This window comes from Polypterus senegalus, chromosome 15 (genome assembly GCF_016835505.1).
Source record: "Polypterus senegalus isolate Bchr_013 chromosome 15, ASM1683550v1, whole genome shotgun sequence".
NCBI lineage: Eukaryota > Metazoa > Chordata > Cladistia > Polypteriformes > Polypteridae > Polypterus > Polypterus senegalus.
In genome coordinates, this window is record NC_053168.1 from 128753525 (window position 1) to 128897703 (window position 144179).

Below are 144179 nucleotides of genomic sequence, written 5' to 3' on the forward strand. Positions count from 1 at the left end.
TTGGGCAGGCAAAATTATCCATTTTAAAAAGCCGTAATAATAAACAGAGTAGTTTGTTACCAGATGATGTACTGTTTATTTTCAAATTTTATGTAATTTCAAGAATTAGGCTGGAATTTACTTATTATAAAACAATGTGTAATATTGAAGAATTTGAAAAAGTGTGGGGAGTGAAGGGGGTGCTGTGCTCTATTGAGGAGGGGCAACGAAAAATTAATTTGGAATAACAAAGAAGAATAGCGGGTGAGCGATTGTTATGTTAAACATTAGAAGGATTAGACAGAGTACTGAATACTAAATACAGACTTGTGTACTTAACTTAATGTGTGGGGACCGGGGAGTAGTGGAGGAGTAAAAAAAAATAACTGGGAATGAAAAGTATTGGTAGGCATCAACAATATGTTTTAATGTGCGGAGTAGGAGGAGTGTAAAGGGGGAGTAGTGGTGGTTGTCTGATATATAACTTTTTGTTTTATCTTGAATATTGGGATTGTTTGTCTTATGACTGTATATATTGTTAATGTTCAAAATAAAGGTCATTTTAAAAAATTAAAAAAAAAAATTATCTATCAATCCTGCCAACTATGCTATCTATCTATCTATCTATTAATCCTGCCAACTACACTATCTATCTATCTATCTATCTATCTATCTATCTATCTATCTATCTATCTATCCTGCCAACTACACTATCTATCTATCTATCTGTGTTACCCCGCGCTCTCTTGAGTGTTAATTCCGTGTTGTGTTCAGACTACATGCTGTATAATCGGTGATTTGACCGAGCTGTGGGTTTCCCAACACCTGATGCAGTTACTTCAAATGCGCGAGGCGTGGTGTGATGGTGACCATCTTACCTCTGAAAGGGTCTGAATGCACTCTGAATCCACCGTAAATATTTTTGCATTTTGCTCTTTGTACAAAGACGACCCGCACACACACCCGAGTGCCTCTGAATTTGCCCAACTTCATTTCTTTCATAACCCATTTCAATGGTACTGGAGACATTTTTGGAATGAAGACTTTTAAGAAGCAGCTGTGTGACAACAATAGGCAGGGAAATGGTTTTTAAAAGTAAAGAAAAAAAAAGTCTGGCTAACTGAATCAATCGGCACATTAAAATTTGATGCGACTATCGATTTTAAGGCACAGCAGTGTTACTTCAGGCTAAGTGAATTCATGAGCACAAAATAAAAATAAAATCCTTAAACCCCCATCAAAGTTTCCTGCCTCAGATAATCCCGATGGATATCACGTAACCAAAAGCACAATCAATTCGGCTATTTATTTATTTTTTTAATTTATTTATGTATTTTTTTTTTTCCCTTACCTGTAGTGACGGAATATTTCCTCCTCCACCTCGGTGACAAAGTCGCACTTGGTACACGGATGCTCCTTGTTCTCCTTGACTGACAATTGTCCTGGATGGTTCCCTGGGAGTTCGTCTTCAGGCTTGACTTCCTTGGCCACCGGGGAGCTGTGCACGTTCTCGAAATGAAGCAGGAGAACGTCGACGTCGTGAGCTGCAAATGAGCACTGATCACACTGGTGCTTAACTTTGGCACTTCCCGTCACGCCAGGGGATAGCTGCAACAACAGGAGGGCACAGTGGGAACAATTACTTTTCCTGCAGGCAAACGGGTAGGCAATCTCCCCCAGGTGCTTCTCCGGGCTGCACAGCCCCCTAGGGCAGAACTGACAGTGCTTAATGGTACATTTATGAATGCTGTGCACCTGCTGGTAGTGACGCAGAAGCGGCCCCACTATAATCACGTCCGGCCCGTGGCTCATGGAGTACCTGAAATCACAAAACTGACAATTGTAGCTCGTCACCATTTTATCCTCGCTAGCAGCCGCCTTGCCCGACGCCTCTTTCTTCTTGCTGATCGTTATTAGCTCTTCCACAGTTTTCTTGTCACTCACCGTTATCAGACTTTCTTTCGAGGTCGGGTTGCTCTCTTCTTTATTATGGTTCACCACCTGACTTCCAGAGTGCTGCCTTTCGTAATGTTCCAAGAGTCGAACCGTGCTGGACGATTCGTAGCTAAAGCTGCAAAACTTGCACCAGTAATAGCTGGTGCCATCGGTACCGTTGTGTTTGGACGAGTCCAAAGGTTTGATAGGAACAAAGTAACCAACGGGGGTCTCGTCGTCGCTCCTAACGGTGCTCCTCTCCTGCCACTTCTCACGGCTGCCCGTTTCCACATTACGACTTTTGTTCTTCTCTGACAATTTGTTATATTCTCTCGGAGAGTCTGAGTTTACCGGCTGGGTTTTGATCTTATTGGGGTGCGTGGAGAGGAAGTGTTGTTCTAACTCCGTGGAAGTGCTGCCCATGTAGGTAAAGTTGCAGAATTTACAGCGGAAGTACTTAGTGTTGCCCTGACAGTCTGGGGTTTTCCTGCCAATGCCGATGAATGTCCCACCCAGGTTGACCTAGAAGAAAACACCAAAACGTCAATGATTTATTTCCATTTTTCTGAAGACTTTGTGCAAAGATATGAAATGAAAGGAAGCAACAAAAAGGATACAATCTGAAGGGTTGTGACGATGCGGGTTCCGCTCCATGCTCCCATCTTGCTTCTGGGAGCTCTTGAACCCGACACCGTCGGTAATGTCACCGATGAGCTGGACAGCGAGGCACAACAATGAAGCAAGGGGAAGGTGCAAAACGGGCAAAAGTGTCAACAAAATCAAAACAGTGTTCAAATTAATAGTGCAGTGCTTCAAAAGTCTTTAAATAAATAATCCAATAGAAACAAGAGAACTCGTGGAGGTTAAAAACACAATAGACAAAAACCCTTTAAAAATCGAGGTTAAAACAATGGCTGGAAGCAGTCTTTTAAAACAAAGCCCGGTGACTCCACTGCTTCTCCCATCCAGGCTATGTGCCAGGGGAGTCATCCTACATGCAGCTGTACTGGTCTGGTGGCCTTTCCAATCCCTGGCTCCGGTTCTCCTCACCCAGACCGAGACTTGCGCTCCCCAGTGACCAGGACGCTCACATTGGGGCTTCGACTTCCCAAGTTCCCCGACTCCCGCGCCCTTCGCTGCAGCGAGCCAACCTTCTCTCGGTCACTCCTGGTCCAAACATGAGACGGCCAAACACCCCACTCGGGCTCGTCTCTCCCAGCTGCCCACAATCAGCGCGAGCCTGCGCTCGCTCGCTTCGCTCGCTCTCCTGCACTGGCTTTCTCCTTCTTGCTTCCTTCTCCATTAACCTCCCTTCATGTTCTTTTTCTTCCTTTCTTCCCCCCATCCGCCTCGCACTTCTATTATATGACGTAGATCAGGTGTGGCAATCAGTAGCTCCCGGCAACAATTACGGATGCAGATGACTCCCCACCTAAGCACTTGTGGCGCTTTTCCACTGCATAGTACGGCACGACACGGTTCAGTTCAGCTCACTTTTGGGGGGTTTTCCACTGGGAACAGTATCTGGTACCTGGTCCTTTTTTTAGTACCACCTCAGCCGAGGTTCCAAGCGCCGAACCGTTACCAAAACGTGACGTGTAAACTCTGCTGGTCACTGATTGGCCGGAGAAAATCTTCATTACTGCGTCACTGAACTTGCGACACGAGACACAACAGACCCGCTAGATTTTTAGCACAGCCAGCGAAGGTTCGGACGCACCTTTAACCAAAAATGGCTGTTTCGTGGTCTATTGAGGAAGTACAGACGTTCCTCTCGTTGGTAGGAGGTCGGCGCAACTATAACGACACGTGAATAATCCCGCCCACTCTAAAGCGGTACTAAACTGCAGTCGAAACGCAAACCGAGCCGAACTGAGCTGAACCAAGGTGAGCTGTACTGAACCGTGCTGTGCCGTACTATGCAGTGGAAAAGCCATTAAGCGAGGACCATCCGCATCATGAATCACCCCGGGAACCGCCCCGGCCACACTACCACGTCTCCCCCTCTAAGCCGCGAGTGCGGCGACTATTTATTTAAAAAGTGGCCTTTTTGACTGGGGCTGTGGACCCGCTGCACCACAAGGGTGCATACGATATTATTTATCTGGACTCTCAGAAAGTATTTGATAAGGTCCCACATGAGTTCTTGGGCATCAAATTACAAGAGTAGATGGGTGTAGGACTGACTAAAACACAAGATGGGTACCCAAACAGCATACCGATCTGATCAGGCCAACATCCCTTCGGTGAATTTCAGGAGGTTCCCCTCCCTCTGTCCCACAAAACCTCACTATGATGCGTGGGCAATCCGGTAGCAGAGCATCCATGTTCATTTGACCGTGGCTTCAATTAGACATACTACCCATAAGCCATTGTGTTGTATTGCATCAGCTCCTTTGGTTACCACGTAACATTTTCAAATTGCCTTTACTTTTTGATTAACAATTATTCAGCACAAGTGTGTCAAGAAACACTACATGCCAACGACAATACGCCTGTATAGTGCCTCGCTGGGACTGTTGTCTTATCTTTAGGGTTTGTAATGAGCATGCGTGTGTGTGTGTGTGTGTGCTTGATGGAAGTTGTTGTTGTCGACTGTTGTAATATTTTCAGAAGATGTAAAAGCTAAACTTCCCCCTTGGGACAAATGAAGTACTATCAACTTATCTACTGTATCAAAGTGAAACATGAAAACATGTATGTCTACAGGAAATCACGTATCCTATATATAAACGTCTACGCGTGGAATTCTGTCTGTTTGTCTGTCCAGCTCAGAAGTTGGGGTTATGGCTCCACCTCTGAGGACACACAAGCGAGGCGAGCATGTCGGCAAAACGAAATCTCTGAAGAAAGAGTCACTTGCTTCATCGGCAAAGCCATTTGTCTTTTTACTATTCCTCCTGCCGCTAATACATAAGCGAGGGAGGCATGTCAGCAAAAAAGACAGTCGCTTAGCCGCTAATGCAGAAACCATGCGAGCACATCGGCAAAACCAAACCTCCTAGGAGAGAGACGGGCCGAATAGTTCCTATCAAATACCTGTCATCTCTACGTTTCAATTTTTTTTCTGACGATTTCAATAGTTTCTAGGACCCCGTGCTGGCTTACACAGCTAATATATATACAGTATATATATATATATATGGGATATTTTTAATAAATTTACAATAACATCTCTGCTTTTTCATTTAGGTTTTATGATTAAGGAAAAATGAATTTATATGATTTTAGTGCAAGGCTACATTATAACAAAGTGTGAAAAATGTGAGGGGGTCTGGATAAGCATGGCACGTAAATAACGAACATCCCATTCACTTCCAGCCTTGTGCCCAGTAAAGTCAGACTAGGAAGCGGCTCAGCAAGACCCTGCAAGAGGAAACTAAAGGGATGATGTTTGTTGATTTGTCCAGTGCATTCTGTACCATCCAAACATCTCTGTTAAGGGGATCAATTCAGAGATACGCAGGTGGATGAGCCTGTGGTGTCCTGGGTGATGGTCTCTCTGTCAGGCAGACCACAGTTTGTGAGACTCGAGGACTGTGTGAGCAACGCTGCAGCACCACAAGGAATTTTCTCTTCTCCCTGTACGCCTTGAACAATAAATATAACGCCAGGACATGTCACTAACAGAAGTTCATGATTCTGCACTAACAAACAGAGGAGCTATAGAAGAAAGGACAGAGCAGACTCTTTTCTTAGGAGACTGCATTCCTTTAATGTGGGCAGTGACATCCTTAATATCTCCTACAAACTCTGTGATGGCCCAGTGTGGTGTGCTGGGCCAGTAACAATACATTACGGTAGGCCCACTGGATCAACAAGCAGATTCAAAAGGGCAGCCTCAGTTATGGGACGCCTTCTGGTCCTGCTGGTGGTGGTAGCGGAGGACAGAATGAAGACAAAACTGATGATGCTGATGAAAGAATGCTGCCCATCTTCAGCATTGAGGACTTTCAGCCAACAAATTATTCAGCAGAGGAGTCTGTCACCTCATCTTCATACCCTGTGCTCCTCGGCTCATTAATATAACACCAGAAATTCAATGCAGAGATGATTTGGGGTGGGTGTACTGACAAAGGAGATGAAAGAATGTCTGTAACTAAAAATAAACAAAACCAAAGAAGCGCCAATTGACTTGTGCCACACCAAAAGCCTCAACGTCTGGCCACCATTCAGGGAGTGGATGTGGAGGTGGTGCACTGCTACATGTACTTGAAGGTCCGCATCAATGACAAGCTACAGTGGTCTTGTAACACAGAGGAACTAAAGACAGACGCTTATTTCATAGCAGACTGCGCTCTTTTCACATGGGTAGTGACATCCGTTACATATTCTATAATTCTAAGATGGCCTGGTGGGTATTCAGGGCTGGTAATATCACTTGAAGAGAGGCCCACCAAATCAAGAAATGGATTGCAACAGCAGGCTCAGTTATGGAATGCCTTATGGTCCTGCTAGTGGTGGTAGTGGAGGAGAAAGCGAAGACAAAACTGATGGTGGTTCAGAAACAATGCTGCCCACCCTCTGTATGACACACCAGCATTGAGGACTTTCAGCCAACGAATTATTCAGCAGAGGAGTCCTGTCACCTCAGCTCATAAATATAACACCAGAAATTCAGTACAGAAATGATTTGTGGTGGGTGGAATGACAAAAGAGATGAAGGGGGAGAACTTTGAGAATTGCCTGCATCTCGAAATAAACAAAACCAAAGAAAAGTTAAATGACTTGTGCCACACCAACAGCCTCAACACCTGGCCACCATTCAGGGAGTAGAAGTGGAGGTGGTGCACTGCTACACGTAAATGGAGGTCCACATCAATGTCAAGCTGGTGTGGTCTTGTAACACGGAGGAACTAGAGAGATGAAAAGGCAGAGCAGGAGATGTTAGGTGATGGCACTCCTTTCACATGAGTAGAGACCTCCATTACATGTTCTTCAACTCTGTGATGGCCAATGTGGAGTGTTGGGTTGGTAACATCACTTCGAGAGAGGCCCACTGAATGAAGAAACTTATTAAAAAGACACACTCTGGACCCCCTGGAGGCAGCAGAGGAGGATAGAAAGAGTGCCATTATGATCAATGCTGCACCCCCGCTCGGTGACACAGCAATACTGAGGACTTTCAGTCAATGAATCGTTCAGCAGACGTGAGTCAAGAAACGTGACTGGGGGTCCTTCATACCAACACCAATTCACCTGTAAAGCGCCCCTCTGGGACTGCCAAGTCAGAAGTTTTCTTTCTTTTTAGTCATTCTGGAGTGAATTCAGACTGTGGCATATGTGTTTATATTTATTTATCTATCTATTAATTTATTTATTTAAAGAGCTTCTGTAAAAATCCTAAATTTCCCCCTGGGGACAAATAACATTTTATCTACAAATCTACAAAACATAAAATAATATTCTCAATTCCACTTAATTGTTTTCAGGGATTCAGGGTATGGAAATATTGAGAATTAAACTGAAAGTCTCTAATGAAACGGGTCAATTGCATTTTCCGTCAAACATGGAAATGGCAGAACTTCTCAGACTCTGGCCTGCTTGTCATCACACCTACAACAGCCTGACACGACGACTTCTTCTTTCGGCTGCTTCCATTCAGGGGTTGCCACAGTGGATCATCCCTCTACATCTATCCCGGTTTTTCACACCACTTTCTCCCACACCGACTGCCTTCATGGCCTCTCTCACCGCATCCTCTTTGGCCTTCGTCTTTTCCACTTCCCTGGTGACTCCATCCTCCGTATTCTTTTCCCTAAGTCCCCCTCATCTCTCCTCTCTTCACGTGCCCAAACCATCTCAATCCCGCCTCTCTCACTTGGTCACCAAACTGTCGTACCCATGTTGTCCCTCTAATGTACTCCTTCTTAATCCTGTCTACCCTCATTACTCCGAGTGAAAATCATAGCATCTTCAACTCGGTCACTTCCACCTCTGCTTCCTGTCTTTTGGTCAGTGCCACTGTCTCCACACCATATGACATAGGTGGCCTCACCACCGTTTTACAGACCTTCCCTTTCACTCTTTTTAGTTACATTTCTATCACAAATCACTCCTGCCACTTTTCTCTTCCCAGTCCACCCTGTCCGCACTCTCTTCTCCACCATTCCTCCACACTCTCCATTGCTTTGGACTGTTGAACCCAAGGATTTCCACTCGTCGACCTTCACCACCTCTGCTCCTTGCAGTCACACCCTTCTACCACCTTCCCTCTGTACCCCATATCTCACTCCTACTGACTCTCTGCATTTCCTACCTCCAGCTCTCCAGGTTTGTGTAAACCTCTTGTCTCCTCTCACTTCATCTCACAATGTCATCCATGACCATCCCAGTCCCTGGAGACTCCTGTCTGACCTCAGCTGTCAACCTGTCCATCACCACTGCCAACAGGAAAGGCCTCAACGCTGATCCTTGACGTAATCCCACTCTCACCGCCATCTCATCCTGGGAAACCTTCTTCTACTCCATACCCAAGGCCTTTCTTTAGTTTTTCCAATCAAAAAGACTCAGCCAGTCCAGCAGCCATTTCCTTCAGTCTTTCCTTAGGGCCCTGAATAGTTCTCACTTCATCTGTTCTGCTTGATTTTATGTTGCAATCTCTTTTCTGTAACTTTACTCGCCATTGCAGTATTCCTTTTTCCTTTTCTCCTATCGTTCCCAGAACCCACCCACCACCCCTTGTGCAATCCACTGCCCTTTTTTTATTCTTCAGAATTAGTTTATACGGTTTGTTCTTTTCCCTTATGGTTTCCTTGATTGATTTGCCGAGTCTTTCAGGATAGCTTTTTTTTTTTTGTAGTTTTTGACTTAATCACGTTCGGGATAAATCTGTTTTTGTGCAGTAGGCAGACAGACTCTGTCCAATTCCCATTCCCTTTCGACGAGCTCATTATCTATTCCGTCCCATTTTCTTTCTCGTGACCTCTGCCTCGGGCCTTCAGAGTCTGCCTTTCTAAGGATTGCGGACCTCTGACTTTGACCTTAAGTGTGTAGTTGTAGCACGTACTTCAAAGCCGACCCGCTCGGGCCACGGCTCCCTACTGGTCGTCCCACTTGTGTTTTCTGTACACTGCTCTGATTTAATCAAAAGACAAGATCAATACTGGCCTCTTTTTTTCTTTATTTTTTCTTGTCGATGCTCCCATCAACTGGGTACTGAGGCAATCATTAGTTACTTCTACCATTGTGGACTCCTGTGCTGTGTTTCTGAAGCTTTTTCTTATCAAATGAACTGAAAGGCCTGTAGAAAACAACCTTTTTGGAGTCCCAAATCTCCAGCTTTCATACAGTACTGGTAAACGGCAATCAGGATCTGTGTCTGGTGGTGTGCAGTGAACTCCTTTACTCTGTAATCTTATGACATAAACTGTGGGTTATTAAAGCACTCTGACCCTTCACTTTCTGCGCACTTTATTGTTTGGTAAATTTAATTTGAAATGGATATATCTGCCATTTTTGCCCATCAATCTACAGCAGTTAGAACATGTGCTTCAGAAGACGTCATGCACCTGAAGGTAAGCATGTTGGAGCCTGGCCAGTACTTGGATGGGAGACCATCTAGGAAAAGCCTGGGTTGCTGCTAGAAGAGGTGTTGGTGAGGCCATCAGGGGTGCTTACCCTGTGGTCTGAATGGGCATCCCAATACCCCAGTGCAGTGACGGGGATCACTGTACTGTAAAAATGGCATTGTTCCTTGGACTTCATGGCTTGGTTTAGTCCCAATCTGCAGCATGAATTGTAGGGAACCTTCTGTCTCCATGAACTCCGCCATTGCCGGCCCCAAGCTCGGATGCAAAAGGAGGAGGGTTGGGTGTCGGGCCAGCACCCCGACCCTGTAAAAATAAAACCTGCTACTGAAATGCCAAGAAAATTCACAACAAATTCAATTTGCTGGCCACGTCCTCCGGCAACCGATACATCGCCTTCCAAAGAACGCTAAGAGCTGGACGCCCGCCTGTGGTACACGAAAGCGTGGCCGCCCAAAACCAACACGATGACGTTCTTTCAACGAAGACCTACGCACTATAGACATATCACGGGATGAAACCGAAGCCGCTGCCGCTAACCGAATTAGTTGGCGATCTCTTGGCGCCCAATGCACCACCTGGCGTGGGAGGAACTAAGTCTAAGTAAAAGTCTGTCTCCAGGTACACGTCTGCCTTTCTAAACAACGTCTAATCAGTTCAGCTTGCCACTCCAATGGACTCCAATCAAGGTCTAAAAACATCAGGGGAATTTTGGACTGTGGGGGGAAACCAGAGCACCCGAAGGAAATCCACGCAGACACGGGGAGAACATGCAAACTCCATGCAGGGAGGACCCGGGAAGCAAACCCAGGTCTCCTTACACCACTGCGCCACCATGCTACCCCAAATTTATCTATTTAGAGTTAAATTAGATGAGGCAGCACTTCATTTGTCCACACGGAAAACCAGGCTTTTTACAGAAGCTCAATAAATAAATAAATAGACTTATTATTACGACAAACAACAAACCCCTCTCAAATACACACCAGAATGACTTAAAGGAAAGAAAACCAAAAAGAAAGAAAACATCTGACTTGGCAGCTAGAGCCTCTTTGGCTGTTTTGGTCATTTTTAATTCTTGTGTTTATATTAATACTGCTGGTGTTTCTTAGTTTAGAATCTTTTCATTGTGTCAGTGTATCAATGCCTTGCTTATGTTTCACGTGTTTTGTGGGTGGTCCCCCAAGAAGTGAGGCCACCTGCCAATCACCACCTGGAATTGCCCTCCAGCCTATAAATCCAGGGGGGTCTCCCGCCGGTTCATTTAGGAGTTTCGCCGAGTTTCTGGATTTTTGACCTCCTGCCCGTGTGTTTTGACCTCGCTTTGGGTTTCTGATTTATTTGAGACTGTGGGTGCTTGGGATTGCCTCCTCGTCTAGAGGAAATCCGGTTGTGCTTTATGGCTTTTCCCCGTTTGTCACAGTATTTTTACTTTGATAAAGTTCTCTGTTTGCCAGGTTTGTCGGTTTTCTCCTCTAGTGGGCATTTTTGGAAGTGCGTTTTGGGACCCCTAACTCACAACACAGTCACAGTGAGGTGATATAATGACGCAATAATGTTGGTACGGGGTGGCACAGTGGGTGGTGCAGCTGCCTCGCAGTTAGGAGACCCAGGTTTGCTTCCTGCATGGAGTTTGCATGTTCTCCCCGTGTCTGCGTGGGTTTCCTCCCACAGTCCAAAGACATGCAGGTTAGGTGCATTGGCAGTCCTAGATTGTCCCTGGTGTGTGCTGTGTGTGTGTGTGTGTGTGCCCTGCGGTGGGCTGGTGCCCTGCCCAGGGTTTGTTTCCTGCCTTGCTCCCTGTGTTGACTGGGATTGACTCCAGCAGACCCCCGTGACCCTGTAGTTAGGATATAGCGGGTTGGATAATGGATGGATGGATGGATGTTGGCACACTGGCAGCTGAGGCCCTCTTCCAGTTTTCAGTGAGTTGTCCGCGGACTGCAGTGTGCTGTTGCTTACCCTGATTAGGCGTTGCTATGAAAAAAAAAAAACGCCATTTATAATGACACCTATTTATGAATTACTGAAGGCATCTGCCAATCACATGGCCAGAGGGCAAACCTACCGTACGAGTCTCTCAGATATATTTAGACCGTAAAAACAGAACAGATTTGTTAAGGAATGTCAGATAAATGTAATCACACAACAGAACTCTAAATTAGAGCCGAGGCGGCAAAAAGGACCACGCCAGGGCGTAATAAGGAGGGAGTGAACTCTAATCAATTATTTGGGATTATCTTCATTCCTTTTATTTTTTTGTTTAAACCAAAAAGCCAGTAATGGGGTGTGTTGATACTGCCAGCTCCTCTGCGCACTCTCTAGACGTCCGAGGACTTTCCCCCGAGGAATCTCATGATTTACAAAACACAGGTTGGTTGCTCTGAGTGACGCATTTGAACAAAATAAGCAAACTCTGGAGAAAGCGTAAAGAGTACTCGACCACTGATGGCGCATGCAAGAGCGAGGCAGGCTGACATAATCGTAGGCAGCTAATGATTGTAGGAGAACGGGTCACAGGATGATGGCTTTCTGACTGCCGTGAGAAGAGCAAATCAACCTGAGCCATGGAACAGGGGAGAGTCCAGAGGCTTTGGAAGACATCTTGTATTACCCCAGTCCTAAAGGTATCACGTCCTGGTGAGCTGAACGACTTCCGGCCTGTCACTCTGACGTCACATGTGATGAAGACCATGGAGCGGCTGCTGCTTCACCACCTGAGGCCACCTGTCCACCACGCCCTCGACCCTCTGCAGTTCGCATACCAGGAGAAGGTGGGAGCGGAGGATACCATCATCTACATGCTACACTGATCCCTCTCCCACTTCGAAAGAGGCGGTGGTGCTGTAAGAATTATGTTTCTGGACTTCTCGAGCGCCTTCAACACCATCCAACCTCTGCTACTTAGGGACAAGCTGACAGTGATGGGAGTAGATTCACACCTGGTGTCATGGATCATGAACTATCTTACAGACAGACCTCAGTATGTGCGTCTCGGGAACTGCAAGTCTGACATTGTGGTCAGCAGCATAGGAGCACCGCAGGGGACTGGACTTTCTCCGGTTCTGTTCAGCCAACATACATCGGACTTCCAATACAACTCGGAGTCCTGCCACGTGCAAAAGTTCACTGATGACACTGCTATGGTGGGCTGCATCAGGAGTGGGCAGGAGCAGGAGTATAGGAACCTAATCAAGGACTTTGTTAAATGGTGCAACTCAAACCACCTACAACTGAACACCAGCAAAACCAAGGAGCTGGTGGTGGATTTTAGGAGGCCCAGGCCCCTCATGGACCCTGTGATCATCAGAGGTGACTGTGCAGAGGGTACAGACCTATAAATACCTGGGAGTGCAGCTGGATGATAAACTGGACTGAACTGCCAATACTGATGTTCTGTGTAAGAGAGGACAGAGCCGACTATACTTCATTAGAAGGTTGGTGTCCTTCAACATCTGCAATAAGATGCTGCAGATGTTCTACCAGATGGTTTTGGTGAGCGTCCTCTTCTACGCAGTGGTGTGCTGGGGAGGCATCATAAAGAAGAGAGATGCCTCACGCCTGGACAAACTGGTGAGGAAGGCAGGCTCTATTGTAGGCACGGAGCTGGACAGTTTGACATCCGTGGCAGAGTGACGGGCGCTGAGCAGGCAACTGTCAATCATGGAGAATCCACTGAACAGGATCATCTCCAGACAGAGGAGCAGCTTCAGAGACAGACTGAGGAGACCCCACACTATCCGACTCTTCAATTCCACCTGGGGTAAACGTTAACATTATACAAAGTTATTGTCTGTTATATCTGCATTGTTATCACTCTTTAATATTGTTCTTTATCAGTATGATGCTGCTGGAGTGTGTGAATTTCCCCTTGGGATTGATAAAGTATCTATCTATCTATCTATCTATCTATCTATCTATCTATCTATCTATCTATCTATCTATCTATCTATCTATCAAGGAGGAAGACTTTATCACGTCCATTTTCTAGACCCCTCTCTTTGAGAATAAAAGCCAATGCCGTTCACTGGCAATTCCTACTGCATAACTGAGAACTCAGACTGACAAAAAACGCAGAGGGTGATGTAAAAGCCAGTGCCCTGAGAATATGGTGCTGCAGAACTGAAGACGAGAAGGTGCTCTGGGTGAATTTCACTTGTGGGTACAGGATAGTGGGGTCTCGCTCACTTGTTCACATAGGGAGCTCTCCCACCACAGGTAGATTTTGGAAACTCGGTGACTTTTATAGCATTTCAAACTCAAGCCATTAGTAGTTCCTGGTTGGTACTTCCTGTTACTTGGTTCACTTCCTAACTCCAGGGTACGCACTCTTCATTCCACTAGGAGCTATCGTGGGAAGGACATGGGCTGATTGGTTGACCACAAGCACTGGTGTCATCTTACAAATCTGTTAGTAGTCTGGACTTTGGAAAGTGATCGGTGATGGACCGCCACACTCCAAAGCAGCCTCACTGGTGGGCATTGAAGCAATAATCCCAAACCATGAACTTGTGATGGCTCTGAAGCAATAAAGCGTGGCATGACCTTCTGATCGCACCGCATTCTGCATCACATCGCTCTTCATAGCCACCTTCCCGATGCACCACACCACTCACTAATCTCCCCTGTGAAGTTCAGATCGCATTGAAGCGACGGGACAGGGGAGATCCCCCCCTGTGAATTCCCAAACACAGCTTACTTCGCACCACATTAAGCTTCTTTGCACATCATTTATTTTACATAAAGGTTAACCAGTGGCTGTTTTGTGGTAGGAATGCAACACACAGAAGTGGCTGGGGACCACACGTGGCCAAGGGTCTTCATCATACAGGAGTACATTGGTATCCTAAAAATAAAGTACCTGCGTATGGGAAAGCAGCTTTACAGGACCTCCTTAAGACAAAGAAAGGGCACCCCGCTCATCCCAAGGACTTCATAGATCATGAAGACCATTGAGAGGCTGCTCCTGAAACAGCTCCGACCCCTGCCTTCAGAACATCTGGATCTTCTGCAGTTAGACTATCAGACACACAGAAGTAAGGCGGAGGCTCTCATCTACAGTGCTTACTCCACAGAGTCTACTCCAGCTTGGACAAAGCCGGCACCACGGTCAGGCTCATGTTCTTTGATTTTTCCAGTGCTTTTAACACCATACTGTCTCATCAACTGTCTCATCGAAAATCACACGGCTATCTCGACGTCTCCACGGTCTCCTGGACCATCGGCTACCTGACCAACAGACAGTGGTTTGTGAGGATGAGGGACTGACGGCTTGTCAGAAATGGTGGTGTGTAATACTGGAGCACCTTGGGGAACTGTGACGACTCCCTTCTTGTCCACCCTCTACACAATGGGCTTCCAGTACAATGCCAGAGCTACTGTATATAGTGCCATTCGCTGTCTGTTTCAGTGCCATTTACAAATCTGTCCATTGAATTTAGTGTCTTCTACATATCTGTTTATCTAGATATGATGCATATAGTGCCTTTCGCTGTCTGGAGTGCCTTTAACATGTCAATACAGTATATCTAGATTGCATATAGTGCCTTTCATTGTCAGATTGAGTACCTTTTACATATCCATCGATCTATCTGTATATAGACTATAGTGCCTTTCACTGTCTGTCAAAGTGCATTTTACATATCGATACATCTAGATATAATGTATATGGTGTCTTTCACTCTCTGGAGTGCCTTTTACATATTTCTACATCCATATTGTGTATACTGCCTTTCACAAATCTATCAATCTATCTATATATTGTTTATAGTGCCTTTCACTATTTGTTTGACTGCCTTTTACAAATCTCTCTGTCTAGATACACTATATTTAGTGCCTTTTACTGACTGGTGTGCCTTTTACATATCTATACACTATATTGTTTATAGTGCCTTTCACTGTCTGTTCCATAGAGCTCCTTTTACATATCTGTCTATCTAGATATAGAGTGCCTTTTACATATTTCTACGCCCATATTGCGCGTAGTGCCTTTCACATATCACTTGATCTATCTATATATTGTTTATAGTGCCTTTCACTATTACATATCTGTCTGTCTAAATGTACTGTATATAGTGCGTTTTAGTGTACATATCTATATATCCGTATTGTGTATTGTGCCTTTCACCGTCTGTTAGATTGCCTTTTCTCTACATATTGATTGTATAAAGTGCCTTTAACTATCAGCTAGAGTGCCTTTTACATATCTATTTATCTAGATATATTGAATAGAGTGCCTTTACATATTTCTGTATCTATATTGTTTATAGTGCCTTTCACTATTTGTTTGTGTGCCTTTTACAAATCTCTCTGTCTAGATATACTGTTTATAGTGCCTTTTACTGACTGGCGTTCCTTTTACGTATCTAGATATTGCTTATAGTGCCTTTCACTGTCTGTTTAAGTGTGTTTTATATATCTATATATCTATTTCATATAGCTCCTTTTACATATCTGTCTGTCTAGATATAGAGTGCCTTTTACATATTTCTACATCCATATTGTGTATAGTGCCTTTCACATATCTATCCATCTATCTTTATATTGTTTATAGTGCCTTTCACTATTTGTTTGACTGCCTTTTCATATCTCTCTGTCTAGATATACTGTATATAGTGCCTTTCACTGTCTGTTTGAGTGTGTTTTACATATCTATATAATATCTATTCCATATAGTTCCTTTTACATATTTCTATATCTCCATTGTGTATAGTGCCTTTCACATATCTATCAATGTGTCTGTATATTATTTATAGTGCCTCTCACTATTTGTTTGAGTGCCTTTTACATATGTCTGCCTAAATCACTGCCTTTAATTGTACATACTGTATCTATATATCTATATTGTGTATTGTGCCTTTCGCCGCCTGTTAGAGGGACTTTTCTCTACATATTGATTGAATAAAATGCCTTTAACTATCAGTTAGTGTGCCTTTTACATATCTGTCTCTTGCATATAGTGCCTTACACTGTCGGTTAAAGCGCCCGCTACTGCATCTGTCTATATCCATCCATCCATTATCCAACCCGCTATATCCTAACTACAGGGTCACGGGGGTCTGCTGGAGCCAATCCCTGCCAACACAGGGCACAAGGCAGGAAATAAAGCCCGGGCAGGATGCCAGCCCACCACGGGGCATCTATCTATATCATTTTTTATAAAATCTAAACCACCCAAGTTATATTGGGGGGGCACCCATTGAACTGCGGCCCTGTTTTTTCTTAGGTGTTGCCTGCAGCAGCTCACTACCCACAGGAGGTGAACTCATGGGCCCCTACCAGATGCCCAGCTTCTCTCCGAGTCCATTTTCCATCTCCTTCTTGAATGAACTTGGTGACAAAATGAAAGTGACCGCCACCCCATGGTCTGCTGTTGGGGACAGTCGAGTATGACGTCTGGCAGGCTACACACACCCCTGTTTAACAATAAGTAACGTTGCCAGAGCCGCCGCTACATATGAACAAACTCCACCGTGAAGCAGGATTTAGTGAAACCAAATACATTAACAAGTCCCTCGCATAAACGTCTGAGCCTATTGTTTACACACACAGGGGCTGACATGCAATTACATGATTAAAATGGCTCAGAGAGGGGCTACGCGTGCAAGAGAACACAGAATGCTCAGCAGCTCAATTAAACAGTTCGTTAAACTGAAGTACAAAAGCACTGGCATATGAAATTCACGTTTGATCGGGTTTCGGTGTGCTTTATTTATATGTAGGATTTCCTGTCACGGCAATCTAAAGTCTGTTTGGAGTTCAAAGATCTTCTTTTTAGACTCTCGATTATCCCAATGTAGTTGTGGAAAAAAAGGTTTGGGAATACGGCTGGGAGGTAGTTTGGCTGATGCCTTTATTTAATACGACTTACAACATCCGAGATGCACTTGGTTCCATTTTTTTGGAGTGCAGGACAGGTGAAGTGACTTGCTCAGGGTCACACCGTGGTGTCAGTAGCAGGATTTGAACCCATAGCCTCAGGGTTTGGGGTCTGAAGCCTTAACTGCTACGCCCCACTGCCAGCTAACTCACCACCATCCCAACAGTAATTGTCACCCGCTTCTCGACCAAAGCCATCCATCCATTCAATCCCAGTCACCCAGAGCAGGATAAGCCAATCCCAGCAGACAACAAGCGCAAGGCAGGAACAACACCTGAACAGAGTGCCAGTCCATCATAGGGTGAATAGACACCCACACAGTTGGGCGAGTGTCACATATAATCGATAAATGGTGTCAAGCAGGAACGTCAGTGGGTTGTAGTCAGGCTCAGCTGAGGTACGCAGTACCATCCCAATGTGGCAGGGGGCGCAGTCACCAACCTTATCCCCTGTTTCTGCCTCCACAGCTCCGACAAGATGCCCAATGAGGACAACTGACTCCTCCCCTTTCCAGGTTGAGTCCTATTAAGCCAGACATTTCCAGAAGGAGGCGGCTCCCTTGGAGTCGAGGCCACGCCTGCTCCACACGAAGCCAAGACCCACTCAGCGGGGCAACACCTCTAATAGAGAGAAGCCTACTGCCTGTATATTAAGTTCTGTGGAGCCATCTTATACTTGTTTTGCTAAAAGAATTAAAACAGGACATCCCAGTTGGTGTCCCAACATTTCATCCTTAGATTTGGGTTTCACTGCCGTTCGACCACAATACCTTCAAGTCCCCAGGAGCACAACATGACACATTTTGTGGTTTATTTCAGCATAACATCATGTTCTTAAACCAGATTAATCGAATTTAGAGTCTTAGGGGTTCTGCGGCACCAAGCAAAAGGCAGGACCCTGCCACGGATGAGACGTCAGTATGTCACAGGACGCACTCGGACACATTCCAAGGATTTATCTCTGCAGCCAGGAGCTCCAAGTAGGTGGAGTTAACGCGAATGGGCACCAATAACAGTCTAGTCGTGGAACCCGAAAAAACTCCGCCCAGCTGTACTATGGTTAAAATTAGACTTGTGAGAGAGGGTTACCTGACCCCAACCATGCCAATGGGGTCTAGCTGCGGACCTCCAGAACTCCATACCCTTGAGCAGGTTGTCGCTCTGCAATGTACATAAGCGACGTTACACAATCACTCCCGGTTATGGTGTGGTTATGATTAGGGTGGTGGGAAGGTTACTGGCCTCCAATATTGATGATGGAGTGAAGCCGCAGACCTTCAGAAAATACACCTGGTTACACTATGGGTAAGATTAAGGCTGCGGGAGAGTTGCCTGACTCCAATAATACCAACGTCGTCAAACTGCAGACCTATAGAGCTCCATATACACCATTGAGGAGACTGCCGGTTTCTATGACATGCCAACGATGTTAAGCAATAAGCCCAGTTACACTGTGGTTACGATTAGGGCTGTGGGAGGGTTACCTGACTCCAATAATGACAATGGGGTCTCTCTGTGGACCTCCAGAATGCCACTCCATTGAGGAGGTCATCGCTTTGCATTATACATCAGTGATGTTACAGGATAAGTCTGGTGTGGTTAAGACTAGGGGTGTAGGACGGTCACACGACTCCAGTGATGGGACACGCTCTGGACCCTCTGGAGGAAGCAGCGAAGGAGAACATTAAAACAAGACTTAGTGCCATTATGAACAAAGCTGCACATCCTCTCGGTGACACACCAACACTTAGGATTTACAGGCCATGAACCATTCAGCAGAAGTTTGTCAGGAAACGCTACGGGGCCTCCTTTATAAAAACGGCAATACGCCTGTATAGCGCCTCACCGGGACTAGGACTGCCAAGTTAGAAATTTCCCTTTCTGTCATTTTAAATTTCTTCCTTTTGAGTCATTCTGATGTGCATGTGTGTGCGTGTGTACTATTTATGGATTCATTTACTTAAAGAGCTTCTGTAAATCTGATCTGACGTGAGTGTACCTGGCCAGTCTAAAGCAGCCTGGTGTAAATGAGTGTGGATCACTTGGACTGGCACCCCACCCCAGGCTGGGCCCTGCCTTGCCTGCTGAGGCTCACCAGTGATCCTGAATTGGATGAAGAAGGTACCGATTATGGATGAGTGGGTGATGTGAGGGCTAAAACACTTTAAATATTTCTTGCTTTATTTCAAACCTATAGGAAAATCTCAACGGTTGGTGGTTTAAGCCCAGATGATTTATTTTATTACACATTTAATGTGTCAGTGCTGCTTAACAATAAAATCAATTATCGTTAAGTTTCTCTCCAACATTTCCCACTCTGACAGAAGAAACCTTACAATTAGTATTTTGTTTTATGAGACTTTGAATAACAACAAACTATGAGCAAAAAGTTTATGTTATCCTTACTACGTGTAACGGGAGACGACTGAAGCGTGCTTTGTGATTTTACACTTCTCACTTCAGAAGCAGATTAGCACGTCTAATGAGGACGCTGTGGTAACTGTACTCTCATCGCTACGCCATATGGTTGGCGTTTGGCACGGGAGATCCCGGCACTTCAAAACCAAACTTTGGAGGATTCTGGAGGAGCACCGCAGTTGATCACAACTCCATGTCGAACTCGTAATTAGAAGGAGATGTCGGCTGACCTCGCATGATCCCGTTTGTGTGCGCACGAAGGATAAGAGATTTTCAGCATTTTCTAACTTCCCTTTCACCCATTAAGGTTCTTCATTTTGTTCTTTACTTCGCCTTATATAATTTCTTGCATTAGGAATTTATTTTTTGCATACCCCTTGGGGTTAGAGCGCAGGGTCAGCCATTGTACAATTGTAGGTTAAGGGCCTTGCCCAAGGGCCCAGCAGAGTAGGATCTCTTTTGGCAGCAACCTTTTGGATACCAGCACAGATCCTTAGCCTCAGAGCCTGGTTTTCATTATCTCATAAGGGGGTTGTCAGGAAACAACCTTGGGTGGGACAGCCGTGCATCAGAGGGTCCACTCATTCACACCTGCTGCTCCCAATTTTAAGTAACTGTTCCATGGCCTGAGCTGTACAGCAACTAACTGCAGACAGAGGAAGGTGGGTGGGGCTTAATACCACACCTCTAGTGAGGAATAGGGACGGCATATAAGATCACACCTCCAATGAGGACCTTGGGCGGAGCTGATGGCCACACCTCCAGCATCTCCAATACCATCCAGTCATCCCTGTTAACTGGTTTGGTATTTTTCAATTCAAAGTTATTTCTTCCCAAACATGGTAGGTACACATTTGTCACTTGTCATGCCAATATTTTTTCTAAAGTTAAAAGCTTTCTATAAACGTATCTTGCCTACTCTGGTGCTTTACAATGGAGGCTAATGGGGCATCTTGATGTCAAATCGCAGGAGTCTACCATTTGAAAGAGGCTCAATATATGAGATCTACATGGAAGGTGTGCCAGGAGGAAATAGGAAGAACATCAGGGCAACACTAAAGTTTTCCCATTAATGTCTATACAAAGACCAGGAGACCCCTCTGGACCAAAGTGTGCTGAACAGTTGAGGCAAAGTTACAGCTATCTGGCCAGAGAAGTAGAAAACATGTTGGTAGAATGGGACATTTAATGATAAGAACCTGATAGCAACTGTGAAGTATGGCGATGGAGATGTTCTGGTTTGGGGCTACTTTCTTGTATCTGGGAACCGACTGTCACAGAATCCACTAGAAATTCTTCATTGTACCAGATGGGCCTTGAGGATCAAAAGTTGGACCATCTGTCAGAAAGCTGAAGCTCAACTGAAAGTGGACCTTGCAACATGACAGTGACCCTAAGCTTACCAGGAAAGAAATGGAGGGTTCTGGAATGGCCATGTCAAAGCCCAATTTTTAATTCGGGATGGTGGGGGGGGGAGGGTTATTTGAAATGGACTCCCCTCTAACATGGCACAGCTGAAAGAATTCTGCAAGGAGGAGTGGGAAAAACCTTCTCCTAGTCATGGTCAGAAACTGCAAGAGAGTTCTAGGGAATAGCGACTTGAGGGAGCAATGTGCGCTTTTAGAGCCATGGGGGGGCTTACTTTTTTCACAGACGGAAATGGTATAGCCGTTCATTTTTTATCAAATTTTTATTTATTTATTTTTACTCAATTGCAGTCAATTCTTGTAATCCACGGGGAACATGTTCCTGAAAAACACCACGGATACTGAAGTGGCGTTAGGTTCTGGTAGATCCTCTTCACTTTTCCTACCCGTTACTATAAATGCATACATTTCTGTACTGAAAATCTACTAAGCTCATCACCAAAATGGTTGCACTTGGGAGGACTTGGCAAAACTCTTTAATTTGCACTACGCTAGCTGTGCAAAACACTGAGGACAGGTGGAGTATGAACAGAACGTGGAGATCTGTTACCACAACAGATGTTGTGGGAATTAAATCGTTAAATCGTACCACCAGGGCAGACATGCAGGTACCAGGACCCCTGTGGCCAAAAATGGAGCGAAGGATGGAGGGAGCCATTCCAGCTCTCATTCTATGAGTGAGCAGGAGGCACGGGGTCAGGCATGGGCAGTAAATTTGAGTGGGATGGGAGGCTTGATAATGATCCTTCAACAGGTTCACCTACAAAAACATTTTCACGACTTCCTCTACAGTCAAGTTCAATCGTTTTCTTGGTGGTCTGGGCAGGGATAAGCTGAGGACCCCACTACACCATCCATTCAGCAGTAGAGATGGGCAGTACAAGCTTATGACCCGCACTTACTGGGAATTCCTCATTCATGGGGAACAAATGCAAGCCCCAGGTCCCCATCAGGAATGAGGTTCGGAGGTTTACCCACACCTCTTGGCACCGGATAGACACGTGCTGGTCGATTAAGAGTAGCACGTGCAGCCCTCGACACCTCAACGTTTTTTTTTTTTCTTGCGACCCTATTTTACCTTTTATGCGTCTTCGCAACCCATAGCTACCCTACAGCATCATCCAGGGCATCTACCTCCCTTGGAGAATCACAGACAATCGTCATCTTTCTGTCCTTCTTGGAGGATCACAGACAATCGTCATCTTTTTGTCCTTCTTGGAGAATCACAGACAATCGTCGCCTCTTTGTCCATCTTGGAGGATTACTGCCAATCGCCTAAATTTCCACCTTGGTTAATCGCCATCATTCGTCATCCCAGTTTAAGGTTGGGTCGGTTTACCCATGGTGAACCATCGCCAGATGATCCACAAAACGTTTGTGACCCTTTCCTGTTCGGTACTGTGACTCAAGACTCGGCATGACCCAAGCGACCGACACTGATTGAAATGCATTATATTATTATTTTTCAATGTCACACGTCGCTGCTACCAAGACAAAGCCCAAATCTTTGAAGGGGGTTTTTAAGCAGGACGTTCACACAAGAAAACCCCTTAAACATGGGACAGCTGGAACAATTCTGTACGGAGGAGCGGGAAAAACCTTCTGCCAATCGATGTCAGAGACTACTAGACAGTTCTGGGAAACACCGCCTTGAGGGAGCAGTGCCAACTAGTAGAGCCAAGGGTGGGACTCACTTTTTCCACAGATGGAAATGGGATATTTGTTCATTTTTTGGTGAATCCTTTTTTTTTTTTCTACTGCACATAACCGTGAATAGGTGCGAGTAGACCACGTGTGTGTCGTGAAATAAGTTACACTTATACAGAAGAGGATAAGTGAATCAATGGGAATGAGTGAGGATCGCATGTACATCGCCTTGATCTGAAGATACTATTTAAATGAAGATCAAATCTCGTCATGGCCAGGACATGTCATGGGGTGCACTTACTTTTTCACACGGCTGTAATACCAGCACATCAACCGAACACAATAAAGCGGAGTTCAGAAAGCCTGATCCGGAGCGGCAGGTTCAAAACCGGGAAGGGCAGATGGGTGCATTTCAGATAAGACGCGAGCAGCGCTCCGCCACAGGAATGCTGCAAATTCAAAGTCTTGCAAGTCGTCCAGTATAAAATCTGAAAAACTCATTACGGACGAAAATGGAAGAGAAACCTCTTAATATGCGGACTTTTTTTTTTTTAATGGCCGGAAGTCCAAAATAAGCTTTCCTTTTTTAATGGTGTATGATTGCACTGATTCACTTTTATGTTTGTCAGTGTTTTTACGAGGACAAACCCGACGTAATTTGAAGCAGATGTTGAAAAAGGAGAAGAAAGAGTTTCACATATCAAAATGATTCTTTGAGGCAGCTTTATAGTTTGAACAAAAAAACAAATCTCGTCAACTAATTGCTTAAAAGACAGTTCTAATCTCGCTAATGCCGTCTGTCAGGTTCCCTCCGTGATTTATGGGTCTCCTCTCATTTAGGGCTCTGGGGCGTGCTTTACATTTCGGAACCTTCTGGGTCTGGGACTGACTGCTGTGACGGTGACCAAGAGAACGTCAGAGCGACTTGATGCCTGACACGGTCCAGCTGGCCAGGACGATGAAACCAGCAGTTGGCTTTTTGAAAAACCGCTTCATTGCTCACCTAATCCTTTGGCTCTGCATTTTGCAATGACTTGCATTTTTCACTGTGTTTAAAAAAAACGGGTGGCACAGCGGTTAGTGCAGTTGGCTCCCTGCTGCAGAGCACGGGCTTATCTGTGGAATCTGCATGTTCTCCCTGGGCCTGCTGGACTCTCTTCACAACTCTGAGTCGGCACCGAGTGTGAGTGAAGGAGCAGCACCTCTGAGGGTCTAGCGATACCCCATAAGGAACAGCGCTGGAGAAGTGGGGGCAGCAAACAAGTAGACGGATACATGACTTCCAGAAATGAATCAGGGAAGGATGAATGGGCAGATGGCTTCAGGAAATGGATAGATGGGCCGATAAATGGATGGAAAAATGGCACTGGGATGAACACGGGTTGACACGGAGGATGAATGGGCATGTACATTCAGTTAAAGGATGTGCCTGGTAAATGAATGGAATGATAAATGGGTCCAGAAAATGGACAGTTGATGGACGGGTCCAGTAAATGGGTTGATGGACCCAGTAAATGGATGGAAGAATGGCTTTGGCAAGAAGATGGGTAGATACATGTTGGTGGGTGGGTGAATAGGCATGTAGATTCAGTTAAAGGATTGGTGGATGATGTGCCTGGTAAATGAATGGAATGACAAATGGGTCCAGAAAATGGACAGTTGATGGACAGGTTCAGTAAATGGGTTGATTGGCCTGGTAAATGGATGAAAGGATGATTTGGGCATTAAAATGGGTAGACACATATTGATGGATGGTTAAATGGGCAGGCAGATTCAGTAAAAGGCTAGGATGAGGGATGTGCCTGGTATATGGATGGAAGGATAAAAGGGTCCAGAAAATGGACCATGGATGGATGGATTCAGTAAATGGGTTGATGGACCTGGTAAATGGACGGAACAATGGCTTTGGCAAGAAGATGGGTAGATATACGTTGGTGGATGGGTGAATGGGCATGTAGATTCAGTTAAATGATGGGTAGATGGATGTGCCTGGTAAATGAATGGAATGATAAATGAGTCCAAAAAAAGGACCATAGATGGATGTGTTCAGTGAATGGATTGACGGGCCTGGTAAATGGATGAAAGGATGATTTTGGCATTAAAATGGGTAGACACATCTTGATGGATGGTTAAATGGGCAGGCAGATCCAGTAAAAGGAATGGATGATGGACGTGCCTGGTAAATGTATGGAAGGATAAATGGGTCCAGAAAATGGACAACTGATGGATGGATTCAGTAAATGGCACTGATACATGGATGGAAGAATAGCTTTGGCAAAGAGGATGGGTAGATAAATGTTGATGGATGGATGATTGGCTGTGTACTTTCAGTTAAAGGATGGGTAGATGGATGTGCCTGGTAACTGGATGGAAACTGGTTAACTGAGTTCAGAAAATGGATGACAGATGAATGGGTTCAGTAAATGGGTTGATGGGCATCATAAATGAACGGAAGGATGCCCTTGGCATTAAAATGGGTAGATATGTGTTGATGGATGGGAGGGTTCAGACAATGGGTTGATGTGCCTGAGAAATGGATGGAAGGATAAATGGGTTCAGAAAATAGACCATAATTGGATGGGTTCAGTAAATGGCCAGATGACACTCATAAATGGATGGAAGAAAAGCTTTGGCAAGAGGATGGGTAGACCCATGTTGATGGATGGTTAAACGGGCATGCAGGATCAGTAAAATGAGGGTAGGTGGACATTCCTGGTAAATGGAAGGATTCAGACAATGGGTTAATGGGCCTGTTAATTGGCTGGAAGGATGGCTTTGGCAAGGGAAATGGGTAGGTACATGTTGATGGATGGATGAGTGGCCATGTAGATTCAGTTAAAGAGTGGGTGAGAAGGATGAAGGAGTTAAAAAATGGAATGAAGGACAAATTGGTCAAGAATGAGAGACAGATGGTGGGTTCAGTATATGGATAGATTTACCTAACAAATGAGTGGAAAGATGGATCTCGCAAGCAGATGAATGAAAAAAAGGTTCCATCTTGTGTGTGTGATGGTTGGATGACTGAATGGGAGGACAGAAACAGCTGACTGGCAACCCCATCTCTCCATCCTTATACCAGCAAAGGGATAGAATGAAAAATGGAAAAATGGGTTGAGAAAAAAAGAAAATGATGGAAGGGAGGAAGACTTCAGTCAATCTTCAGAAAAATCATCAGAACTTGTAAATGGATGGAAGAATAAATGGGTCCAGAAAATGGATGATAGATGAATAAGTGCTTGAAGGGGGTCAGTAAATGGATGGGGGGATGATTTTTACAAATGGATGGATGGATAAGCGTGTTTGGCTAATGAATGATGGCTAGACATATGAATGGATGGATGGATTCAGTAAGTGGATGGATAGACAGGCTCTTAAAAAATGAGATTGATGGTGAGACTGAAAAATTGCTTGAAAGGACTGATGGACACTAAATTGAAGATGGATGTCAAAAGTGTTAAATAATTGATAAAAAGGCACTGCATGATAGATAGATAGATAGATAGATAGATAGATAGATAGATAGATAGATAGATAGATAGATAGATAGATAGAAATGAAAGGCACTGAAATAGATAGATAGATAGATAGATAGATAGATAGATAGATAGATAGATAGATAGATAGATAGATAGATAGATAGATAGATAGATAGATAGATGAAAGGCAATATATAATATATAGATAGATAGTGTAGTTGGCAGGATTGGATAGATAGATAGATAGATAGATAGATAGATAGATAGATAGATAGATAGATAGATAGATGAAAGGCACTATATAGATATATAGATAGATAGATAGTTGGCATAGATAGATAGATAGAAGATAGATAGATAGATAGATAGATAGATAGATAGATAGATAGATAGATAGATAGATAGATAGATAGATAGATATGAAAGGCACAATATAATGGACAGACAGTCCCTGCCTTCAGGGTGTTGGGGACGAGGCCTTGCTGGCTCCTTTCAGAGTGGTGACCTGGGGACAAGTGCTTTAAGCAGTTAAGTCACAGTCCAAGTCCCAGTTGCCTCATTTGAAGCCCTCTCTAGCGGTATGGTGACAGTAACAGAATGTCCTTATACCCCAGCTAGTATAATTTCAAGTCATTTCAGCTTTAATATAATTTCAATAGCATATACAGTGTGGTGTCATATTTTTCCCACAATGCAGGTGACTAACCCAAGATTTATTCCTATTAATTTCCAGGAGAAGGGAAAAAGAAAACCCTTCCAATTTGGTTAGCTGTGCCTCCTTTGTGTTCTCGAGCGCCAGGATGATTTATGCCAGCTCACTTTTTCCTTTTCAGGGATGTTTCAACTTTTTTTCCCAGCCTCATAAAGCTGCCCAGCAGATAGGCCTCCAGAATATTCTGTTCTCGTTTAAATGGCCGGATTTACTGCAAGTTCCGGCTGTTTTGACTGCAGTGCTTTGTGTTTTTATGGACGATCTGAAATATCAGCTTTTTTTGGGGGCACATTTCAACTTTTTTGTGTATTAACAAGAGGAGAGGATGGTTATCTCTCCATTCTGTTTTCCATTAGTACAGGGCCATGGCGACATTCACATATAATAATATATGTATAACCCTGGATGGGGTGCTCAGCCACACTCATTCATACCCAGTCAATGTCAGCTATCAACTGAAGCCACTCAAGGCCACGTCACATTACACGACTTTTCCAGTGGTTTTCAGGTTTAGTTTTCATCTACATGATCTTAGACCAGGGGTGTCCAACTCTGGTCCTGGAGGGTCGCAGTGGCTGCAGGTTTTCATTCTAACCATCTTCTTAATTAGTGAGCCATTTTTGCTGCTGATTCACTTGTTTTGCCTTTGTTTTAATTGACGTGACTCAGCCCCCCATTCATTAATGAGCAGCCAAACAATAATGAGACACAAAACAGGCCACCACATGACCAGCTCCCCTGAAAATAAAGAAAGGTGAAGGTCTCGGCCATGTTGGTCTGCTCAGGTCACCAAAACATCTTGACGGTGGTCTTAGAAAAAGCAGAAAATCAACCGTCCGCTGTGGCAGAATGAGAGCAGCCACAAGTCCTAATATTCAATAACGGCTTTAATTAACAACAAGAATCGGCTTCTCGTTAAGAAATCTGTTGGAGTGAAATTGTCTGGAGTTTGACGTTTCAGTTTAGCCGGTCATCTGTTGGTTCGTTTCACGTCTCATTTCTGTTTAATAAAGAAACGAATCAATTCAGAGGACTGAATCCTTAGAAACAGGGCCATGAAAATGAAGGGAAACGGAGTTAATTAGCAGTGAAAACTGATTAGGAAAAGGGTGAGAATGAAAATCTGCAGACACCAGGACTGGAGTCTTAGAGAGTCGGAGGCCATCGGCAAAATGCTCCAATGCTATATCCAGTCGTGTAATCTGACAAACCGAGGAACTCACCCCAACGAGTCTGCGTCTCGACTTTTCTGTAAGGGCAACCTCAGCGTGCACGAGAGCCAACAACCAATGAACGCTCATCCACAAGTACACATAGTGCCTGTAATGCAGCAATGAGGAATGAAGAATGCAGGTGTCTTGTATGTCACAACCAGAAGAGGAGCTCGTCTGTCTGACGTCTCACGTTTTACATACCGACAAAAAAAAAGCAAAGGACCGAGACTGTGGCTGAACTCGCCATACCAGTAAACCCTTCGCAGAGTGCCAGCACACTATTGGTGGTCAGGAAAAGGGGAGAACACATCTGTGCTGGAAAGTCATCACGCAGTCACATCATTTGACATGACCAGTGATAATCAGCCTAACAACATCAGCAGTTTCAAGTCTATAAGTCGTGCAATGTGATGTCTAGTGATGAGCGAGTACCAGGGTGTTCGGCTGTTCGGTCCGAACACATCACGATGTTCGTGTGCACTACCGAGCACCCGAGTATAATGTAAGTCAATGGGAGACAACCAGGCACTGCCTGCTCTGAAGAAAGGTCAGAAAGTGACAGAAACACCACCCATGTTAATCGGAGTCGTGCAGGTCTGTCAGGTGGAAGACAACATTTAACAAGCGGAGAGGTATGTACTTGCGACAAGAACAAGTTGAGTAACTTGAGAAAAAGAGAGGACTGGGCAGTCCTAGGGGTGCCAGTCGCTGAAGAGCATCATAGACATGTTCAGTGTGTTCTCCGAAAGCCCATTTTTAATGTTTTAGCGCTGCTCCTGGTCATTCGCATTCCGTGATTGTCCTCCGGATCAGTGACGTGCAGTGAGGTTCATGGCTGGTGAGGCACTGACTCCTTTAGAGCCGTCAGATTTGCAAATATATGAACCCAAAAGAGCAGCTTATTCACTATTTGATTGGCAACCAGCGTGCACATTGACTACTGGTTACGTTTCATATCTCATCAGCATTTACATTTAGAGCGACAGGAGACAGCGCATTTGATCCTCACCCTTCCGTGTGCCCTAAATTTGCCATTGCAATTCCACAATTCATACTCATTCAATACAAATGAATGAGTCACACGGCTACTGACATTACAGTGAGGGCAGTACTTACCTGCCCCTTGATTGGCTGTCTCCAACCCGCGAAACGTGTGGGGCGGAGACTCGAGCATGGCGCACGAGCACATGTGGTGCTTGTTCAAGTAGCGCCGTACTCCGAGCATAGCGATGCTCGAGCCGAACACATGTTCAGCCGAGCATGCTCGCTCATCACTAGTGATGTCAACTTTGGTTACATATTTGAGATCCTATTTGAGCAGCAGAGGTGTGGTGGATACTCACAGAATGCCCACCATCACTGATGGCTGATTAGCATATTGTGTGTGTGCCCTGTGATGGGCTGGTGGCCTGCCCAGGGTTTGTTTCCTGCCTTGTGCCCTGTTTTGGCTGGAATTGGCACCAGCAGACCCTCCGAGAACCTGTAGTTAGAATATAGTGGGTTGGATAATGGATGGATGGCTGATTACGTCTCCCAAATTGTACTGAGATTACTTTACTTTTTATCAAGTGGTAACTTTCCTTCTACGTTCCTCTCTAAATTCATGCACAGGTACGAGGATGACAACCACACGTCCTGGCAGTAGAGCCGGTCGGACCCTGTGTGTGCGTGCCAGTGGGAATGGGGGTTATCCGTTATTTGCTACTGTAACATTCTGATACCAGTACTGAGGGACGAAAGCTGGTATCGGTACCGAAGTCAAAATTCCACACTCCAGTATACAGACTTCCACTTCATTTTTGCGGGACGCGATTTACGACATACTTGACGCTCGCAGTGTTTTCATTTGCTTGGATATCGAAGACTTCTTTTGCCTCTGTAAATCGAAATCCCTGTGAGCTCAATGATCAAGAGGCTGTACGTCACAATTAACAAAAATACGAGTCAAGCTAACATAGGACGTTGTGTACTTAAGTGATGCGACCGGCCCCAGTTGCTTGCTTGATTCTCGACATTCTCCTTTGAACTCTCTGATCCATAAGCTGTTTGTTACGCTGGCAAGGTCTGGCAAAAAATGTTTTTGAGTTGAACCAGGAGATAAGACATAGTCAGGAGGCAAAAAAGGGGTCAAAACCGACAGATTAAGACATAACACGTCAGAATAGAAATGAGAGGTGAACATAACAAGCAAACTTCCAGCACCAGAGATAAGACTGTTGAGTAATTCGGTTCACAGGGCCGTCTGAATAGCATTATAGACCCCCGGGGAAAATAACGCACTAGGGCCCCTGTTTTGATAGCAAATCAGAAACATTGTAAGCCCCTATGCTCCTGGGGCCCCCAGCCAGTGCCCACACGTTAAGATGGCCCAGAGTTTCGGGAATAAATTTGTTTGACAAAATGTGGTTTTGCATCCGCAAACTCGGACAATGAGGTACTCAAAAGAAAGACCGTTTTAATCCCATTGTGCTGTAATCAGGAGGGAAGTGACGACCTTCGAGGAAACGCACTGAGCAGCGCGGGTCGTTGGCCTAATGACAGGAGAAACAAATAGTAGGAGTCCTTGAAAAACTAAAATGGTGACAAAGATGGCATAAAATAACTCACAACAAGTAAGCCGTGATTCGATAAACTGGCCTTAAAAATGACGATTCTTTGCCTTGAAAAAAAATGTAAGAGCGTTGCATTTAGTACACAAACACCTAGAAAACACAACCCAATAAGGAAGGTGTTATCATCAAAAGGATCGCCCAACACTCCTTGCTTTTTACTTTGTACCGCTATTCTCGGTAAACCCTTAAAACAATTGTGCAAAAACAAAAAAAAGCCAATGACAAGTCGTCCGGAAGATGCCAGAACTGACACACCTAGTTGTCAACAATCATGGAGCTTTTGACCTTCCTCTACTCTCTCTGTAGCGGGGATATCTAATATCAGTTTGAAGGGAAAGCTCTTCATCTAACATCTTCTGAGAAACCAAGACAAAAGTGACCAAGACAGTGGTCAGTGACATCCAGTATGATTCTGACTGTGGCTTTGGTAATTAATCGTGAATCGTTTCACAGAATCCTTCAAAAATCTAGTGCTTAAAAACAGTTCTTCTACCAAGATGAAATCTCTGAGGATCACCAAGTTGTTGACCACTATTCATAACTTGGTAGCCAATGGACCTCTGATGATCACCAAGCTACTGACCACTTTCCATAAGTTGGTAGCTAATGAATTTCTGATGATCAATGAGCTACTAACCACTTTCCATAAGTTGGTAGCCAATGAATTTCTGATGATCAATGAGCTATTAACCACTTTCTATAACTTGGTAGCCAATGGACCTCTGGTGATCACTAAGCTACTGACCACTTTCCATATCTTTGGTAGCTAATGAATTTCTGATGATCAATGAGCTACTAACCACTTTCTATAAGTTGGTATCCAATGAATTTCTGATGCTCACCAAGCTACTGACCACTTTCCATAACATGGTAGCCAAATGGCTCAAAAGGCAACTGTCACAAGAAGAACCTTAACATTATGTTAGCCATACCAGCACCACCTTCCAGGACACTCGAGTGCCAGAGATGTAAAAGCAGCCACACTCAAGGGTACTTGTCTGAAAGAACCAGAAGATGACACGTAGACACAATAACAAATGCAAGTCAAAACCTCAGAAGTCAAACAGGATGATTATCAAAACCACAACTCTAACCTAAATGAAGTAGAAAGATTCCCTGTGTTGGCTCAAAAACTACATTTTGTCAATAAAGAACAGAGAAGTATTTTTGTAGATTTGTATGTACAGGGTCTCGTAACATATGGCTTGAGGAGCCAGCTTTCAAAGTGCTGATGGAGTGACGTCACAACGCATAACTTCTGAGAGACGCGCACCAAACAACACTATAACATGATGGCATCCGTTTCCATATCCTCCTGTCCTTGACATCTCATTCTGATACACTCATCACCCACATGTCCTCTCTCACCACATCCATAAACCTTCTCTTAGGCCTTCATCTCCTCCTCCTCCCTGACAGCTCTATCCTTAGTACCCTTCTCTCATTGTACCCAGCATCTCTCCTCTGCACTTGTCCAAACCAACACAATCTCGCCTCTCTAACTTTGTCTCCCAACTGTTCCACCTGAGCTGACCCTTTAATGTCCTCATTCCTAATCCTGTCCATCCTTGTCACACCCAATGCAAATCTTAGCATCTTTAACTAATAATAAATAGATTAAATAATGTGATGGCAACATTGTCACAGAATGGCAGTGCCCTGGGGCTAATCTAAGAGGCAGGTCTTCGGGATGTGAAAGAAGACCTCATGCACATGGGGAGAACACACAGAATTCCAGAGGCAGAAATAGACACCAAATCTCCTGAAGTATGAAGAAGCGATTCTGCCACTTAGAGAAGATCATAGCCAATTTCAACCAATCCAAAAGTTATAAATTAACCTGGGGGGCATGTCGTAGGGGCACAGGATGAATCAGAGGGCCTAAACATGGAGAGATCCTGCAAACCCCACACAGAGAGGAAACACACTAAAGGTTTCAAGCAGGCAGTGCTAAGCAGTGTGTCACCATGCCACCCACTGACCAGACTCATTTAGTGTCCCCAAGTGGCAGGTCTTTGGAGTGTGAACATGTGGAGAACATGGAAATGCCACACAGACCCATTCAGAGAGGTATTCACCACTGGGTTGAAAGTACCATGAGAAGATGCCTACACCTGTGTTGGTGTTCATACACTGACCTGTATGTCGTACGTGCCGTTGAGTACCATGGGCCGCTGAGAGCCAAAGTCCTGAAGCACCCCGCTCAGCGCGCTGTGGTTCAGCTTTTGAAAGTCTTTGGATTGGGAGAACTGTACCATGTTGTGGAGGGCCAAGATCTTGGTGTCCAGCTCGGCATCCTGCCGGGTGCGGTTGTGCAAACCCAGGTGATACTTGCGGAAGTGCTTGATTAGGTCCGTGGGGTCGTTGCCATAGTAACCGTACCCACAGATGTTGCACTTGAAGTCCTGCAGCTTCGGAGACACGGGTGGCACCTCGTCGGGCATGCTGTTGTTCCAAGTGTCTGCTTTCGATTTGTCCGCAGCCTGCTCTGAAGGCACTGGGGGGCTGGGCGAGGTCCCGGGGGCATCCAGGGCCAGGCCTTCGTGCTCGGACGGAGCACCTTGAACTTGCGAGGTCCTGCCCGTGGCGGCCGCCGGCGACATCTGCCTCCCTTCTTTCGTCTCCGAGAGGTCTCCAGAAGGGGCGCAGGCCCCGTTTTCTTCATCATCTGGATCCGATCTCGTCGGAGACTTGAGCCGTTCGCAGGCTCCCCCGGCAGATGCAGATGAGAGAGCCGGCATATTTCTGTCTGTCACCTCATCATGGGGGAAGGATGGAACATTTCCTCCCTTTTTGTGGCTTTCATAATTGAAGCCAGGTTTCTCGCTCGGTGCCGGGCTTTTCAAGTCTCTTTTGATGCTAGGAGAGGGCTCGGCGACATGAGGGTTCTGATCCTCCTTCTTGTCAGGCTCTAGGATGTCTCCATGACTGACGACGTCTTGCATGGGCTCTGCCGGTTGGTCTGGGTTGGAGTCCTGGTGTTCCGTACCTGCCGATTCTGATGCTCCACCTTCACCGCCAAAGTTTCTCAGAGGGAGATTCTTTTTACGGACCATATCTGTGAGGAAGACAAGGGAGAGATGATGAATGAGGTGTAGCCTTGCGGCATGCAACATGCGTTTTTAATTTACACGCAGATCGACGGCGGCAAAAATGACCGTCGTGTGGACAATAGCAAAAACGAGTCAACAATTGCCACTCTCTTTTAGGTTTAAAGATCTTAGAATTGAACATTATCACCCCAAACATAGCAGTCCTCTGCAGCCTCATTAACTCATCTCGCTGATGGGCCAATTTACACCACTGATTTATTTATTCATTTTTATGAAGCTGTAAAATCCATTTAGAGGGCCTGCAGCACTGGTCACAAGGCAGCAGCCGACACCGGACAGGTTGCCAATGCATTGCAGACGTGCTTACCAAGATGTCTCGCGGACATGCAAGGACACGGGAACAGTCTGGAAACGTCAAACAAGCAGAATAGAATAGAATTTGGAGCAGATTCTGAGAAGACCAGCGTGGAGAAACTGGAGAAGAACCTCCATTTTGTCAGAGGAAGACTGCAGAGCTATGAAGGGGCACAATTAACCACTCCACCACTGGAGGACACAGGGAAACCCTCAGGGCCAGAAATTGAACCCAATTGCCAGGTATTCTGGCGTCCTCTCACATTCCAGACAGGTGAGTGTTAGAAAGATTTCAGTGTGCCCATGAAGCTGCCCTGTGATGGACTGGTATCCCATGCAGGGTTGGTTCTTGCCTTGTGCCCAGTGCTATAAGAACAGGCACCAGTTTCATACTCCCCAAATAAAATTAAGCATTCTCCATTTTTATGCAAAGAAAGCAATGAGAAACCTGATCTCGTGTCAACACCTTATGACATCTGGCTATAAATAGTGTACATATTCATATTGCAATGATTAATGTTTCTTATCATGGCAAACTATCAGCAGGGTGCTAAATTCAGTCACATCTTAATAAACGTAAAGTACCATCCCATTTCATAAAATGAGCCACACCCCTTTCTATGCTAATGCAGTGATATGCACCAACTTTTATGTAAGTCATTTGATCTGTAGTGCCCCTTTAATGCTAATGATGCCATCTACAAGATTTTTAAGTAAATCACATGATTTAAATAAAATAGTGCCACATTTTTATGTTAATGATGCAGTCTGGATAAACAAATGCTCCTTTTTAAGTTAATAATGCAATTTACATAAAGTAACACACCCTTTAGGCTAACATTATGGGATCCAAGAAAATGCCCCAATTTTATACAAATTATGTGATCTCCATAACATAACTACATCCCCCCCCCAAAAAAAATTATGGGAACAATGTGATCTGCCAGATGTTACACCATTTTTATGCAAATCAAGTGATCTGCACAAAGGCATGCCCCTTTTTATGTTAATGATGTTTCTGCATAACACAACATGGTAATGATGTGATCTTCAAGTACTTACATACAAGTTATTACATTATGATGCGCCACCTTTTTATGATTTGCATAAAGCAACACCCCGTTATGCTAATTAGATGATTGAAACCAATGTTAATATAAATGATCTGCATAAAGTTTTGACAATTTTCATAATGATTTGCAACACCTATTTTATGCTAATGATGCTACAAGTACTTGCAATCATGTGCTTTGCATTAGGGCAGTGACTTTTTATTAAGCAAAAGAAGTTCCACCAATCATGTTAATGATGAGATCTGCATAAAGCAGTCCCCCTTTTATGTTAATGATATGATTTGCATAAAATGACACACACACCCTTTAAAGTAGTGATACAATATGCAAGAAGTCTCTGCGATTTTTATGCAAATCCTGTGACCTGCACAACGTTGTGACCTGTTTTTATGCAAATGTTGTGATCGGCACAAAGCAGCAACAATTTCATGTAACTAATGTGATTTGCATATGTAACACCCACTGTAATACTAATGATGTCATCTACATAAAGTTTCATAATTTTCTATGTAAATGATTTGATCTGAATTATACAGTGTCCCTTTAAATGATAATGGTGTGATTTGCATAAAACCACACCCCTTTATGCTAATGATGTGATCTTCACCAATGTCAATATAAATGATGCGATCTAAATAAAGTACAAAAAGTATCAGCCATTTTTAGGTTAACAATGGGATCTGCATAAAGGGAACCTCCTGTCGTGCTGATGATTGCTCAGATTTTTATGATCTGATAAGGATAAAGTAGTGCACTGTTTTAATATGAATTACCTAACCTACGCAAAATGGCACCCCTTTAATGCAAATAATGTGATTGGTAAGAGGCTGCACCAGTCTTTCTGTAAACTACGTTTCTGAATTTTTCTGTGAAAGATCTAAAAAGCCCCTTCCTCCTGTTTAGCATAAAGCACCACCAGATCTCATTGAAATAAGAAGCTCCACTTCTCTGTTAATTATTGTTTTCTGCATAGAAGATGGCACAATATCAAAAGGCCTCCACTTTCATCTCGTTCTCAATTTGCATTGAGCAATTCTCATCCTAGATTACTTACCAAAATGTCTGCTTCATTGGCGGCTCATCCTGACCTAAAACATTACTTGTGAGCCACGTCTGAAGCCCACGTCACACTAGGCGACCTTGTCACCGGTTTTCAATCACAGCCTTCATTTACATAATCTTAGCCAGTCAGAGGCAGTTGGCGGCTCTTCCCATGAAGATGATTGCCTAATGATTGAGACTAACTAGTCTACGATTTGCTCCAATAACATCGAGTCGGAGGGGTGGGCTGTGAACGCAGGAGCATCGACAATCAATGAATGTTCATTTGGAAGTTCAATGCATAGAATAAGGAATACACGTGTTTTGAACCTCACAAACAGAAGAGAAGCTCATCTGTCTGATGTCTCGTGTTTTACATACTAAAACATGGAAAGACAAAAAAAACAACAGGGTGGAGACTGCAGCTGAACGCACCTGGGCGATTAACTCTTTGCACGGTGCCAGCCAGTCATATAGTCTGACAAACCCAGAGACTCACTGCAAATAGTATGTGACCCGCCTCAACAAAACCAAGCAGCTTCATTTAGGGCGGGCTATGTGTGCACGAGAGCTGACGACCAATGAACGCTCATACTGAAGTGCCTACAATGCAGGTGTTTTGGACCTCACAAACAGAAGAGAAGTTCGTCTGTCTGATGTCTCGTGTTTTACGTACTAAAACATGGAAAGACAAAAAAACAACAGGGCGGAGACTGCAGCTGAACGCACCTGGGCGATTAACTCTTTGCACGGCCCCGGTCAATCATATAGTCTTACGCACCCAGAGACTCACTGTAAGTAGTACGCGACCAGCCAAAACCAAGCAGCTTCATTTAGGACAGGCTCTATGTGCACGAGACCTGACAACCAATGAACGCTCATCCTGAAGTACCTAGGGGTCTGAGTTGCCTCGAAAGCCTGCATATTGTAATCATTTTAGTTAGCCAATAAAAGGTGTCATTTAGCTTGACTTCTCACTAAGACCTCACGAACAGAAGGGAAGCTCGTCTGTCTGATGTCTCATATGTTACATACCATAACAGAATGAAGAACACAATCACTGCAGCTGTTAATCCTTCGTACAGCACCAAGGCCGCCGGGCAGCATGCTATTGGATGTTAGAAAAAGGGGCAAATCCGACTGTGCTGGAAGATCATTTGATAAATGTGACATGGGCTTCGATTGTCAGTTGTGTAATCAGACATTGTGCGGCAACGGGATAAGCAAATGTGACAAAATGTTGCATAACGTGACATCGGCTAAACAGAGCAGCGCATTTCACAGGGCCTCCATAGTGGACTCTTATCTAGCTGGTGTGAAAACCATCAGCCTCCAGTGATGCAGACACGAGGGTAAGTAAAAAAAAATCCAAAAAAAAGCGGATCCAAAACTGGGACAGGGTCATAAGCATAAAGTGACAGAAAACCAAAAAAGGGCAAAAACTAATTCTGAGTCCAAAAAACAAGTCAAGGCTCAAAACCCTAGAAATCTAAACACAGCAAAGAAGAAGACAAGGCAAGGTGAGGGTCCGGGTGGCATGGTGAAGGAAGGGCAGGGTAATGAGGGCCCACCGTGCACCTTCACTTGGCCAAGTGCAGTCTGAGTCGGGTGCAAGAACTCACCCAGTACACCAGAAAGGATTTCCTTAACCCCAGTCATCCAAGACATCAGCATGGACCAGTGGACCAAATTACGAGAGTTCCCCCAGTAGGCCGCCACATAAGAAAGTAACATGTCCTTAATTGCATGGTATTTATGATTCCTAAATCAACTGTTATTTTTCAGCTAAATGAGATTGCAGTTTAAGTGCATATTTCATCCCGGGACGTAGCCATTACTGTAGATATTTTGCTGGTTAATAATGCCATTAGTCAAACAGTGGGGGCAGCTGTTTAGAAGCTCGTCTAACAAACGTGACTTGCTGACCCTCGGTATTCTAAATCATTAGCACCAGTAGAACGTTTACTACCACGGTGACCTTTACTACCGAGACGCTGACAGATATTTCACTTGGGACCCCAGGCGCCTTTAGTGCTTTTGGTGCATTTTGTAGGCCCAAGCCCTACTATCTTTACTCCTACAAAGTTTATTGTCAGTGATCACACTATTAATATGGGAAGCAGCTTAATCGAAAAAAAAAAAGATTGTGCTTTTGGAAATTGGGCACCGGGTTGACATTTTAATTAAAGGAACAAAACGAAAAAAAAAAAGAGGTAGCAATCCCTGCTGGCTTTAGAATTGGAATTAAAATCCACTAGGAGAAGTCGTGTCGTTGTTTTTTAACGTGACAGTCAAATTTGGGTAATGAAAAAGCTCATTAAAGACGAAGCCCCCGTTTTATAAAGAAGGAGACTCCTGTTCGAAAGAGTGCCGTGGCAAAACGCAGCAGATGTGAACTTCTTCTCATTTCAGCTCGAAGCATCGGTGATCATAAAGCAGAAATCATGCATTTGTTGTAGCATCACGGAGAAACGACTCGAGACATTTTGATGAAGTTTCAGAAGTTGTGGTATAAGATGGGGGAATATGTAGGACAAAACTCAATAAAGGTATTGTGAAAATCTTAACCCTTAAATCTCCACAAACTTGGCCCCCCGGTTGCCAAATATTTTTTGCTGTACTTTTTAAGGAAATGTCACAATTTACCAAGAAAAAGTGAAAATTTAATGAAACAAATATTTTTTTCATGCGAAGAGCATCACAATTACTGCATCGTTGTAAAAACTATAAAAAACTACTGCAACAATCTATTATTATATGTACAAGATGCAACTGATGGCATCGATCAAATTGAGTAAATCACCGACTCTGCCAGGCTAATCTAGTGCAGTGGCTCAATCCCAGGGACAGTGAGGCTGATTCACTAGAGGGCGCCAGTGGTCACAATCTGGCTGCTCAACGAATATACGGCACAGACTGATCAGCTCCAGCGTGCTGGCAAATTTCACTGGGAACCAACTATAGCCAATTGCAGCAGTTTAAGGGTTAACATACGGTGGACTCACAAAGACCTCTCACTTTCTGCACACTTTATTACATCTACATATCTGACTGGCTCCTTCATCCCAGGTGACTTACAACAATTGGTTCCATTTCTTTTCTGTTTCCAGTTGGAGCACAGACAGGTAAAGTGACTTGTTCGGGGTCACACACTGGTGTCAGAAGTGGGATCTGAACACACATCCTCAATCCAAAGCCTTCACCTCTAACACCACATTGCCTGCCATTTCATATTAAAATGAATTATTTGTGGCAAGTCGACCAAAGCGTCGTCTCTTCTCTAAGATGTCATCTCACAGCGCCGACGTGGATTCGTTTCAAGTCTAATCTGGCGATGGCATCAGGAGGGTCAAACCCAAAAGATGATAGTTTCATACTATAAAAGCCTTCTACTATCCATTTTCTGACCCGATTATCCAGCTCAGTATTATTGGAAACAGGGGTACCCTATGACAAGAATATTCAGCACAACCTGGGATGTGGTACCCATCCCAACACGGAGCACAGTCACTTACAGTGGGTGAATTTTGAGTCACCAGCTAACTAGTCTCGCTGGGCCAGATGGGATTCTGAAGTTGATCCCAATCGAAGATCTCTGGACAGACAATGAAAAGAGCTGTCTGTCGCCATTCTCCGTCCAATGGGAAGTCCCAATCACATAAAAGCAATAATGGTATGTGGGTTGGAGTGTGCAGGGCTCCCCTGTGAGGTCCCGGTCCTGCCAAAGCAGGTACGTTCGTTTTGTGATGATCACAAAACAGACAGTTTTGCACAACAGCAATAGCGAGCAATGAGGGAATGTGGTTTTGTGATGGAAAGCTGGCATTTACCGTACTATTTTAAAAGTTGAGTTTTCCAGGAGTTTTCCAATACCGATATGCCACGCAACTTAAATCCCAGTTAAATTTCTTCAGGCACCAACCTTGCTTCATGGTTATTTCTGTATTCTGTCGAATGAGCGAGTTGCTCACGGAGTCCCAAATGAGGCACATGACCTGCTTTGTGAGGGAGCGTCAGTTACGGCACTACAGCCATGTGGCGTGATTACCCGAGGGTGATCCAGCTCATTGTTAAGGATCTGAGTGACTGGACCAGGCCAAGAGGATTCCTATGTAACACTTGGTTGTGGCTGATAGGTGGGTGGGATTGGGCCACATGTCTGTCTATGGGATTGCCAACCAGGATCCCGAGCTGTTTTGTTGTGTGGTGATGTGCTATACCAGTGCATGCTCCCTAACCTGTCCCTGACTTAACTGTAATATGACAGTAATTGTAATGTACGGTACACACACACACACACACACACACAAGTATACACATTATACATACGGCGAATTCACAAGTCTTCAGACCACTTCACTTTTTTCACGTTGCAGCCAAATCATTTCAACTCATTTTTTCGCCTTGTCAAGCAACGCTCAATACTGTATGTAGAATGACAAAGTGGAAACACAATTGTAGAATTTTTTGCAGATTCATTAAAACTAAGCAACTGACAGACCACAACAACACAAGAATTTGAGCCTGTTGCTCAGCGACTTGAGTTGTGGCATCCCATTCTGTTGAAGATGGTTGAGATGTTTCCACACCTTGTCTGGAATCCACCACCTGTGGTCAATTCAGTTGATTGGACCGATTAGGGAAAGACATGCACATTTGTCTATAGAGGGTCCACTGGTGAAGAAAAACCAAGCCAGGAGCATGAAGGAACAGCCAGGACAGGATTGTGGGGAAGGTGACAAAAAATGTCTGCAGCACTGAAGGCTGCCAAGAGCAAATGTGGCCTCCAATAATTCTTAAATGGAAGAGAATTAGAGCAACCGAAACACTTCCTAGAGCCAACTGAGGAAAGGGCCTTGATGACCAAGAACCTAATGGTCACTCTGGCTGAGCTCTAGAGATCCAACTGTATGTGGAAATGAGAGAAACTTCCAGAAGGACGACCGTCACTGCAACACTCCGCCGATCTCTTCTCTATGACATGGTGGACAGACAGAACTCTCTCTGTCACACAATGAGGCCATTTTGGATTTTGCAAAATGGCTCCTAAAAGGCTCTCAGACTGTGAGGAAGTAGACTCTCTGGTCTGATGAACCCAAAGTTAGCCTCACACCTGGAGGAAACCAGACACTGCTCATCACCTGTGCAGTGCCATTCCAACAGTTGTGGCGTACGGCCGGGGCGCCGCTACTCTAGAAGGACCGTGGGAGGGAGCGAATCCAGAGCACTACCTCCCCTGGAGCGCCGGGTGGCAGCCCCCCTGGCCTCAGTCTCACGCAGGGCTCCATGGGAGTTGGAGTTTGTTGCAGTCCCTTTGGGTTCCATGGGGGCCACTGGGGGGTGCTGCAGCTGCTGCTGATCCCACACCCAGAAGTGCTGCCGGAAAATGGTCAACAAGCACCTGGAGCACTTCCGGGTGCCTTATAAAAGGAGCCAGGTGGGAAAGGGCGAAGCTTGTCAGGAGGAATGGAGGAGGAAATAAGAAAGAAAGAAAGAAGACATTTGTGTTGTGCTGTACTTGGGGACTGTGTTGTGCTTGTGGGAAACGGGGGGAAGCGTTTCCCACGGATTAAAACAAAGCCAAAATAAAGGCGTGTGTTTGCACTCGTGTCCAACATCTGTCTGTGTCGGGGTCGGGGCAGCTCGTGTGCCCCACCTGGTGGTCCACATAGTGAAGTACGGTGGAGGCAGCAACAGGAACTGGGAAGCTAGACCAAGCTGAGGGAAAGCTGAACAGAGAAAAGCACAGAGATGCCCTTAATGTAAAGCTTCTCCAGTGCGCTGTGGACCCCAGACCAGGATGAAGGTTCGCCTTCCAACAGGACAATGCAAACACAACACGGGACAACTCTGTGAAAGTTCATGAGTGGCCCAGCCAGAGCCTGCACTTGAACCCAATCAAACACCTCTGGAGAGACATGAAAATGGCCGTCCGTCCAGCGGTCTCCACCCAACCTGGCAGAGCTTGAGAGGATCTGCAGAGAGGAATGGCAGTAAGCCCCCCAATTTCAGGTGTGGGAAGCTTGTTGCCTCAAACCCAAAAAGATTCTTGGCTGGAATTGCAATCACAACGAAGTAATGAGAAGAAGTCAAGCAAAAGGACCAACTAAAAAGATGACAACATGCGAGCTTCCGAGGCCACTTCTTCAGGTAAGATTGAAATATAAGGGGCCGGAGTCACCTCGAAAGCTTGCATATCTTTTAAGTTGGCCAATTAAAGGGGTCCCTTTGCTTGACATTTCACTACATCCATAACGGCTAATGGGGTACAACACCCGAGTACAAACCACAATGAAGTAAAGGGTCTGAATACTGGGTGTCATTGTCATTTCCAAATATTTTCAGAGGCCTGTTGTCACTTTGTCATCATATTGTTTGACCACGGAGATAAGCTGAAATGATTTAAGAACAAGACTGCGACATGACAACATGTAGCTAGGGGGTCTGAAGACGTTCTGAAGGCTCTATCTGCTAAGATGAACAGCAATTCTAAACTGGGGTCCTGGGGTCTACCGGTGTCCCGTCCAGGGTTGGATCCCACCAATGTTATCGAACAGGCTTAGGGAGCGACCCTGAGTTTAATTAAACGGGCCTGAGATGCACACCTACTATAACCGTTTGAGAAATGAATCCCGCACTTGACAATAATTTAATATTTGGTTTCGAAAGGAATTAATGAAACGTGTAAATAGCTCGCCGCAACCTCATAGGTGAAGAAAACCGAAACGCTTTGCCAATTACTGCACTCCGTAATTTAATTTTCCTGACATTCAGCTAATGATAATGAATTGTCTTAACTTTATCTTCCACGCTGCACATGTGCATCTCGGACACGTTTATGAAGATCGCTCCTGCAATGTATTTCCAATTTCTCAAACGGGCTAAAGTGCCTCTTGTCATCTCCGCAGCCCTCCTTCTTTGGGGGTTGAGGAGTGACATCATCATTCTGCTACTAAAGCAGCGCTCGGCCTAAACGAGAATGGCTTAGCGTGAAGACATGACAGCACAGATCTGGTATGTGCCATAGACCTAACACCAGAGGTCCAAACACCAGCTGCCAAGGAATTACTGCACAGGGCAAGCCAAAGAAACACTGAGCAAATCTCCTTAGCAGAAGACCCCCCTTCTCTTGTTCAATTCCATCAGACAGGCCAGCCGTTTTTCAAGATAATTTAAAAAAGAACAAAAAAAGGAGGGAGGTAGGTGGGTATTTGGACTCGTCTGACGATCTGGACGCTTGTGCCCCAAGGTGTCTCCATCCTTAAGATCTTTCAGGTTCTCAAATGTGTGGAGGAAATGAGGCCATAGAGAGTGTGGAGCGTGGAAAAGTGAAGGAATGTCTGGAGAAGAGAAGTGTGTGTGTGTGTGTGTGTGTGCGGCTCCTTCCCTCGATCGCACGCTCGCTCGTCTTTGAGTTCAACTCCTTCAACCTCCAGTAACGAGACTATCCCAAGTCTTCCCCGCCGTGGAGTCTGCATGTTCTCCCTGGTGCTGCACACCGCGCTGTCTAAATGGGGAACAAAATGGCGTAGCAGCAAAAGAGGGCGCTTTCTCGAAACAGGTTCTGGACCAGGGGTATCCAACTCCCAGTCCTGGTGGGCCGCAGTGGCTGCAGGTTTTCATTCTAACCGTCTTCTTTAATTAGTGAGCCACTTGTTTTGCCTTCGTTTTAATTGACGTGACTCAAACCTCTGAGTTTGTTTCTTTTTTCCTTAATGAGCAGCCAAACCATAATGAGACACAAAACAAGCCACCACAGGAACCGCTCACCTGAAAATAAAGAAAGGTGACGGTCTCGGTCATGTTGGGTCTTCTCAGATCACCAAAACATCTTGACGGTGGTCAACCAACAGTCTGCTGTGGCAGAACGAGAGCAGCCACAAGTCAGGATTTACAATTAACAGCAAGAATTGGCTTCTCATTAAGGAATTGGTTGGAGTGAAATTGTCTGGAGTTTGTTGTTCCAGTTTAGCTGGTCATCCGTTGGCTCATTTCACATCTCGTTTCTGTTTGGCTGTCATTTAATGAAGAAATGACATCAATTCTTAAAAACAGGGCTATTAAAATGAAGGGTAAAGGAGTTAATTAGCAGCAAAAACTGCTCACTGATTATTAAAAGGGTCAGAATGAAGAGCTGCAGCATTTTCGGCCCATTAGGACTGGAGTTGGACACCCTGATCTGGACACAACTAAACCCCATATTCAAATCCCTGCGAGTCTCCAAACCGTACCATCCACATACATACTGAGAGGAAGTGCAGTGCAATTTAAATTAGATAAGCCGGGGATCATAACAAACACAAAACATACAAGTATAAAAAAGAATAAGCAGATTGAGCTTGAAACAGTGCCACGCGTGCCCCTCACGGACAATCTGACATAGAGACAGGCGGCTAAAGGCTCAAAAAAAAAAAAAAGCCGAGTGGTGGGCCATCTTGTCTTAGCCAGGGGGTTCAGATTTGTGTCTCTTTTGTTCAGTTTTGATTTATTGATTTATGTTGTTTATGTGCATTATTGTTTGTCTGCCCTGCCCTACCCAGGATTTGTTCCTGCCTTGCGCCCTGTGTTGGCTGGGATTGGCTCCAGCAGACCCTGTGTTAGGACATAGCAGGTTGGCAAATGGATGGATGGATTATTGTGTGCTTATCTACATACTGTATGTGGGTGGTTCCCCACAAGAGGCGGGGCCACCTGCCAATCATGGCCCTCCACCCTATAAATCACAGGGTCTCCCACCATTCCTGGCAGTTCATTCTGAATGCCTGGGAGTCGCGAGTCTTCTTGTGCCTTTTTTGGTGTTTTTTTATTGTGAATTTTTGACGCATTCCTTCTATTGATGACCTTCTCTTAGACTTCTCTTTCAGGACTTGTAACTGAACGTCAGCAAAAATCCATTGTTGAAAAGGCCTCCTACTCAATTTCTGCCAGTTTGTGCACTTTAAACGTTCAGGGGTTGCAGTTTTTCAGTCAGTCAGTCAGTCATTCTCCAACCCGCTATATCCTAACAGAGGGTCACGGGAGTCTTCTAGAGCCAATCATTTCTACTCATATATTGGAAAAAGTTGTAAAATAACCAAAGAAATACAGAGACAGAACAAGAAACTGAGCAGATGACTTCATGCTGAGAGATAATAGAAAGGTAAAATTGCTCAATAGCAGTTTAGTAATAGAGCTGCAGAATAATAATAAGAATAATAATAATAATAATTACCTGCCAGGGGTCGACGACAATTTCCCCCTCTAGTGGGCATTATTGGAAGTGAAACTTGGAACTCAATGGGCCTTATATGCTTTGGGGCTCCAAGTCCACCCCACATGCCTTGCGTGACCTCCTAACAAACTCACGTTCACTTCACACTTTTCTATTTTTATAAGAGCAGAGAGCTGTGCCCTTTAATTTGCATCGTCACACAATTCTTGGCTTCACCTTTGTGCCCCTTTTAACTGCCTGGCAGACTCTTCAAAAAAGCATAAAAAATGTTGGCTCGGCAGACAATAGAGCTGCTCACATCATTCTCCGAATACATATAAATAAAGACAATATCAGATGAGCTCAGCCGCTGGCCTATAAACATTTACATTTTCTTTCAAGTACTGTTTATAGATACTTTATCTGCTATCTTGAAGACGTGGAATACATTGAAAAGGGGAGAAAGGAAAGTTTTAAAACATTATGCCTCAGTAAAAGAGGACCGAAATAGCTCGCCTTTCATATTTACCATAATAGGTGATGAGATGTTGTGTGACTCGGACGTGCCGCTCCATCGGCGAGATTTACACAAAAGGCAGCAATCTGCCTCAAATTACTAAAGTCATCTGAAAGAAAGCTATTGGCCCGATAAGAAGGGCACTATTCCACACCTCGGGAGACCTGGGTACAAAACTACACAGACAGACAGACAGACAGACAGACAGATAGATAGATAGATAGATAGATAGATAGATAGATAGATAGATAGATAGATAGTGTAGTTGGCTGGAATAGATAGATAGATAGATAGATAGATAGATAGATAGATAGATAGATAGATAGATAGATAGATAGATAGATAGATAGATAGATAGATAGATAGATAGATAGATAGATGTGAAATGTACTATATAATAGATACTTTACGGTACCGTATCAATTAACATATCCGGTAACTGGCCTGCATGGTGTCGGTCACAGTACGAGTGTATGCTGTGTGAACTTCCGAGTGTCTTCTATTTTCGACTGATACTCTTCAGCCCACCAGCACCCCTCAGAGATGATTGAGGTGGGTCTGGCAGCAGGTGGGTGGATTAATCAACGTCAGCATGTGAACACCCACACACATGACCCCAGAGCCCTGTCCTTTGCCTCTTGCCACCACCTAACAGTGACAGTCCCAGCCCTGACTGGAGTCCCACAGTCCATAAAGGTATATAAATGTTTCAGTATGGGCCCACACCTTCCATGGGGCAGCACATGAGAAGGATCCCATTTAAAAGGTATTGTCAAGTCTGCATTTTCCTGAGGTGTATTTCTGTGCTGTTTAGGAGGCACCTGTGCATTTTTGCCCACAGCAGTTCATGAGTCACCCAGGGCACACCTAAATGCCAACCCTACCTTGTTGAGGTCCCATACCGCCATGTGTATTGTCCTTGGCTTATAGAATGAAGACATCCTTAATATGGAATGATGACAAATGGGAGTGTCGTAGATGGTGGTAGCACCTTTGTTGATGCCGAAGACCCATCACGAGTCAAATGAACCACGTCATGCGGCTTTTAACACAGTGAGGCTAAAGTGCCGTATGTGTGTGTGTGTGTGTATGTGTGTGTGTATTCACTTCAGTACAAGATGAGCACTCTTTATACTAACAAAGACAGATACAAATACAACTAAAGCAGAGCAGAGGGCTCAGATAATAAGCTTTAACGCACACTGAACGCACTTTGTAAACGTAGGGAGCTATTTATATCTTTGGATCATCTCTGTCACATCACCTGAAAGGTCGCCAACTGCCAAAAAAGTACAAGAGACCATAAGTGGCTGCCCTCCGTGAGCAGGAACTGCTAAGTCTGCAGGAGACTCACGCAGAACGGAGCTTCACTGCTCATCTTCAAGGCAGCTGAAAACCGTAAACACGGCGCTCACATGCCGCATATCAGGATTTAAAACAGGGCCCTGGCCATTAGCAACTGCCAAGGAATGCAAATTTCTAATGCTCGGTTATTTACACATGATCAGCGGGCAAGGAGGAACACTGCAAAGGGTTTTATTATTTTAATTAGGCAAATGTACACAGAAAAGTAGTGCCAAGTGCAAGAGAGAAGCATAATGCAGGGTGGTGAGGTGGTTGGCACTGCCAGGGATCAATTCTCTCTCTGATAAGTACAGAATTCAGACATCCCCAGGGAGAATGAGATGATGGGATAACCTACAGAGTGCAGGAGGGATAGATCAACAGGAAGAAAGTCAGGCTTTGAAGACAATGGTAAGAGCAGCAATGATATATGGAATGGAGACACGGGCAGTAAAGAGGGCACAGCAGGAGAAGACGCTGGATGTGGCAGAAATGAGAAGCTGGAGATGGACGGAAGTTACAAAAAATGGACAAAATAAGAAATGAGTCCATGAAAAGAGGGAGAGAAATTACCGGAAAGTAGGATGAAGTGGCAGGGACACGTGATGAGGAGAGACAATGAAGATGTGGGCAAAAGAGTGATGAAGATGGAGGAGAAGATCAGAATGACTGAGGTAGAGGAGGGTGGATGAAGTGAAAGAAAATCTGAAGGAAAAGGGTCTGATTGAGGACAAGGTGCCGGGCCGAGCTTTGGGGAGAAAGTCAATCAAGCACACAGAAGTGGGAAAAGAGGAAGATGAAGGTGATGACGATGACAACTGGTCTCATTCATACAGAGTCTGCCTTTGGATAACACAATTTCAGCTACGACGCCAGGATGAAGCAGACCCCAGCCATCCGACATGCTCTGTTTTCCACAGAGCGAATTCCTTTAATCTCCAAGCAGAATCTCGGGACCGTATTACACAAATAAAGACCCTGCACGCGAAAAATCCCCCCTCGCTTATCATTGGGCCCTGTGAAGTCCGAGCAAATCAGAGGCACTCACTGAAATTTCTTGGAGACTCCTGGTTGATTCACACTGAGACAGTTTGTCTCTTTGTTGGTGTAATTCTCCACCTCGCTGCTTCATAGCAGGCGGTCTTTGTTCAAACAGTCAGATGAAAAGAGAGCCCACCCCACAACTCCCCGACTTGGAAAAAAAAAAAAAAATTGGGAAACTTCTGCATGAGCGCCATTTTATTTTATTTTTTTTAACCCACCACATTTTATTTTTGCTCCATAACCCATTTTGCTTCGTTTGTTTGACAGAGACTTGCTTTCAATTCCGTCTGCTGGTATTTTTGACTTTACAGAAATACACTAAATGGGGGGTCTCACAAGCTTCTGAAGGATTGCACCAAGCTGGCCAGGTTACTTATCTGGCTGATGCCCTACCCAAGGTGACTTAATGATATTTGAGATACAACTGGTTTACATTCCTTTTGCGTTTCTAATTGGAGCACAGGCCGGTCACGCACTGGTGTCAGTAGTGGGATTTGAACCCACAACCTCGGGGTTTTGAAGTCGTCGGTCCAAAGCCTTAACCACTACACCAACCTCGCTGCCATTTGTTATTAAAGTGACTCATTTTAGAGGAGTCGACCAAAGTGGCGTCGTGTCTGTGAGACGTCACCTCGCGGTGCTGATGTGGATTCATTCCAAGCCAAACCTGGCATTAGCGTCAGGAGGGTCAAACCGAAAAGCTGATCATTTCATAGTTTAAAAACCTTCTACTACCCACTCTCTTATTCAACTCAGGCTTACTGGAAACTGGGCTACCCGATGACAGGAATATTCAGCGCAACTCAGGATGTGGTACCCGTCCAACACTGGGCACGGCCACTCACAGCGGGCCAATTCATCAGCTAATTAGTCTCAAGGGGCCAGATGGGATTCTCAAAAAGAAAAACACAGGCACGGTGTGGCCTCCCCATGCCGGGACAGAGCGTGGTTCATTACCCAGCCAGGAGGCCAATGTAATTAAGGAGCAGTGGCTTCCCCGATATGCTAGATGGCAGGATTCCCATACAGATGCCCGCAAGGCATAATGAGAATTCTAGTCCCGTGGGGCAGCTCGGTTGGGTTCCATGGGGGCCAGCAGAGGGCACTATAGTAGGATTAGTAATCCCTACTCTGTAAAACTTCCATTGGGCTATACCCAAGCATCAGAAATACTCCCGGGTACAAGATAAAAGGAGCCGCTCTGTCACATCCAGGCGAGTCAGAGCTGGGAGGTGTGGAGGAGAGAGAAGAGAGGAAGAGGAGAGGAAGAAGAGAAAGAGTCGTCAGTTGGTGGTATGGTATTGTTAAGGTATTTGTTAATAATAAGCCTTACGTTTTTACTGAGGACTTGTGTCTGTGTGGTTGTGTTTGGGGCTCTCTGGCGCCCCCTGTGGTTCACACCAATCAAAAACTTTGTAATGAATGGCAGTGACCATCCACCATTGAAGAGGCTGCCTACTTAATTTCCGTGAGTCCGTGCACTTTAAACCTTCAGGGGTTGCAGCGAGTCATTTCTACTCGTGTATTCAAAAAATGTGTAAAACAGATAAGGAAATACAGAGAGAGAACAAGAAACGGAGCAGATGACTTCACACTGAGAGAAACTTGAAAGGTAAAATTGCTCAACAGCAGTTTAGTAATAGAGCTGTACAATAATAATAATACTACTACTACTAATAATAATGTAACAGAGCAATAGAGAGCTGAAGCTTAGCGACCGTAGTGAGTGTGGCAAGAAGAAGAGACCACTGCAGGTCCTTGGCCCCGCGCGTTTGAGAAGTGCTTCTGTCTGCTGCGATATCCTCCTGTCATTTCGACTACTGCATAAATATACGACATAAGAGCGGCAAACAGAGTTGACATAACCTTTGTGGTCGCTGAATATACGACGTGTTAAAACGCTGCGGCCTGGCAGGTTTGCATTTCCAATTGGTCAGTCTTGTTCACATACTTTAGTTATTCGCCCGGATGTGCCGTCAAAGGGTGGATGCTGTGCAGCCATGTCTGTGGTTTGCCTGAGTGGCGTCAATGTCCTTAGTCCAATCATGGCTTAGTCCACTGGTGGCTCGGTGGCTAATGATCTTGAGGGTTGCCGGTGTCCCTAATCCCTACCCTGTTGGGTCCTGGAGAAAAGCCTTTAACCTAAAGAATTCCAGCCCCAGAGGGGCTGTACAATAGCTGACCTGCAAACAGTTGTGCGAACAAAGACAATTTCTCCTCAGGGATGGGCAAAGTATTAAGAAATTATCACAAAATTTACTGATTAGTGTTTTTTGAGCACTGAAATCTGCATCTCCTGTGGCTCTACATTATCAGCTCTCTGAAAGGAGAAGTTTGGTATTTTTTCAAATCAACGTTTACTTCACAAACATGCTATCTATGCATTTGCCATCCAAAATTGTGTCTTAACGTTAATCGCTTTCTATAAATTAAAAAAATATCTTGTCTGCACTGCCGTTTTACATCGTAGTCTACGGGGCATGGAGGAAAAGCTTAAAAGCCTACCAAAAATGTTCGTTTTTCAAGCTGAGATGGATGTCGAGCATTGATCCACATCTTACGAGTACACACGCACATCGTAAAATAGTTTGTACACGTCACTGAACTAAAAGAAACACTCCAATATTATGAAATTCCACCATTTTAAAAGAAGACCCGCCCTACGCGAGAGCTCAGTACTTTGTCTTCCTGCACAACAACCTCTCTTTCATTTCGTTTCTGACTTCTTCTTTTTCACTTCCGGCTCTTTTGAATTACAGGATTGACGTTTGGTTCCAACCTTACAGTAGCTTGCCTTTCGACTTCCATTTCTCTACATTAAAAGCGTTTACCGTCTCACCGTCAGTCAGCATACCGATAAACACAAGAGTGTCCTTCGTGTTATTTTCCTGAATTCCAGACTTAACTACTATCACCATTCATTTCGACTCTGCGTTTTTGGGGAACACTTGGGGTTCAACGTTTTTGCATTACTACCCATCTCCTGGTCCATTGAAACTTTTCTCTGCAGGTTTTCCGGGAAGAACAACAGGTTTCCAACTGTGTCTCCCATGTTTTTGATGAAGACCACATTTCAACATAACAGCCGGGATCCACCATACTAATTCCCTTCCTAATTTTAAGCAGTTCTACCAAGTCACCTCTTAATCTCCATTTGCTGAAACTGGAAGGGTTCAGCTCCATCAGTCATTCCTCATACCTTGAAGTCCCACTTGTCATGGACTTCCTCTTGTGCTGCTATGTCTTCCTTGTAATATGGAGACCTGAACTACAGAGGACTCCAGATTAAGGCACATTATCCAGATTAAGTATAACCTCCCTTGACTTGTACTCCACACATTGGAGGCGCTATAAACTAACATGCGATTAGCCCCCTTAATGGCTTCTGTCCACTATCTGGACATGGGAAGTCGAACAGTCCACTACTACTCCACCGTCCATCACACAAGGCATAGTTTCCAATTTCAACCCCCATTGTGTCCTCAAACCTAACATTCTTCTTCCAATGGTAACACTTCACACTTTCTTGTACTCCACAAACTTGCCCAAACCTGAAGTCTGCTCAGGTCCATCCTTGATCCAGATTTTCTGAACCACATCACTACGACGCCATTTCACCTTCTACTATATTGGAATAACCATTTCTTATTTGTTAAAGGCCACATCTATCAGCCGGTGAGGCTTCTTGAATATTAGAGCAGACAATTTAATTTCAAGTTCAACTGAGCTTGAAGGGTTTAATGGCCTCCTCTCTGCAGAAAATGCGTCCCATTTGTGATGAACTTTACTCCAAATTCAACTCAACATCACAATCAATCCAACAGAATTCTTCAAGCTAAATGGTGCATTGCATACTCAAAGATGCTGGTGGGAATTAACTGGAAGTGTATCCGTGATGGAAGCCAGCAGGCACAAAGTAAAGTTCTGTGGGAACTCTAAAGCCGAGACCCTCACTGCCTTTAACAAACACCTGCATGGGCCACCAAAACAGCTCAAAGACGAAGTAACCGAGTGAGCTTCATCGAGTCACTACTCTCCGCTCATTAGTAAAACGTTATGAATTGATTAATATAAAAGGTGTGAATGTTAGTTTTAGAAAACAAGTATCATTGCTATTGAATAATTATAGGAAGCCCATATTGCACATGGACTGACTCTCATGGATTTTAGGTATCATATTTTTTGGAAGGTAGCAGTAAGTTTATGTATTTACTACAAATGCAAGTTAATCTCCACATTGCAAAGCTAATCAGGTCCTGAAAACCCCCTCAGAAGGGCGAATTTCCAAAACATGAACACATTCAGTGGATTCAGGAATAATACTGGGACCCCTTCACCTCCTGAACACTTGAAGGTGTTGTAGATTTCGTTTTAAATTGTGACATTTGTCCTTCCATCTACACTCAATAATCCATAATGTCAAAAGGTTTCAGAAAGGTCCCAATAGAGTAGAGTCCAGCTGCAGGGGGGACAGTTGATAGATAGATAGATAGATAGATAGATAGATAGATAGATAGATAGATAGATAGATAGATAGATAGATAGATAGATAGATAGATAGATAGATATGAAATACACTATATGATAGATATAATTGTAGCGTAGTTGGCAGGATCAGACAGACAGACTGATAGATAGATAGATCTTTAGCTCAAGGGGAAAATGTATGTAGTGCACAAAGAGAAGCATTTCAGGACAAATCTACAAGTGGGTCAGGCCGCCCAGCTGAAGCCCCCCATAAGGTGTACATCCCCATTCCCTACACTATAAAGTGCTGTTTGCAGCAGGCTGACTTTCCTCATTTCAAATTTCAGAACAATTGGCTCCTTGAGATGAAAACAACTTATCCTTGATAGAATTAAAAAAAAAAATTAAAAATCCCCCTGGGTGGCTCCTGTAAGACCCCAGCCAGACTTTTCCATTAATCAGGTATTCAGTGGCCTCACACAGCAACACAAAGCCAACAGCTAACTGTAATGATGAAAATAAAAAAAAGTAAAACTTAATTGCAGCCGTGTTGCAATTGCGGAACGTTTTGATGGTGTGTGAAAAAGCAGCAGCCCAGCACAGGAGACACATATAAAAATGTCACCCACCCGCCTCCCCGTCTGAAGGCCGTGCTGCAGCTCCGCGTCAATGGTAGCCAATGACCAAATGTTTATTTATAAATCGCGCGCTAAGGAAAACAACATGTTTGATTCTGGCCACTTCTTACTTTTTTTTCATCTTAGGTTTACTTTATAAAGGACGGCTACCACTTCATCCATCAGCGGCCAACTTCGGGCGGGGGGGTGTGGGGGGGGGATTTGTGTCACATCTGACTTTGGTTTCAGGGCAGCTCACTCAGTGAATAAAAGCAAATGGGTAAGCAAAACTGAAAACCAAATACTCTGAGAGATAAAAAGGCACAGAGGTCTTCACCAGTAAGCTAACTCAGGTTTTAATTCACCTTAGATTTGGCAAATAAATCAGCTAAACAGAGCAGACCCTTGAGTGGAAGAGGAGAACAAGCACAATCCACACAGATGGGAGTCCACCATGGTATGTTCATCCATATTCACCCACAGTATGCAAATTTAGATAGATAGATAGATAGATAGATAGATAGATAGATAGATAGATAGATAGATAGATAGATAGATAGATAGATAGATAGATAGATATGAAAAAGGCACTAGGCACTAAATAATAGATAGATAGATAGATAGATAGATAGATAGATAGATAGATAGATAGATAGATAGATAGATAGATAGATATGAAAGGCACTAAATGATAGATAGATAGATAGATAGATAGATAGATAGATAGATAGATAGATAGATAGAGATGAAAGATATAGCACTAGATAGATAGATGATAGATAGATAGATAGATAGATAGATAGATAGATAGATAGATAGATAGATAGATAGATAGATAGATAGATAGATAGATAGATAGATAGATAGACACACACACACACACACGGTCAAAGGCAGGACAGGCAAATTTAACAAAGACACTGGGTCTGACTCCAGATGGGCATAAGTTAGACGGAGTGCCCAGTCCACCATTTTAAGACTCCAGTCATCCTAACAAGTACATTTTTTCCGGCATGGAAGGAAGTGAACACAAGCACTGAAGACCCCCACACAGGCAGTGGGCAGGCCAGATCTGAACCCAGGTGTCTGGCCCCGCGGGTGAGCAGTGATAACCAGCACACCAGTGTGTTCCCCTTTTCTGTCACTTAAGTTCTTTCCCATATGGTCCAACTGTTTATAATTCCTTTCTGAAGAACAAGGCCTTTCCCACCACTGCCACCAAACTCAAAACAGTTTAATATCAGATTTACAAATGAAGTCATAACAAGCCAATAAATGCGCCTGCTGCGTTTAAAGATCACACTGCTAATTGGGGGGCCGAGATCGTTCTGCGCGTCGGATGCTGAAAACGACACCGAAAAGTGAACCCTCCCGGGCCGGTCAAGGGTCTCCACAGATGAGTGTCAAATCTATCAGGCTGCCGTCTCCTGAAATGCCCCACCAATCACAAAGAGCTATTGGAGGAGTCCAGCCGAGCTCAGCAGGATAGGATTTAAATAACAGATTTAAAAACAAGAATAAAAATAACTGCATCAACCAGCCCTTTCTTACTCCGACCACAGGCCCATTTTACTGAAACTGAAAAACAGGCTGCTTGGTTACCGAAACCAATCCAAAACGTTATTAAAAGTTTAAGGCTACCAATTACTGCTGTCTGTTCTTTCAAAGCAAACTTTGGCATTACGTCAGATGGTTTTAAAAAATCGAAAGTTTCCTGCCTGGATAAACTAAACCACCAGGGAAGGTGTCTAGCCACTTGCAAAAACTTTTAATGGAACTTTCTTTTTTTTTTTTTTATTTAAAGAGACATCATCACCTTTTCTCAAAAAGAGTCTTTTGTTCGGTCCTCTACGCCTTCCCCTAACTTTACATATTTCAATGGTAAATGAAGAATGAGTCGTGTAGGAGAGTTTATAAATAGAACGGGCGGCTGCTGCTGCTGCGAAATCCACGGCAGGCCGTCAGCTCGGACAAAGGAGAGGGTAGCCTGGACATAAAGTGGACTGTGAGCTTATTAAAAATGACATCTCCAAGTAGTGTTTACTTTGAGCTTATTAAAAAATAAATAAAATAAAAAAGATTGGGGTTTGTACTGCACGACTTATAAAAAGGGGGTAACAGCTTGTGGGATCTGCTCTTGGGACGTCGATGAGAAACAATCTGCGGAATTGAGAAAACGTCTTAACAAAAGTTACACTCCCAAACAAAGGAATACACAGCTTCAAGGACACATATTTAAAATTAGCATACATTTTAGTACATGAAAATGCACCTTAAATTTAAAAAAAAATGTGCAAAAACTTAATGAGAAATGATGGGGTTTGTAGCATTTGAAGAAATTTGGAAAACCAGTTGAGAATTTAAGAGCAACGTTTTACTAAAAGTCACACTCTGGGGGTGTCATATGCTGCAGAAGACACAGCTTCAAGTGCTGATATTTAAAATATTTTTACATTTTGGCACTCAGATCAAGTAAAAAAACGCAATAATTTATAGATTTTCAAATATTTTGTCATTGAAAACAAGTAGAAAGAGCAATAAGTTATAGGACTTGCATTACCTGAAGAAATCTTACGCACTGTTGGGAACAATTTGTGGAATTTAAGAAGAACGTTTTAGCAAAAGTTGCACTCTCAGCGTATCCCAAGCTATAGAATACACAGCTTCAAGGACACATATTTAAAACACACACATTTTAGTAAATGAAATGCACCTTAGAAATAAAAGGTGTGCAATAATGTCTTTAAAAATGGTGGGACGTGCATTACGTGAAGAAATCTTAGACACCGTCGGGAATCATCTGTGGAATTTAAAGACGACGTTTTATGAAAAGTGACCCTCTCAGGGTGTCCTAAGCTACAGAATAACAGTATTATTTAAAATAAGTCCACACGTCATCATATCGGAGCGTATCTTAAATAAAAAGAGGGTAATAACTTGAGGAGAACTGGTGGGGTTTACATTCTCTGAAGAAATCTTAAGACATTGTCGTGAATAATCTATGGGATTTAAGAATACAATTTTATCAAAAGTGACCCTCTTAGTGTGTCTTAAGCTACAGAATACACCACTTCAAGTACTGCTATTTAAAATAAGTTCACATGTCGTCATATCGGAGTGCATCTTAAATAAAAAGAGGGCAATAACTTGAGGAAAACTGGTGGGATTGACATTATCTGATGAAATCTTAAGACAATGTTGGGAACAATCTGAGGAATTTAAGAACAACGTTTTATCAAAAGTCACACTCGGGGTGTCAAATGCTATAAAAGACACAGCTTGTAGGACACATTTTTAAAATGTATAAATTCTAGTATGTGAAAATGCATCTTAAATAAAAAGTGTGCAATGATGTTTTGGAAAATGGTGGGGTTTGCTTTATTTGAAGAAATCTTAGACACCGTCGTGAATAATCTACAGAATTTAAGAACAACGTTTTATCAAAAGTGACCCTCTCAGGGTGTCCTAAGCTACAGAATAGCAGTACTATTTAAAATAAGTCTACACGTCATCATATCGGAGCATATCTCAAATAAAAAGAGTACAATAACTTGAGGAAAACTCATCAGGTTTACATTCTTTGAAGAAATCTTACACACTATTGAGAACAATCGGAGGAATTGAAGAATAAAGTGACACTCTTAGTGTGTCTTACGCTATAGAATACACAACTTCAAGTACTGCTATTTAAAATAAGTTCACATGTCGTCATATCAGAGCGTATCTTAGATAAAAAGAGTGCAATGACCCGCTGAAAACTGATGGCATTGACATTATCTGATGAAATCTTAGACACTGTTGGGAACAATCTGAGGAATTGAAGAACAACGTTTTATCAAAAGCGACACTCTCAGGGTGTCAAATGCTATAAAAGATGCAGCTTCAAGTCGAGATTTTCAAATATTTTTACATTTTGTCATTGAAAACAAGTAGAAAGAGCAATAAGTTGTAGGACTTGCATTATCTGAAGAAACCTCACAAACTGTTGGGAACAATCTGTGGAATTTAAGAACGACGTTTTATTAAAAGTTCCACTCCCAGCGTGTCCTAAGCGATATCTATAATGCACAGCTTTTAGGACACATATTTAACATTTACACATTTAAGTATATGAAATGCATCTTAAATAAAAAGTGTGCAATAATGTCTTTAAAAATGGAGGGACGTGCATTATTTGAAGAAATCTTAAAGCTGCGGAATTAAGAGAAACACTTTATGAAAGGTTCAGGGTGTCCTAAGCTATAAATACACGGCGTCCAGTACTGCTATTTTAAATATTTAAAAATCAAAACAAGTAAAAAGAGCGGTGACTTGTGGAATGAGCCGTATCTGAAGAAATCTGTTGGGAACAACCTGAGGAATCTAAGAACAAAATTTGATTAAAAGTCCCACTCTCGGGGTGTCATATGCTGTAGAAGACACAGCTTCAAGGACACATATTTTAAACGTACACAATTTAGTACATGAAATGAATCTTAAATACGGTAAAAAGTGTGCAATAATGTCTTTAAAAGTGGTAAGCTATAAATGTATGGTGTCCAGTACTGCTATTTTAAATATTTTATAAATCAAAACAAGTAAAAAGAGCGGCGACTTGTGGAATGAGCCGTATCTGAAGAAATCTTACCCACCGTTTTGACCAATTTGTGGAATTAAGGAAGACATTTTATCGACAGTTCCACTCTCAGGGTGTCCTAAGCTATAGAAGTAGTGATATTTCAAACATTCCTACATTTTAGCCTTTTGAAACACCTCTTAAATAAAAAGCAATAACTTGTGGGACTAAACTACTTAAAGAAATGTTAGAGGCCGTTGTGAACAAAAAGAAAACCATCTGTCCAAAGTGCCACCCTCAGTGGTGTGTCGTCAACTACAGAACACACCGCTTCAGGCAGCCAGATTTCCAACACGTATGCATTTGATCATTTTAACATGTATGCGAAATAAAATGCGTGCGATAACTTGATGAAAAACGACGGGGTAGTCCACCATTCGAAGTAATCTGGCAGCACAATGTGCTGAATGAAGAACAACGTTTGATCCAAACCTTACACTCTGGGTGTGTTAGAAACTACACAACACGCAGCCTCGCGTGCCAATATTCAAAATTTTATCGTATGAAAGAATATCTTAAATACAGAGCGTGTAATAACGGGATCTGCATCATTTGATGGAATCTTACACACCGCCGAGAACAATCTGTGGAATTAAGAGCGACGTTTTATCAAAAGCTCCTCTCTCAGGGTGTTATGAGTTACAGAATACGAAAGAAATGACGTTTCAAGTATTTATACATTTTAGCATATCAAGATAGAACTTGAAAAGTGTGCGATATCTGGATGAAGAAAGATGGGATGTGCATTATTTAGAGAAATCTTAGACGCTGTTGTGGAGAATCTGCTAATTAAGAGCGACATTTTATCAAAAGTTCCTCTCTCAGGGTGTCGCAAGCTGTAAATACACTGGTGTCCAGTATTGAAATTTGAAATATTCATTCAGCTTGGCATATCCAAACATTTCCTAAATAAAAAGTGTGCAAAAACTTTATGAAGAAAGATGGGATGTGCATTATTTAGAGAAATCTTAGATGCTGTGAACAATCTTTGGAATTAAGAGCGACGTTTTATGAAAAGTTCCACTCTCAGGGTGTCGTATAAATACACTGGTATCGAGTATTGAAATTTAAAGTATTCATTCAGTTTAGCATATCTAAACATTTCCTACATAAAAAATTCACAATAACTTTATGAGGTCAGGTGGGAGCTGCGACTTTCGACAGGAGACGACTGTGAGGGTCCGTGCAGTTCAAATTTGGTATTAAAAGTGACGTGAGGTGTCACTGCAAATCAATCAACAGTCGGTGGAATTACAAAGAATATTTAATCAGAAATTCCATCCCCGCTGCGACATAAGCGACACAATACAGAAAATCACGTAGTGAGATTTCAAAGGTTTCCTCAGCATCAGCAATTCAAACTGCGTGTAGTTTTACGACCAAAGGCTGGGATTGGCGTTGTTGGAGGAAATCTCAGGACGCTGTTGTGAGCCGCCCGAGGAATTCAGAGAAAAACAATTTGATTAGAATTGAAACTCTCTGTGGGTCAAAAGCTATCAAACACACATCTAGAATATTGAATTTGACGAATCAGTACACAGTTTAACTAAAAAGTGGACAATATCGTTACGGGAAAAAACAAAAAAAAACGTAAAGGTGGGCTCTGTATTTATATAATAGAACCCCAGGACACTGTTGTGAACAATCTGCGGAATTATGAAAAACGTTTGAGCAAAAGTTAACCCCTGAGTGATGTTTAAAAACCATTATAATAAAATAAAATAAAAAACCTGACTGCTGTTTCCGCGATTATGTTGACTGACTTCTGGATATAACCGTCTGCTGAGCGAGAAAACAGAAACGTTTAACGTGACGTACAAACAGTGCGGACACTTGAAATATTGTGTTCACTTCAGCAAATCAAAGCGTATCTTAAATAAAAAAAAACCAATACGTTTAAAAATAAAAAATAAAAAGTTGGGGTTTGGCCTACTGGACCTTTCAGAATGCTATCTATCTATCTATCTATTATATAGTGCCTTTCATATCTATCTATTATATAGTACCTTTCCTATCTATCTATTATATAGTGCATTTCATATCTATCTATTATATAGTGCCTTACCTATCTATCTATCTATTATATAGTGCCTTTCATATCTATCTATTATATAGTGCCTTTCATATCTATCTATCTATCTATCATATAGCACCTTTCATCTATCTATCTATTATATAGTGCCTTTCATATCTATCTATTATATAGTGCCTTTCATATCTATCTATCTATGTATCTATTATATAGTGCCTTTCATATCTATCTATCTATCTATCTATCATATAGCACCTTTCATCTATTTATCTATCTATCTATTATATAGTGCCTTTCATATCTATCTATCTATCTATCTATCTATCTATCTATATGGTGCCTTTCATATCTATCTATCTATCTATCTACTGTGAGCAAAGCGCAGAATTAGACGTCTTATTAAAAGTGACCTCCTGAAAGTGACGTGAGCTGTAAGGGGCCAACAATCAAAAACAGTGGTGGGACTGCCTCTGCAAACTGCAAAACACGCTAAATAAAAAGAGCATTTTACACGACACACAAAAAAAAAAATAATAATCATAATAATAAATATAACTGGCATTATTTGAGGTGTAAATCTGCAGTGCATATCTAAAAAAGGTTTCATTGTCAAATGAGAGTCTCAGAGTGACGTCAGTGACAGAACAGAGTGCCTCAAGTGCCAACACAGAAAATATATTTCAGCAAATCAAACTACATCTTGAATAAAAAGTGTGTAATAAGTTTAAAAATAAATAAATTAATTAAAAAGGTGGGATTTGCATGAGTGGAGATGCGACCTTAGGATGCAGTTGTCTGTAAAAGGCCACTCTTACTTAACATGACCGAACTTTTAAGGTACGGAGACTCGAGTAATGAAAGTTCAAAAAAAATGGAAGGCCTGGTCAACAGAGCGTGCGCCTCGCATTTGACAGAAACGTCTGACTGTCGTCACTGGAGGTGCAACCCGAGAGCGGATCACTAAAACAAAGTCCCGACGTGACAACGTAAATTCACTTTAGCAAAGCAAAGCACTTCCTCAATCTTTTTCTTCTTCTTCTTCTTTCGGCTGCTCCTGTTAGGGGTTGCCACAGCGGATCATCCAAAATTATTGTCCGCATATTGATTTGGCAAAATTTTACACCGGATGCCCTTCCTGACCGCAGTGGGTAGCGCTGCTGCCTCACAGTTAGGTTCGCTTCCCGGGTCCTCCCTGCGTGGAGTTTGCATGTTCTCCCCGTGTCTGCGTGGGTTTCCTCCCACAGTCCAAAGACATGCAGGTTAGGTGCATTGGCGATTCTATAAGTGTCCCTAGTGTGTGCTTGGTGTGCTTGGTGTGTGTGTGTGCGCCCTGTGGTGGGCTGGCGCCCTGCCCGGGGTTTGTTTCCTGCCTTGCGTCCTGTGTTGGCTGGGATTGGCTCCAGCAGACCCCCATGACCCTGCAATTAGGATATAGTGAGTTGGATAATGGATGGAGGGATGCCCTTCCTTATGTAACCCTCCCCATTTATCCGGGCTTGGGATCAGCATGAAGAAACACACATACCTGGAAAACAAAAATAAAATGACGGGCTTGTCCTGATCTGACCTTACGGGACACCATGTCAGTCAGCTGGAGAGTTTTATTAAAAAAATGAATCAGCTGAAAGAATAGAAAGAATTGGGTAATAAGATTTCTAATGTACTACCTCGGACATCAGATACTAAATACAATGTTGGATTAAACTTTTACAAAAAAATAATAGAACTGCCATTATTTGAGGTGCAATCTTGAGGCGTATTTCCAAACTAAAGAACGGTCGGCACACTCATTTTATTTAAGATTGTAATATAAAGATATAAAGGACTTTGTAGTAAAGACCTGAACAGCATCTTCTTCACGTTAGCAAATCAGAAAACATCTCTCTCTCTATATATATATATGTATAAAAAAATCTGTCTGTATGTACGTCTGTCTGCTTTTCATGAGAGAATTACATAACGGATTTAAATCGGGTTTTTCTATAATTTGCTTCGTTTGTTTGCAGTACCCGTTTATTTGAGCGAACTCAAGAGAGACCCAGCAGGCCGAGGAGAGAGGGGCGGAGCCCTCCGCACTCACGCGCCAGCCTTACCTCCACTTAGCTAGCGAATGAGTGAACTACTTAACGGATTTAGATCTTTTTTTTTTTTTCTACAATTTGCTTGAACATTCCAGTTGATTCTGTGACTTCTCTCATTGTGCTAAGAATCACAGTTTGCTTGCATGAGAGATATATATTCGTGCTATTCTGTGACAGAGGCTGCAGGCTGAGGGGAGGAGGAAGAGTGACATCAGGGCGGTGTCCTCCTCACTGTCCTGTTTCACTACAACATGGGTGGAGCCACAGGGGATGACTAGTCTTAAATTAAAAAAAAAAAAATGAAATATTTTTATTAAAAAATAAAAGGTGCGCTTTGCCTGACTGGACGTGCAGCGACCTGCTGTGAGTGACGTGTGGTGGAATTCAACCTTTTAGTGAAAATGGCCTCCTTCAGGTGACATCGGCTATAGGACACCCAAAGTCAGCGACCCCCAATGTGACAGAGAATATCGAGAATCCAGATACGGGCGTCCTAATGTAGCAAATTGGACAGCAGGTTACAACCAGGAAAACTTGGAGGTTGGTGGCAGGACTGGCAAAAAAAAACTCCCACTGTGCCAGTGTGGTGCTGAGGTGTCACCTGCTGCCGTCTGCTCCCAATAGAGGTGGTGGGTGCGCTAACACGCTAAAATAATCTAACATAATCTGCGCTTTACATTTGAGAACAAAAATAATATCACTGCGGTAATTTGAGGTGTAACTGTAGGGACAGAATTTAAATGACATGGAATTAATAAAGATATTTAACTTAAAAAAAAAGACCCATTCCTTGTGCCTAAGCTTTAGTTATTCTTACTATGACACAAGCTGTGGAACTGAAATAATCAAGTAATAATAATTATAATGAACCAACTCGGAAAACTTTATTCATAAAATATGCAATTTAAATTTCCCAAAAAGATGTAATGTGTGTCTTGGCGTGTCATCAAAAAATCGATAAAGAGTCGATGAGAAGTATTCAAAATACACAGATTCCAGTAATGACATGAACACTTTGTATTCACTTTGGAAAATCTTTTTTTTTTTAAACTTTGTATTCACTTTATTAAAGAAGGAGATGACTTGCATTATTAGAAGAGCGACATGGGAGCACAGAGCTGACATTCTGTCGAGGGCCTTCTCTGTCGATCCTGATGCGACAGAAACTGCGGAATAGAGACATTCAAGTCTGAGCGCTCGAAATATGGAGTCACTTTAGCGAATCAGAATGAATTTTAAAATAAAAGAAAAGAAATTCATTCATGTGCTTGATTTGAACTTTAGAGGATGCGATCATCCGTCTGAATTGAAAGGATTTTATTAAGAATTTCATCTTCAGTAGGACGACAGCCCCGAAGAGCGTCATGCACAAAGTTTATTCGCTTCGACCAATCCATGCACATCTTAAAAAGAAAGAGCGCATTCACTTATGGAAAAAAATGGGATTTGCATTACTATGGGTGTGAAATTGGTGTTAATGGAGAGTTAAAACATGAAGTTATTGAAGTAATAAAAGTTACAGAACACACATCATCAACTAACGAGAAATACAGAAGCAAATCAAAAACATTTCTAATCAAGAAAAGTAAAGTCGTGTGTATCATATGAGGGTGCAAATCAATCTGGAGACGTGCGGAAAACGTTTGATGACAAGTGACAATGGAGCGGCGCAGCCGTAGAAAGAGAGAGCGTCACGTAACGCGAGCAGCCGCCGTTAGTCAATCTGACACAGCCGGGCGCCTCTTAAATACCAAGGGGGCGTTAACCTGAGGGAACAAAAATTACGTCATAGCGGGGCGCTGGATTAAACAAACAAACAAACAAACAAACACACAACGTCTCAACAAAGGTCATCTACTCGACACAACTGAAAACCGTAGCATGTAAAGCATCAGGTCAGACTATTTATAAAATACTTCAGCAGATCAGACTGGAAATTAAATAAAAAGTCAGAATTAACGTCATAAAAAAACATAGAATTCAGATTACTGGAGGTGGGAGCTTCAGACACTTCGTTGTGAATAATCTGTTGAATTAAAATTATTAAAAATGGCTTTCTCAGTGGCAATACGGATACAGTAAGGGAGGACGTTTATAATATTTAATCACTGCAGCAAATCAGAAAGTAAAAGCAGAAAATGAGCGCAACTAACTTAACAAAGATATATTTGATGAGGCGACACCTTCAAACGTCCATTCAACTTAACAGTGGAATAATAAAAAAAAATACTTCCCTAAAATTTAAATATAAACCGTAGAATACTGACGTTTATAATATGTGGTCACTTTAGCGGCGCGCCTTAAAGAGCGACTGCGCATTAACTCTATGGGGGATAAAATAAAAAACAATGGAATCTGCATTATTAGAGAGACATCTGCTGTGAACAATCATGGAAAAGGCGCTACATAAATACAATTTAGTATTATTATTATTATTATTATTATTATTATTATTCGGAAGAACGCTTTAATTAAAATTATGTGAGAGGAACTGTAAGACATGGAGCATCATTTGATGACATTTATTAAGTACTGCATAATGAATGTGGCAGTCAAATATGTGAAAGGCACTATATAATAGACAGATAGTGGGATAAGTAGATACATGCACTATATAATAAATATTAAGGGAACTGTATATAGATAGGAGTGGCACGGTGGCACAGTGGATAGCATTGCTGCCTCGCAGTTAGGAGACATGGGTTCACTTCCCGGGTCCTCCCTGTGTGTAGTCTGCATGTTCTCCCCGTGTCTGCGTGGGTTTCCTCCCACAGTCCAAAGACATGCAGGTTAGGTGCACTGGCGGTCCTAAATTGTCCCTAGTGTGTGCTTGGTGTGTGTGTGCCCGGGGTTTGTTTCCTACCTTGCGCCCTGTGTTGGCTGGGATTGGCTCCAGCAGACCCCCGTGACCCTGTAGTTAGGATATAGCAGGTTAGATGAAGGATGGATGGGTTGTATATATTTATACAGATAGATGGATAGACAGTGAAAGGCACTATATGATAGATAGATAAAGCTATATAATAAATAGATAGATAGATGCATTATATAATTAACAGACAAATATGAAAGGCACTATACAATTTATATATAGATATGGTAGTATATAATAGATAGATAGATAGATAGATAGATAGACAGACAGATAGATAGTGAAAGGCATTACTGTATATAATATTATAGATAGATAGATATGGTAGTATATAGATAGATAGATAGATAGATAGATGTGAAAGGCACTATATAATAGATAGATAGATAGATAGATAGATAGATAGATAGATAGATAGATAGATTATATAATTAACAGACAAATGTGAAAGGCACTATATAATAATTAATAGATAGATAAGGCCCTATATAATGTATGGATAGGCAGATATGAAAGGCACTAGATTATAGACAGACAGATAGATAGATACTATTAATCCCAAATGAAAGTGTGTAGTAAGCACATTAAATCGTAATAATTCATTACCTTTACAATGCTGGAGGTGCAGACCTGCTCTGTTAATTCCAACTCAGCTAACACTAAGTGACATTTAGACATTTACATATAAAAGTTTAAGTAAACAATGACATCCGCCCTCCATGGCCATATCCCAGTGATATTTTCTTCACTTTACAGCATCTTGAACACAAATGCTTTAACGTTACTAAAAACAATGTGATTTATTTGAATATTTGATAAATGACCTCGCAGCAGTTTTCTGAACAATCTGTGAAGTTAAGATAAATATTGGTTCAAGAATGTCAATGTCCTCGATATAACAACATGATTATTTATTTAGTGATTTGTTTCTTTAACGGTTGCTTTTTTCCCTTATAAGTTGCTACGAACTGTCCGAGAGCCTAGTGACACTCTCGTGTACCCGCTGTCACAGCGCAGAAGCCATCGCCCCTTGACAGCGGGCATTGCGACACAACTTGCATTATCTGTCGTGTCATTTTGTGGCTTAATTTGAAACTGGTGAACAATCTGCAAAATGAGGGAAAAAATTTCATAAAAAGAAAAAACAAAATAGCCTAAAATTCCTGCGGTTCCATGAACCGCCCGATACGGAACTACAGATTTATTTCTTAAATAAAGCACATGCCTTAATTCTGATTGAAAGCCAAAGTGTGATTTTCATTATTTAAAGAGAGACACTGTTGGCAATAATTGTGGAATTTAGTAAAATGTTTTATTAAAAAAAAATCCCAACAAGATGTATATTATCAACGGGGAATGATCAGCCACTCGTGATGAAGGTTTGTTACTTCACTGCAGTAAAGTGGGAAACAAATAAAAAGTGCGGGTTAATTATGGCCCAAATACGCCATTTTAGGGAGATAGTTTGTGATCATTGAATTATCTGTGGAAAAAAAATAAAAAATATATACATATACACATTTTTTTTTGGTTTAAATTACAGCCTTCTCAGCACGTGACAAGCTGTCCCATATCCAGTATTACTGAGTTATATTTTGAATATTAATTCATTGTAGTATACTGGGAAACAAATAAAGAGTTTAATTGTAGTAAAAGAGATCCCATGCATTTGCACCATTTATGGGACAATTGTCGGAGATCCAGTATGTTGTGCACAATCTGTTGGAATTCAAACACTTTCTGATGAAGTTACATCACTCTGCGTGTGACACACACACACACAAGTTTTGACATTTAAGAGACTTCTTCACAGCGGCCCACTAGATAAACAGTCGAGTTTTTCTGCCACTTTCCGCTGACTTTTCCTCCGTAAGCCCAAGGGTTTCACCAGTCGGTGGGCTGAGCGACTTGGAGGTGGCGATTGAACTGGCACCCTTGTGGTTTGCAGGCCAGTGCCTCGGGCACCACACCAGACTGTGCACAAACGACACTCAAACGACGTGCACCCACCAAACTGTGCCAATGTTACGCTTGGCTGCCACTTGCAAGTACTTCATTTCCACTCCAAGAACTACTTGAAATGAACGGTTTGTGTGGCTTCAGTCAAGCGGACTTTACTTCTGTGGCAGAAGGCTGGGGGGTCAGACCCAGCGGGGATGCCTGGAAGGACTGGGAGGCAATCTATACATCCCTTGGGCCACGAGGGGGCAACCGCCCTGGATAGTGAGGGGATCACGGGGAAGGAGCGTGGAGACTCAAACCTGTTGGGGCTCGCGGCTACCGCCAGGGGTCGCCCCAAGCCTCATAGACCCCGGGAGATCTGCACTTCTACCACACCTGGGAAGGTGGAGGAAGGACCATCCAGGGACACCTGGAGTGCTTCTGGGTGCTCATGTGGCACTTCCTCCCCACCAGGAGGTGCAGCCAGAAGAACATCAGCGAGCACCTGGAGCACATCCGAGTGATTCTAAAGGGGGCCGCCTTCCTACAATCGGGGAGCGAGAGTCGGGTGCTGGAGGAGGACAAAGCTCCAGCGCAAGGAGGAAAAGCGGCCCATGGACGTTGAAAGGCTCGTAATTTTGAGGCAATTGGTGCGGGAGCACTGTGTGCTGTGCGGGACTCTGTGAGGGACATTATTGTTAATAAATCTGTGTGTTTTATAATAATACCGGTGTTTGTCTGATATAGCGCCAACAAGCAGCAGGCGTCACCCCGAACCGGTGTCAGCAAGGCTCCGGCCCGTCCATCGACTGTCTCGATGCACTTGACGGGAAGTCCAACAACCAGATTAAGGCTTTGGACTTCAGATCCTGAGGTTATGAGTTCAGATCCCACTGCTAACACCTGTGTGACCACGAGTATTCTATATTTCGTAATTTGTAAGATGTTACCCGGGGACTTCTCCCAGCACTTTGCACCTGCACTCAGTAAGGAGCACTGTCCACCATAATAAAAGGACATGTGTCCTTGTGACTGTGTATTTGTGTGTCCTTCCAGCTGCTATGTCATTACCAAATGGAGCATAACAGAGACCGATGTATTGCAAGTGGCATTCCAACAGATGGCACATCACAAACTTTAGTACAAATAAAATGCATTGCATTTGTCATTCCAACAGAAGGCGCATCACAAACATAAACACTTCTTTTAAAAAACCCTTACCAAATGGTATATAACAGAGACCTATGCAAATAATTTCTCATTCCAACAGATGGTGCATCAAAAACATTAACACAGCTTTTAACAAATCCCATACCAAATGGCATATAATTCAAGACATATGCACTGCATTTGTCATTTCAACAGATGGCACATCACACTCATTTGTAGTAATAAAATGCACTCCATTTTACATTCCAACAGATGGCACATCAAAAAAATGAACACTGCTTTTTACGAATCCTACACCAAATGGCATATAACACATACCTATGCACTCAATTTTTCATTCCAACAGATGGCACACCATGACTATTAACACTGCTTTTACAAAACAAACAACAAATGGTGTAAAACAGAGACATATTAATTGTATTTGGCATTCCAACAGATGGCACTTCACAAACATGAACACTGATTTCATGAATCCATACCAAATGGCATATAAGAGAGACCTATGTATTGAATGTGTCACTCCAACCAAATGCACATCACAAATATTTGTCTTAATAAAATCATTGCATTTGTTATTCCAACAGATGGTGCACTGCAAAAATCCCGTACAAACTGGCATATAACAGAGACTTATCCATTGCATAGCACTCTTTAAACATTAACACTGAGGTCAACGTTGATAACTTAGATTTCAGTCCGTCTCAGACAGGTAAGCACAGCCAGTATCAAAAGAAACTGAATTTTGTGACTGTCCCCTTTTCCTCTGACATCTTTTTAAATTTTTGTTTGGGATTCTTTCTTGTGATTTATCCTCAGCACCATTTTTGTGACATCCCATCAGTTTATGTTTATTGCAGGATTCACCATTGCTGGACTTCACTTGCCCATCCACTCTCTATCCTGCTCCTTGAGTTTAAGATCACCGGAACACTTTGACCATCAATAAAAATAATGAAAAGGTTTTCTAACCTTCTCCAAGCGCTTTATGCAGACAGTAGGGGGGGCCATCTCAACAACTGCCACCACCAGTGTGTGGCATCACGTGGATAATGCAAGGGCAGCCATTCTTGCACCCGTACGCCCACCACACATCACAGTATGAGTTAGCCAATAAGATACAGAGGATGATTAGGGGGCCACAATGACCATCCCTCCCATGAAGGGCAACCAAGCCAGGATGTCAGGAAACAACCCACTCTTTCCAAAAGGTCTTTTCTGACCACAGAGGGTCAGGACGTCCCTTTCACGTCTCATCTGAAGAACAGGGACACTTTTCACAGCACAGTGCCCCCCGTACCCCACACACGGACCACAGGGTACGTGCCCCCTGCTGACCTCGCTAACACCTTTTCCTTGATGGTCCTAGATGGCCAGGCCTGACTCTGCTTAACTTCAGGTGGGTGACCTCTTCTGAAGCGGTGTGACTTTCCAGTACAAGGCAAGGGCCAACCCTGGATGGTGTACCACCAGCCCACTAGCGGGTCCACACCTATAAGGGGTCAATTCACATCAGCCATTTAAGCTCAGTCATTCACAGATGATGAACTTAAGAGTCAACCCTTCATATCTTGGGTTTTCTAAGCTTTCAGGTTTTTAAGGTGCCTAATAATTGTAAAATAAATGACAATTCAGATCATTTGACAGAAGAATGGGGGGAAAAGGACAAAATGAATTTCTAGGGGGGAAAAAAGGCCAAGAAAAGGTCCATCCAAGCCAGGCCATCTGGCCACCCTGCAGTACCCTGAGGATTCTGCAACACCACGACTTAGTGGTCCGGGGTCCGGTGCTGCCTTTCACCAACATACATCACCTCCTAAACAGTGACAGATGGGCTCCAAATGAAGGAACTGCAACAAGCCATCACAAAATAAAATTCATAAATGCCTTTGACAATAAAACTGAACATGGTGGGAACGATGGTTACGGAGAGCAGATTGCAGGTTGGGTATTCGTGAACAATAAAGCAAAGAAAACTTACGACAAATTCGATCGTCAGACAGGAATGAACCACACGGGAGCCAAACCCATAACGCGTGATTATTAACGGCTCACAAAATATTTAACTTTCAGAATGAAGTCATCGCCAACGTGTTCTAGAAGATCGCAAAATAATGACGGAATTATGTAAACGGATCATAAAAGCACTCATTTTAATCGATGCCCGCTACTCCGTACTTTGAAGTCGTTCACGGCCTGCAGAACGACTGCAGGCAAAGCGTTGGTTTTCAAAGTCCTACGAAAAGACGGCTAAAGGACTAACCCTAACCCTAAACTTAACCCTAACCCTATTTCACGTCCACGTCTTTGATTCTTTTCTGATTTCGAGGGTTACGTCCCATATAAAGCCCCCAAAAATTTCAACTGATAACTCTGGGAGACGGGAGCCGGCAGCTCAAAATCGATTGTGCCTTCTTTTAGAGGCTTTTATAAATCCTGAGGACAGAATGAAAGGACGTGTGCGGCCGACGAAGCGGAACCATGCGGGGTTCGCGGGTTGCCCGGAATTTCAGCCACATTTATATTAAAAGTTCACCGGGATTTGGGATCAATGCAGAATGGAATAAAACATCTGGAACTGATTAGTAAAAACTTGCATTGAGAATTATATTATAAGAGCTTTGAAATAATCGGCCAGCCTTTATACGACGCAGTGCCTTTGGTGGCACACGACTCGGAAATCAAAATCATTACCCAGATTTAATACACGACATGAGCGAAGCGAAACAAATACAAATAAAAGTGCTGTGCAGGGAAAAGGAAACAACCCATAAAATAAAGCGCAACTTCAATAAGCAAGACCCCGAAAGAAAGAAGCCAGACCCTAAAATTCAGAGGGATCGCCAACCCTAACCGTGAAAGTGAAGAAGACATTCAAGATGAAACGTCTAAGAAGCCAATGAGCTGCAGTCAGGCGACTATCATGTAGACACACCAGCCGAGACCCCAGGGGGCTCACACAGGGGCTTCACACCCCTTGGAATACAAAGCAGCAGAAACCGAGGATTTGGATTGAAGGCACAAACGTGGACGGCCTGGGGCTGAAATGGGACCCAAGCATGGCCGCCGCCTTTAACAATGAAAAATCTGCACCTTTGCAAGTGGTGGCCGGTCATCGGAAAAGCGAAAAAATAAAACAACAGAAATAAAATTAAAAAAAAAAAAAAACACACGCTCACAAAACAAACGACAACCGTTAGCGCTTCCTGACTTCGTGCGATTTCTCACTCACATCAGGTTAACAAATGTGGGCAGCCGTCGAGAAAAAAAAGTAAAAACTCTCGGCCAGCGACAACTTTGAAAAACTGCCTATGGATTTCCACTGCCGCCAAGTAAGGAAATCCGAGAATGAAATGGTGGGACTTCGTCGAGTGACAACTGTCAATGAACGAGGGTCACTAAAAAAGTGGTGCTAGAGAAGAGTGTGGGGGGGGGGAATGCCATTCCGATCTTGGATGGGACGCAGAAATATTAGCATGAATGAAATCGGGACATCATTAAAAAACATAAATAAATTGTAATATTTATAATGAACTTATCACCGATTATCACACACCTTACTTAACTAATAAGAGAACGCATGCTGTCTTCTATCGAGCCATCTACAGTATCTACTGTATATTATTATTATTATTATTATTTATTATTATTATAACCCAGTGGTTCTCAACCTGTGGGGCAGTCTTCCCTAGGGGGCCACAAAGTAACAAAAAGGGGGGCGCGAAGATGAAAAAAAGAAAACAAGAATCACAAATATGAAAAATCCATCTATTGAAACCAAAACAAATTAACTTAAACTCCATTCGGATACTAGAACAATAAATATAGAGTTAGATAAATGTCAATAAAAGTTAAGTAGGTATAATAAAATATGCATCTATGATATATCATTAATTTAAAAAAGAACAAATTGGTATTAGTGGGCTCCTTTCAAAAAAACATTAGGGGGCGCAATTAGAACTGTTATGAAAACTCAGATCCCAAATACTTCAAGGTTCAGAAACCATCCATCCACTTTCTAAACCTGCTTTACCCTGAGCAGGATTATAATAATACGACATGCGAGTCCTACAAACAGCACACGTACGAGTGTCTGTGTTCTTAATCATACAGTACACGTGCACACATACAGGACATACGTATGATCACACCCTTCTAAAAAAGGCAAAGTTACAAAACTGAGACGTCTACCCAAAGATGGAGGCCAACTGCCTGGTGCCATTAAAGCCACAGCCCTCAAACTACAACCCTAATAGAAAATAATTAAACACACGGAGGGCGACCCTGAGAGGAAGATGAGCTTTAAGTCCTTTGAGCACAACAGACGTCAAAACACTTAGAATCCATCTGTCTATCCATCCACCTAACATACGTCTGTCTGTCCTGCCCGTCTGTGTGTCCATCTCTCTCTCTATCTCTCTGTCTGGCCTGTTTCACGTCAGTTACACCAGAGCTCTTCCATCAACCGACCTCTCGTACAGCGGCCCTCCGACATACCTCTCTAAACATCCCGTTTATCAAGCTATGCATCTACGGATCTCTACTTTCAAACACAGAGAACCTGCTTCTGAGTCAAAGCACATGAACGTAGAACATAAGGTGACATTCTCAGATCTGTGTAATCCAATGTAGAATAACGGAGTATGTGAGTGCACTTTAGTAGAGACGAGAGACCCCGCAACTCTGAGCCTAAGAAGCTTCAAGAAAGTTATGTCACATTTTATATATGTGTGTGTGTGCGTGTCTGTGTGTGTGTGTGTGTGTGAACGTCGATCATTGACTGTAACTGAAAATCATATCAGAAGATTCTCACAGCTGCTTCACCCAACTTAAGGCTGCAAGGTGTGGCGGCATCTCCATCCTCACAGCACTCGGCACAAAATATGAAGCTACGCTATTTACACACACACACACACGTATATATATATACTGTATATATACATATACAGTATATATATACAGACACAAACACACACATATAATATATATGTGTTTGTACAAGAAATAACAGAGACAAAGCCGATTTCTACCTTGAAAAATTAAAGAAAAAAATCTAAGCTGTTTAGCCTTCAGTCATATCTACGTACTTAACTCTCCATAAAATAAATTCAGTTTTCAACAGACCACAACATGAAAGGTTTCTTACATTCTTTGAATTATTTCACATATGTGTGTATTTTTATGTGAATATAAACAGAGAGACAGATAAACAGAAAAGGCACTATATTAAAAAGAGACATCCATTTAATTTAAAAGGCATAATAATGATCTATCTATTTTATAGTACTCTATCTATCTATGATATATAGACAGGTATTGTGCTTTTTATATTAAATTCATCTAAGATAGATAGATAGATAGATAGATAGATAGATAGATAGATAGATAGATAGATAGATAGATAGATAGAATTTAATTTTAGTATAGTAGGCAGGATAGATAGATAGATAGATAGATAGATAGATAGATAGATAGATAGATAGATAGATAGATAGATAGAATTCACTTCATAACAGTCAAATGTACTAAATCAGCAAAACAGTGAAAAGCACTACATAACTTTTGAGAGTCATATACAGAAAGTTTAAGGCAGTATATAAAACAGAACTGCTAGTAAAAAGACACTAAAAAGATATAAAAACAGTGCACAGAGCTATATAAAACACATAATTTATAGACAGAAACTGTAAGCTATTATGTAAAATTTGAGAGACAGCTTAATAGGATTACACTATAAAATAGAAAGGCAGTAGGTGAAAGGCACAATACTAATAAGATTTAGAGAGAGAATATGTAAGGCAGTATATAAGATAGATAGACTACTATATGATAGATACGTTTAATGTAAAAGGCATAACACCTAATTATGTATGATACATTAAATTCATCTATGATAGATAGATAGATAGATAGATAGATAGATAGATAGATAGATAGATAGATAGATAGATAGATAGATAGATATGAAAGGCACTATATAAGATAGATAGATAGATAGATAGATAGATAGATAGATAGATAGATAGATAGATAGATAGATAGATAGATAGATAGAAATGGTGAAAGGCGCTATATAATCAATTGATCTCCATTTCTTTTCTGCTGTGTGGTCTGTAATTTCTGAGTAGTTCTTCCTCTTTTATTTACCTTGGTTTTGTTTTCTTTTTCTTTTGTTTTTACTACTCACATGTATACATTAAAGTCTGTCTGTTTATTGCTAGTTTTACGCTTATTAAGTAAATATATGAAGCCTAATTCGAGACCATCCAAAACACTCACGGCAGTAAACTTTTATTTTCCTAACATTTTCTAACGCCTAGAAAATCTTCGCAGGCCATTTGGTCCGCAGCATCCCCTCAAGCCGACCTCTTGGGACTTTGTGTGAAGTCTGAAATAAAATGAGCGCGTTGTCCAGAATTAAACGGTCATTTTTTTTCCCTCCCCAATTATGGGGGTCGCCGCTTTCAGCGAACAGCTGTCTAAACCTGTGCGAGATTTCTGCGGCAGTTCTTGTGCTCAGTCGGTCGGCCCCCGTTTCCTGAATGAGACTTTTTTTTCTTTGTATTGTCGTTGTTTTTGTTGTTGTTGTTGTTGTCATCAGTTTGTTTGTTTATCATTTTGGGTGAAAAGTGAAGGCCTCTGCCAGCCTCGGCTCGGTGGTCCGCTTTGTGGCCACGTCATTAGCGGCCGTTCGTTCACCTTTTTTTTGTCGCCAGCCTATCATTTCCAGACACTGCTGTCAGTTTCGCCGTTTACAGGAAGCGCTGTAATTCATCTACTGGAAGCAACAAGGGATTTTTTTGTGTCATACTGGGTGAAACACAGTAGTCGAATGAATGGAAAGGGATCGCACGCGATTTATTTATTTAAAAGTGAACCAACCACAAAGTCTGAAGAAAACGAAAACACACACACACACACCGATTGTGCAGTTTCGAAAGGAGTGGAAAGTTACGGTGAGCGTGTCCGCTGAATCGTCTCTTTCTTGTGGATCGTTAACTCGGTCACTTCTGTCGACCCGAAAGCCGGCAGCACAAGTTCTAATTAGGTAGTACGTACAAGTGTCAGCGAAACCGCATTTGTTGTTCTTTGTCATGCTTGGTTTAATCGATACATGCCGGTTTATTTTCGCTTGTGAAAGACAGCTGCAGATTAAAACGGAGTTCGCCCAAAGTCCGCAGCAGTTCCAGTTGATCAGAATCACGCCGGCGCGAATCGCCTGTCAACTCGCGTTAAGTGCAGCGGCGTTAACGGCCGGCCGGCCGGCCGCCGCGATTTGATTAAAACTCGGGGACTTTTCAAATTAATAAAAGAAAAACCCTGATGACTTTTTACGCAACGGCCAGCGTGTATAAATTTTAATTGTGAGTACAATACTTTTTTTAAGAATGTACTCCTGCTAAGAAATGTACCGAGCGGACCATTCAAACTTTTTCTTTAGTTCCTTTTACTTTTTGCCCAGCTTCGCCCCGAAACTCAAGTGACCCCCCCCCCCATCAACACAAAATCGGGGTCGCACACAAAAAAACAAAGTTAGCACCATCAACTGATGGCCATTAGCATTCCGCACTTGAACTGTTTGTGAATCGCGTTTACACCGAAAACACCCTCGCCAGCACCGAAGCACGTTGTGTTCTTCCCCAACGTAAAAGAAAAAACAACTTACTCGTGAACTCGGGCCCGATCCATGGTTAGGCTGCGCATCATTAACGTCGGGCCACATGAAACGAAGCTGGCTTTGGGCTACGAGCGGTCATTATCAGCGGATTCTTCTGTTAACGCCTTTAGGTTTCTCCTTCTAAGTCGTCTTCTTTTTCTTTTTCTCCTTCTTCTTGTCCTCCTCAGCGGCCACTCCGACGCACGCGTGCACGCACGCACTCAGATCAGCGCAAAACAATTAAATTCGCCTCAGTGCACGGCTTTCAGCAAAACGACACGTTCCGCCTCAAAGTACTTTTCAGAACTTTGCCTCCGTCTTTCATTTTTTTTTATTTTGTGCATTTAGCAACACCGCACTGCCAAAACAAAACAAAAAAAGCACCTCAGCCACCGAGCTACTGGAAGATCTCGTGTTTTGGTTAGCCTTTTTGTGTGTGTGTGTGTGTGTGTGAGTGTGTGTGTGAGTGTGTGTGTCTGCCTGCCCGTGTATGTGTGTGTGTGTTCAGGTTTGCTTTTTTTCTTCCAATATGACCTCCACGATATGAGACGACTGCAAGTTGCAAGTAGCCGATCTCAATTTCTCGTGCATTTCCTAACAAAACCTTACATGCCATGTGAAATCTGAGAAGCCCCTGCTCTTTTTTTCTCCCCTCTTTTGCAAAGTAAGTAGCTCACAACTGATTCACAAATCCCCAAGCTCTCTCTCCCCAGCATTACATAACATTTCGAGGCGATCATCCATTCAGGAACTCGTCTATACGTTCGCATCGCGCCTTGCCTTAGCGTTTCCTTATCTCGGCACACAGTAGCAATCTTAGCAGGATTTGTTGTCTCCTTACCTGTTGATTAAATGGCAATAATCTTTGCAGCCTGAAAGATGGTGGAGCTTTTTCTTTGGCTTGAGCCATGAACCGTCTTTCTGTTGTTTGTTTGTTGATCTCGGATTATTTGAAGGGGTTAAAGATTTCTAATACTCATAGACATACATAGAGGTCTGTCTAGGCGGTCAGGCCAGGAGGATTGGGTTTAATAATAAACGCCCGTGTCTGGAAAAAAAAGGAGGTTAGTTTGCAGTGAGCCCAGTTCTTTATCAGAAATGTTATCGGTTGTCAGGACCTCAGACTCCAAGCATTACGTCAGTTTCAAGACACCAACACTATTAATATCAAGAAGCCTTTGCAGAGGAAAGCGCCACCCTATAGACGGAGGGCTCTTAAAGAGACAGGCGCACCGCACCGCTCGCTCGCTCGCTCGCTCGCTCGCTCGCTCCACACGGCGATCCGAGCTCTACAGGTTGCCTTTAGTTTCTAGGAGCGGACAACTCACTGCGCGGCTTCTAGTCGGGATCCTTTTAGGGATCCGTCATCGGCCGCGTCCCGGAGCTGCTCCACAGTGGCGATGAAGGAAGAGAATGTTATATGTAAAAAAAAAAAAAACTTAGACGGGGAAACCCAGACGGAAAAGTGCAGGGGGCTCCGAGGGTCGAAGAGCCGCTCCAGGCGACGCCGGACCGCTGCTACTGGGACCAAAAGCGGCTCTCCTGGCAACTTGTGTGAGAAAGTTCAACAAGGATTAGGACGAGCGATCGTGTGCACACGCAGGTTATGTTGAGATTAAATACATTAACTAACTATGGGCTCTCTGTTACAGCCTGCCTATCTATCTATCTATCTATCTATCTATCTATCTATCTATCTATCTATCTATCTATCTATCTATCTATCTATCTATCATATAGTGTCTTTCATTTCTATCTATCGAATCCTGCCAACTACACCAAATAAATACTATCTATTATACTTTATCTATCTATAGCGCCTTTCATATCTATCTATCTATCTATCTATCTATCTATCTATCTATCTATCTATCTATCTATCTATCTATCTATCTAATCCTGCCAACTACACCAATTAAATACTATCTATCTATCTATCTATCTATCTATCTATCTATCTATCTATCTATCTATCTATCTATCTATCTATCTATCTATCTATCTATCTATCTATCTATCTATCTGTCTGTCTAATCTGTGTACAGTTAAAAGCAATTAACGCAAAATTTACATATGAAGTTATTTCTCACATCAACACATTTAAATGCAATTGAGATGCTGGGGAGTTGTTTATTGTGGATGGGGGGTGTTATTTACAGACTGCTAAATGGGGAATTCCCTTCAGAAGTCAGTTGAGTTTGTTTGATGGCAGTTTGTCTTTTTCCTGTAATTATTTTCTGTTCACTTTCTTTGATGTATAGCTTCTGTTACTTTTACTTTGTTTTATAATAAAGAATTTGTAAAAAAAAAATGGTATCAGTGTACAGTACCCTTCCCAGCTATCATACAGTGTGTATCCTGTGTGTCTATTTATCTATGAAAACTATTTTACATTATTCACCCTGCAATGGAGTGGTGTCCTGTCCAGGGATTGCTCCTGCCTTGCACCTGATGCTTGCTGGATTAGGCTCCTGCTTCCCTGTGACTCCTTGTGACTCTGCCCTGGACCACCAGGTTAGGAAATGAATGGATGAGGAGACAGACGTCTGTAATACACTTCAGTTTTATCATATAGTGCCTTTAATGTCTATTTAATTATTATAAAAGACTTGGCATATTTCAATATAAAAGGCACTATGTTCATATAAATGTATTGGCATGAAAGCCAATATGTATATACAGTATAGATAGATATAAAAGTAGTGTTGTGTAGATAGATAGATAGATTAAAGGCACTATAAGATAGATAGATAGATAGATAGATAGATAGATAGATAGATAGATAGATAGATAGATGAAAAACAATATGTGCATGCGTGGATAAATCAGAAAGGTACTATATACATATATATTTATTTCAAAGGTGATATGTACATATTGTATAGATAGATAAAGGTTATGAAGATCAGTATTTCCATATGAATATATTGACATGAAAGGCAACATGTATAGATAGACAGAAAGGAAATGTGGTACATACAGATAAATATAGCATATGAAAGACAGCTAGATATGAAGAGTATTGACCTGTGCAGCAGGTTTTATGAAATGTGGTAGATACAGATAGATAGATGTAAAGAGAGCTGTACACATATAAGTGGATTTTTTAGAAGCTCTGTATACAAAGAAATAGAAGAGTACATATGTAGGTTTTATTGAAGGTATTGTACACTAATTGATATATATATATATATATATATATATATATATATATATATATATATATATATATATATAAGTTCTGTACACATGTAAGTGCACTTTATTAAAGTTACTATACTAATAGATATCAAGAGTGCTGTACACATATAAGATGATTGTTATGAAAGGCACTATATTATGAAAGACACTATATACAAATACATAAACGTGAAGAGTACTGTAAAGCAGACTTTATGAAAGGCACTATACACAATTTGATAAATAGATGTAGTTAGATATGATGAGTAGAGCACATTTATAAAGAGATTTTCTAAATGGCACGACATACACAAAGACAGTTAGATGGTGCACTGTCGCTAAAACGAGTCCCACGTCACCATACGTTTCTACGCGCGCGTGTTTGTGTTTGTGAGAGAAGCAGCGCGCTGTGTCCACAGTCACGAGTAACTGAGCTCCGCCATGACATTAGCTTGACGGAGTCCTTTAATCGGGTCTTCTGGTCAGTAGGCTTCGGCTCTTTGGATGTTTTCAGTCGGTCTGATTAATTCCGTGAGTGACGTTGCTGTGCGCTCCTGACTCGCGGTGTACTTAAAGGAACATCTGAGAAGTACAAACACCCTGATTGAAATTTCACTTTATTTTGTACTTGTATCTCTATCTAAATCTATCTCTCATATATATATATATATATATATATATATATATATATATATATATATATATATATATATATATAATGTGTGTGTGCATGTGTATTTATACTATATGCAGACAGTTAAGTTCTGTTCCCCAGTACCTTTCAGACGCGACTCCCATCTAATAAAAGTTTGATTTAGCGATTTCTGCCGTTATTGCCTTCTGCTCAGCACTGAGGCCACTTCACATCGGTCTCGGCGGACATATTTATAAGAGCCCTGCGAAGTCTCATTAATCAAGAAGAACAAAAACGTTTTTGAGAGTAAAGTGCACGCTTCAAATTAGTAAAGCCAATCAAGTTATAATTTTGCCGTCATCTGATTCCACTTCGTATTCCGATGAAGTTTCTTCTAAACAATTCCCAGTAAACCTCGCCTGCGTTCCTCCAGTTCGCTTCGCTTGAAGTTTGCATTGTGCGGCTTCATTCAGCAATGGATAATACATTAGTCCGTTAGTTTGAATGTAAAATAAAGTGAGTTTTATACACGTTGTTTATTTACTGACTCTGGGTTGTGTTTTCAGGTAAAAGGTTTATTTTGAAATCGCATTTTATTTTATTTTTTTTAGTTCTTATTATAATACATATTTCATTGGTTTTTTCATTTTATTGCATAAATACATTCGGCTAAGAAGAGGAGTAAATCAAATTTATTTTTACTTTAGGGCAAGGATTCTCAAAGTCGGTCCTGTGGCCACTGTGGCTTCAAGTTTTTGTTCCAATCAGACTCATAATCAATGACAACAACTGATAACACGGGTCACATTTAGTTAATTATTGTTTTTTCTATTCCGTTATTTCTACCTTCAGAAAAGCAGCGCTGCACGATTTTTACATTTACAAGAAACTTGTAAATGTATGTTTTTGCTGTGGATTTAAATGCTTCACTCTCTTTTCATTCTATTTTATCCTTTCTCTGTGCAGTTTGCTCCCTTCGTTGTATTTTTTAATAATGACAATTAAAAACGAGCTGAGCAGACAAGCAGGCAAACAACAATGAATCGTGAAAGGCTGCAACTACTTTAGCGTCAGACCCCAGTAATTAGTAAATAATACATTCATTAAATAATTCCAACACTTAGAAAAGCAGAATGAAAATCAAGATGAAAATATTCTTAAAAAGAAAAAAATACATTATTCCCATGTAACTGCTTATTACATTTGATTTTTTTTTTAACCAAACTTAGTTTTCTAATTTCTCTATTGTTCCGAAAGCAGGATATCTCAGAAATAACAATTCACTTAATTAGCCCAGAAAACAGAAGCTGGTTGGAACAAAAACCTGCAGCCACAGAGGGTCCCTTTGAGAAACCCTCCCTGCTTTAGGGCAGCTACCTGCTTGCCAATCCCGGTTTGTTTTCTGGTGATTTTTCTAACGGTCCACCTTCATTCCTTACTCTGTCCTTTGCAGTTCTGTAGTATAAATAATTCCAACACTAATATTAATAATTGTTACTGTTTTGTTGATCTAAAATAAATGAATCGATGCGTTAATATAAGGATACACTTGTTTATCACTATTTTCTTTTACTTTTATTTTTTTAATGTTTATTCTAATAAAAAAAAAGTTGATTCTACTCCCAAGCTGAATGACAGTCAGCATTTGGACGCGTCACTCGTTAGAAGTGAGCAGCAAAGATAACCGAAATGACGCCAAGGTCTGACGGCGCGTGTTTTTCAGGTTTAGCGCATGCAGCGTGACGGTGACCTCCCTGCTCGTGTCCTGTAAGCGGCTCAGAGCGAGCGCTGACCAAGTCCGTGCACCGGCCATTCAGGTCGATGAGCGCACTCAGTGCAGAGCACTCGGCACACGGGCCAGTGAAGAGCCCGTAAAGCTCCCCATCAGTCAGACAAACCTGAATGGGTCTGAACATCCATGTGAAGTCGTGTAGTTTGAAGGGTCGGGATTCGGTGAGGTGTGAACGAGTCCGTGCAGGCGGCGTGTGAAGTCCAAAGTTTGATTTGAGGAGCTGCCGGCTGACGACTCGCACTCGGCATTCCGGCGGGTGGAGCGGCACACGCGCGTCCTGCTGCCGTCTCGTTGTCGTGCGCCCCGCAGTCCCCTGCCATTCCTTGTCCAGTGCTGGAGCTGTCGTGACACTCTCGGTAGTTTTAGTTCGGAAAGCTGGAGGTCTGCCGTTTACTAAACTACACTGCAAAAAAAAAAAATGTGGTCGCCATTTAACGGTTAAGCTTAGCTGAGCTGCCAACACGATATAAAAAAAAACTTTAAATTAAGGTAAAAAACAAAAAACTGGCAGCTGTTGTTGCCAGCATTTTACCGAAAATATAAAGTGACAATATTTTTAAGTCTTCGGTATAACGTTATAGTTAATAACTATTTTTTATTACAGCACATTGTAGCAGAAGTGAACGTTATGCCATAACCTGAAATCCATGCACTGTAATATATGAGCCAATCATTAAACGATCAAAAAATATTGTCGGAATCAAACACCAGTGCACAATTTGCACTAATAAAATATCAACAACCAATAACAGACACGTTATACCATTTCATTTTACACATTGAAAAGAATTGACTGTTTAATAAAGTTAGGGCACATCGTCTGGTGCAGAAGTAAAGTTCGCTTTTGTGGTGTGTGGCGTCCTATGGGTTTGCCAGTTTATCAAAAACAACCCGCCATAATTCAGCTTCCATAACCTCAAAAAACCTTCAGGGCTCGGCGAAAAGTAAGTCAGACGACTCTGTTTAGGTTTTTTTCCCCCCTCTGTGCAAATGTATGTGGTTCACTAGGATCAATATTTTAAACGGGGGTCGTTTCCTTATGCAAATATCGTAACTGTATGCAAATTTACAAATCGTCACCAAGAGAAAAAATTGTGAGTGGTCTCCCCATCACTTCCTCGTATACTCAGATATGAGGATGGAAATTTGAAGAGTAAACCACAAGACAAGGATTATATTTTTATATTATGTAGATTAAAGAACCATCAAACAACAAACCAAATCAGATTAATAATATATAGAACAATTATTATAAAAGTAAAATTGAATAGCCCAAACATTAATAGAAATCTACGTTTTGTACCTAATACTTGTATGCAAAATTTGGTCGACCTAAGTGACAGAGTATTCAAGTTATCGTGTTTACACTCACACACACAGACAAAATTCCAAAAATGGCATTTTCGGACTCAGGGAGGTCTAAAACATCGAGATTCATCGAAATCATGACATTGAATCTTCGGACTATTCCAATACTTTCCATATATTTCATAAACGAGAAAGTCAAGGAGGTCTAAAACATCGAGATTCGTTAAAATCTAGAAATGGAATTTTTGGACAATTCTAATAGTTTCCCTATACTTCATTTACGAGAAAGTGAGGGAGGTCTACAGTAAAACATCGAGATTCATCAAAATCTTTACATCAAATCTTTGGATGATTACAATAGTTTCCCTATACTTTGTATACGAAAAAGTCAGGGAGGTCTAAAACATCGAGATTCGTCAAAATCTCGACATTGAATCTTTGGACGATTACAATACTTTCCTTTTACTTCATTTCGAGAAAGTGAGAGAGGTCTAAAACATCGAGAATCGTCAAAATCTCGACGTTGATTTTTTGCATGATTCCAATAGTTTTCCTATACTTTGTATACAAAAAAGTCGTGGAGGTCTAAAACATCGAGAATTGTCAAAATCTCAACATCGAATCTTCAGACAATTACAATACTTTCCCTATTCTTTGTATATAAGAGAGTAAAAACCCAGAAAATGTTTAAGTCCTGAAAAATTACTGTTGAAAGAAGGACGTATCGTAATGTTATTGCGGAATTTACAGTATGTCTGAGTGACGGGCTATGCAATGGTACAAGATTAATTGTATTCAAAATTGGTCAAACAATTCTAACAAGTAAAATTTTAACAGGCAACAAGAAACGTAATGCTGTACATCTTCAGGGGATAACATGAGACACCAAAGGAGATCCTGATATGCCATTCGTATTAAAACGTTAACCGTTTCCCGTTAGAATAGCTTTTGCTTTGGCGATTAACAAAGCACAGGGACAAACATTCGAAAAAATCGGTTTATTAGAGAGAAAGAAACGAAATTCACTCACAGGCAGTTATACGTTGCGTTGTCACCATGAATTTCCAAACACGGAATCAAAATTCAATGCGATCTTGAAGAAAAGCTCATTCCAAATATTGTTTTAACTGAAGTTGAAAATAATGCCTATGTAACAATTCCCATGAAAATAACAATCTCTTTAACTTGTATATCCGGCTAACCAAACCTGGTGGTTGGCAAGCGAAACGATCAGTGGAAAAGATTAAAAAAAAAAACTATAATAAAATGAATTATAATAATCATGACATCAGAAAAAAAAAATTCCAGCAAAAGAAATACATTCAAATAAAAATAAATGACAAAAGCAGGTAAAGTGACTAAAAATAATAAAATCACAAACAAAAATCGTCAAAGTAGCTAATAAGTCATCCAGTAACCAGATCCAAATGAAGAAGCCTCGACACATCAAGCGATTACAAATATATTTTTTAAATGAGACCTAAAAGTTGCCACCGAATTGGCTGATATATGAAACTCTAGGGGCCATCACAGAAGACACTTTGTCACTTTTAGTCTTTAGACTTTGAAACAGCAAGCAGGCTTTGGTCTGACGACCTTAAGGGTCTCACAGTTTCTTGTGATGTCACCAACTTTGTAACGTGATTGGGAGCAGAGCCACGAGGAGCTTTAAAAGTGACCAATGACATTTTAAAAATGACTTCTATATTGAACTGGAAGCTAGTGAGATGATGTGAAAACTGGAGAGATGTGATGTATGGACCTCCTGGTATTTTAGGAGGACTTCCTGCAGCGTTCTGCACCCAGCAAGACCAGCGCTGTTCAGCATCGCAGACACAGCATGGCAATAATCGAGGCGCAATGTGATAAACGCACAGATAATCCTTTCCGTGTCGTCACACGATAATGAAGCCCTGACCTTCATAGTATTTCTTAATTGGTAACAACATGTCTGCACCACTTCGGTCACATGAGGTTCACAATTCAAATTCGAGTCAAAGTTCCTTGGCCACAATTTGAACATTTGGGCCCTAAACCCCCAGGGGGACTGTCTTGTGTTGCGGGTCGATTATTGAGATCTCAGTTTTGTCAGAGTTCAGATGAGGGACAATGCAGTGATGGCTGCCGAGGGGTCATTTGAGTTCAGTTTGGGGTCTTTGTGTTGTCTTCAGACAAAAATGTTTAAAAAAGCCCACCAAGCATCGCTAAAGAGTCTCCTTTGACCTGGACAGGAGAACATAAAGTCTTAGGAAGAAAGGCCAGGATTTGTTTCTTAGAAAACGTTCTTCCCTCTCGTGCGTGTTTATTTATTATTGTGTTCCCCTACAGTTGTGTCTTTCATGTCAAGCTATAAACGTTTGTCTGCTGTTTGTGCTCCTCTAACAAAACCCCTCATGTCTTTAATAAAGTCCTTCACAGCCCTTCATGGCGGTGCTCAGCACTCTTAACATGTGCTGGGACTGTTGGCGCCATGGTGGGCATCGGAGAAGGAACTGTGATAATTCAGCCCCCAGCATTGAGGATCTAACCTTGGAGTCGCTACAGTCTGGGGACGGCTAGCCAAGTCCGATGGCGTCCTCTTGTCTGTCACACCTCTCATGAGCCACGGTGGGGGATGATCTTTTTTCTTTTTCATTTTAAGGGGGCATTCAGTGCCAGTCATTTGATTTGAGTACACCAAATGATGACCCCCCCCCACTTTGCTGTCCTGCGTGTTGCTGCTTCTCTACTGTAGTTTGGTGCTAATGATGGCATCTCACGATGTCTTCACGGGGTCTTCATGTCTTGTTCTGGACTTGTGTACCAAGCAGAGCTCTTACAGAATATGCTCTTTGTCTTCGTATGAATTCTGATCTACAAATGTCTTCCTCTTACGTTATTTTATTATATTAAAGTAGTTTTGTTTTTTGTTTTTTAACATCTGATTAATTTATTAAGAATTGTTTAACTTCCTTGTTTATATTAAAAATCTGTTTTTGGCTATTTCTGTATTTCTCTAAAAATGAACTTAAAGATTGGATCATTCGGACAGTGCAGAAAATAGCAGACATTTTCACAGTCCGCCTAATAAAGAACTGCAGGACTGTTTTAGGATGAAGATCAGCGCCTCCAAGTCTTTACTTCTGTATTCCTGAGATGCGCTGGACATTCTCAGACATCATCATCTCAAGCTGTGCGGGCCTTGTGGACCACCCTAGAAATTAAACACAATGCCAACAGGCCATCACGCATCTTATGAACAGAGGAGCAAACACACGATACAGACGCTGGCACAGAGGACCACTGCAGGATCAAAATGGGTACTTTTACTATAGGTATGAAGTCGGAGGGTCCTGAAAGACCTCCTTACGCACATTCAGCTCATTTGGCTGGGATTACGTTTGAATTAGTGAAGAGTTAGCAGGTGGAGGCATCGGTCTGAAAATCAAATCAAGTTGACCAAAGATGTAGGAGAAAAGGCTGGGGGGGAGAAATCTATCAGTCAGTCTGTCTGTCTGGTATATAGTGCCTTTCAAATCTGTCCATCACTCTGTCTGTCTAGTGCATAGTGCTTTTCTCACTACCTAACTAAAAAAAAGTGTCTTTCATATTAATCTGTTTATTTATTGTATTGTTTTTTTGTGTCTGTCATATAGTGCCTTTCACATCCATCTGTTTAACTGAAATATAATTCCTTTCTTATTTATTTAACTATAATAAACTATCTTTCATATTAATAAATCTTATAGTGCCTTTGTTTAACTAAAAATATGTGCCTTTAACTTCTATCTATCTATCTATCTATCTAGTGCCTTTCAGATCGATCTCTGTACTGGAGTAGTGATGGTGAAGTCCTGAATTTTATATTTAATAATATATGTGGGGATAAGATCTGTGGCTTATGAAATGTATTTGTAGAAAGGAGGTAAAGTTTATAAATGTATAAATATAAGGATATGCTGACCTTTTACATATGTATACATTATGTACAGTAATTATGTATATGTACTGTATATATAATATTAATATATCTGTAGTGATAGGAATGCAGTTTTTCATAATATACAGGTATATTGATTATTTGCTAAGTAAATATATTGACATTTCATATTTGTCTTGTTCTTTTAAAATATCCATCATATTCTACCATTCATTTCTAATATATAGTGTCTTTCATATAAGTTTATTTATCTCTCTATATACTCTTTCATAGAGTACTGTTCATATCTGTTTATTTAACTAAAAGCTTATTCCTTTTCATATTTATCTATTCAACTAGAATATAGTGTTTTTCATATATTATTATTATTACTATTATTATAATTTTATATCTATATCTATCTATTGTACCCTTATATATTTATCTACTCTATTTAATTAAAGTATAGTGTCTTCCATATTAATCTGTGCTATATTTTTTAAGCAATATGATGCCCTTGACATCTGCCTATTTACCTAAAAATACAGTGTAAAAATACGTCTAACAATACATCTATCATATAGTGCCTTTTATAGCTATCTATTTAAATAAAATATAGTATTTTTCTTATTAACCTATTTATTATATAGTTTTCAACCTATTATAAAGTGCCTTTCATATATTTTAACTAAAAATATACTATGCTTCACCTATCTACCATAAAGTACATATCTATATATTCAACTGAAATACAGTGTCTTTCTTATTAAACTATTTATTTTATGTTTTTTGCATATGTCGCATACAGCCTTTCATGTCTGTCTATTTAACTAAAGATATAATGTCTTTCATATCTATCTAGCAAATTAAAATTTATCTCCTTTCATATGAACTGCATTTATCTATATTATAGTGCCTTTCATGTCTCTCTATTATATACTGTAGTTTATCTATCTTTAAACAGTGTTTCTGTTTCAGGGTTCTATAGTGCCTTTCACATCTATCTATCTATCTATCTATCTATCTATCTATCTATCTATCTATCTATCTATCTATCTATCTGTGTTTTAGCAATCATGTATTTCTTTCACTGTTTAATTATTAATTTTGCTTTGAACAAGTTTAGTGAAGGCGACTTGTAGTCAGTGCAGTATTTACAGACACACCGTCTTGTTTATGTAGGTTGATTTTAATGGCTTCCTCTACCTTAAAGGGACATCCCGCGCCTGTCTCTTCTCATTCTGACTGTTGTCATTCAGATGGTTTGCTTGCGACGCTCTTTTTTCCGATGACTTTCCACTCTTTTATCATATTTCGACTTTCTCTCTCTCTCTGTCTCTCGTCCTGCCCGACCCAGGCGTGTTCCCGTGCTCGTGCCCGCACCCGCATTCCCGCTTGTGTCTTGCAGCGCCGGTGCCCCGCTTCGTGGCTGAGCTCGGTCGTCGCAGACACAAATGGCAGTTGGATTTCTGCTCGTTTTAGCGAGCTTTACATTGTTTGCATTTTATCACATACATGAAGACTTTCTTGTTATTTTCTTTAAAAGCGCTTTAACTTTTAGCGTTTTATCGTAATGTGTGTTCAAAGGGCGCCTTCAGAATATGGCGTATCTCCGCACAGGACAGAGCAGTTGGCAGATTTTGTCAGGTTCCAAGTTTTCCTGGACCTTCCTCTTTTACAACGCTAATGTCAAATGTTTATAGAAACGTGAATTTCTTGTTAAACTTAGGATTTATTTTTTTTTTTTAAATTAACGGGTACAGTTACTTTTAAATTATATTAAAATCAGAATACGAGTAATATACTTGATACAAGCAAGTCACATTACAAAAGAACAATAAACTACATTTTTTTACATTTATTGGTCAGCTTTATTATCCATGATCTCTCCCAGTTGTATGATTACATTCTAGTTTATATTCCAAATAATTTCGAAAGTCTGGCATTGTAAACTTTGAAATGTCCCAGGGCTGAGCTGACCAGCTGTATGCTGGGGCAAACCATGCGTCTAATAACGTCCTCCTCTCTACTACTGGCTTTTTAAATGTTTCAGACACAATTATAAAAAAAGAACAAAAATCTGCCTTCTAGAATATTCTGTCACTAAACATGTCCTGCAAGTTTCTTTAACTTTTATTGTTTTAAAATGTGTGTCCCACAAAGAGAGTTTAACCAACTATAAAGGGGACTGACCATTTGTTTGAAGAACTGGTATGCAAAGACTTTCCAAATGAGTGTGAAGTAAAGCAGCCCAGTGCTTGAAATGAAATCATTAGAAGTGTAGAAGGAGGGCACAACTCTTGAGATGTACTCATTTTATAGTGCCTTGGTAGTTAGAGCCTCCCAACTAGCGAGAACTCTTTATAGAAACTTTTGGGCCAAGAACTCAGCACCATTAATATCCATCCATTATCCAACCCGCTATATCCTAACTACAGGGTCACGGGGGTCTGCTGGAGCCAATCCCAGCCAACACAGGGCGCAAGGCAGGAAACAAATCCCGGGCAGGGCACCAGCCCACTGCAGGGCACACACACACACACACACACCCTATATTATATTATATTATATTATATTATATTATATTATATTATATTATATTATATTATATTATATTATATTATATTATATTATATTATATCCATATAACCATATTGCAAACCCAATAATCCAGGACTGGGTTTCAGTGAGACAGCAGAACCACCACTGCACCAACGTGACACCCTCTATTCTATCATTAGCCACATTACTTGTTAAAGACATGTAATAAAACATATTTGCTATCTCTTGCCCTTTGTGTGCCATCAGCATCTTTTCTACAGTTCAAGTGGTCGCCATCTGACAGCTCAGAGGGGTTGCACTGGACTCCTGTTAGTCCTCTATGGACTCTTTCCCTTCGGTGGCTTTGAGACATTAACTTCAGGACAAATGCTGCTCCCTAGTGGCTGCCAGCCATGCATTCCTGCTTTGTACAGGTGCTCTCCCAGTGCCAATGTGAGTTTGTTTGTCTCGCTCTCTTCTAAAACTGGATCACAGGGTCAAGTGGGATAGTTCTGGTGCCACCTGCAGACCAGGGAGAGGTTCACTGGCCTTCTGTTGTGCCTCCATAACCTCACTCACTCAGTCATTCTCTCATTCTCTCTTACTCTTGCTCACACTCTGTCTTTCTCATTCTCAAATGTTCTTTCTCTCTCCCTCATTCACACTCTCACAACTGCTTGCTCTCACTCTCTCACACACTCTCTCTCTCTCACTTGCCTTTTAATGATTGTGTATTTATTTATGGAATTAATGGTAATAAGAATAATCAAGATGAATGTCAGATAGGTAAAATCCTCATCGGACAGGCCAAGCTGGCCATTTATTAATCCAGAAAAGAGAAAGTGAAGTCAAATACACAGAGTGACGTGATGAGAATATTTCATGGACTTGTAAAAGCCGAGGTGCATTTGGGATACAAATTCTACAGAATGACTGCAAATGTGAATTCTTTTGAGGACAAAATGGTGTGTTCATGAGGCAATTTGTAAACTTGAAGATAAGGAGTTGATTTTTCTATTTGACATATGCATTAAGTATTGTTTTTTTGGGGGGTGAGTTGGGGTTTTCTTTGTTTATTTTACTTACGATATTGTAAATGATTTGTTGAGTATCGATTAATAAAGTTCAATTCAAAATTTAAATTCTCTCTCTTTCTCTGTCTCACACTTTCTCGCTCACTCTCACTTTCTCATGCCCTCCCTCTCTTTCTCTCTCACTTTCTCACTTTTACTCTCTCCCCCTCTCTCTCTCTCACATTCTCTCTTTCTCACTCTCTCTCCCTCTCTCTCACTCTCACATTCTCTCTTTCTCGCTCACTCTCACTTTCTCATGCCCTCCCTCTCTTTCTCTCTCACTTTCTCACTTTTACTCTCTCCCTCTCTCTCACTCTCACATTCTCTCTTTCTCACTCTCTCTCTCTCTCACTCTCACATTCTCTCTTTCTCACTCTCTCTCTCTCTCTCTCTCTCACTCTCATGTCCTCTCTTTCTCTCACTTTTACTCTCACTCTCTCACACACTCTGATAATGACTCCAGAACCTCCAATTAGAATCTGGTGCGCCTGACCTGAACCGTTCCTTGGTGTCTGTCGCTCTCTTATGTCATTTGTTGTTCACGTGTGTGTGTGTGTGTGTGTGTGTGTGTGTGTGTGTGTGTGTGTTATCACCAGGCCGAGATCCAAAGAGCTCACTGAGGCCTTCAGAAAGGAGGAGACTGGAAAGGGATTTCTAAAGATCACCAAACAATTGTAACTCAGCCATTCCATTGCCAGTGAGATCATCTACAAGAAGAGAAGATTTTGAACAGGCCGGCGGAGAGAAGAACTGTTAGAAGACACTAAGAAGCCTGCTGTTTGTCCCCAGGATCTCCAGGCAGGTCCACTGTTGAAGTGCCAGTGTCTGTTCACACGAATGAGATCTCCATGGGAGATGAACCAGGAGGAAGCAAAAAGACCATCAAGGCAAGACTCAGGTTTGCCCATGAACTTGGAGGCAAAGAGCAGGACTTCTGGAGAAGACAAGTCAAAGGCTGAGTACCAGAAGACAAACTTGGTGAAAACCAAAGAGCAGAAGAAGCCGATGATGGCAACTGTAAAGCACGACGGTGGAAATGTTCTGACATGTAATCCAATAGCTCACCATCCCAGCTGAGGGTGCTGGGGGATAATGTGAGACCCCCCGTACGAAGATAGAAGCTCTACAACAACAACATTTATTTCTATAGCACATTTTCATACAAATAATTGAGCTCAACGTGCTTTACATAATAAAGAAAAGAGAAATAAAAGACAAAGTAAGGATTAGAATGAGAAACACTAATTAACATAGAATAAGAGTAAGGTGGTCCGATGGCCAGGGAGGACAGAAAAAACAAAAAAACTCCAGACAGCTGCAGGGGTTCCAGGCCACGGGACCACCCAGTCCCCTCTGGGCATTCTACCTCACATAAATGATCTCAGTCAGTCCTCTTTGTATTCAGGGTTCTCTTGGAAGGACTTGATGATGATGGTCATGTAGACGTCTGGCTTTTAATCCATCAATGTAGGACATCAGGGTGCTTTGATTAGGTGCTGATGGCGCAGGTCGCCACCACAGAAAACTGGGAAAAGAAACAGAAGAGAGAGTAGGGGTCAGTACGGATTTTAGAGCCACCATGAATAGTTATTATAATGAATTGAAAGTAGACCTCAGAAGACGACAAGAAGCCAAAACATAGCTTTGAATTCACCAAGGAATGGCTGAAAAGAAAGAAATGGGGGGTCCTGGAGTCGCCAAGTCAAAGCCCAGAATTCCATTGGGAGGTCAGGGTGGGGGTGATGGGGGTTGGTCTTTGGGTGGATTTGTAAGACTCCCCTCCAACATCACACAGCTGAGAGACGTCTGCAGGGGAGACTGCTAGATACTGATAGGAAACCAATGCCAGCCATTACAGCCAAGGTGGAGAAGGGATACTTATTTTTTTCATAGATTGGCACGGTGCATTTGTTCACTTTTCATTCACAAAGTTGGATTTTCATTGTTCTTTCCAAGTCCATCTTCTTTATCTGAAGGTAGTCGTTCAGTAGAAAGTGTTGAAATGTCCACATATGTTAAAAAAAGAAGACTTTTTCCTGGGGTGCACTTACTTTTTCACACGGCTGGGTAGCTCAAGTCTTTTTAACATAAACTTCATTTAGGTGGGATGTAAAAATCTGGAGATCGAGAAGTTTCTGCTCAGCAGCAAGAGTTTAACAAGAGCGACGGTGGCAGGAAAGACACTCGCGGTGTGCTGAGCGACTCCTGTGCTCTTAATGGCCGCTGACTTTCCTCTGGTGGAAGATGATTGGTGGGGATGCCCGTCTTGAGGGGAGCGCCATTCGTGATCCTGCTGCCATCGTGTTTCCTGACCCCCTGATGTCTGTCGGTCCATCCTCAGCTACAATCCCACAATCCTTCATTCCGAGTGAGCGTCCCTCTGCACCTCGTGTCTTCAACTAGCAGATCGCAGTTCACTTAATGCATCCTTGGATTGTGGGAGGAAAACTGGGAATAAAAAAAAAAGTCACGCCGAGGGCCGGAGAACATGCCCCTTTCACACAGAAGGTTATGGGGCTCAGGAGAAAGTGGCACTAACAGCAGCCCACCCATGGCAGTGACTTTGTGAGAGGAGACGCGGGCCAAATTTACTGAGCTTTGCCAGCTTCCAGTTTGCAAGAACAAAGGCGGAATAAAATCAAACGCAACATGAAAGAAGAATAATAAAAAACACTTAGACAAACAAAACACTTCCCGACTTGGAAGGCCGTCTTCTTAAAATAATGTTTTATTTTTAACAGTAAATGAACTCCAAATACACGGCACTGCGCTACCTCCAGCCTTCCTCCCAGATTGGAAAAGCCTGTTTTAGAGCAAGAACAGCGCGTGCTGACGAGCCTTACCTTCTGGCCAGCGTCCAGTCATGGGGCAAGCATTTGGGGCAACTTGGGGGTCTGAAGCCCACCTGCAGAAGTCGCCCACCCATTACCAACCCACCTCAGGGCTGGGGCACAGCTTATAATGTCACAGAGTGTCCGGTATGTGGATGTGTCAGGGTGCACGTGGCATGGCAGGTGTGGTGTTTTGTTGAAAGGAGTTTAAGTGGGTGAGAAGTGAACTGGAAAATAAATGTACTTTCGTTAGGTTTGACTTGATTGTATGGAATGTTAAATGCTTTAAATAAATTCAATAAAAGTTAAAAAGAGAAGGAAATCCAAACCGATATGAAAGGCACTGTAAAAAAAAAAAAAAGGGCAATAGGAGAGGTGCTAGTTAGATAAATCAGTACATAGATAGGCAGGAAAGGCAGGTATGTAGTAGTAGTAGTAGTAGTAGTAGTAGTGTTGTCACTGGTTTGGTATACAGGAGTACATCACGGGAACTGTGAATAGAAAAATGTGAAACACAATATATAATGTAACATACCATAGACACAGAGACAAAGAAAGAAAGAGAGAGTCTTTAAAACAACCTTTATTGAATCAAAAATAAAATTCACAATAAGCACATATTCAACACGTTTTGTAAACCAACATTCCCAACAAATAGACATGTTGATATCACGACACTTACACTTCTTCATTTCTATTAGCCCACTGAGTCAAAATCTACAGACATCCTTCCATCCATCCATTATCCAACCCGCTATATCCTAACTACAGGGTCACAGGGGTCTGCTGGAGCCAATCCCAGCCAACACAGGGCACAAGGCAGGAAACAAACCCCAGGCAGGGCACCAGCCCACCACAGGGCACACACACCCACACACGAGGGACAATTCAGGATCGCCAATGCACCTAACCTGCATGTCTTTGGACTGTGGGAGGAAATCGGAGTACCCGGAGGAAACCCACACAGACACGGGGAGAACATGCAAGGAGGACCTGGGAAGCAAACCCGGGTCTCCTAACTGCGAGGCAGCAGAGCTACCCACTGCGCCACCATGCTGCCCAAAATCTACAGACAGTTTTAATCAAATTTTGAAAAAGTCATTAGTATTCTACACATCTCCTTTAACCCTCAACATAAAAACCACACTCGATATAGATATGAAAGGCACTATATCATAGATAGATAGATAGATAGATAGATAGATAGATAGATAGATAGATAGATAGATAGATAGATAGATAGATAGATAGATAGATAGATAGATAGATAGATAGATATGAAAGACACTATATAATAGATGGATAGATAGATATGAAAGACACTATATAATAGATAGATAGATAGATAGATAGATAGATATGAAAGACACTATATAATAGATAGATAGATAGATAGATAGATAGATATGAAAGACACTATATAATAGATGGATAGATAGATATGAAAGACACTATATAATAGATAGATAGATAGATAGATAGATAGATAGATAGATAGATAGATAGATAGATAGATATGAAAGACACTATATAATAGATGGATAGATAGATATGAAAGACACTATATAATAGATAGATAGATAGATAGATAGATAGATAGATAGATAGATAGATAGATAGATAGATAGATAGATAGATAGAAATGAACCGCAAAGGACTCCACTTCCCAGCCTTCCTTTTTCCAGTTGGGGGCGGTCCTAACAGATGACATTTAAGAAGCAGTACATAAACATTTCAAAATATAATAACAATACTAGTACATGAAACATAACAACTAAATGCTAAAGGAACAGAATGGTATCCAGAGAAACGCTCCTATTAAATGAATTTAAACTGAGAAATGAACAGAAAAGAAAAGGATAAGGCAGGTAAGGACTCCTGGTGTAAATGTAACACACAGAAACTTCCTTTGGCTCACTCAGCCATTTTCTTCAGTAATAAGAAACATGAGGCGTATGTTCTGCTTGTCAAAAATGAGTTTCCTACCTGCAGGCAAAAAATCAATGCAGTGACATTTTTGGTGAGGAGTATTTATTGATTATTTTATGTACACAAAACAAGATTAAGGCCTCTTGGACTGAAAAACAAAACTGCGTGGAAAGTTGTTCAGCCCTTCATTTCTCGATGTCCGCATATCCGTATTCTCAATGAATTTAATATCGAAATATGGAGATTACAGGAATGCTCCACTCAAACATGGAGGCCCAGCTTGACTAACAGCCAACAATCTCAAAATGTCCAAAAGAACATCTCACGTTATTTTCATGTGGCCAGATGCATACAGTGGATGAAGAAAGTAAAGTGATCCCTTTACTGTCTGCACACTTTGGATAATTTTTACATTTTTGCTCATCACTCTACACTCAAGAACCCATCATGATGAAGTAAAGACACGTTTTTCAGAAAGGTTTGCCTCAGCGTTTAATTTTTAATACATTTGCAGAGACCACCAGGAAGTGAGAGACTGAGATGGCATGAAAAGTAAAGAAGAAGACGACGAGCCGCGTGAACATGTGAAGGCCGCGTCACATGAGTTGACTTTTCCATCGGCTTCCCGTCACGGCCTTCACTTGTGTAATGTTAGTCATTTGGCGGTGAGCTCCCCTGACCACCAGCTGTGTAGTCTGACATAGCCAGCGACTCACTCCAGCTCTGACTATAGTCGTAGGGTGAGCTCCGTCTGATTTGATAGCTGACACCCAGAGTGATGTCTTGTTGTAAACCACATCCTTTGCTAGGATCTTATTGTGGGCCATTTTGTAAGTTTATGATCAACGATTAACCAGGATGTGAAAGGAAGGCACAGACGTTTCTTAAAAAAGTGAGTTTAAAATTTTAAATTTAAAGTTCTGTGCACACAATCAACCAAGTCTATTAAATCATATTTCTGCAGTAAATGAGTTAACAATTATAAAAGAAATAAAAATTAGATGAAAAACAAAAAAACAAAAAAACAACCAGAACTCAAGTCTTCCATTGCTGTTCAAGAACACAAAAGGATCTCCAAACCAGCACTTTCACCTCTACAGGAAAACCGTGAATACCACACACTCCCGTCTCTCCCATGAGTCGTTGAGAAGGACGTCGGGGCACCATAAATACTAGTAGACTCAAGTCATAGCGATGACTCCTAGCTGCAGTTATGTCGTTTTATACAACTAAAGGATTTTGCCCACCAGTCCCTGTTGCCATCTCTAAAGGCTCCTTCCAATGAACCCTTTAAACAAGTTACCGTATATACGCACATATAAGTCGGGTCTTGAAACCCGAAAAATCGAACATAAAATCAGACCCCGACTTATATGCCCGTTCAAAAATGCGACCCTTTCATTTTTTTTTTTACATCTTCTTGCTTCCTCCAATCTCACATCAGTTTATCAGACGCATCGAATTTACCAGTTACCAATCTGCTCCGCCACTTCAAAGACTTTTAATTTAAAATCAGCTTCATATTTTCTTTAGATCGAACTCTCCATCGTAGTGTCGCAGTAGGGGGCGCTAGCGCTCCCTCGAACCCTCAGGTACCACGCCAAACACCAGGTAAAAGTGCTACAATTAATATTTTTATTATAATAATGTGCACTAAGCACCCTCCACTCCATACTACTCATAAACCAACTATACACAATAATAAATCAATTATCAACAATCCTCCACTCCCAGACGCATTGCCCTCCTAACACCCAGCTCAGCTCATTGTCTGGGAGTTCCCACAGTCCTTTTCTACTCCCTGACCCGGAGGTGTTTCTGCCCAACAGTCCACAAGTCCTTATTCCTTCCGGGTCAGGGTAAATAGTCCTTTTCTTCAACCCGGGAGCACCTCGTTTCTTCCTGTCACGTGACCGTGACGCACTCCCGGGTCATAGGGCACATAAGAGCCTACGAGCCCCCTACAGTGATGCCTGGTGGCTCTCAAGGTATCCAGCAGGGCTGTGTACAAACACTACATAGTCCATAATGCCCTGCTGGTACTCGGGGCATGTTCATGCTGTCGGGAGAGCTCCTCCTGGTGGCCTGGGGGTGAGGGCCGGAGTAGATAAGGGATGCTCTTATGATGAAGATGTATGAGGGTGTGAGATACAAAAAACACAAAACAGTACAAACGTCACTTCGGAATAGTGCGGGTATCACCGTGTGGTCACGTAGGCACAATAGGGAGAGAGAGAGGTCAGGAGCACATGCTGATACAGCGCATTGCCACACCCACATAGAAAAAAAGGCTGTGTGCTCTGTGGTTACTCTCTCAGGTGGGCGTTAGCATATCGTAATCTCTTGGGCCAATAGCGCGAGATTTCCGCATTCGACTTATATGACTGACATTATAAGATACCAGAAATTATACGGTAAAATCAAGCCCAGACTTATACACCCGTTCAAAAATACTTCTTGCCTCCTCCAATCTCGCACCAGTTTCTCACACGCATTGAATTTTGTTGCAGCAGCACAGTTGCCAATTTCTTTCACCACTTCAATGACTTTTAATTTAAAACCATCCATCCATTATCCAACCACTACTGCATATCCTAACTACAGGGTCACGTGGGTCTGCTGGACCCAATCCCGGCCAACACAGGGTGCAAGGCAGAGAACAAATCCCAGGCAGGGCACCAGCCCACCACAGGACACACACAAACACCAAGCACACACTAAGGACAATTTAGGATCGCCAATGCACCTAACCTGCATGTCTTTGGACCGTGGGAGGAAACCGGAGCACCTGGAGGAAACCCAAACAGACACGGGGAGAACATGCAAACTCCACGCAGGGAGGACCCGGGAAGTGAACCCAGATATCCTAACTGGATGAAAGGCACTATATATCTATCTAATTAAAATACAGATAGATAGATGAAATGCACTATATAATTAAAATACAGATAGATAGATAGATAGATAGATAGATAGATAGATAGATAGATAGATAGATAGATAGATGGATGAAAGGCACTATATAATTAAAATACAGATAGATAGATAGATAGATAGATAGATAGATAGATAGATAGATAGATAGATAGATAGATAGATAGATGAAAGGCACTATATAATTAAAATACAGATAGATAGATGAAAGGCACTATATAATTTAAATAAAGATAGATAGATGAAAGGCACTATATAATTAAAATACAGATAGATAGATAGATAGATAGATAGATAGATAGATAGATAGATAGATAGATAGATAGATAGATAGATAGATGAAAGGCACTATATAATTAAAATACAGATAGATAGAATGAAAGGCACTATATAATTACAATACAGATAGATAGATAGATAGATAGATGAAAGGCACTATATAATTAAAATACAGATAGATAGATAGATAGATAGATAGATAGATAGATAGATAGATAGATAGACAGACAGATAGATAGATAGATGAAAGGCACTATATAATTAGAACATGCAAACTCCACGCAGGGAGGACCCGGGAAGTGAACCCAGATATCCTAACTGCGAGGCAGCAGTGCTACCCACTGCACCACCGTGCCGCCTAATTTCAAAGCTTCATATTTTCTTGTGATTGAACAAATTAGTGCAAACTTCACTTCAGAATAGTTTGGGTATTAATATGTGGTCACGTGGGCACAATAGGGAGAGAGAGGTTAGATGCACCCACTGATACGGCACATTGCCACACCCACATAGAAAAAAAAAGGCCGTGTGCTCCGTGGTTACTCTCTCAGGTGGGCGTTAGCATATTGTAATCTCTTGGACCAATAGCGTGAGTTTTCTGCATTCGACTTATACAACCGACAGTATAAAATACCAGAAATTATACGGTAAAATCAAGCCCTGACTTATCCACAGAAGAATTTATCAATGAGTATATACGGTATGTTGTGTGCTCCGTTCAGGAAGGAATGCCACGTAGCCACATCCACACTGTTATTTCATATTCCCCTTGATGGCAGCAGAATATTCTACCAAGCGTTATTCGGTCTTAATGTCCGTATGTTGGTTCATAGCCACTTAACCTGAGAGACAGTCGGGCTTAACCATTTCTACACAGAATTCTGACCCGAGGACATTAATCCCTTCATCAATTTAATCCCCCGATGTCATGACCCTAGAGACCACGCCCCTAGTAACCAGGACCTGCATCATTACGACGGAAACCAAATGATGTCCATCGTCGAAAACAAAATGTCATCCGAAAATATGTTAAACAGAAGCCAACTGATTCTAAATAAAAAACTCTGGTTAAGAAAAATGAATTCCTTGAATATAAAACCCCCAGAAATGACACCAAACTGGTGCCACATAACCTTAATGCTCGAGAAAATCCCCCAGGAAATTCAGACAAAGTCATCCCGGTCAGTTAACACTTCTTACCATGGTTTTTGGTCAAAAGTGCTGCACTCCACTCGTCATTCTTTGATTCTTTTCCTCCTTACTCTGCCCCATTTTATTTGTGTGTTTTCCTAATTTTAATTCCGTTGTCATTGTCATCCCAATTCTGAATATTTCTTGCTCTTCAGTGTTTTTTACGGAAGGTGCAGCTCACTTCTTATCACCTGTTCAACACTCTTGCTCGGAGATCCCAGATGGATTCCATCCATCATCCGATGATTTGTTTACTCAGAGTGATTTCAGTTCATCTAATGCTGTACAGTACATTTTTTATTTTTAATTAATTCCTTGATTAAGGCTTGTTTATCTTCCATTACTTATGGGATATTATTGAGAGATACCTTTATAAATACCTGAAGGAGGAAATCAACTAAGCACCTAATTGCTATCTAAATTAGCTTATCTGCTGCGAGGAAGACGACAAACCTACACTTCTTGTTTAATGTGCCGAAATCTGATCACAGTACGCATTTGTATTGCTGGCCGAAGACCTGCAGATACTGTGGAGATATGTCGCGGAGATCTTTCTGCTCCCTTTAAAGTTAGGCTTTGATGACCTGGCTGCTAACTACGAATCTCTTGTATTTTCTGTTTATGCCGTCTCATTTCACTTCTGTGCTCTGCTTGTTATTTCTTTGCAATGATTCGTCTTCATTCTGAAGCAGTGGGACATAACGGTTAAGGGGGCAATGTGGCTGCATGTTTGGTCCCCCTTCATAGACTGGCTGTGTGGCCACAAACAGGTTAATAAACATATTGCTACTCTAACTGTAAAATATGTATTGTCACAATGGAGACATCAGAAAGGTTTGGGGCAGCCAGCCGTATAGATTGTTTCCTGTCTGCTTAATTAATTTTCTAATCAGGCACAGTGCATGCAGATTCAAGTTCAGAAGACAGAACTGCCTCTCTATCACAAAGATGGTGGCTTTAAAGGCCAGTTGAGGATGTGGTGTCATCATAGGGGCCAGGACAGGAAGTGACATCATCATAGGGGGCAGAACAGGAAGTGGTGTCATCATAGGGCTGGGATGTGGCATCATCGGGGCCAGGCGGAATTTCCTGTAACTGGTCTGCAGAGATGTGAGAGAAAGAGTCAGTGCACATCGCCACCCCCTGGCCTGGTTTGGAATTTCTCTCATTCAGGCCCATTAGCACATGTGTAACAGTATATATATATATATATATATATATATATATATATATATATATATATATATGTATATAAGAAAAAATAAACGGGAGTAGGGATCTAAATTAATATAGTGCCTTCAGACCCCTACACATTTTGTGGTACTGCACCTTTGTACTTCAAGTATTTCAATTAATTTTTTCTTTCTTCACCCAGCAACCCTCAGAACCCATGAATGACATGAAAGTGAAAACAAGATTTTAAGAAATCTTTGCAAATTTCTTGAAGATAAAAAAAAACTGTTTATTTTGTATTTTGTCATTTTATTTGGAACCATTTCTGCTGCCATTTTGTTTATTTTAGGTTGCCATTTTGTCTTCCTATTGTGTGGGAAGCCTTCACAGTCGGTGGGTGGGGCTAAAAACTCATTTCTGTCGGGTTAAAAGGTCATGTGATGCACACTTTGTTACCCGACTTCATAGATAAATCCTCACGTGCCTTTGTGGTAAAAAGTCCTCATCCATTCTGTGTTCTCCTGGTAACGACTTTCATTTTTTAAATTTTGACCTTGGTTTGTGATTTATGCCTTGGTTTTGTGACCTGTGTTGATGATCTCGTGTTTTTGGACTTTTCACAACATCCTGATGTCTTTTCTACCAATTAGCTCCATTAACTGTTCTCAGTTTACCCAAAAGCAGACCTGAAAGGCCAATAACAATAATAAGGCCAGAAATTAGAAAATGGTCAATAGTTTTCATACTAGATAGATAGATAGATAGATGAAATGCACTATATAATTAAAATACAGATAGATAGATAGATAGATAGATAGATAGATAGATAGATAGATAGATGAAATGCACTATATAATTAAAATACAGATAGATAGATAGATAGATAGATAGATAGATAGATGAAAGGCACTATATAATTAAAATAAATAGATAGATGGATAGATAGATGAAAGGCACTATATAATTAAAATACAGATAGATAGATAGATAGATAGATCGATAGATATTTTAGCGTAGTCAGCAGGATTAGATTGATAGGAAGGGTGCTATATGATAATGTTATGCGAGTGCACATGGGAAACAGCTTGGGTGACAGTGGCTCTCCACCAACACAGGAGGTGGCGCTGTGTACTAATGAACTCTCTTCTTCCCCTTCTTCAGTAAAGATGATTGACACCATTCCATCCGGGCCTGCCTCTTCTGCACAGAATGACTTAAATTCAGAGAAGCTGCCATCTTGAGTAGTCAATCTGAGTCAACAGTCCAGACGACTCATTTCTTTGCATTTTACACACTATTTTTTTTTTTTAATCTTTGCTTATAATTATATGGTGTTGTCCTGCTCTTTCTTTTATAATAGATAGATGTGAAAGGCACTCTATGATAGATTGATAAAGGAAACTTTTTTGTCCCCAAGTAGGAATTAAAATTTCACAGCAGCTCCTAATAAAAATGCATTGTGACCTCTGATGGTGTGGGTTGGCTTCATAAGCCCTGCTGCCTTTGGGGCGCCTCTTGAACCTCTCACCGGACACATGCATAGTAAGGAGTAGGTGCAAAAAGTAATACAGTGCTTTTCTTTAACATCCAATAGTCAACAAAACCAAATAGTGTTCAAATTAATAGTGCGGTGCTCCAACAATCTTCAATAAATTAATAATCCAATTAAAATGAAGTGCTCATGGAGTTTAAAAATAATTCAAATAAATATCCATAAAGGCAACATGAATCTGTCTTTTAAAATTCAGACCCTCCAAAATCGACGACTCCTCTGCTTAGTCTCTTACATTCTTAGATGTTATAGATGTAGGTCGCCATCAGATCCTCTACACTCACCCTGTGACGAAAGGCAGTTGAGATGTTTGGGTCTCCAATGACAGCAGCATCTCTTCGATTTAATTTAATTGTTAACATTAAAAATATTAATAAATGTTAAAAAAGATATATATATATATATAGAGAGAGAGTCTGTAAAGCCTGCAGCATACATAAGTGTGGTACCCAGATGAACGATCCACAATCTCGGACACTTCATTTTGGCTGCCAATGCATTTTCATATGACTGACGTTGTGAGACTTCTGCAAGTGCTGGCCCTGCAAACAGGTGACATAGCGACAGAATCCACGAGAAACCTTAATGGCATGACGGTAAACATTAAACAAAATGCAAATCAAAGTTAAACTAGATGATCAATTCAAATTCAACAAGTTAAAAAGCCTTGATAATGTAGAGTCCATTGTAGTCCTTACACAAAATTCATCTGCCCCATAACAAATTCTCGAAGATGCACAAGTCAAGTCAAGTTGGGGAGCAGGCACTGGTACAGTACGTTGCCGCACCCACTATACGACAAAACAACTCGGGATCCTAGTTGGAAACCCCCTAGACACGAATTCCAGTCCCACCCTCCGGAAATGACCCTCTATCTGCCACAGCCAGGTGTTACGTGGGTGACCCCTTTGGCCTGGTCCAGCCACTCGGGTCCCCAACAATGAGGATCTTATGAGCCGGATCACCCTCTGGGAAATGCGCCACATGGCCGTAGTGCCGTAACTGACGCTCCTTCACAATGCAGGTCATGTGCTTCCTTCGGGACTCCATGAGCAACACAAAGTTGAACCAACAGTACCCAAGGATTTTCTGGAGCGACACAGTACCAAAGGAGTCCAGTCTTCATCTCAGGTCAGTGGATAGCGTCCATGTCTCACAACCATATAGATGTACCTATCATATAAAGACATCATTAAGAGAATCGGGAAAATATTTAAACTAACAAAAGAAGTTAACAGAACGGGTAACAAAACTCAAACTAAAACAGAGAGATTCTGAAAAGATAAGAAGACCAACAACAGAAAACAAGAAACTTAAAGGTGAGCCCCACATCAGAAAATGGTGGCAGTAGACTGAATTAACAGAAGGTGACACAGTAGAACGAGGATCGGCTCGGCTGCAGGCTCTTCTTGATCGTCTTTTTTTACACTTATCGTCATCATCTGCACCCGCGCCGTTTGAGGAAGAGCGGCGCGTGGGAAAGGAGTTTTGGAAAATGAAAGGCCGAAAATGGGAGCCCACTTGTGTAGCCTTTCAGCATGCAATCTGAATTTGTTTATTGACGTCGGCCTCCTAGCAAACATAAACTAATTCAAATCAACATCGATTAAAATCCTGAGCTATGTACGCCCCATACGCGGGTATCAAGGAGAGGCACCACCATTGAGAAGAACATCTGGATGAGATCCTGGGACAGATTAGGGGCAGTTTTAGCAAAGAAGACAAGTTTGTAAACATTCTGGTATTGAATGTTAAGTCACAGGTCTAAATATTTAAATTACACTTATTAGTATTTTTGTTAATGATAGGGAGCAAAGAGTCATATTTATTTTTCTGTCTTCTTGAATTTAACAGATGTTGAGTCTTTCCAAATGAAACACTGGCACAAAGTCCTTTTCACATCTTTCCTTTTTTTATTCACATGTGAGAAATGTGCCAAAGGCTGGCATTCCTGCTAAGAGGCAAACGTCTTTGATCAGGAGCGTGTCGTTCGCGTTTCAGCCGGGGTTCCTCACCTGGCTGGGGAGAAAATTCAGCTTTGAAGTCTCTTTTGTTTCTTTTTGACTCTTTGCTTTATTTTGTTTATGCCCATCACTCTATTTTTTGGAAATTATCTGTCCATATACCCAGGTTTTATTATGTGGGCGGTTCCCCAAGAGATGGGGCCACCTGCCAGTCACCGTCTTATAAATCCAGAGGGTCTCCCACAGTTCCTGGCGGTTCATCTCAAATTTGCATGTGAGTCTGGTGAGTGTTTTCTAGTTTTGTTCAGTCCATTATTTTTGGAATTCGATTGTTAGTTTTGATTATTTTTCTGTGTATTACGACGGTTCTTGAGATTTTGTATTGGAAGTTTTGTTCGCTTTGGATCGCCCGGCCTGGCAACACCTTTTTGAGGAGCTTCAAGTGTTAATGGAGTCTTTTGTGAAATAACCCACTGCCACTGCACCAGTGTTGTGCCTGAACAAGTTCAAAAGCACACCTTCTTTGAATAAACTCATTTTAATAAGAACGGCAAACTTAACGTAATGTATTTGCAAGTGAAGAAATTGAACGTGAGATAGATAGATAGATAGATACTTTATTAATCCCAAGGGGAAATCCACAAATTGAGCGAGTTCAGTGTTATGTGACATTCCGGATCTGGTTTAGGTCCCGATTAAACGTTTAGTCTTACCCTGTAATGTTGAGGTGAAGCCAAATCCGAATACGGTATTCGGATAAGAACAAATGGTAGATTTTTACGAATATTTATTTCATACGAAGTTTTTGCCATTTATTTGTATTCGTAAAAAATAACGTCAAATCAAATCGATGCTGTCTGTGTCTGCCTGCTTGTGCTTAAGCTGCACCCCGGCTGACACGAGCACGCAGTGAAGCTCCACTTTCTCAATTTTAGGAAAACGTTGCACTTTGCGAGGCTACTGTATATTTTTCCACGTTGGACACGCAGTATGTGATGTGAATTTTGACAGGCAGCATAACAGGTTAGTTCACCTACATGCTGGTTCCACTGTCACCATTTGTGTCACACAGTTGTTAATTTCTTTGTATACTTGTATCTATTTCATTTGTTTTTTGACCGGGAGGATATTAGCATTAATGGATTGTGAGAAGTCAGCCTACACAAACAGACGGACACCAGCAGTTCCAAAAAACACACACGTTTATTAAAACAAGGTCCCAAAATACCAAGTCCCGGACGCGCACAGCACACCCTTCAGTTCAGGGCCTCTCAATGGTCCTCCTTGGGCCACCTTTCCTCCTCACTACCAAGCGTTGCCTTCTTCCACCTGACTCTGGCTCCCTCACTGTAGGAAGGCGGCCTCTTTTATATTCACCCGGATGTTCTCCAGGTTGCTTCCTGACGTCCTTCTGGCCGCACTTCCTGGTGTGGCAAAAGTGCCGCATGAGCACCCGGAAACACTCGTGACATCCCTGGAAGTCCAGGTGTGGTGGAAGTGCAGACATCCTGGGCTCTTTGAAGCTCGGGGCACCCCAATGGGGTTGAGCCTCCATGCTTCATTCCCATGGTCCCTACACTAACCAGGGTGGTTGCCCCCTCGTGGCCCGGAGGATGTATAGTCCGCCTCATGGTCCTTCTAGGCGTCTCAGCTGGGCATGACCCCCAGCCACTCGCCACAGGATATACGTGTTTATATACGTGGATATAACTCAATAAAGTGTATTTAAATAAAAAAAGTCTTCATAATTATATTGTATTCAAGAGCACAGGAAGAGCCTAATATAAGGCAAAAAATAACTGAAAAAGTTAACTCACAGGTCATTTATTGTCACTCCTAAAAAAATACAAAATGAACTGAACGCGACCTAGTTCAAAACTGAAATGAATTCATTCACTGGAATCGGTGTGAAGTGAACTTTGAGCGAGTTCCTGTGAGGGGTGAACTGGCGCAACACTGAACTACACGACCAGGACAGCACGCGGTCCTTTGGTGTTTTCAGTTTTCAAACCGGGAATCTGACTTCCACCATTTCTCACCACTTTTTGATTTTTTGATGTTCATTTTCACATTTCATCTGCTTGTCACCTCTTCTGCATCATCCATCTACCACCTTCTTCTTCTTCTTCTTTTTCATGATTTTGCACAGTTCTTCACCAGCCAAGCCCATAGCAACATGACCAAAGAATTTCGTTTTTCACCTTTCTGTTTAATAAAGATTTGGGGCTTGCCCTTAACAGCCATCCGGGGTTTGGCAGTGATGTATCCCTCCGGCGGGAAAGTGTTTGGGATTCTTTAGATCTCTAAAGGGGACTCCGAGTTCAAGACAGAGTGAAGTCAGAACTACGAGGTATTTTCTGACTTATCTATTCAATGTGTCAGACTTCTTCTGCTTCTTCTGCTTCCTCCTCTTCTTTATCTTTCAGCCGCTTCTGTCAGGGGTCACCACAGCGGATGATCTTCTTCCATATCTTCCTGTCCTCGTCATCTTGCTCTGTCACAACCATCGCCTGCATGTCCCCTCTCACCACATTCATAAACCTTCTCTTAGGCCTTCCTCTTCTCCTCTTACCTGGCAGCTCTATCCTTAGTACCCTTCTCTCATTATACCCCTCATCTCTCCTCTACACATGTCCAAACCAATGTAATCTCACCACTCTGACTTTGTTTCCCAAATGTCCAATCAGAGCTGAACCTCTAATGTCCTCATTTCTAATCCTGTCCATCCTCGTCACACCCTTTGCCAATCTTTACATCTTTAACTCTGCCACCTCCAGCTCTGTCTCCTGTGCCATCGTCTCCAGCCCATATAACATTGCTGGTCTCACTACCATCCTGTAGTCCTTCCCTTTCACTCTTGCTGATACCCGTCTGTCACAAATTACTCCTGCCACTTTTCTCCACCCATTCCACCCTGCCTTCACTCTCTTCTTCACCTTCTCTTCCTCACTCACCATTACTCTGTACTGTTGATCCCAAGTATTTAAACTCATCCACTTTCACCAACTCTGGTAGATGGCAGAAGGGTGAATGGAGGATGGAGGTTCGGCTTTGAGTGTCCTGGAAGACCCTGGAGGAGGCCATCAGGGTGGGAGATGGAGGGCTGCTGGCTTGAGAAGAACAAAAGGGTGAGCTGGAGAGTTGTGATTGAAAAATAGGTGGGGCTCACAAGTGTGGGATTCTAAAAAGAACCCGATTTGGAATTGTTTCATTCATTGCATTGTCATTTTAATGGACCAATTTTATGGATTCTTTCTTTCTTCCTTTCTTTCTTGACCCTCTGCAGTTTGCATACTAGGAGAAGGTGGGAGCGGAGAATGCCATCATCTATATGCTACACTGATCCCTCTCCCACTTGGACAGAGGCAGTGGTGCTGTAAGAATTATGTTTCTGGACTTCTCTAGCGCCTTCACCACCATCCAGCCTCGGCTCCTTAGTGACAAGCTGACAGAGATAGGGGTAGATTCATACCTGGTGGCATTGATGGTGGGCTATCTTACAGACAGACCTCAGTATGTGTGTCTCTGGAACTGCAGGTCTGACATTGTGGTCAGCAGCACAGGAGCGCCGCAGGGGACAGTACTGACGACACTGCTATGGTGGGCTGCATCAGGAGTGGGCAGGAGGAGGAGTATAGGAACCTAATCAAGGACTTTGTTGAATGGTGCGACTCAAACCACCTACACCTGAACACCAGCAAAACCAAAGAGCTGGAGGTGGATTTTAAGAGGTCCAGGCCCCTCATGGACCCTGAGATCATCAGAGGTGACTGTGAGCAGAGGGTGCAGACCTATAAATACCTGGGAGTGCAGCTGGATGATAAATTGGACTGGACTGCCAATACCGATGTTCTGTGTAAGAGAGGACAGAGCCGACTATACTCCATTAGAAGGCTGGCGTCCTTCAACATCTGCAATAAGATGCTACAGATGTTCTATCAGACGGTTGTGGCGACGCCCTCTTCTACGGTGGTGTGCTGGGGAGGTAGCATAAAGAAGAAGGACGCCTCACGCCTGGACAAACGGATGAGGAAGGCAGGCTCTACTGTGGGCACTGAGCTGGACAGTTTGACATCCGTGGCAGAGCGATGGGCGCTGAGCAGACTCCTGTCAGTCATGGAGAATCCACTGAACAGGATCATCTCCAGACAGAGGAGACCCCACACTATGAGACTCTTCAATTCCACCTGGGAGGGGTAAACATTAACATTATTCAAAGTTATTGTCTGTTATACCTGCATTGTTATCACTCCCCTTTAATATAATATTGTTTATATCAGTAGGCTGCTGCTGGAGTATGGGAATTTATTAATAAAGATTAATAAAGTATCTATCTATCTATCTATCTATCTATCTATCTATCTATCTATCTATCTTCTTTCTTTCTTTCTTTCTTTCTTTCTTTCTTTCTTTCTTTGTTTAATGAAGACAAGCTATGCCTGAACACTATTGTTAATAAAAGCACTTGCACATTTGCACCTTCCTCTTGCCTGTTTGTATCCAGCCATCCTCAGACACGATTATCGGCGGTCCTGGGTTCAAGAAATGATGCCAGCAGCAGTCAACCCAGGCCGCCACAGCAAGCTAGAAGTGGAGTTTTCTTTCTTTTTCGATTTGCATATATTTATCATAATACACTTTTACTAAATCAGTACATTTTAATTAAAATCCCGATGCAGCTGGCACTCGCCTGAGCACTTTTCACAAACTTTAGTCTCGTAGTGCTGTGTCCGGCTTTATTTTTCTTTTCTTTTCTTTTTTTCTCACTTGTTATTGCTGTGTCATCATTAGTCCTGACAGTTTTATCTATTTGTCTTTTTGTTTATGCCTGCAATGTAAAATGATTTGCTTCACAGCTGAGGACCACTGCCAAATAAATGCAACGTGTTTAGGTTTATTCTGAGGGCTTTTACTCTTAAATGTCTTAGAAGTGGCCACGTTTCTAAATGTGTGTGTGTGTGTGCAGGGATGGAGTCCAGGAGCTTATTGTTGTTCCTGGAAATTCCTAGAATGTAAAAACATCGCTTTTTGTTTCCATTACATTTCATGCACATGTATATAGATTGAAATAAAAAAAAGAAGTTAAGGCACAGAATCGATAAAAGGGTCAAAGTGGGCACGTAGCTGACATAAAGGGACAGCTGCCACCTTCTCCCAGACGCTTAAGAGATGTTGATACCTGGAGCCTCAAATGTACAAAATCCACAATTAAAAATGGAAAACCGCTTTCTCCTTCCTCACTTAAGTGAACTTTCTCGCTTACATCCTGTGGATTCAGAACGTACGGAGACCCCTGCACTTTCTGCACGCTTTATTGTGTTGTACATTTAATGTGAAAATGGATAAATCTGCCATTTGTACCCATCACTCCTCCCCCATAAAGACAAACACATTTGAAAAAAGGTTGGCAAATTTATTACAAATGAAAATGTGAGATCTCCCCTTCATGGAAGTATTCGGACCCTTCATTCAGTACCCTTTTGTTGGCAAGTCCAGCGTTGAGTCTTCTTTGGGGTAAGCTGTGCACGCCTGGATTTGGGGCTGTTTATCTTGGTCCGCTCGAGTCCCATTAGATTCCAGTGTGTTGTTTTCTGGAAGCTTCAGGAAAGGATTCAGGGCGGGGAGGGGGATTCATTCACAACTGGCGGTGGTCTTTGTTGTTGAGCTTGAAAAGATCGCGCAGGTGAACTCAATCCCACTTCTGACACCATCTGCTGTTCTTTTGTTCGTTCTGGAAGCATCGGGAAAGGATACAATGCGAGGCGGCCAATTCACTCGTAAAGGCTTTTGATTTATGCATTTGGACATTGTTAGATTGTGTTTTTTATAAGCCATTTCATTTTGCTTTTGTGCTTCACAGAGCTTCACTGTGATTGAAATACCCTTTGTGAAAAAGAATTCTTTTTATTTTATAAAGATTCTGTGCTTGCACTTGTTACCTGCCAGGGTTTGACTCCGACTTCCCTCTCTAGTGGGAATTATTGGAAGTGTTTGGGACAACGTGCTTTAGAACTCTTTAGTGATTGGGACTCATTTTTTTCATGACAGATGCGCCATCTGTTGAAATGACAGAGCAACTGGGTGGGAACACAGAAATACAGACACAAAGACACAGACCCTACTTTTAAGTTGGATTAGATAGATAGATAGATAGATAGATAGATAGATAGATAGATAGATAGATAGATAGATAGATAGATAGATAGATAGAGTGAAAGGCACTATATAATAGATAGATAGATAGATAGATAGATAGATAGATAGATAGATAGATAGATAGATAGATAGATAGATAGATACTTTATTAATCCCAAGGGGGAATTAGGGTTAGGGTTAGGGTTACTGTTACTTATGGTGCACATTTCATTGATATTGCAAATTAGAGTCACTCTTTGACCGTTCCTGCTTCATGACCAACGTTGTAGTCCTTCTTCAGATACTGCGTGTACTTCTTAGGATAGGGAACATTAAATGAGACTTTTGTGATATACAAAACATTCACATCTCAGTGGATCAGTTTTAGTGCTTTGATTTTGTGTGAACACGTCACATTTTTGATGTGGATCAAAGCCCCAAGTCTTCTCCATGTGGGGCAAGGCATATTCCTGGGCAGCCGTTCAGCTGCATGGGTATGTGTTTACTTCACTGTCTCTGACTGGCACATTGGCACCTCGTTACAATGCCGCCTTAGATCGTTCTGCCTAGAATGACTCATATGTTGGGGCCGCACCTCCCTTTTTGGCAGAAGAGCTTCATAAACAACCCTCATTTTATATGGATGAACGCTGATGGACCAAAGTTTGTAATGTGTGACTTCAGTTGGCACTAATTGGGCACAGAGAAGTTATAAAGTACTTCCTTGTGGTTGACTATGTCACATATATATTTTTTATATCAGTTCCAATTTTTGTCTCATCCATTCACAGCCACTTTGCACGAGGAGAAGCTTTGATACGTCCGCCTAATTAGAGTGTCTCATCTTATAGAGTAATGTCGGTAGGATGGCTGCAATTTGCAGGCACGCTGGGCGCAGCTCACGCATGTGGATTTATTTACACTGAGGTACAGCCACACTGGTTGTGTATTTTCAAGCGGTAAATCGGACCATTGCTTTGAGCAGTTGTCTAATTATTAAACTCCATCACCAACTCCCGACTCGTCTTCTTTTAGTGGGCATACAAAGAGCGATGAGGTTTTGCAATTACTGAGAATTTACTCAGGATCTGACTGTGTGTTTGTGCGTGTGTATACTTGTGTGCGTGTGTGTGTGTGTGTCTGCTCCACAGTTGACGGGCATCGAGTACACAGTAGCCTACTGCTATTGCCTGGCACTGTGCATCTTCAGGTGTAAGATGTGCCACTCTCTCTGAAAAGCGGCGACGTGGTTGATGTCTGCACATTCTGTTCAATCTCAGCCACTGTAGCGTGGGACTCCCTCAGAGTTTGCCGATGTCTCTTGGTGGCCTTCCTCACTCGTCTTCTTCAAATTTTCTCTTGAAGATTTACAAATGTATTGTAAAATTTCGCCTTCTTAAAGGATGGGCTTGGTACTTTTTCAATTTGAAATTGTTTCTTTACACTCACGAGTTCCTCCTGGTGCACGACAGTGCCCGGCCTCAAGTGGCGAGAGGATGAAGGAATTGATCCCATTGACTGCCACCCCCACGCTCACTCGCCTGACCTCAATCCAATAGAACACCTCTGGGTGGGACATTATGTTTCAGTCCTGACACCTCAGCCTGTCCAGGAGCTCAGTGCTGCCCTGGTCCAGATCTGGGAGGACATCGTCCGTCGTCCACTGAGTATGATTTGGAGCTGCTGCAATGAAATTTCAGCACAATGGACTCGTCTGCCTGTCTGCCTGCCTGCCTGCCGCATCATTTTTTCCCTTTGATTTTCAGGGTGTCTTTGAATTCAACCCTCTGTAGGTTGATCATTTTCATTTCCCTAACCCTAATTTCCATCAAACAATATGCCATCCTTTCGTTCCTAACACATTACCATATCAGTCCATATCAGTAGAGATAGCCAGCAGGATTTTTTTCCCCATTGAGAGCTGATGTGTTTTCAAAGAGTTCCTTTAACTTTTTTGAGCAGTTTATTTAGATTAGATTAATCAAATTAGATTAGATTAGACTCAACCATGTCAATAACAGCGCTTGGTGAGGGCTTTCCAAGGCCACCCACAGTCCTGACCTGAAAATGAGCAGCAAAGTGAACTGTACAGCCGGCCCCCCCTTTTGAAATTGGCTGAAGTTCCTTTCTTTTTGCTTTCTTTACTTTATAAAACAGAGTGATATACTTTTTGCTTTGTGCCCCACCCCTCCATAACCTATCATCTCTGGGGGAGGAGCGAAAGCTTTAGATTCGTCAAAAATTTCGATCTCTGGTTTTTGACAGATCTCAATGTCTTAGGGTCCCCTGATAGCGAAAATATTTGATACCTCAATGATGGGTCTATGCAGGGCCGTCTTAACGTATGGGCACGCCGGGCAGTTGTCCTGGGGACCCACGTTTTCTTCTGATGCCTCTCTATGTTTCTGTTTTGCTATCAGAACAGGGGTACCAGTGCCCTACTTTGCCCGGGGGCCTATGATGCTGTTAAGACAGCCCTGGGTCTGTTTCTGTCTGTCTGTTTTTGTGTGTCTGTGTGTCTGTGTGTGTCACAGTTTCTTACCATGATTGTGAAGAAATAATTTAGACTTGAAAAACTTTACAATGTTAGAACATTCTGGATGAGAGAGCAGGCCATTCAGCCCAACCAGACTCGCCAGTCCTGTCCACTTAATTCCTTCTAAAATACCATCAAGTCGAGTTTTGAAGGTCCATAAAGTCCTACAGTGTTCCACATTATTTAGGTCATTTACTCCATGTGTCTGGGGTTCTTTGTGTGACCCTATGATGTCACTCTCCAACTCTGATGGCATAATTTTCTGTCCTGGGCTCGATGACATCACTCCCCGACTTTGATGACATCACTTCCAGCTATGGGCCCGATGACATCACTTCCGGTCCATGGCCCTATGACATCACTCCCTTACTCTGATGACATCATTTTCCATCCCAGGCCCAATGACATCCCACCCCGGCTCTGATGACATCATTTCTGGTCCATGGTCCAATGACGTCAATCCCTGATTATGATGACATCACTTCCGGTTCCAGGACCGATGACATTATTTTTGGTTCCGAGCCCGATGGCATTGTTTATGATTCTGATGACACCACTTTTGGCTCTGGTCCCAATGACATTATTTCAAGATGATGATGCCACTTCTGACTCTGGTGACATTACTTCTGGTCCGTGGCTGTATGACGTTACTCCCCAAATCTGATGACATCACCTCCAGTTCCAAGCCCAATTATATCACTTCCGGTCCCTGGCCCAACGACGTCACTTCCCAACTCTGATGACATCACTTTCCGGTTCTGGACCCAATGACATCATTCCCGGTCCAAGGCCTGAAGAGGCCACTTCTGCCTCTGATGACATCAATTCCGGTCTGTGGTCCTATGACGTCACTCCCCGACTTTGATGACATCACTCCCTGTTCCAGGCACGATGACATTATTTTCAGTTCCAGGCCCAACAACATCACTCCCTGACTCTGATGACATCATTTTCGGCTCCGGGCCCGATGATGTCATTTCCCCTGACCAACTTTAAAAACCTCCATATTCCTTCTGCCTGTCAGTTCTGCTCTGGACTTTTGTCTGTAAAGACTCATTGCTCGTATTTTTCCTTTTTTAAGCTGAAACTCCAAGTATACGGAGTGGCTGCCCCAAACCTTTTTCTGGGTGTCAAGGTGTTTCTTTTCACAAGGGACAACTCATTTTTTCAGGTTCATTTCACAATCTCAGCATCAAGAGTACATCGTGACAGAATCAGCTTTAAGTGGCACGCCGTAGGTTTGTCTTTGCAGATTTCTTCAGTAATTATCAACTGGCAAAGAAAGTAAACCCAAATTTGTCAATGAGGTCATCGTCAGGCTGCCAGCTCAGTGGAACATCTGCAAGAATCAGGATGACTTTATTTGTGTTTGCTGGTTGCCAGAAAAACATTACAGACAACAAAGACAAGAGCCGCATGAGGTCACCCAGTGACGATGACTTGTTGCTTTCATCGCGGGTAGGCCTCTGCTTTCTTATGTCCAAGGTCAGCCACCCCGCTGCTCCGGGATCTCAGCATTGTTGTATAATTTGGCCAACTTGGAAGAATCCGTCTAAGCTGGTTAGGATAAGAGTGCCCTGTTAGAAACTCCTCAGCTCTTGTGGATGTTACTGGGTCGAGAAAAAACGACATTTTCAAAGATCTGAAGAGTTTTTCGTTGAGAGGCTGGGCAGACATCGGGGACTTCCAGAAAGATCTGAAGCAGAACGGGTGTTCAAAGAGAATCCTGCAGTGTCTTTAAAACTCGGTGCCCCCCCCAACATGGCACACAGTTTAAGTCTACACATTGTGCCCCAACCCGGCACAGATAGATGTGGAGGCGCAACTCCAAAGCTTTTATTTGCTCTTTTCCCTTGTCAGAAATGTCTTCCCCATCCCCCTCGAGCACAACGTCACAGTCCCAAGCACAAGCACGATACCCAACACAATTCTTCTCCTTTTCTTCCTCTCTTTCTTTCTTCTCTTCTCTTTTTCTTTTACTCCATCTCCCTCCTCCCAACTCTGGCTCTGTTCTGTTAGCCTCCGCTGCCCTCTCCCACTGACCTAACCTTAAGCTGGGCCTACGGATTGCAGCTGCCATCGGATTACCCCTACCACTCACAGATGACCCATACCCGGCCACTCGGGTGCAGTACTCTCCAACTTGGATCTCTAAGGGGTGAAAATCTTCGGGGTGGTGCGTCAAGGCTTCTCTAAGGTCCTGCTTATGGTTCCATCCATCATCCTGCCGACTACGCCAATTGTGGAGAATAATCAAGTCTTGACACACAAAGAGTTTTCCCGTATGCTTGAAAATTGTCTGGAAAATTTGAAAAGAGGTTAAGAAAATGGGTCCAAAACAGAACTGGCCAAGTTAGTAAACATGGTGGATATATGGTGGAATGGCAGGAAGAGGAGGGATCTTGGGACTGGAACCGGAAATGAGGTCATCGGGTTGTGATTTCTTGGAAGGTGGAACCGGAAGTAGAGATCTTCTGGGGCAGGACTGGACAGAATTACCTGCATTTGGTCTGCAGGGAGATAAGAGAAAGAGATTAATGCACACTGCAATCCGCTGGTCTGATCGGGAATTGCCTTCTTTTGAGCCCTTTAGCTACCTCCCATGCACACATATGTGAAAACAACAACATTTATTTCTGTCACACATTTTCATACAAACAATGTCGCTCAAAGTGATACATATGATGAAGAAAGAGAAAAAAGACAGAATAAATAATTAAAATTAGGGAACACTAAGTAACGTAGAATAAAATTAAGGACCAATAGCCAGGGAGGACAGAAAAAACAAAAAAAAAAACTCCAGACGGCAGGAGAAAAAAATAAAATCTGCAGGGGGTCTGAGGCCATAAGACCACCCAGCCCCCTCTAGGCATTCTACCTAACATGAATGACCTCAATCAGTCCTCATGGTATTCAGGGATCTCATGGAAGAATTTGATGATGATGGTCACGTGGACTTCTGGCCTTTAATCCATCAATGTAAGGGCATCACGGTGCTTTGATCAGGTGGTGGAAAACAGGAAAAAGAACAGAAGAGAAACCAGGGGTTAGTACGGATTGTGGAGCCACCATGAATGATAATGATAATTAATTGAATATACAGAGCATCAGGATTAAATTAAGATGAATGTTAACGTAATGTGTTGTCAGCAGTTTTTTTAAAGAGCTCCACCATATTAGCCTGGCAAATTCCTATTGGCAAGCTATTCCAGATTTGAGGTGCAAAAGTTGACATATTTTATGGAGCCGAGGCCAGTCTTCAGGTAATGGTTCCTCCTTAGAGTTTCGAGCTGCTCGTCAAATGACAGATTGAGCATCTTTTGTCCCTTCTTTGAGTTTTCAGCCACTTATTTAATGCTGATCATCTTTTCTTCCCCTCATTTCATTATGATCGTTCATCCTTTTTAACCCCCTTGAGTTTCAAGCCACTTGTTTAATGGCCACCAATCATCCTTCATCACCCTTTTGGTTTTGAGGCACTCATCTAATGGCCATCAATCGTTCCTTGCACCCCTTTTGAGACACTCATTTAATGACAATCGACCAACCTTTGTTCACCTTTGAAGTTTTGAGCCACTCGTTTAATGAAGATCGACTGTCCCCCTGTCGAGACCCAAGTCATCATTGGACCCTTCAAGAATCCCCCACCTCTCTGGCCATCACGTGTGATTCACCACCAAGGGGGACCTCCACTTTGACAATAACTCTCAATCCACCAAAGGGAATCGCTCTGATGATCGCACTAAATTCAACAAGTGGCACCAACTTAGCGGGTTGTGAAGACACTCACAGGGGAAAAAGTGGGTCCCAAACACAGATCTAGGGGAAAGATTGGGGTGCTGCTGGAAGAGGGGGAGCACATACCTCATGGTCTACCAATACCTCAATGCTGAGACGAGGACGCCCTACTTCAGAAGGGACATGAAACCGACGTCCTGACTCTCCAATGTCGTGAAAGATTCTTAGCCATCTTTCGAAAAGAGTAGCGGGTACCTTGTGTTCTGGCTACATTACCATCGTGGCCTCATCCGTTCTGGCCTTTCTCTAATTGGTTGTCTTGCTAGCCATCACCTAATAACCAATGTGTGGTGAATGGACTGGCACAAACATCTGACATCATCCAGGTGGATGCTGCACATTGGTAGCACTTGAATTGGCTCTCCACTGAGTGTCTGAAATGTCACTTTAGAAATGAGGCAGGGCAGTCTGAGTCTTCTGATCTGTCATTTATGAGTATGAGTTGACTCTCCACCTCACACACACACACACACACACACACACACACACACGTCGTTCTACGCCGTTCACTACAGTAAGATGAGTCCGCAGCATATTCAGGTGTTGGGCAGAAACCTGCTTATTTAGTCTGTCTGAACAGAACAGAAAACCCAAATTCAAAAGTCTGTGAATGCCCCGTTTAACAGCACGACATCCTTTGAAATGCCGCATGCTGCAGCCACGGGTGACACATCTTTTTTCACAGATAAAGAATAGTGCCTATTTTTCTTTTCTTTTAACGTTTCTCCTCATTCAAATAAAACATTCCAAATAAAACAATGCAACAAAAGCAAAAACGTCGTTTCCTCTCCAGTTTTTAAGGATTTTTACAATCTGTCTTTGTTATGCTAAAATTTTATCCTTTAGGGCTTAAATTTAAACTCTATCTTCAAATAAATATCTGGAAACAATTATGAAGCTGGATCCATCTTGGGTGTTTTATCTATTGGTGTGGTTTGGAATTCTACTTCTTTGCAGTGCTGAAAAGACTGAATAAGGCTATTATGTTCTAAACAGTGAAAGACGGCGAGGGAGGGCTGGCATGGGGTGCAAAGCGCCGCTCTTCGACTTGTCTGTCTGAGACCCGAGCTACTTGGAGGGCAGCACAGGGAGACAGGCGGACAGTAGGAGGTGAAAGATAGATAGATAGATAGATAGATAGATAGATAGATAGATAGATAGATGGTGAAAGGCACTATATAATAGATAGATAGATAGATAGATAGATAGATAGATAGATAGATAGATAGATAGATAGATAGATAGATAGATAGATGTGAAAGGCACTATATAAAAGATAGATAGATAGTGTAGTTGGCAGGATTAGATAGATAGATAGATATGAAAGGCACTATATAATAGATAGATAGATAGATAGATAGATAGATAGATAGATAGATATGAAAGGCACTATAAGACAGATAGATAGATAGATAGATAGATAGATAGATAGATAGATAGATAGATAGATAGCGTAGTTGGCAGGATTCGATTGATAGATAGATTGATAGATAGCGTAGTTGGCCTGATTAGATAGATAGATAGATAGATAGATAGATAGATAGATAGATAGATAGATAGATAGATAGATAGATAGATAGATAGATAGATAGCGTAGTTGGCAGGATTCGATAGATAGATAGATAGATAGATAGATAGATAGATAGATAGATAGATAGATAGTGTCAGTCATGCACGTCAGAGGATCTCCTTACAGGCTTGATTGAAGTATGTGATAGACTGCCGGGATGAGAGGGGGCGCTGTTGCTAACTTTCTTCTTCCCTGCAGCACCAAGACATCACCCATGGAGGGCATTTGGCTGCCCAGATGAAGGCATCATTTCCACAATGAGCAATCTTCTGGATGGAGTTCCTGTAGTCGACCCTTATCCTGACAGCCTAAAGTCTTGTTATTTGTAATATTGCCCAAGAAGTTGGTTTCTTAGATTTTCTTCGTTTGTTCCAACCTGTCCTTCCTGCACTCGACCATAATAGATAGATAGGAAAGTCACTTGTCACTTCCCCAGAGACCTGCAGATAAGATGAGTCTTTTCTGGTTGGTGACAATGCTTTTTGGGTTTAATGAAGTGGTCATCTAAGTGATCCACACAAACCGGTGCCTATTCAACATTAATGTCTGTATTGCACCATCTGTTGAAATGTAATTTGTAAAGCATGTAATGATAAAATTCATTGCATTTGTTATTCCAACAGAGGGCACATCAGAACTACTTGCAGTCATAAAATGCATTAATGCATTACAGATGTTTCTGATGCACTGTTTGTTAAAATGACAAATGCAATGCATACAACTCTGTTAGATGCAATTTGGTGCGGGCTTCATAAAAGCAGTATTAATGTCTGTGATGCACCATATGTAAGAGCTGCAAAGGCAATGCTTACAGTATGTTACTGTTTTGTGCCATTTGTGTGATATGCCATCTTTTGGAATGACAAGTGCAATTCATGTGTCTCTTTACATGCCTTTTGGTATGGAATTATACAAACTGTGTTAATGTTTGTGATACGCCATAGCAACTGGATGGACACACAGAATTGCAGATGCACAGACACTTATCTTTGTTAAGGTGGTGTGATAAGGATTAGACAGAGACATCATAAAGGTTTGGGGTTGTTTTCTTGGCTGCATAAAGTGAGTTTTTTGAAGCATGATGTGCATAGAACCAAGTCCAAAACAGAACTGACTACAGAAGACAAAGATGGAGGCTTTAAAGGCCCATAGAGGAAGTGACGTCATCAAAAGAGTTGAAATCGGGAGTGATGTCGTCTGGTCCGGGAGTGGCGTCAGTAAAGTGGTTGGCGCCGGAACCTTGCAGGATTTCCTTGGAAAAGTCTGTAGGGAACTGAGAAAGACAGTCAGCGCACTCCGGCGCCCCCGGTAGGATGTTTCATTGCCTCCTACTGGCACGTGTGTGACAGTGGATGTGTACAGAGATGTGCAGACAATTCATGAAAGCAACAAACAGAAATCCCCGTGAATAAAGTGCAGTGTCCTCACATTTCACAGCTCCGTCTATTTTTTCAAGCTCTTTTTAACTTTTTTACACTCTTCTTGCACATTTGATGTTTGTGCAGTTTTACTACGGTAAAGTTGGACTATCATATTGTTCATTTGTTTGAAATGTTACCCTTGGCAGTGCCTATTTTCATCAAATGTGTCCATAAATCACTTCATTTTTTACATTTTCATTATTTCTATATAATCTTCCTGTGACATTGCCACCATCAATATTCATTCTACCTGCCCCACCGACCTTGACCTGTGGATTAAGCGGGTTTGATGATGAATGAGCATTTTATTAGCTCCGTTCGAGGACACAGCTTTCCCATCTTCTTCTCGTTAAATTCATCTCTGCCCGCTGTGTAACATTGTATTGTTCTGATGCATTATGATCATTGGCGTTACGTTTGGCATTGTAGTATGAGTTGGGCACCATTCATGCCACCAGTCACAAGAGCACCGTAGAACCCAAATCAATAAAGACAGCAGGAGAAAAGGAGGCTACTGCTAAAATACGTAACTATGTTTCGGTACCAAATGGCATCGAACAGAAGCTTATGTATTTGTCATTTCAATAGATGGTGCATCACAAACATTTGTAGTAATAAAATGCATTGCAGTTGTCATTCCAGCTGATGATGCATCGCAAATGTTAATACTGCTCTTATGAATCCCATACCAAATGGCATATAACAGAGACATATGCATTGCCTCTGCCAATCCAACAGATGGCGCATCACAAACATTTGCACAGTTTTTATAACTTCCATACCAAATGGAATATAAAGGTACGCATGCATTGCATCTGTCAATCCAACAGATGGCGCATCACAAACATTTGTAGCTATAAAATGCAATGCATTTGTCATTTCAATAGATGGTGCATCACAATCATTTGTATTAATAAAATGCATTGCAGTTGTCATTCTCAACTGATAGCACATCACAAACATTAATGCTGCTTTTATGAATCCCATACTAAATGGCATATAACAGAGGGGTATGCATTGCATCTGTCATTCCAACAGATGGCGCATCACAAATTTTAGCACCGCTTTGATAAATTCCATACCAAATGGCACATAAAGAGACATGAATTGTATTTTTCCTTTCAACACATTATGTGTCACAAATATTTGTAATAATAAAATGCATTGCATTTGTCATTCCAAGTGAAGGTGTTTCTAGGGGAGTGGCATCTGAGGTCATGACCTGTGCTTAATTGACGTGACGGGACAGAAAGACGGGTAGGAAGTCATGTCCTTATGCAATACGCGGACACCAAAAACTCTAAAGAGACCCTCATGCGGACTCTACTCGCATGTGACCTTCGGTTTTGCTTGTCCTCCCCAATGCGAATTTTGTCTCTCGTTTAAGCTTCGGTTTCCTTTTGTTCTCAGCGCTTTTGTTTTGTTTTCCTGCATGCATCTTCCAGTTTTGCTCAAAACGTTGACCTGCTAGTTTATTGAGAGGACTTTCAAACACCAGGGCAGTGTAGACGGAAGGCGGAGACGAGTGTCTGCCATTTTGGTGTGGACGTCGTCTTCCTCACAGTCACCAGGCCAGTTTGGAGCCTCCAGTTAGCGTTTCCATTGCACTTTTTAGATGAAGGAGAAAACTGGAAGATCAAACCAAATGGAGAAGATGAGGAAACCACACACACACAGAATAACTGGCTTAGAAACTGACAGATTGTACGTATATAGCGCCTTTCCCATGCTCAAAGTGTTTAGGTGCGGTAAGGCACCAATATGAAAAAACAGCCCCAAATGCATACGGAAAAATGGAAAATTGGACAACAACACTCAGATGATAAATGCAATGACAACATGCTGTATTATATAAAAGTATTTTGAATTGACTTTACCACTGGCTAAAATATGCTGGTGATTATTTTACCCCTTGTGCCAAATTGAAACCATCATCCAAACAAACGTCTCCATTTGCTTTGTTTCAACAATAACATTTCTGCACCCTCTTCTCTTACATTGTACTTTGGAGTAGAAAACGACCACTTGTACGCCAACTGGAAACCTCAAATCAGATACGCAAAGAGGAGGGCGCCTTGTGGAAAGCCAGCCGGCCGGCCAGCCAGCCAGAGCCCCCAGGAGCTGCCGAGAGGAGCGCAGCGTCCAGACACCTGCTCTGCTTATCAACTTCACTCAAATCAAACTTACGACACTCGACCTGATGCTCACGTGCTCCGCAGGCCTGCGTGCTTCACATGCTGTCAAGGGGGGAGAGCTAAAATTAGGACTGGCACCGGCAAGGGGGGCTGCGTCCACTGAGACAACACGCATCTTCACACGCAGACAGGACTTGTGATATTGAAGGCGAGAGGAAGACGATTCGGGGTCTTTGGGGGGCCGCAGCCTCACTCAGCAGAATCAGGCACTGGGCAGGGACGATCATAGACTGGCACAAAGTCTACCAGGACATTGTCCTTTTTGTTTGTACACACTCAATATGTACTATTTAATGTTTACTAAATCTTTCATTTGTAATATAATACTTTGAAAAGCTGAATTCAATTCAAGAAGCATCATAACAAAGACACTGAACATCCTCCTCAGTGGCCACACGGCTCTCTTTTATTATTCAATATGTGGCTGATGATGCCTTTGTCCAGGGTGACTTACAAGATCACGACACGTTACAAAGTATCTATCTATCTAATCCTGCCAACTACACTATCTATCTATCTTTTATATAGTGCCTTTCACATCTATCTATCTATCTATCTATCTATCTATCTATCTATCTATCTATCTATCTATCTATCTATCTATCTATCTATCTATCTAATAAGTATACAGTGCCTTTAACATCTATATGTCAGTTTACATCAAGCTCAGCAGATGAGGCTACTCTTCTTTTTCTTTCTGCTATATCACCCTCTTGATCAGTTTGCAATAGGAAACATACAGACCCAGCTCACATTGCCAAGGCTGCGACTACCTAAAATCTTTTGAATTTCCAGAACATATTAAGTCACACACTTTTGACTAAGACCAAAATCACGGTTCTAGCCCCAATAGTTCACATGCTTTGCCAGATTGCCATACCATAGGTGCTTGATACACAGTGGATCCCATAGCAGTTTTTCTTCTTTTTATTAACTGAATCGGATTCTGCAATCTGCTTCACACTCAGCAGATGTCGCTTGTCTTCTTTTTGTCTTCTTTCATGTCAGCTTCTCAAATAGTTTGCCTTAAGAAACAAACGAAGCCAGTTCATTATGCTATGGCTGGCACTCAAATGTGTTGATTCACCAGTGTGCATCACATTATAAGTTGTCAATTAAAAGATCAAGGTTGTAGCTCATGTAGTTTGCTATTACTAGTAGGTTTCCACACTGCATTTGTTTCATGCCCAGCAGATGCAATAGCAGTCATTCTTCTTTTTCTTCTTCTTCTTCCCTTTCCTATTAATGTAATCGGCTTCAGCAATCTGCTTCACGCTCAGCAGATGTCGCTGATCTTCTTTTTTTACTGTCTTCTGTGTCAGCTTCTCAAACACACAAAGCCAGTTCACTTTCCATGGCTGGCTCTACCTCAGATTTGTTAATTCACTAGTGTATATCGCTTCCTAAGCTGTCAATTCAGACAAAGAACAAGGTTCTAGCCCTTGGGTAGTTTGTGGGTACCAGCAGGTCTCTGAGCAACACATGTTTGACAGTTAAAAGATACCATATCTATTCATTCTTCTTCTTCTTCCTAGGACATTATTCGCTGCTTGATGCTCAGTAGATGTCACTGCTGTTTGTTTTCTTTTTGCCATATCACCTTCTTGATCAGCCTGCCATAGGAAAGACCCAAATCCAACCCACTTTGCCATGATTGATGCTATGTCTAATTTGTTGATTCACCAGCATGTATCAGGTCATAAGCTTTCAAGTAAGACCAGAAAATATTGTCATACACTTTTGATTAAGACCCCAATCAAGATTCTAGCCTCAATACCACCAGATTGCCACACCATATGTGCTTGATCCTCAGCAGATGTCATAGCACATATTCCTCTTCTTTCTATTAATGTAATTGGCTTCCACAATTTGCTTCACGCTCAGCAGATGTCGCTGCTTTTCTTTTTCTTTCAGCCATGTCAGCTTCTCAATCAGTTTACCATAAGGACACACAAACCCAGCTCACTGTCTGAGGTTGGCACTACCTAAAATGTGTTGACTCACCGGTGTGTATCCTAAGACGTAGGTAGTGTGTCCTGAGGGATCATCAGTAGATGGGCTTGCAAAGACTGAACTGTGCTTACAATAAACGCTTTTGCCCACCAGTAAAACAGACAGCAGATGGTGCCACTTTTCCTTCTGCCATGCCATTTTGTTGGGCATTTTACTTTTCCGAGGTTTCGGTGACCTAAATCTTTTTGAATTTGCAGAACATTGCAGGTCATAAGCTTTTGATTTATACCAAGATCAAGTGGTTTGTGAGTAATTGCACAACAGACGCGCAGACTTTATCATTTCATATATTTATATAGATTTGTATTTAATTTTTTCCAGTCTTATCCAGTTTAAACATTAGAAGTTGATATTGTGTAGGTACGACTTTGGAGAAATAATATGTTTTTTAATAAAAAAAAAAAAAGAAAAAGAGTGATATGATATCATTGCTGTTGACAAGTTCGGCTTTCCATGAGCTAATGTAACTTGAAACTCCACTCACTTACCATTTATCATTTGTAGCTTTTTCCTCTTTTGATCCTTTCTTCTCTGTAATTGCTCAACCTAATTTTGTGTAACTTCATAATATGTTATGTGACATTCTTACTTGCTTGCATATTAAACTGACTGAGCCGTGGGTGGGCCCGCAATCCAAAAAACCTTCCTAATTTGTTTGCTGGCTCCTACAATCTGTTTGTATCCTGATTTTCTGGTCAGATCTTGAACTGAACACCAGCAATGTGTTGAGAAAAAATCAAACAAGAAAGGAAAAACTGATTTTTTCAAATCTAAATCATCCATCTGTACCATAGAATAATCCAGTTTAGGGTGGCCAGAGCTGGGGCCTAACCTAACATCACCAGGTTCAAGGCAGGAAAGAAGGAAAGAAAGAATCCTGCTTTGGGTCCATCACAGCTTCCTAGCCACACTACAGTAACCCCTACTGGCTCAAGTGAGAGCTGAAGAATAATGGAATCCGCCTGCCTCTGGGGTTACTGGAGGGAAACCCAACAGTCCACACAGACAGTGACAGCCTGGCGTTATTAGCATCCTGGCTAAGTGCTGTGCCACCCTGCTGCCCAAGTGCTGTAAGTTAATGTCAATGTTAAATTCCTATAAGCATTGCTTAGTTAAAATGCATGCTTTTACATATACCGTATAGTACAGTATACAGAAAGGGAAACCAGCACAGATTAGGTGCTCACCCCGGACCCCATAGAATGAAAATGAACAAAATGAAATGATCTTTTTACAAAGATGTTTGTGACGTCTTTTCAGATGCCGGACCAATACAGAACTGAGTTCAGAGGGAGGAGTCTTGAGTCACATGCGTATCAAGGCAGGAAGGGGCGGGTCCAGCCGAGACATGGAAGTGACATCAGCAGTGGAATGGCTGTCAGTTTTCCATTCTGCAGAGGAGGGAGGAGAGAAGGCATTTGAATACAGCGCCATCCCCTGGCTCAGCAGGTAACTACCATCACCAGAGCCCTTCAGCTGCCTCCCAAGTGCAAGTGTGTGACAATATATGAGGGTAAACAAGTAAAGGCAACCACAAGAGATGCAATACAACACATTCACAATGGCTTGTGGGTATTATGAAGACACACTGCTCAGTGATCTGCCTTTAGGTCAAATGAACATGGCCTCTCCACTGTGGGGCTCCACCATTGTAGTGAGGTGTCTTTGGTGGGGCTGTAGTGTTAGTATCAGAAAACTACCAAGTGCCATCTGGATGTCCAAGGAAACTTCAAAACATCATTGTGAGTGCCGCTTTGTGGCTCGGGTTGCCAAAAATTCGTGACATCATTCATTCACAGCTGGAAGTGGGATTCGTACGCTACTCCACTACTTCTTATGTCCCGCTCAGATGGAGAGCGAATTCTTATCCTAGTCTGGCTTTAGTGCAATGTCATTCTGAGATGCTTGATAAATTATAGGCTCTGGTCTTCATTTCCTCTCTTAACTGACCCTCATGGACCTCTTAATACAATCATCACATACATTCATTTGAATGAAAATGTAATCAGAAAGTAAAAAAAAATAAATAAATCCACCTTAAAAATGAAAAAACTGTCTGCGTAACTGTTCAGTTACTATGTCTCTATATTCCAACAGATGGTGCCTCACAGACATTTACAGTGATAAAATGCATTGCATTTGTCGGTCCAACAGATGGCATTATGAATGTTAATACTGCTGTCACAAACCCTATACCAAATATCATATAACAGAGACATATGTATTGCATCTGTCATTCCAACAGATGGCGCATTATGAATGTTAATACTGCTGTCAGGAACCCTATAACAAATGGTATATAACAGAGACATATGCATTGCATCGGTCATTCCAACAGATGGTGCCTCGCAGACATTTACAGTGATAAAATGCATTGCATTTGTCGGTCCAACAGATGGCATTACAAACATTAACACTGCTGTCACAAACCCTATAACAAATGGCATATAACAGAGACATGTGCATTACATCAGTCATTCCAACAGATGGTGCATTATGAATGTTAATACTACTCTCAGGAACTCTATACCAAATATCATATAACAGAGACATATGCATTGCATCGGTCATTCCAGCAGGTGGTGCATCCCAAATGTTAATACCCCTTTCATGAACCCTATAACAAATAGCATATAACAGAGAAATATGTTTATGATGCATCATCTGTTGGAATGACAAAAGCAATACATTTTATCACTGCATAATACATTCCAGTAGATGCCCTGAGGACATTAACGCTTAGGCCAGTGGCTCTCAGCCTGTGGGGCGGGACCTCCTAGGGGGGCGCGAAGTAACAAAAAGGGGGGTATATCAAAAAAGATGTAAAAAAAAGAAAACAAGAATCAAAAATATGAAAAAAACATCTGTTGAAACCAAAACAAATTAACTTAAACTACATTCTGATACTATAAATATAGAGTTAGATAAATGTCGATAAAAGTTAAGTAGGTATAATAAAATATGCATCTACATTTCAAAAAAATGTTAGGGGGGGTGCGATTAAAACTGTTATGAAAACTCGGGTCACAAACACTTTAAGGTTGAGAAACGCTGGCTTAGACCATTACTGCAGATAATACTGTAATAAACACAAAGAGAGACATAAAAAGATTGAGACGCCACCCTGTTTAATAGCTGGTCTTTAACCAAGAAGAAAAAACTATAAAGTCAAATATAGTGTCAGGCATGATCAGGTAAGTGACATCTTTCTCAGATGCGAGTCAATTAAGACTTCCGGTTTCCATTGACCCTTCCGTTTAAACATTCCTCGCAAGTTATAAACTAAAGAGTTCCTAAGCATAAAAGTCTCAAAAAGCCTGGAAATGTCAACTAGAGGGGGAAATACCATCAAACCCCGGCAGGTAACAAAAAGGGAAATAAAGAATCTTTATGAACAAAAAGATTTATTGATACCAATATGCTTAGAGGAGCTCAAGGCTAATGGTCCAGAAGGCAATGTCTTCTAAATAGGCAATTCCAAAAGCAATACACAGACTCCAGGGAATGGTCAAAAGACAGAGCAGAAGGTCACCAAAATCCAGTAAATCACAAAGATATTCACAGGGACTGTAGGTTTTCCCAGCCTGAGGGCAGTGACTTGATGATGGTGGGCAGGAGGCCACACTTCTTGGTGGACCACCCACAAAAAAGACACTGAACCGCAAGTCAAATATGGTGCCGGGCACAATCAGGGAAGTCAATTAGGACCGCTGGTTTCAATTTTGTTGTCCATTTAAACACTCTTTGGGTGTTACAAACACAGATAGTAAATAAAGAAATAAAAATACCTGAACGTACATACAACCGAAAAGAATGGAGACTTGACGAGAGTTCTGCAAGGCTGGAGTGGACAGTCGCTGTTCATATTTGATTACTCTGTTTTGATTGTTGCTTTCTTCTTCTAATTATCTTTCCCTTAAATGAACAGAACTGCTGTATGAAAATTAAGAAAACAGTTACTGTCACTGGAACACATGCCACCACAGCCAAGGGACGCGCTGTCCCCCTGTTTCTATTTACTTGTGTGAACTTTTAATGTTAATTATGAATCAAAGGCAAAATAATGACTTTAGTGCCTTGAACATTTCACACACATTTTATTAATTTATTTCAATACATCTGTTATGTACTTCATCCTTATAATTCTAAAAATATGTTTTATGTTGGCTTCTATAAGTAAATATGAGCTCAACAAACGAATCTGTAGCAGGTGTGAATGAGAGAGCAGCGGGGCTTTTGAACTGCGGTGGCAAGCTTGGTGGTGGGCCACCCCCCATGCCCCCCTTACCCATGCATACCCAGTGCAAAATCCAGACAGATTCCAAGAATTTAACATACGATTGATAAGAACTCTTATGACATCAGGGTGAGTGTTCGACTTTAGAAAGAGAAGCGGATCAGTGGGGTAGCCTCAGTAAAGCCAGAATGGGTAGGTGCTAAGGTAGGCGAATGTGATGAGTTGAAATCTAAGTAATCAACGCAATCAGCATTAATGTTTGCAGAGCACCATCTGTTAGAATGTATTTTGTAATTCATTTGTAACACAATACATTGCATTTGTCATTCCAACAGATGGCACATCACAAACATTAACACTCTTTTTACGAATCCCACACCAAATGGCATATAATGTAGACATACGTATTGCATTTGTCATTTCAACTGATGGCGCATCAAAACCATTTGTAGTAATGCATTTTATTAGTACAAATGTTTGTGATGTGTCACCTGTTGGAATGAGACATGAATTCATAGATCTTTGTTTTATGAATCCCACACCAAAAGGAACATGACAGGGATCTATGAATTCATGTCTCATTCCAACAGGTGGCACATCACAAACATTTGTACTAATAAAATGCATTACTACAAATGGTTTTGATGCGCCATCAGTTGAAATGACAAATGCAATACGTATGTCTACATTATATGCCATTTGGTGTGGGATTCGTAAAAGCAGTATTAATGTTTGTGATGCACCATCTGTTAGAAAGACAAATGCAATGCATTTTATTACTAAATATGTTTGTGATGTGCCACCTGTTGGAATGATGAATACAATTAATAGGTCTCTGCTATGTGCTATTTGGTATGGACTGCTCAAAAGCAGTGTTAATGTTTGTGATGCTCCAACTGTTAGAATGACAAATGCAATGCTTAGATCTCTGTAATGTGCCTTTTGGTATGGGATTCGTAAAAAAGTCGTGTTAATGTTTGCCATCTGTTGGAATGACATACGTTACACATTTCATTACTACAAATGATTGTGATGCACCATCTATTGGAATGACAAATGTAATGCATTTTAGTACTACAAACATTTGTGATGTGTCTCTGTTATATGCCATTTGACGTGGGATTTGTAAAAGCAGCGTTAATGTCTATGATGTACCATCTGTTGCAATGACAAATGAAATGCGTAGATCTCTGTTATTTGCCTTTTGGTATGGGATTCATGAAAGAAGTGCTAATGTTTTTGATGCACTAAGTGTTAAAATGGCAAACGTAACGCATTTCAATACTAAAAGTGTGTGTGCTGTACCACCTGTTGGAATGATGAATACAATGCATACGTTTCTGTAATGGGCGTCCTAAAAGCAGTGTTAATGTTTGTTTTTTGCTTGTTGCCAGAATGGCTTTGCATTTGTTTTAAGTCTGCTCGCACACAGGGCGGTTTTCTTTTTATACTTTTTTCTTTGGCTCTACGGCTATGAACTAAACGGGGTGACCTGGCTGGCACCCCAGGCATTCCTTTTGCCTCCTGCCCAAACTCTCCACCAGTCACAGCATGTGCAGTTAAAGTGAATATGTGCCATGCAATTAGCAGTGGGTACAAAAGCTGAGACAATAAACCCAAGCTGACCACAATAATGAGATCATGAAAATAAATAAGAAGCGCCACACTGAGAGCACAGCCTAATGCCTATTAGTAATTTATAAGAATACTTTTTTCCCCAGATGTTTTCTTTTATTCGTCTTATTCTGCTTTTCTCTTTTGCATGACACTAACAAATGACGCACAGGAGATACTCAGCACCCCTTCCAGCACTGTGAAGAGTACGATGGCAAGATAACATCCAATCGTCCATCCATTACTGAACTCAGTTCATCCAATTCAGGGTCTCAGGCACAAGTTTGGCACCAACCATGGACCGGGCGTGGGTAGTTAGAGAGTCACCAGCTCAGCAGGAGTCCCGTCTCAAACACAGGGAAAGATTTTTACTGGGAGAACAAGAAGTGGTTGGAATTTCCTGCCAAAGTCGCTACCTGAAAGGCCAACCCGCACTGTTCTCAAACCCTAAACACTAACTGAACATCAAAGCTGAAGGAGAAATGAACAACACATACACACAATATGGCCAGATGTCAGTGGGCTTCACTCCACGTGGTCAGGTGCATCAAATCTCCAGGGACAAACTAATGGGTTGCACTGAAGCGTTCACTAACTTGAAACCTGGCACTGCCATAGCATGCCACCTATTCCACAAGTCATGGCGTGAAACTTCTGCTGCTCTTATTATGTTGTGGAATCGTTGAGGAGCAACAACAGCTCAGCCACGGAGTGGTAGACCACCCAACAACAACAACAACAACATTTATTTCTAGAAGTACTTAACAAGATGAAGAAAGAAGAAAGAAAAATATAAAAATAAGATTAGGCAACGGTAAGTAACAAAGTAAGAAAGTAAGGTGTGATGATCAGGAGGACAGAAAAAACAAAGAAAAACCCAGAAGGCTTGAGAGAAAAAAAAAAAAAAAAACAAAATCCAAGGCCATAAGACCACCTGGCCAGCCCCCACTGGGCATTCTACCTGACATCAGTGATCTCAATCAGTCCTCATGGTTTATAGGCATCATGTGAAAGAATTTGATGATGATGATGGTCATGTGGACATCTGGCCTTCACTCCATCAATGGAGGGACTGCATGGTGCCCTGATCAGGTGGTGGGGGGCGCAGATCACCAGCACAGAAAAACAGAAAAAGAACAGCAGAGAAAAGTACGGGTTAGTATGGAGCTATGAAAAAAAACAATAATTAAAAACATATACAGAATATCAGGGTTACATTATAAGAAAGCCATGTTCAAATAATAGCAGCTTTTCAAGTGCTCCACCATACTAGCCTGATGAATTTCTATTGGTGAACTCGTATTCCAGATTTGAGGTGCATAACAGCAGAAGGCCGCCCGCCTGCCTCACCACTTCTTTTATGTTTAGCTCCTGGAATTATAAGAAGACACTCATTTGAAGATTTAAGGTTACGATTTGCAGTGTATGGTGTGAGTCATTCTGAAATATAAGATGGAGCTTTGTAAACCATCAGCAGTATTTTAAAGTTAATTCTAAATGGCACCGGTAACCAGTGTAATGACGCTAGGACTGGGGTGATGTGCTCGCATTTTCTTTTCTTAGTTAAGATTCTGGCCGCTCCATTCTGCAATCGCTGTAATCGATTGATGACTTGTTTGGGGGGCATCCTGAGAGGAGTGTGTTACAGCAATCTAGTCGACTGAAAACAAAAGTGTCAACTCATTTGTCAGCATTTTGCAAAGTTATAAGGGGTCTAACTATTGTTATATTCCTAGTAATCTATGTGATTTAAAATTCAGGTCAGAGTCAATAGTTACCCCTAAATTCTTTACCTCTGTCTTGACTATTAAGCCTAATGGATCAAGTTTATTTCTAATAAACTTTGGCAATCACTAAGATTTCTAACGCAAACTCAAAGAATGTGGAAGCGCATAGAAATGGCCTTTGCTCTGGGGCATCGCTCACAACAAAGCTCCAAACTGCCTCTGGAAACAACACTAGCACAACAACAGGAGCTTCACGATTCTCACTTATTTCATTCGCAAATAAACACGTCACTACCCAAGAATCAGTCTAACGATTCTCGTTCATTTAATTCGGGAATAAGTCACTACCTGAGAATCAATGTAACGACTCTCGTTTATTTCATTCAAGAACGAACAAGTCACTACCTGAAAATCAGTCTAACGATTCTCGTTCATTTGATTTACAAACAAGTTTCTACCTAACGGTCTGTCTGTCTAATGATTTTTGTATATTTAGTTTGCAAATGAACGAGTCACTAAGCACTAATCTGTCTAACGATTCTAATTTATTTAATTCTCAAATGAACACGTCACTACCTAAGAATTAGTCTAACGATTCTCGCTTATTTAATTTGCAAATGAGGAGTCACTATGCAAGAATCAATCTAACTATTCTCGTTTATTTCATCAAGATCGAACAAGTCACTACCTGAGAATCAATCTGGTGATTCTCGAGATTCATGAGTCACTTCATGAGAATCAGTCTCACAAATCTCATTCATATAATTTGAATCACTATCTAACTATTTACTTAATTTGCAGATGAACGAGTCACTATTTCTAATGATTCTCAAGTGAACAGGTCTACCTAACGGTCTGTCTAATGATATTTGTTAACAAGTCACTACCTGTCTAGAATCAATCTGAGAATAAATGATTCGTTTATTTCATTCAAGAACGAACAAGTCACTACCTGATTTGATTCATGAATAAGTCACTACCTGAGAATCAATGTAACGACTCTCGTTTATTTCATTCAAGAGAATCAGTCTCATTCTTATTTATTTGATTTGCAAATCACTACCTATTCATATTCTCGTTTAATCACTACCTGAAAATCAACTGAGTCACTTTCTACCTAACGGTCTGTCTGTCTAATGATTTTTGTATTAATCTAACAATTCACATTTAATTTATTTAATTCTCAAATGAACACGTTTTAGTCTAACGATTCTCGCTTATTTAATTTGCAAATGAGGAGTCACTATGCAAGAATCAATCTAACTATTCTCGTTTATTTCACTCAAGATCGAACAAGTCACTACCTGAGAATCAATCTGGTGATTCTCGTTTATTTGATTCATGAATGAACGAGTCACTACATGAGAATCAGTCTCACGAATCTCATTCATATAATTTGCAACTGAGTCACTACCCAAGGATTAATCTAACAATTCACATTTACTTAGTTTGCAGATGAACGAGTCACTAAATAAGAATCAGTCTAATGATTCTTGTTCATTTGATTTGTGAACAGGTTTCTACCTAACGGTCTGTCTAATGATATTTGTTAACTTAATTTGAAAATGAATGAGACACTAAGCAAGAATCTGTCTAACGATTGAAATTTATTTAATTCGGGAATAAGTCACTACCTGAGAATAAATGTACCGATTCTCGTTTATTTCATTCAAGAACGAACAAGTCACTACCTGAGAATCAGTCTCACGATTCTCATTCATTTGATTTGCAAATGAGTCACGACCCAAGAATCAGTTTAACAATTTTCGTTTATTTAGTTTGCAAATAAATGAGTCACTAAGTAAGAATCTGTCTAACGATTCTCATTCATTTAATTCACAAACGAAGGAGTCACTACCCAAGAATCAGTCTGATGACTCTTGTTTATTTGGTTTCTGAACGAAGTCACTACCTGAAAATCAGTCTAACGATTCTCGTTCATTTGATTTGTGAACAAGTTTCTACCTAACGGTCTGTCTAACGATTCTCATTTATTTAATTTGCAAATGAACAAGTCGCTACCCAAGAATCAGTCTAATGATTCTCGTTACCTTAACTCGAAAATGAATGAGACACTAAGCAAGAATCTGTCTAACGATTGACGTTTATTTAATTCATGAATGGGTCACTACCTGAGAATAAATGTACCGATTCTCGTTTATTTGAATCATGAACAAGTGAGTCACTAACTGAGAACCAGTGGAACGATTCACATTCATTTGATTCGCAATCAAATTTCTACCCAATGATCATCTAATGATTCTCGTCAATTTAATTTGTTAATGAACAAGTCACTAGGATGGCACAGTGAGTAGCGCTGCTGCCCCGCAGTTAGGAGACCCGGGTTCACTTCCCAGGTCCTCCCTGCATGGAGTTTGCAGGTTCTCTCCGTGTCTGTGTGGGTTTCCTCCCACCGTTGCAGGTTATGTGCATAGTGTGTGTGTGCCCTGTGGTGGGCTAGTGCCCTGCCTGGGATTTGTTCCTGTGGTAGCTGGGATTGGCTCAAACAGACCCCTGTGTTAGGATATAGCGGGTTGGAGAATGACTGACAAGTCACTACCTGAGGGTCAATCTAACAATTCTCTTTCATTCGATTTGTGAATGCGTTACAACTCAAGGATCAGTCAAACAATTCTCTTTCATTCACTTGTGTACTAAATGGACGGTGTGGACGGCACTTCCTATCCATTCTAGTGTTGGGCTCAGTGGAAAAGGCACCCCAGTTGCTTAATTTTTACAGTTTAAATTATTAGACGGACCTACCCCCCCAACCACAAATACTAACCTTAAACTTAGTGGGGAGTGGAACATAGTTGCCTATAGGTCCCTAATGTTAAAAATGAAAATCAGATTTGCGTCACAATCATAGAAAAGGGTACTAGCCGTCCATGCCATCCGTTTAGTACACAAGTACCCTTGTCCATTTGATTCACGAACAAACGAGTCCCTACCCTAAGGATCAATCTAAAGATTCTTCTTTATTTGAGTCATGAACGACGAGTCACTACCCCAGAAACTGTCTAACGATTCTCATTCATCTGCTTCACAAAGGAGTCGTTGCCCAGGAATCAGTCTAATGATTCTCATTTATTTAATACGCAAACGAACGAGTCCCTACCCAAGGATCAGTCTAACGACTTGTTCATTTGATTCATCAACAAATAATTATGAGATGCGTAACTCTCGTTCACTTGTGACTTATTTCAATTATACATCATAAATGTGTTATCATGTATTGTGTATGGAAACAGGAAACTTCATTATTATGTAAATAACTGTACATTTACATACAGTATATAAAATAGGTTACATATAAATTAATAAACAATGATATTACTTCTATACACACAAACATATAATCTCTATCTAAGAATAGTATGAATTATTAAATCATATATTTGTGATGCGGTCAGAGGGGATGACTTCCCAAATACACCAGACAGTAAATGATTCAAAAGGGCTGCGTCACGTAAACGGTAGATTGGCAAAGTGAATCGAAATGCCCATCACTAGCTCCCTGTGCCAGTGGCACGATCAGACTGGGGCTGCTAAGAGTGGCAGCCTTCATTGACCCGTCTGTGACACCGCCCTGCTGGTCCGAAGCGTCTCAATCTTTCTCTCCTGCTCTCTCATCTTGAAGGTTTCCTGCAGGACTTGCCAAATGCCTCGTGCTGGGAGATTCTGGCAGGAAAGATAAGCAATGGCCAGGGACGCGCTCTGGTAATGACAGTTTGGCCATGGAAGACATGTGATTTTGGTGGCAGCATAATTTTCATTTTGTCATTGTACATATTTTTTGCTGTTATTTTTGAAGAGTCAGCAATCACGTCTGCCATGGATGGGTTTTTAGGTATGGGGTGGTGTTCCGCCAGCACTACAGTATATCATTGCTGTTAAATATGGTAGTTAGTGATTAAAAATGTAATTCATAAATTGTCTGCCGCTGCCTGTGATCTTCCTGTGGTGGCCGCCGGCTTCAGACACCCTGACCGCCCTGGGATTCTCTAAGCTGCATGGCGGTCTGATATCTCCAATCTTATTCTGAGGCCAGCTGCTGCTGCTGCTGCTGACGTTGACTTGGTCTCCAACTTCTGCTGCCACCATTTAGTCTTAAACTGGGCTTACATCAAAGGAGACCAAATTGTAATCCCACTGGTCTTTAATTCCACGATGAACACTTGTGGTGAAAAGTGTCCAGCAGATATGGACGTCAGGGCAGTGTTGGGCTTTCGATGCTTTGGACAACTGGTCATTACCTATGGCTGAGTGGTAGTACGACGTGCACCTTTACAACAAAAGAAGTCAGCGATCTAGTGGACCAGTTTGAATTCATTGTGGGCTTTCAGGGTTACAATTACACATAAGCGGTCTAAAACTGGGGGCTCCATCTCCGGGCCTGGTGGGCCGCGGTGGCTGCAGGTTTTCATTCTCACCCTTTTCCTAATCAGCTTTCACTGCTAATTAACTCCTTTTCCATTCATTTTCATAGCCCTGTTTTTAAGGATTCGTCCATCTCAGTTGATTCTTTTCTTCATGAAATGGCAGCCAAACAGAAATGAGATGTGAAACGAGCCGACAGGTAATCAGCTAAATTGGAGCTTCAAACCAATTTCACTCCGACCTTAATGAAAAGCCGACTCGTCTTGTTATTTAAACTCGTTATTTAATTCCATGGCTTGTCGGTGCTCTTTATCTGCCACAGTAAACATTTCCAAAAGTGTGGATTTTGTATTTTGTTCTAGGAACACCATCAAAATGTCCTGGTGAGCAGAGCAGATCAGCCTTACTGAGATTTCCACCTTTCTTTATTTACAGTTTAACGTCGTGTTTTTGGCTCGTTTTGTGTCTCATTATTGCTTGGCTGCTAATTAAGGAAGAAAGAAAAGACTCAGGTGTCTGAGTCCATTAAAATGAAGGCAAAAGAAATGAATTAGCAGGAAACCGGATTAAGAAGATGGTTAGAATGAAAAGCTGCAGCCACTGCGGCCCTCCAGGACTGGAGCTGGGGACCCCTGGTCTACAAATATCCAGATTATCGGTTAAGTGGTGCTGTAAGGTCCAAAACGCGCTTTACCTTGGTGCCCCCTAGCCGTCTGCTAGTTATCAGGTGACACCTTCTCCATGTTGCTCGTTGGGCGGCACTCATTGGATTGACCCACACACACGTTACAATGGGAAAGCCTGAGGAGCTCAGTGCAGACGTGACAAAGTGGACTGTAGGTTCACACAGGTCTCTGGGAGCCTTTTCTTAACATCTTCAGATTCCATGGTGTTCATTCACTTCAGCGCAGCGGGTAGCGCTGCTGCCTCGCAGTTAGGAGACCCGAGTTTGCTTCCTGCATGGAGTTTGCATGTTCTCCCCGTGTCTGTGTGGGTTTCCTCCCACAGTTCAAAGACATGCAGGTTAGGTGCATTGGCGATTCTAAATTGCCCCTAATGTGTGCTTGGTGTGTGTGTGTGTGTGCCCTGCGGTGGACTGGCACCCTGCCCGGGGTTTGTTTCCTGCCTTGCGCCCCGTGTTGGCTGGGATTGGCTCCAGCAGACCCCTGTGACCCTGTAGTTAGGATATAGCGGGTTGGGTAATGGATGGATGGATTCACTTCAAACAATTGTTTTGTGTGCTTTCTCCGTTCCATAGATGACATCTTCATAATCTGGACTGCCAGGGAGGAGGACCTCCTCCATTCTCATAATGAATAGAATTATTTCCACCCCAACATGAAGCTGAAGCTGAATTACTCAAAAACACAAGTCAGCTTCCTTGACACCACCGTTCAACTGAAAGACAACCCCCTTGTAACTTCTGTTTTTCACAAACCGACAGACAGACGGACCTACCTGAGAAGTCACAGCTTCCACCCCAAGCACATAAGGCACTCCATTATTTTCAGCCAATTTTTCATTTGCTCAGACCAGACAGACCAGGATAAACAACTGCAGGAGCTTAGACAAGATGTCATCAGACCCCCCAAAACAACAGACACTCAAATAAGAAGAGCTACTGCCATACCCAGAGACCACCTTTTGAAATAGAAAAACAAAGACAACAAGAAGCGCATCCCCTTTGTTGTCACCTATAACCCAACATCTTCAAGCACTTCGAAAAATTATAAAAGAGCTTCAGCCAGTGCCACACAATGACGGAACACTGAAAAATGGATTTCCAGAACGTCCCCTCCTGGCATACAGACAAAACACCAAACTGGCAGCAACTACTTGTCCAAAGCTCCCTAAGTGAACCAACAGAAAATGGCACATCTCCCTGCCTACAGAAAAGATGTCCTTACGTTTATAATACAGACTGTGTAGTTATACCACCCTGCCAACTGGAACATCGCATGAAGGGATCATTTTCCTGCTGATCATCTGATGTGGTCTCCCTCATTCTCTGTATGAAATGTCCTGACACTACACTCTCTTTGGGAGAAACTGGACAAACACAAAGAATGAACTTACACAGGTGCCACATTAAACACAGCAACAGAGATGTTCCAGTAGCCGCCCACTTCAACAGCCATGGACACTGTGAGAGGGACTTTAAAGTCACAGGGCTTATGTATTATCGTGGTATCTCCCTCTACTTCCCCTTTACCTAGGGGTAAGTGTACTCACCATCGCACCTTAAGATTGTCACACACATACGTAGCTATACGCATACACACTGACCCTAACCACAACCGTGCCCCATGAATGACACACACACACAGCTGATTAAGCTTTAGCACTTTAAACCACACAAGTGCCTTAGGAATAACAGCCTGTCACTTTCTCAGCACTTCAAGGGACTTGAACAACATACAATGTTTTAATCACCTTAGTCAGTGGGTGGGCCTCTCTGGAAGTGTCTTAAATTGGTTTGAATTCTATCTAGTAGGTAGAAAATTCTTTGTTAGTTGTGGTAATTATACTTCAAAGACCCCTGATATTCTATATGGTGTTCCACAAGGCTCTATCCTGAGTCCGCTGCTCTTTTCAATTTACATGCTTCCGTTAGGTCAGATTATCTCGGGGCATAACGTGAGCTACCACAGCTATGCTGATGACACGCAGCTGTACTTATCAATAGCACCTGATGACCCCAACTCTATTGTTTCACTAACACAATGTCTTACTTGTGTTTCTGAGTGGATGAGTAGTAATTTTCTCAACCTAAATAAAGAAAAAACTGAAATTTTAGTGATTGGCAATAATGGATATAATGAGGTTATTAGAAATTAACTTGATGCATTAGGATTAAAAGTCAAGATGGAGGTAAAGAATTTAGGGGTAACTGTTGACTGTGACCTGAATTTTAAATCGCATATTAATCAGACCACTAGGACAGCATTTTTTCACTTAAGAAACATAATAAATGTTACATCTCTTATATCATAGAAAGATGCTGAGAAATTAGTTCACCCTTTTGTTTTCAGTCGACTAGATTACTGTAACACACTCCTCTCAGGACCACCCAAAAAAGAGATAAATCGACTGCTACGAGTGCAAAATGGAGCTGCTAGAGTCCGAACTAGGAAAAGAAAATCCAAACACATTTCTCCAGTTTTGATGTCACTACACTGGTTACCTGTGTCATTCAGAATTGACTTTAAAATACTGCTTATGGTTTACAAAGCCTTAAATAATCTGCTCCATCTTATATATTGGGGTGTCTGACACCTTATATTCCAAATCGTAACCTTAGATCTTCAAATGAGTGTCTGCTTAGAATTCCAAGAGCTAAACTTAAAAGAAGTGGTGAGGCGGGCAGGCCTTCTGCTGTTATGCACCTCAAATCTGGAATAGCCTGCCAATAGGAATTCGCCAGGCTGATACGGTGGAGCTCTTTAAAAAACTGCTAAAAACTCATTACTTTAACATGGCTTTCTCATAACTTAATTTTAGTTTAATCCTGATGCTCTGTATATTCAATTAATTATCATTACTATTCATGGTGGCTCCAAAATCCATACTCACCCCTACTCTCTCTTCTGGTTCTTTTGCCGGTTTTCTGTGATCAAAGCACCGTGATGTCCCTACATTGATAGATTAAAGGCCAGAAGTCCACATGACCGTCATCATCAAGTCCTTCCATGTGAACCCTGAATACCATGAGGACTAATTGAGATCATTTATGTTAGGCAAAATGCCCAGAGGGGGCTGGGTGGTCTTGTGGCCTGGAACCCCTGCAGATTTTATTTTTTCTCTCCACCCATCTGGAGTTTTTTTTTCGTTTTTTCTGTCCTCCCTGGCCATCGGACCTTACTTTTATTCTATGCTAATTAGTTTTCTCTGATTTTAATTCTTACTTTGTCTTTTTTTTTTTCTCTTTCTTCATCATGTAAAGCACTTTGAGCTCATTATTTGTATGAAAATGTGCTATAGAAATTAATGTTGTTGTTTTAATGATATCTCAGACTTAAATAGTTCTTTTGGTCTCCAAGAATACATTTAAAATTGTGAATTTCCCCTTGGGATTAATAAAGTATCTATCTATCTATCTATCTATCTATCTATCTATCTATCTATCTATCTATCTATCTATCTATCTATCTATCTATCTATCTATCTATCTATCTATCTATCTATCTAAACAAACAGCATCCTTGACTATAGGCCATTTATCAGCCAACAATGTCTTAACTGATGTCCTGTTCCCTACTATTGGGTGGAGCGCACACCCTCAGCCTTAATAAACCTCGCAGCACAGAGCGTATGGAAAACCTCCAGCTGCACCAGCTGCTCAGAGAAATCTACCTTATTACTTCAGTCACTCTAGACATGAAGACAAAGCATAGAAAGTTAAAAGCAGCATGACATTTATTACAGGAATAATAATACCAGTAGAACAAAGAATAATAGAAAATAGGACTGATAGTAAAGTCTGGATATATATAGTCTTTAGGAAACACTTTCGAAAAAGTAAAAATGACAAGGATGAATGTTGCAGGTGAATTGTGATTTCGCACTGGTAGTTGTTCATGAGACGCCTTTCTGATTTTCAGATCAGATTTCTGATGTCGCTCTGTTCCGTTCTCTTGACGTCTTTGTTCCTTCTTTTTCCTCCCTCCTCTGTCGCTCTTCAGCTGAGGCATATTTATTATAAAATTCTACCCTTTTGCCATATGTAATTGTTAGATATTCTGATTGGCTGGCTGTCAATATGATGAATGAATTCACTGCCCGTTTTCCCAAACAATAAAACTTTTTTTGATGTTGCTTAATACCTCTTCCTTTCCCAGGCTGTAAAAGAATTTAGCAACTTGTTGTCCCAGATGCCCAGGTTATAAACTAATCATTAGCCTTAGGCACCAGCATGTCTTTCTTTCTTTGTTGGAACAGCTGTTTTAAAAGTGAGGTACAACTGGGAAGAGGATATGCTTTTGATTTCTCCTGAATATAGTTCATCTGTTGTTTTGTTTTGAACAAAATATAATGGAAATGTAAACCAAAATGTACAGATTTTGTACCCCATAACAGCTTATGGGCAACTTCAGAACACAGCAAGAGAGAAAAGAATGGGAAGTTAAACTCCTGCTAAAATTGAACACATTACAACATGGTGTGAATAGAGACAAGTCTGTGACGGGTGGCTGGGTCCCATACCCGGCTGGGACACCCCTACTACATATGCTCTGGGGGAGCAGCCATGGGCGTCTCAGTACCTCCCCCGGGACGCTTGGTGGCAGCCTCCCTGGCTGACGATGGTGCCTCAGTTTCCCGCAGGATTCCATGGGAGATGGAGTTCTCCACAGCCCTGTTGGGATTTGGGGTGGCTGCCAGGGGGTGCTGCATGGATCCTGGAGCTCTACAGCCCTGCCCGGAAGTGCAATCAGGAACAGGTGATCAAGCAGCTGGAGCACTTCCGGGTGGGCTGTAAAAAGGACCGGCAACCTCCACTCAAGGCCTGAATCGGGAGGAAGAGGATGAAGTTGCCTGGGAGGAGTGGTGGTGCCAGAAGAAGTGTTGTGATTTGTTTTGTGCTTAGTACTTGGTACTGTTTTCTGGCTGGGGGGTTCACGGGGAAGACGTGCCCTCCACCCGAAGAAAGAAATGAAGGCTTTGTGTTTTTACACGTGCCTCTGTGTAAGTCTGTGCCAGGTCGGGCGCTATATAGCATCCAATTCACAAGTCTTATGGCCAGCGATGAGGATTGTTGGCATCTCTCGGACACCCATTGTATTGGAAAACTCATCAGAAACCTCCAAAGAATTTGTTGGACAGTCATCTTATCTAAAGATCTTGACCATACGTTGTTCTCCTCTATTGCTAAATGAATCTTAGTTTTTTACATTCAAGATGTCTTACTCGAAGTTTTCCCAATGCTGTCTCTGCCCTGATGTGTATATAAACACAAGGGGAAGAAGGGGCCTGAGTCGCCTCGAAAGCCTGCATATTGTAATCTTTTTAGTTAGCCAATTAAAGGTGTCACTACATCCATAATGGCTAACACGGTACAACACCTTAGTACTACAAATAGTTGTTTTGCAAGTTATTTGGAGCCAAGTTCTGGAAGAAGACCCAAATCTGCCAGGCCCTCAGCTGAGAGGAAATGGCTCTGGATGATCAGATGCAATCTAAGAGCCGCCAAGAGAAACGTCTGCCATGAACTGGAAGGAGCTGGGACATCCAGCGTCACTGTCTTCCGTCAAGAGAGTTTTGCATCACCTCAGGCCGAGAGGTTGCCATATAAGAGGGAAGCCCCCGCTGCAAAATCGACACCCTCAGGCTCGATGAAAGTTTCTGGCTGCGCACTTTAACTATGAAAACGCTTTAAGGTCAGATGAGACAAAGATGGAGATGTTTGGTCACAAGGACCAGAGGTGTGTTTGGAGGAGAAAAGGTGAAGAACACGGTGCCAACTGTCAAGCACACTGGTGGTGGTGGCAGCATCAAGCAGTGGGGTATGTGTTGCTGCCAGTGGAATTGGCGCATTGCACAACATGAATGGAATAAAGAAGAAGAGGAGTTACCTCAGAATTCAAACCAGCAGCTAGAAGGTTGAACTGGGACTGAGCTGGGTGATCCGACAGAGCATTGACCCTAAACATACAGCAGAGCTGCTCTTGGAATGGCTAAATCAGGCTGGCATTCAGTGCTGGCAATGGCCGTCCCAGAGTCCTGACCTCAACCCTAATGAAAACATGTGCTTGGAAACCAAGAAACTTGGGTGGACTCTTCCAAATCTACCAAGGAGAGCGGTCCAAGCGTTCTTGCCAGAATTCTGCCCGAAGCCTGTTGATGGATACCAGAAGCCTCTGCTCAGGGACATTTAACCAAATATGAGCTCCGTAGGGTGGATACTTCTGACCCAGTATATATAATGTTGACCCTGAGAATGGGACACGTGACCTGCATTGTGAGGGAGCGTCAGTTACGGCACTACGGCCATGTGGTGCGATCCCCAAGGGTGATCTGGCTCACAGGACCCTCATTGTTGAGGACCTGAGTGGTTAGGCCAGGCCAAGGGGACGCCCATGTGACACCTGCCTGTGGCAGATAGATGGGCGGGACTGGGCCGCATGTCTGCCTAGGGGGTCTGGCAACCAGGGTCCTGAGCTGTTTGGTCATGTGGTGTGCACGGCAACATGCTGTACCAGTGCATACTCACCAACCTGACCTGATGGATTCAGAAAACCCACAATTAATTCGAAGTTACGCAATACATTTTTTATTTTGTTTTTCTGTAAGAATGTTGTCACAAAAAAAGGACAGTTGCAGACCTTACTGAAAGCCATGACATACATGTCCATTATATGAGTTGTGCAGTTTGGAGACAACTTCAGGGCTTGTCCAACAGTAATTCCACTCTGAGTCGAGGGATGGCGCTGTCACCTTATGCCTCTCTCCGATGATCGATGGCAGGATAATGAGTGACATCACTTCCGGTCACATGAGCCTGCCTCTCCCACCTTGTCTCTCTCATAACCCGCTCCACCACCATTAGTCTAAACTGGGACTCGCGTCGGGAAGGACATCATCACTTTGTGGTTAACATCCTTTCGTTATTTTCGCCCTCAGTAATATGGGGATCACCTGCTGGTGCCCCATCCCTTCATGACCTGTCGCTTCATTTTACAGAGTGGATGGAAACTCTTCACCACAACTGCACATGGATTATGGAGTCGTGAACCTCAAGGACTATGAATTTCACTTTTGTTTTTTATTTTATGCAACCGTTGAAAAATTGATTTTTGTTAACGTCTCTAAGTGCAATGGATGACAGATGCCCCAGAGGACTTCTTGCCCAGCCAGAGAAATATAAGGGATGGACCAGCAAAACCACAAAGTATCATTCATTAAGGATTTTTATCCATTCTCGGATGATTTATAATTGTGAGTGGACATGACCGCTCCACACCAATGAAGTCAATCCAGTGCATTGTGGGATGCATTACCAAGGCAACAGGTGACGTGAAACTCTCAAAATGGTGGCGACTTTTGCTAAAACAAAATTGACTCAAAAATAACATAATAAAAGTAATCCACTGTGTGAAGTTTGCATGTTCTCCCCGTGTCTGTATGAGTTCCCTCACACTGTCCAAAAAGACATGCAGGTTAGGCGAACCAGTGACGCTACAGTGGCCCTTGTGTGTGTCTGTTTGGTGTGTGGATGTTTGTGTGTGTTTGATCTGCGATGGATTGGCACCCTGTTCAGTGGGTGGTCCTGCCTTGTGCTTTATGAAGCTAATACCCAAAAGCATATAACAGAGGCAAATACATTGCATTTGTCAATTCAAGAGATGGTGCGTCACTAACATTTGTAGTAATAAAATGCATTGC

At 42.1% G+C, this 144179-nt stretch overlaps 1 protein-coding gene across 3 annotated transcripts; it reads right to left on the minus strand.

The window, feature by feature from the left end:
• Nucleotides 1-1256: 1256 nt before the first annotated feature.
• Nucleotides 1257-77055, minus strand: LOC120515942 (zinc finger transcription factor Trps1-like). Of its 3 annotated transcripts, XM_039737332.1 has the most exons (4): nt 75905-76691; nt 32966-33885; nt 1924-2436; nt 1257-1587 (listed from the first exon to the last, which is right to left on the minus strand). In XM_039737332.1, the coding sequence occupies exons 2-4, from the start codon at nt 33881-33883 to the stop codon at nt 1327-1329; spliced, it is 1692 nt and encodes a 563-aa protein (XP_039593266.1). In that variant the 5' UTR covers nt 33884-33885; nt 75905-76691; the 3' UTR covers nt 1257-1326. The 3 variants fall into 3 exon arrangements, with proteins under 3 accessions (XP_039593266.1, XP_039593264.1, XP_039593263.1); XM_039737330.1 differs by lacking the exon at nt 75905-76691 and adding an exon at nt 76737-77055 and having other exon boundaries at nt 1257-2436; XM_039737329.1 differs by having other exon boundaries at nt 1257-2436.
• Between the last annotated feature and the right edge of the window lie 67124 nt (nt 77056-144179).

Excerpts from the sequence above, each read along its gene's own strand:
- LOC120515942 (XM_039737330.1), bottom strand. The coding sequence starts at position 33,883 with ATGGTCCGTAAAAAGAATCTCCCTCTGAGAAACTTTGGCGGTGAAGGT. Across the intron at positions 2,437-32,965 it reads ACGGCACGTACGACATACAG|GTCAACCTGGGTGGGACATT; the intron begins GTCAGTGTATGA and ends GTTTTCTTCTAG.